The 144,179-nt window shown below is 43.2% G+C and overlaps 3 protein-coding genes and 1 long non-coding RNA gene across 8 annotated transcripts; 3 read left to right on the forward strand and 1 right to left on the reverse strand.

Annotated features, from left to right (window-relative positions):
• The first annotated feature begins 434 nt into the window (after positions 1-434).
• Positions 435-10,501, forward strand: ube2g1a (ubiquitin-conjugating enzyme E2G 1a (UBC7 homolog, yeast)). 2 transcript variants are annotated; one of them, XM_036937851.1, is made up of 6 exons: positions 435-544; positions 4,135-4,237; positions 7,780-7,877; positions 8,127-8,305; positions 8,770-8,893; positions 9,125-10,501. In XM_036937851.1, the coding sequence occupies exons 1-5, from the start codon at positions 520-522 to the stop codon at positions 8,854-8,856; spliced, it is 492 nt and encodes a 163-aa protein (XP_036793746.1). In that variant the 5' UTR covers positions 435-519; the 3' UTR covers positions 8,857-8,893; positions 9,125-10,501. The 2 variants fall into 2 exon arrangements, with proteins under 2 accessions (XP_036793746.1, XP_021479912.1); XM_021624237.2 differs by lacking the exon at positions 435-544 and adding an exon at positions 707-922.
• Positions 10,502-21,692: 11,191 nt separating this feature from the next.
• Positions 21,693-63,676, forward strand: LOC110538909 (rabankyrin-5). Of its 2 annotated transcripts, none has more exons than XR_005035030.1 (25): positions 21,693-21,830; positions 24,515-24,731; positions 25,050-25,168; positions 25,469-25,604; positions 25,879-26,002; positions 30,567-30,716; positions 31,824-31,989; positions 35,263-35,467; positions 35,897-35,965; positions 36,168-36,373; positions 36,565-36,662; positions 36,878-37,085; positions 37,218-37,316; positions 38,446-38,599; positions 38,869-39,037; positions 39,308-39,426; positions 44,793-44,949; positions 45,249-45,449; positions 46,284-46,460; positions 46,963-47,110; positions 47,417-47,507; positions 47,694-47,818; positions 56,509-56,558; positions 56,723-56,869; positions 60,536-60,626. XR_005035030.1 is itself a non-coding variant. In XM_036937852.1 (25 exons), exons 1-25 carry the CDS (start codon positions 21,821-21,823, stop codon positions 61,349-61,351), a joined length of 3,519 nt encoding a protein of 1,172 aa, XP_036793747.1. In that variant the 5' UTR covers positions 21,693-21,820; the 3' UTR covers positions 61,352-63,676. The 2 variants fall into 2 exon arrangements, 1 of the variants encoding a protein (XP_036793747.1); XM_036937852.1 differs by lacking the exon at positions 56,509-56,558 and adding an exon at positions 61,219-63,676.
• Positions 63,677-66,715: 3,039 nt separating this feature from the next.
• On the reverse strand, positions 66,716-68,969 carry LOC110537825. The gene is made up of 3 exons (XR_002475680.2): positions 68,275-68,969; positions 67,596-67,889; positions 66,716-67,272 (listed from the first exon to the last, which is right to left on the reverse strand). It is a non-coding gene; the product is annotated as an uncharacterized LOC110537825 (long non-coding RNA).
• A 224-nt stretch (positions 68,970-69,193) lies between these two features.
• Positions 69,194-120,407, forward strand: zzef1 (zinc finger, ZZ-type with EF hand domain 1). 3 transcript variants are annotated; one of them, XM_021624238.2, is made up of 56 exons: positions 69,194-69,775; positions 70,633-70,777; positions 71,006-71,200; positions 71,427-71,610; positions 71,900-72,099; positions 73,668-73,878; positions 74,275-74,391; positions 75,043-75,221; positions 75,720-75,821; positions 75,932-76,023; positions 76,198-76,343; positions 76,587-76,692; positions 77,033-77,260; positions 80,813-80,904; positions 81,149-81,381; positions 81,576-81,709; positions 81,830-81,900; positions 82,028-82,142; positions 82,297-82,465; positions 83,251-83,372; positions 83,656-83,778; positions 84,050-84,219; positions 86,016-86,097; positions 87,088-87,289; positions 87,490-87,608; positions 87,794-88,043; positions 91,300-91,382; positions 91,590-91,683; positions 91,809-92,355; positions 92,582-92,746; positions 92,924-93,043; positions 93,276-93,437; positions 93,779-93,911; positions 94,795-94,933; positions 95,134-95,299; positions 95,539-95,672; positions 95,829-95,957; positions 96,061-96,230; positions 96,416-96,620; positions 96,945-97,129; positions 97,407-97,693; positions 98,231-98,405; positions 103,180-103,312; positions 103,505-103,752; positions 103,966-104,280; positions 104,509-104,609; positions 104,849-104,984; positions 105,090-105,275; positions 105,552-105,725; positions 105,896-106,039; positions 107,066-107,234; positions 107,417-107,515; positions 107,818-107,983; positions 108,873-109,023; positions 114,458-114,529; positions 119,668-120,407. In XM_021624238.2, exons 1-56 carry the CDS (start codon positions 69,362-69,364, stop codon positions 119,746-119,748), a joined length of 9,270 nt encoding a protein of 3,089 aa, XP_021479913.2. In that variant the 5' UTR covers positions 69,194-69,361; the 3' UTR covers positions 119,749-120,407. The 3 variants fall into 3 exon arrangements, with proteins under 3 accessions (XP_021479913.2, XP_021479914.2, XP_021479915.2); XM_021624239.2 differs by having other exon boundaries at positions 91,303-91,382; XM_021624240.2 differs by having other exon boundaries at positions 77,033-77,251.
• The last annotated feature ends 23,772 nt before the right edge of the window (positions 120,408-144,179 follow it).

Here is a 144,179-nt window from a genome sequence, read left to right on the forward strand (position 1 = left end):
TAACATAAAGGCATGATTGGTGGAGTGCTGCAGAGATGGTTGTCCTTCCAGAAGGTTATACCATCTCCACAGAGGAACTCTGGAGCTCTGTCAGAGTGAACATTGGGTTCTTGGTCACCACCCTGACAGCCAATTTAGTGATTCATACATTGTGCAATGATGTGTCTTATAATGGCATCCAATAGTTAATCTGCACCCCTACTTCCCGCAGCTATGTTCAGGGGATGTAGTATTTAATTATGTATTTTGTTTCCTTAGGGAGACAATATTGGGTAGGATTTAGACTTTCACTGTCTCCGGTCCACACTCCAGTCCAGCTGGCAGGTGTAATACACTTTAAAGCTAATTGCCAACCACCATATACAATCCACAGAAGAAGAAGAAGACGAAAGAGATCAGGGCTGTGCACAGACCATTCAGTAGGGCAGTTCTCGATAAGGGGGTACACAGACCTTTCAGGGGGCACACGGACCTTTCAGGGGGCAGGTGCTCAAACTGAAACATAATTCACATCTCAAAATGTACAACATATACACTGCCTCTAGTGAGCATTTTTACTTTTTTGAGCATTGAAGTGTTGCAACTGTGGTGAAAATTAGGTTGTCAAAGTCAGGGCCGTCCAGAGGATTTCTTATGCAGAGGCTGTCAAAATTCCACCGAAGAAGAAGGTGATGTCACAAGTGCTGTTGCGCGTACTGATAATTGCCTTCACGCGGCTTTACTGTTTTTTTTTAGTGCGCATGTGCCCCAAAATGAGAATGTTGAGCAAAACAGACTAGAAAAAAAAGCACTGGCATTATTTATTGAAAGTTGCTAGCTAATTCTCTCACCTCACAATATTAGCTAGCTAACATTTTAAAATCAAAATTGTAAAACATGACGGAGCCTCAGGCAGCACTGTTACTCAGGAGACAGCTGGCAGGTAATTTATAAACTGGTGGCTAACGTAGCCGGCTAACGCGCTGATTGCTTGTCGGGTTGCTATGCTAGCGAGCGAACGTTAACTAACTAATCTTTGTTTCGGGTTTTATATACTGTCATGTATGGACTATGGTGTGAAATGTCATCTTTTGATTACTTAATTTTGATAGTTTAATACAGTAAAGTAAGCCCACCAGTGGCAGCGAGCTAGGCAGTTACGAAGCTAGCTACAGACAGTTGATATAGGACACTTTTGTATCTATGTTTCCACAAAGTTTCAGTTGATAAAATAGTTAGATGGCTAGCCATCTAACGCTAGATGTATATTTTGGTCATGTTTTAGGAACGTCTACATTGGTTTTGTTCTGTGGACGCGAAACGATTCACCGGTAGCTTACTAATTAACGTTTGTTACCCCTTTGTTTTGGACGTCTAGCTAACATAAGTGGACACATGTCAACTGTAGCCATTGATGCACAATTGTCAGGTCTTTATATTAACGTTGGCGAAGACGGAGCGGTGAGTTTAACTGAACCAGCCGTTAACTAAATGTGTTCAATCTGTTAAGTAACGTTATTTGACTTGTGCTACGATAGTCCATCTTTTTTACGAAATTGAATCCATACAGGGGACATTTGGAGGAAGGACTTTGAAATGTGACCGTTGAATCGCAAATCATGATTGAGAAATAATTGAAGTTGAATTATTTGTGCTCCCGAGAGGCGCAGTGGTCTAAGACCCTGCATCTCAGCGCAAGACGCGTCACTGCAGTACCTGGTTCGAATCCAGGCTGCATCACATCCGGCTGTGATTGAGAGTCCCGTAGGGTGGCACCGGGGAAGGTCGTTATTGTAAATAAAAATGTGTTCTGAACTGGCTTGCCTAATTAAATAAAAGTTACATTTGTGGCATTTTGGCTTTACCCAGGCATCCTTTTAAACGAGTTTACCCATGACGTTGCACAACTATGTAAATTAATAAGTCATCGTTTTAGTCAAAGTATGATATTTGGGCTTGAAGTGACAAATCCGAACTGCCCACTTCGTGAAAATCTGTGTGTGATATCTTTTCCTATGATATGACATACAAATTATTTTCATCCTGTTTCGTTTAAGGGCTGGGTCTTATTTGAATGTTACCACCTGCATTGGTAAAGGCAATTAGGCATTGTTAATGTTGTAAATAACTATTGTAGCTGGAAATGGCTGATTTTGTACGCTTATGTAGATATTCAATTCAGAGGCCCATTATCAGCAACCATCACTCCTGTGTTCCAATGGCACGTTGTGTTAGCTAATCCAAGTTTATCATTTGAAAAGGCGAATTGATCATTACAAAACCCTTTTGCATTTATGTTAGTAAAGCTGAAAACTGTTGTTCTGATTAAAGAAGTAATAAAACTGGCCTACTTTAGACTAGTTGAGTATATGGAGCATCAGCATTTGTGGGTTTCATTACAGCCTCAAAATGACCAGAAACAAATAACTTTCTTCTGAAACTTGTCAGTCTATTCTTGTTCTGAGAAATGAAGGCTATTCCATGTGAGAAATTGCCAAGAAACTGAAGATCTGGTACACCACGGTACTACTCCCTTCACAGCGCAAACTGTCTCTAATCAGAATAGACTAGAATGAGGAGTGGGAGGCCCCGGTGCACAACTGAGCAAGAGGACAAGTACATTAGTCTAGTTTGAGAAACAGACACCTCACAAGTCTTCAACTGGCAGCTTCATTAAATAGTACCCGCAAAACTCCAGTCTCAACATCAACAGTGAAGAGGCGACTCCGGGATGCTGGCCTTCTAGGCAGAGTTACGCTGTCCAGTGTCTGTTCTTTTGCCCATCTTAATATATATATTTTGGCCAGTCTGAGATATGGCTTTTTCTAAATCAATTTCCCCAGACATCTCCTGATGTGGTTTAAATGTTGTTGCGGAATTAGCACATCCCATTTAGTTTTTTTTCTATTATACCAGGTGTAATGCTGAGTGAGAGAACCTGAAAAAATAGAAGGAAACGAAAACTTAGAAAAGCAAAGTGGAGAAAACGGCATTTGGGGGGGAAAAACGGAATCAGGCAGAAAATAAAACAGATTTTACAGGAGCCTATTATTGCGGCTCCTTGCCAAGTTCTCAGCGCAGGGAGAACACCTCCTTCTAAAGCCCTATGTGGCTGTGTCCCAGAGGCCTTTCTTGGTACCTGACGCTTTGTTTCTCAAAAGGGGAAGCCTTGAGATTCACACATTCCATGAACTCTCTGAACCTATGACCTCCTTGACAATGTTCCTCTGGATTGATTACTGGTCATGTGACTTAAAAGCGCCACTCGTATTTACCAGTTTCTCTTTTGCATTGGCACACTTTCAATGCCTCCAAATTCTGGAGTACTTAGAATTTAATTAGATTAACTTGATCTGGTCTATGCAAAATAATGAAACATTTGCTTGAATAAATGTGTTGAAGTGATTTTAAAAGTAACTATGAAAATCTAAAAGCACTCTTCAGGGTTGCTGTTGAAAGGGTGTGTAACATACTACTGCAGTAGCCATTTAACTCCTCACTCACCCCCATCAACAGCAGAAGTGGTCACTCACCTCCATCAGCAGCAGTAGTGGTCACTGCTCCTGTGCTTTGAGTTAGAGGTTGAGTTGCACAAGGCCTAATCAAGTTAGTGAATATTTGCTTCCCAATGCTTCACCAATTACTTATACAGTTAGAGGTGCATTATTGGGACCATTCACATGTCTCTTTTAGTAGACTTCATTTTTTAAATGGTTGTTTCGAGAGGAAATGAAATAGTTGGAAACCACACACAGTTGATTCTTTTAGGACCAGAGCCCATGGTGTGACAGATGGGTGCAGTCCTTTGACTGTGCTGCTGTTTTAGCACAGCAGGGGACTGACTGGCTGCCAGAGTGACAGCACATTTAAACCACATTGCACTTTTGAGTTAGCAGTTTAAGTTGTTTAAATTGCTACTTAATAATAGGGATACAAATTATTTAAAGGTCAACAGATTTATGTTCACAGAGAGGAACATTTAAATCTGAGTACTGAATCCAGCATTCCAACACAACTGATTTGAGAGATGTACTTCTTACTTAATTGACTGGATGAAGTTCAAGAGTCAAATATCACAATAGAGCCATTTATTTTTGTATATTTATTTTTGATGAAAACCAAATGATGTTAAAATGTTTTCTCTCTATTTACCAGAGCTGAATAAGAACCCAGTGGAAGGATTCTCAGCAGGCTTGATAGACGATAATGACCTCTACAGATGGGAAGTCTTAATCATCGGCCCACCAGACACATGCTAGTAAGTCTGCCAGCACAGTTCCACTCTGATTTTGCTACAGTGCCTTGCGAAAGTATTCGGCCCCCTTGAACTTTGCGACCTTTTGCCACATTTCAGGCTTCAAACATAAAGATATAAAACTGTATTTTTTTGTGAAGAATCAACAACAAGTGGGACACAATCATGAAGTGGAACGACATTTATTGGATATTTCAAACTTTTTTAACAAATCAAAAACTGAAAAATTGGGCGTGCAAAATTATTCAGCCCCCTTAAGTTAATACTTTGTAGCGCCACCTTTTGCTGCGATTACAGCTGTAAGTCGCTTGGGGTACGTCTCTATCAGTTTTGCACATCAAGAGACTGACATTTTTTCCCATTCCTCCTTGCAAAACAGCTCGAGCTCAGTGAGGTTGGATGGAGAGCATTTGTGAACAGCAGTTTTCAGTTCTTTCCACAGATTCTCGATTGGATTCAGGTCTGGACTTTGACTTGGCCATTCTAACACCTGGATATGTTTATTTTTGAACCATTCCATTGTAGATTTTGCTTTATGTTTTGGATCATTGTCTTGTTGGAAGACAAATCTCCGTCCCAGTCTCAGGTCTTTTGCAGACTCCATCAGGTTTTCTTCCAGAATGGTCCTGTATTTGGCTCCATCCATCTTCCCATCAATTTTAACCATCTTCCCTGTCCCTGCTGAAGAAAAGCAGGCCCAAACCATGATGCTGCCACCACCATGTTTGACAGTGGGCATGGTGTGTTCAGCTGTGTTGCTTTTACGCCAAACATAACGTTTTGCATTGTTGCCAAAAAGTTCAATTTTGGTTTCATCTGACCAGAGCACCTTCTTCCACATGTTTGGCGTGTCTCCCAGGTGGCTTGTGGCAAACTTTAAACGACACTTTTTATGGATATCTTTAAGAAATGGCTTTCTTCTTGCCACTCTTCCATAATGGCCAGATTTGTGCAATATACGACTGATTGTTGTCCTATGGACAGAGTCTCCCACCTCAGCTGTAGATCTCTGCAGTTCATCCAGAGTGATCATGGGCCTCTTGGCTGCATCTCTGATCAGTCTTCTCCTTGTTTGAGCTGAAAGTTTAGAGGGACGGCCAGGTCTTGGTAGATTTGCAGTGGTCTGATACTCCTTCCATTTCAATATTATCGCTTGCACAGTGCTCCTTGGGATGTTTAAAGCTTGGGAAATCTTTTTGTATCCAAATCCGGCTTTAAACTTCTTCACAACAGTATCTCGGACCTGCCTGGTGTGTTCCTTGTTCTTCATGATGCTCTCTGCGCTTTTAACGGACCTCTGAGACTATCACAGTGCAGGTGCATTTATACGGAGACTTGATTACACACAGGTGGATTGTATTTATCATCATTAGTCATTTAGGTCAACATTGGATCATTCAGAGATCCTCACTGAACTTCTGGAGAGAGTTTGCTGCACTGAAAGTAAAGGGGCTGAATAATTTTGCACGCCCAATTTTTCAGTTTTTGATTTGTTAAAAAAGTTTGAAATATCCAATAAATGTTGTTCCACTTCATGATTGTGTCCCACTTGTTGTTGATTCTTCACAAAAAAAATACAGTTTTATATCTTTATGTTTGAAGCCTGAAATGTGGCAAAAGGTCGCAAAGTTCAAGGGGGCCGAATACTTTCGCAAGGCACTGTATGTGGGTGGGTTGATAAGCCAGCTGGGGAGTATGTGGATGTGAGGAGGAATTTGCTATTTGTCATATACAGCAGTTGTCCGTTCATGTAAAGATTTTGGGCTCTTTTCAACTATTTTACAATTGAACGTTTAAACGAAATTGTGATCAGAAAAAAAAATACAATTTTTTGCTTCTTTATTAACTGGTACTGTGCGGTATGCATCTGTGAATGATGAGGGGGAGAGAGGGCAACCAAGTTGATTTGTGCTGGTAGATGACCTTATTGCTAGTTATTTATCATCTCATCTGATTACATAGTATTTTGTCTTGACTGCATCAAACTGAGAGAAACTAGCTAGCTAACGTCAGCTAGACTAATTAAAACGACATAACAATAACTGTCCCCTTCCAACTCCAGCATAGAATATACAATTTTCTCTAGAACATCTGCAATGTTCTTTATTTTTTATTTCACCTTTATTTAACCATGTAGTCCAGTTGAGAACAAGTTCTCATTTACAACTGCGACCTGGCCAAGATAAAGCAAAGCAGTGAGACAAAAACAACAACACAGAGTTACACATGGGATAAACGAACGTACAGTCAATAACGCAATAGAAAAAATCTGTATACATTGTGTGCCTGTAAAGTAAGGCAATAAATAGGCAATAGTGGGGAAGTAATTACAATTTAGCAATTAACACTGGAGTGATAGATATGCAGATGAGGATGTGCAAGTAGAAATACTGGTGTGCAAAAGAGACGAAAAAAACAAATATGGGGATTAGGTAGGTAGTTGGTTGGATGGGCTATTTACAGTTGGGCTGTGTACAAGCTGCAGCGATCGATAAGCTGCTCTGACAGCCGATGCTTGAAGTTAGTGAGAGATATGTAAGTCTCCAACTTCAATGATTTTTGTGATTCGTTCCAGTCATTGCCAGCAGAGAACTGGAAAGAAAGCGGCCAAAGAGGTGTTGGCTTTGGGGATGACCAGTGAAATATACCTGCTGGAGCGTGTGCTACGGGTGGGTGTTGCTATGGTGTCCAGTGAGCTGAGATAAGGCGGAGCATTACCTAGCAAAGACTTATAGAGCCAGTAGGTTTGGCGACAAATATGTAGCAAGGACCAGCCAACGAGAGCATTCAGGTCGCAATGGTGGATAGTATATGGGTCTTTGGTGACAAAACGGATGGCACTTTGATGGACTGCATCCAGTTTGCTGAGTAGAGTGTTGGAGGCTATTTTGTAAATGGCATCGCCAAAGTCAAGGATCAGCAGGATAGTCAGTTTACGAGGGTATGTTTGGCAGCATGAGTGAAGGAGGCTTTGTTGCGAAATAGGAAGCTGACTCTAGATTTAATTTTGGAATGGAGATGCTTAATATGAGTCTGGAAGGAGAGTTTAGTCTTGCCAGACACCTAGGTATTTATAGTTGTCCACATATTCGGAACCATCCAGAGTAGTGATGCTATGCGGGCAGACAGGTGCGGGCAGCGATCGGTTGAAGAGCATGCATTTAGTTTTACTAGCGTTTAAGAGCGGTTGGAAGCCATTGACGCTTGTTTAGAGGTTTGTTAACAGTGTCCAAAGAAGGGCCAGATGTATACAGAATGGTGTCGTCTGCATAGAGGTGGATCAAAGAATCACCCTCAGCAAGAGCGACATCATTGATATATACAGAGAAAAGAGTCGGCCCGAGAATTGAACCCTGTGGCACCCCCATAGAGGCTGCCAGAGGTCTGGACAAAATGTGATCATCACGTGGAATTATAAATGTTCTTATTGTTTTAACAGATTTTTTTTTTTTTAATTGCTGTTTAAACGTTAGACTTTTTCCATTTGTCACATATTCCAACCCCTGATATTTGACTATAATGAACCATATTTCTCTCTGCCACAGTGAAGGCGGTGTGTTTAAAGCACATCTCACGTTTCCCAAGGACTACCCTCTCAGGCCACCTAAAATGAAATTTATCACAGATTTATGGCACCCTAATGGTAAGTATGAGTGTATTGCACTGGGTTTGTTTTCTCTTGAAATTATTTGCACTATTTTTGTCTGTTTACTGTTGGGGAAATGTAGGCTATCCCTCAGGAGGATCAGTAGTGTTTCTCAGTAAAGTAATACTTTTTTAGAACCCACCAAAATCCCTTACTCTGGCAGTTATTTTCACACAGTTACATGCATGCACACAGAAATAAGAAAATACATCTGTTCTAATTTCATGTCTCTTATCCTGTTTGCAGTTGACAAGAACGGTGACGTATGTATATCTATTTTGCACGAGCCTGGTGAAGATAAGTATGGCTATGAGAAGCCTGAGGAGCGCTGGCTGCCCATCCACACAGTGGAAACCATTATGATTAGTGTTATTTCCATGTTGGCGGACCCTAACGGAGACTCGCCTGCCAATGTAGACGCTGCAGTAAGTCTCATTTTCACCTGAGGGGCCGAATCAGGGGTTTGAGCTCACTCTGATTACGGTTCTTTATATATCGACAATCTGTGGATGGTTATTTAGGACAAAAGGAGTTAAAGGCCCAGTGCAGTCAAAAACATGATTTCCTGTGTTTTATATACATTTCCACACTGAGGTTATAATAATATTGTGAAAATGCTGATGATGCCCTTTTCGTGTTAAGAGCTGTTTGAAAAGACCACCTGAAATTTCAACCTGTTTTGGTGGGATGGAGTTTGGTACTTAATTGTTACCCAGAAATAATTTGATATTGAGTTTAAAACGACTGAATTGGACCTTTTTTAATGGTATATTTCATCCTGTAGTGCACATAATTCTGAATGTTCCATGTTCCCAAGCATCATATTTGCCTTTGGAGAGCAAGAATCTTTAAACTAAAGTGTTTTCCCCCTTCTTTGTTCCCCCTGCAGAAAGAGTGGAGGGAAGACCGACATGGGGAATTCAAAAGGAAAGTGGCCCGTTGTGTAAGAAAGAGCCAAGAGACTGCCTTTGAGTGATTATTTATCAAGCGGCTTCTTGCTTCACTTTTTCAGGGTAAGTGTAGTGGACTTTTGCCCCTTGGATCTTTTACAAACCAAGTGTTGTGATTTTGAGGCGGTCCCAATGCTATTATATGGCATCTGAGTAACTTACTATACTGTTCACACTTCAAATTAAATATGTAGATGGTTCATTCATACCTGTTGAAGTATCTGAAAGTCTATGCCGGAAGTTTATTACAGTATATCCAATATGTGCTAAGTTGCCTGTTCTTGTCTTACACAGGTCTCCAATTGAGAAACAACATAGCAATGTTTTCCTGCACTCTACCACCCTATTGCATGGCTGGTCTTCATTGACTGTCAGAAACCGTCTGGCAACAATAGGCTGCAATAGAACATAACAGCTGTTACCAGATCCTGACTGAAAACCGCCAAGCAAGTGCCAACAACAAAGCAAAAGATGAATAACCAAGTTTTTTTTTTTTTTTTTAAGTCTATGAACTGTATTTCAGGAAGATATTGTAAAGACCTGTATATAGCACAGACATAAAACTGGATAATATATCAATTGTCCCTATTCCATCCAGCAAGACACTTAGTACCAAATAAATAGCGTTTCTGTAGGTAGAATCTGAGTCCTATAGATTCGTATGTTTTTATTCCACTTCTTCAACATCTGCTCTAGTGTGCATGAGTTCAGTTCTGTTACAGGTTGCTTTGACGGACAGGAGGCCTTGTAGGGAGCAGAATGGTAAGAATGCAATGCTCTTGTAGAATCCCTCTATTGGAGGAGAGCTGCTTTGGTTCTAGAATGACTGAAATATCAGGCCGGATTTGCATTTATGGCAGATGGACATAAGGGTGCATTACACATACTGTAGCTTGCTTGTCATGTTGGGTTCATTCACCTCAGCACTTCAGGAAAAGTTGCTGTAAGTCAACATTTAACATATGAATAAGGTTATAAATATAAGTCTTTACTTTGGATTTTAACACCACCCCCTACCATGATCCAATTTGTCAAGTTCAGGTGTGTTTCTTCGGAGATGGACATAACCCTTACAAGTCATGCATGCACAAATTGAAGTCATACGTGTAAGTTTTTAATTAGTATTTTTTTCCAAAAAGTGCCTCCTATTAAATTGCTTGGCAATTGCCCCCTGTATTGAACCAGAGTTTCAGAAAAATATGAGAAATTTGTACAAGTTTGTACAACATCAGCACAATGTGTAATTCAAATATTGGTTACATTTGGTTTAGCAATAACTTTCCCCTCTGTGTGGTGAACCGTCTTATTTAAAAAATAAATAAAATCTGATATTTGGGTGATGTGGAGACCTATTTCTCCTGTATTCACCTTGATAAAGGAGATTAATTGTGTTGTGTCCTAGGTAGGATTTGTTATGCATGCTTTTAACTTGAGGTTTTCTTGCTGGTAGTTTTGGGGTTTTGATTTAAAATGTGTGAAAGAGTGTGTGCCCGTGCCCTTTTTTCTTTACCCTCTATTCCCCTGATCCTCGATTTTCCCATGGTTTATTATTTTATTCTGTCTGATGGACTATTGCAGTTTACTTGCCTAATGTACAAAGACAAAATACTGATGTATATTTTCTGTGTTATGTAGTAAGTTCTTCTAAAATAAGATTTATGTTCCCAATAATTGCTGGTGTTTTTTCTTTTTAATGAAATTCATATCCGCAGTGTTTTGTCATAGAATCAGGCATGATTGATACACACATTATCTTCTTTCCTAGCATGTCATTACCTGGTCCTGACCAAAGCTCCCTGCCTTTTATCATGTGGTGTCTGACCCCTAGGTGAAACATATAATGTACTTGTCATGCAACACATTACACTAGATTTAACTAGTGATAGGATACTGTCATTTGGCACAAAGGTGAGAATATTATATGGGTCAAGTGCATTCTGTGTACAGTAGTGCCCCATATTCAGAAAGCCATGTAACAACAGTACACCAAGTGAGGTGTTGGTGCTTTGATTGCCACAGACTTATGCCGCGTTCAAGAATACTCTGAAATTACTTTCTTGGAAACTCATGGAAAAATTTGTTCTGTTTCAGAATCAACCAATAGGAAGCTCTATGTAAAAAAAAAGTGTGTTAATTTTAACTGAGTTTCCGAGTTGTCTCGCAATATCCCTATCCCCCATGAACAATTGGCCAGGCAGAGATCTTTGGAGAGCAGATTTGTCTATTTTTGGATGGGTTTCAGGGAGCTGTGCCAAGAACAGGCTCCAGTCTAGACTTGGCAAGGACCCGCAAATGTCTCCCCCTCTGCAACCAACCATGTATTATTAAGAAGATAATTTCTAACATGTACCAGTCAAAAGTTTGGACACCTACTCATTCAATGGAACTCCTTCAAGACTGTTGGAAAAACATTCCTCCTGAAGCTGGTTGAGAGAATGCCAAGAGTGTGCAAAGCTGTCAAGGCAAAGGGTGGCTACTTTGAAGAATCTAAAATCTATTTTGATTAGTAAAACACTTTTTTGGTTACTACATGATTCCATAAGTGTTATGTCATAGTTGTCTTTACTTATTCTACAATGTAGAAAATAGTATAAATAAAAATCCTGGAATGAGTAGGTGTATCCAAATGTTTGACTTGCACTATCGCTAAACTCCTAATGCGTGTATTTCTTTAACTCTGAACAAGTGGAACTGATCTGAAACAATATTCAGGGTAGAGTATTAGTTATTTTAGTTTTTGAGTCTTTAAAAAAAAAAAAAATCTTTATCCATCCATTCAATATCAACCCCTCTATCAATGTTGATAAACACTTTTATTCTCACACACAGTCAATGAAGATTAGGCACCTGTGTATTTCACAATGCATTTCAGTCAAACATGGCTCCAGGCCTAAGCAACATCAGCGGTTGCTTTGGGCCCCTGGCTGCTAGGGGGCCTGTCATGCCAAATAATGTGCATCTACGTCACAATGGGATTCGATAAACTATTCGTGTCTGTTGCTATAGCAATGGGGTGATGACCTAATGATTAGAATTTTAGATATCATTACAGCCTAAATTATGTAATTTTCATCATCGCTATGCAAACAGGGCTGATTTCCGCGACAATTGTATTGTTGAAACAAGTTTTGTTTCAATAAAATGAAAACATGATTTCTAACTACTTTTGGGTACCTTGTTAACATTACAACATGAAATCCATGTCTTAAAAGTTGCTGTGTTTCAGAAATGGCGAAGAAAACGTGTAATCTGCTTGACACATTAAAGCTAATTACCTTACAGATCACGAAGTCAGCTAATTTCCACTCCATTCATAGGCAAATCCATTTGATTCATACACTGGTTTGTCTGGCTGTCATGTTTCATTTTAACCTGCCCTTATCTAGAAGTCCTCTATTATGAATCTTCTTTTTTTTCTATCTCGCATAGCTCATTAATACACCCTTGAATATATATATATATATATATATATATATATATATATATATATATATATATCTTGTCACACCCTGATGTGACAGCTGTTTAATTTCTCTATTTGGTTAGGTCAGGGTGTGATGTGGGGTGGGCATTCTATGTTTTGGTTTCTATGTTTCTTTATTTCTATGTTTTGGCAGCTAAGATAAAATGCTACAAGGAAGCAGTGAGCAGCCACGCAAAACGGTCTCGAGTGGCAACCAATCTGCCCAATTAGCTGTACACCTACTTATGTTGATCCTCCCACTTATTTCGCAACACCCACTTTCAGACACTCCACATATGCAGTTACCCAAAAAAAATTTCTAGTCTTGCCAGCAATCTAAACTTGTAGTAATCATCACCGAATACTGACTGGGCACACAGTACATGTGCCCAGGGGCCCTGACCTCCTGGGGGCCCCCATTGATTTTGTTAGTCACTCTCACTCAGATATAATTTACATGGCATAAGTCAAAATGTGTAGAATTGCAGGATATTAGCTGTATGTTTTTTCTCTCTGTCCCATGACAATATTTGTAGATTTGCATAAAATGTTTTATAAAATTGCTAAACTTCTCTCCGCCCCATGGCATAATGTGTAGAATTGCATAACGTTTGCTTTAAAACGACAACATTTTCTCTACTCCCCATTGCAAAATGTGTAGAATTGCAGGAAATTAACCATTAAACTACAATTATTCTCTCTGCGGTCAACGGGAGCACTACAATATTTTGCCCGCGCACCACAACCAAATCTGGCCCTGCATTCAAAGATGCCAGTCACTTTTTAGAGAAGCCCTGACCCCGCCCAGCACACGTTTTTCATTTGTGGATGCTTTCCAGACAGACGATGGGTGATGGGCAGAGGGGAGATCGTATTGCTCAGTGGGTTCGCCTGGGCATGTTGAATTTTAAAACATTACAGATAGAAATTGAATGAATATAACTGACATGATTCCTTAGAATCAGAGAGGCATGTTTGTTCTACGTCAATCTTTTCTATCTGAACTTTGGTCCGTCCTCCTGCTGAACGCGGCCCTGGTATCCACTCTTCCCTATGTATGTGAAGCTAGCCACAATAACGATTAGCCACAGTAGTGGAATTTGCGGTTCGCCTTCTAAATAAAAGTCTGTAGTTGAAAGTGACGCAAATAGTGGAGTCGTGCCATATATGGACTAGATAATAACACACGGGTCAGAATGTTGTTACATAATTTAAGATTAAATACAATAATGAATTAGTTTGACAATAAACAGAAAAAACTGTTGAAATCCTACTGTGGATGTATTCGACTGCATAATTCCATACATATTTTGTGTTTCAGCCAGAATTTAAAATGGCTTAAATTGAACATTTTTGTCACTGGCCTTCACACAATACCCGATATGGTCAAAGTGGAATTATGTTTTTTATGTTTACAAATTAATAAAAAATGAAAAGCCAAAATGTCTTCAGTCAATAAATATTCAACCCCTTTTAATGGGGTTGATTGTCCTGGTACCACACTGACAGGTCTCTGACCTCCTCCCTATAGGCTGTCTCATCGTTGGCTGTGATCAGGCCTACTGCTGTTGTGTCGTCACCAAACTTAAAGATGGTGATGGAGTCGTGCTTGGCCATGCAGTCGTGGGTGAACAGGGAGTACAGGAGAATAAATAAAGCACGCACCCACTGTGTTGAGGATCAGCATGGCAGATGTGTTGTTGCCTACCCTTACCACCTGGGGATGGCACGCCAGGAAGTCCAGAATCCAGTTGCAGAGGGAGGTGTTTAGTCCCAGGATCCTTAGCTTAGTGATGAGCCTTGTGGGCACTATGGTGTTGAATGCTGAGCTGTAGTCAATGAACAGCATTTTCACATAGATGGTCCTCTTGTCCAGATGGAAGAGGGCAGTGTGGAATGCGATTGAGATTGCGTCATCTGTGGGTCTGTTGGGGCGGTATGCAAATTGGAGTGGGTCTAAGGTTTCTGGGATGATGGTGTTGATGTGAGCCATGATCAGCCTTTCAAAGCACTTCATGGCTACTGACGTGAGTGCTATCGGGTCTGTATTAATTTAGGCAGGTTATCTTCGCTTTCTTGGGCACAGGGACTATGGTGGTCTACTCGAAACATGTAGGTATTACAGACTCGGTCAGGAAGAGGTTGAAAATGTCAGTGAAGACACATGCCAGTTGTTCCGCCATGTTCTGAATACACGTCCTGGAAATCCGTCTGGCCCCGCGGCCTTGTGAATGTTCACCTGTTTAAAGGTCTTGCTCACATTGGCTACAGAGAGCGTGATCACACAGTCGTCCGGAACAGCTGGTGCTCTCATGCATGCTTCAGTGTTGCTTACTTTGACACCGCACATTCATGAACTCAGGATTTCTGAATAGGCCTTGAAACCATTCCAGGACAATCAGAAGCACCAGCCCCAACAGTAGGTCCACTTACTACAGGTACATCCATGTAATCTCCATCAGTCCGCACTGTACTTCTACCAATCTGTTTTAAGGCCTCTGCATATGATACAGCATGACTGATCCTATATTTCTGAGCCTCTCTAGCCTCTCTCTGTACCTGACATCCACCAAATGCGTCACTGTGTTATCTCCCACAATTACAGCACTTAACCATCACATTGCTTCCACAATCATCGTAATCATGTGCCCCTCCACACTTGGCATATATTTTCTTTCCTTTACACTGAGCAGCTACATGTCCCATTCTTTGGCATTTAAAACACTGCAGTGCATATGGGACAAATTCTCTAACAACGAAGCTAAGGAATCCTATCTTTTTCCAGCAAGACTGGACACTGATAAGCCTTCACTTCTTTGACCCTCTCGCATACTGATCAACCTTTTGGCCTCAAACACTCTGCCTCCCTTCACATTTTCTTTAATATCATCTATGGACATATTGGAACCACAGTGATGACTCCCCTCAATCCGGCGCCGACAGAGATGGCCGCCTCGCTTTGCGTTCTCAGCAAACTATGCAGTATTTCTTTTTTTTATGTATTATTTCTGACATTGTTACCCTAGGAAATCTTAAGTTTTATTACATGCAGCCGGGAGGAACTATTGGATATAAGAGCAACGTCAACTTACCAACATTATGACCAGGAATACAACTTTCCCGAAGCAGATCCTCTGTTTGGTCTACCACCCAGGACAATGGATCGGAGCCCAGCAGCAGAAGGGGAAGAAGAAGCGGTCTTCTGGTCAGGCTCAGTAGACGGGCACATCGCGCACTGCTCCCGATTTTACAACTCGCCAACGTCCAGTCTCTTGACAACAAGGTAGATGAAATCCGAGCAAGGGTTGCCTTCCAGAGAGACATCAGAGATTGTAACGTTCTTTGTTTCACGGAAACGTGGCTCACTTGAGACACGCTATCGGAGTCGGTACAGCCACCTGGTTTCTTCACGCATCGCGCCGACAGAAACAAATATCTCTCTGGCAAGAAGAAGGGCGGGGGGGTATGCCTTATGATTAACGAGACGTGGTGTGATCATAACAACATACAGGAACTCAAGTCCTTTTGCTCACCTGACCTAGAATTACTTACTATCAAATGTCGACCGCATTATCTACCAAGATAATTTTCTTCGATTATAATCACAGCCGTATATATATCCCCCCCCCCCCACGCAGACACATCGATGGCCCTGAATGAACTTCATTGGACTCTGTAAACTAGAAACCACATATCCTGAGGCTGCAGTCATTGTAGCTGGGGATTTTAACAAGGCTAACCTGAAAACAAGACTCCCTAAATTTTATCAGCATATCGAATGCGCGACCCATGCGGAAAAGATCCTGGATCATTGTTACTCTAACTTCCGCAACGCATACAAAGCCATAGCCCGCCCTCCTTTCGGAAAATCTGACCATGACTCCATTTTGTTGCTCCCAGCCTATAGACAGAAACTAAAACAGAAAATGCCCGTGCTCAGGTCTGTTCAACGCTGGTCCGACCAATCTGATTCCACGCTTCAAGATTGCTTCGATCACTTGGACTGAAATATGTTCCGCATAGCGTCGGATAATAACATTGATGAATACTCTGATTCGGTGAGTGAGATTATTAGCAAGTGCATCGGTGATGTTGTACCCACAGCAACTATTAAAACCTTCCCCAACCAGAAACCGTGGATTGATGGCAGCATTCATGCAAACTGAAAGCCTGAACCACTGCTTTTAATCAGGGCAAGGCGACCGGAAACATGACCGAATACAAACAAGTGTAGCTATTCCCTTCGCAAGGCAATCAAACAAGCTAAGCGTCAGTATGGAGACAAAGTAGATGTGGCAGGGTCTACAGTCAATCACGGACTACAAAAAGTAATCCAGCCCCTTCACGTACCACGATGTCCTGCTCCCAGACAAACTAAACAACTTCTTTGCTCTCTTTGAGACACGACACGGCCCGCTACCAAAACCTGCGGGCTCCCCTTCACCGCAGCCAACGTGAGTAAAGCATTTAAACGTGTTAACCCTCGCAAGGCTGCCGGCCCAGACGGCATCCCTAGCCGTGTCCTCAGAGCATGCGCAGACCAGCTGGCTGGTGTGTTTACGGACATATTCAATCAATCCTTATCCCAGGCTACTGTTCCCACATGCTTCAAGAGGGCCACTATTGTTCATGTTCCTAAGAAAGCTAAGGTAACTGAGCTAAATGACTATTGCCCCGTAGCACTCACCTCCGTCATCATGAAGTGCTTTGAGAGACTAGTCAATGATCATATCACCTCCACCGACGACGCAATCACAACCGCACTGCACACTGCCCTAACCCATCTGGACAAGAGGAATACCTATGTGAGAATGTTGTTCATCGACTACAGCTCAGCATTCAGCACCATAGTACCCTCCAAACTCGTCATTAAGCTCAAGACCCTGGGTCTCGACCCCACCCTATGCAACTGGGTCCTGAACTTCCTGACGGGCCCTCCCCAGGTGGTGAGGGTAGGAACCCTGCTGATCCTCATCACTGGGGCTCCACAACGGTGTGTTCTCAGTCCTCTCCTGTACTCCCTGTTCACCCATGACTGCGTGGTCATGCACGCCTCCAACTCAATCATCAAGTTTGTAGATGACACTACAGTGGTAGGCTTGATTACCAACTACGACGAGACTGCCTACAGGGAGGGGGTGAGGGCCCTCGGAGTGTGGTGGGAGGAAAATAACCTCACACTCAACGTCAACAAAACAAAGGAGATGATTGTGGACTTCAGGAAACAGCAGAGGGAACACCCCCCCTATCCTCATCGATGGGACAGTAGTGGAGAGGGTAGTAAGTTTTAAATTCCTCGGCATACACATCACGGACAAACTGAAATGGTCCACCCACACAGACAGCGTGGTGAAGAAGGCGCAACAGCGCCTCTTCAACCTCAGCAGGCTGATGAAATTCAGCTGGTCACCAAAAACACTCACAAACTTTTACAGATGCACAATCGAGAGCATCCTGTCGGGCTGTATCACCGCCTGGTACGGCAACTGCCCCGCCCACAACCGTAAGGCTCTCCAGAGGGTAGTGAGGTCTGCACAACGCATCACCGGGGGCAAACTACCTGCTCTCCAGGACACCTACACCACCCGATGTCACAGGAAGGCCAAAAAGATAATCAAGGACAACAACCACCCAAGCCACTGCCTGTTCACCCAGCTGTTGCTTCACCAACTTTTTTTCCATTTCCTCCATTTCTTCCCCACTACTCGCTGTCATTTCCCCCGCCTTTGGGGGGGTGCTTATGTGAAACATAGCATTTAAATGTTGAACACCGTTCAAACTGAACGCAGCCCAGGCAAATGCAATCCATCAACGCACTATGTGGTATTGATCAACCAATTGTGTTTTAGATACCACCCACACATATTTGTTTGATACCCCCTTATTATCATATTGGAGGAAGAAATACAGAAATAAAGAAATAAAGAAATAATATAAATGAAAAAAATGAAAGTGGGATTAATTATTGAAATAGTTATTTATCTATTTATGTGTGCATTCATTCATCCATTTATTTCTAATTACTGCAGATTTGGTTCTCCATACATTCCAATCTTGTTTAGCATTATCTAGTCCAAATATGGCATGATTCCACTATTTGTATCCGTTTGCAATCACTGTCAATTTGCAACTTTTATTTTGAAGGTGAACCCACAAACGCACACGAGGATGACAACTGTCGGTTACCATAGCAACAGAGTAACCAAAAATGTTCTTCTTGTGAAAAAAAGTGTATGTTATATCCCCATAAACATGCATAAAAATGATTTACAGGCAACATGAATTACTAACCCAAAAATGTATTAGAAAATAATGATTTGTATTGTTATATGTGACTCCATAAACCTATAATGTTAGCCAGCTAACTAGCTAGTCATGTATGTGATAATGTTTCACCCTGCAGGCTACGACCCCGCCCACAGCTGACCCCGCCCTGTTCTATGTGCAACAAGAAGGCGTACTCATGGAGAATGATTGATGCCTCTACTGGCAAAAATACCATATTAGCATTGGCAGCGCCATTGAGGGCTTCCACCATGTTAATGTCGTCAACTGGGTGGGACTTAAAACTTAATTGGCTGATCACTCCTGTTGACCCTGTTGGTGTCCAACTGGGTCATCAGGAGGGATCAGCCAAATCGTGAAGAAGAAAATTGACTTCTTCAAAATGAATCTGCCCATGCTGTCACAGACGCTGTAATGGCAGAGATACAAAAATGAGTCCTCTATCTATCTCCATGTGGGTACTTTACTTTTTAGGACATTTGTTGGAAGGATGATGAGAGAGGGAATTTAGCTGTGTCGATGAGGTAAATTACGAACTAAGGGGAAATGCGACCGCATGCGCTGGCAGAGCGTGGAGGTCAATGAAAGTATGTTGAGCCTGGGCACAGAAAATTAAACAGAAAATTAAAAGATGGAAGAAGGTAACATCTACCACTACACCTGACGAGAGTGAGGATGGGTGGGAAGAGGAAGTCAAACGAAAGAAATCCAGCATGGCAGGAAAACGTAAAAGCAAAAGGTGCAAACAAGCAACATTACCACTACACCTGACAAGAGTAAGGATGAATTACCTGGTGGCAGGTGCGGTGAAGACCGCCGAGATTGAGTCTCACCCTGATGATGACAACTATAATTCTGGCCAAGTGGGAGTGAGACTTTTGGAGAGAATGGATCCTTGTAGTCTGGAGGATCCATATGTGGTGTCAGGTACGGTGGAGAAGAGGTTGGGGATTGTTGAGTTGGTGAAAGTAACTCAAAGTGAACTCGTGATGATTTTTTGTGGTTATACCATCCAGAGGGAGTGGGCGATTCATACCAAGTGCCTAGGGACAAGTCCTGTTACTTGCTTTGTCCTCCGGAGCAGGGCGCCGTTGAAAGGAGTGATAACTGGAATGGCATTACATGTTGAGGAGGAGCAATTGAAATTGAAGATTCCCGGTGTCTGTGACGTCCCCAGTTTGCTGCGACGTAAACCTGGTAGAGATTGTGGTGAAAAAGAGAAGACATTGTCTGTTTTGCTGATTTTTGTATGCAGAGTCTTTACCCGGCAAAGTTGAGTTAGGATGTGCCTTGAGAGATTTTGTCCCAAACCCATTACAGTGTTTTAGGTGCCAAGCTTATGGTCATGTTGCAGCAGTTTGTAGGAGGGAGATTCATACATGTGAGAAGTGTGCAGGAGGGCATGAGACAAATGATTGTGTAGTACCAGTGGAAGAGATTGTGTGTGTTAACTGTATACAGTTGCAGTCGGGAAGTTTACAAACACTTAGGTTGGAGTCATTAAAACTTGTTTTTCAACCACTCCACAAATTTCTTGTTAACAAACTATAGTTTTCGGAAGTCGGTTAGGACATCTACTTTATGAATTATACAAGTAATTTTTCCAACAATTGTTTACAGACAGATTATTTCACTTATAAATCACTGTATGACAATTCCAGTGGGTCAGAAGTTTACATGCACTAAGTTGACTGTGCCTTTAAACAACTTGGAAAATTCCAGAAAATAATGTCATGGCTTTAGAAGCTTCTGATAGGCTAATTGACATCATTTGATTCAATTGGAGCTATACCTGTGGATGTATTTTAAGGCATACCTTCAAACACAGTGCCTCTTCGTTTGACATCATGGGAAAATCCAAAGAAATCAGCCAAGACCTCAGAAAATGAATTGTAGACCTCCACAAGTCTGGTTCATCCTTGGGAGCAATTTCCAAACGCCCGAAGGTACCACGTTCATCTGTACAAACAATAGAATGCAAGTATAAACACCATGGGACCACACAGCTGTCAGCAAGGAGGGCATTCTGTCTCCTAGAGATTAATGTACTTTGGTGCGAAAAGTGCAAATCAATCCAAGAACAACAGCAAAGGACCTTGTGAAGATGCTGGAGGAAACAAGTACAAAAGTATCTATATCCACAGTAAAACGAGTCCTATATCGACATAACCTGAAAGGCCACTCAGCAAGGAAGAAGCCACTGCTCCAAAACTGCCATAAAAAAGCCAGACTACGGTTTGTTATGTTTGGAGGAAAAAGGGAGAGGCTTGCAAGTCGAAGAACACCATCCCAAACGTACAGGGGTGGCACGGGGGTGGCAGCATCATGTTGTGGGGGTGCTTTGATGCAGGATGGACTGGTGCACTTCACAAACTAGATGGCATCATGAGGAAAGACAATTATGCGGATATATTGAATTAACATCTCAAGACATCAGTCAGGAAGCTAAAGCTGGTTTGCAAATGGGTCTTCCAAATAGACAACGACCCCAAGCATACTTCCAAAGTTGTGGCAAAATGGCTTAAGGACAACAAGGTCAAGGTATTGGAGTGGCCATCACAAAGCCCTGCCTCAATCCTATAGAACATTTGTGGGTAGAACTGAAAAAGTGTGTGCGAGCAAGGAGGCCTTCAAACCTGACTCAGTTACACCAGCTTTGTCAGGAGGAATGAGACAAAATTCACCCAACTTATTGTGGGAAGCTTGTGGAAGGCTTACTGAAACGTTTGACCCAAGTTAAGCAATTTAAAGGCAATGCTAATAAACACTGAGTGTATGCAAACTTCTGACCCACTGGGAATGTGCTGAAGGAAATAAAATATGAAATAAACAATTATCTCTACTATTATTCTGACATTTCACATTCTTAAAATATAGTGGTGATCCTAACTGACCTAAGACTGGGAATTTTTACTTGGATTAAATGTCAGGAATTGAGTTTAAATGTATTTGGCTAAGGTGTATGTAAACTTCCGACTTCAACCTTAAATGCATGAATAGGGAGGAAGTAACCGGCCTCACATTCCACTACAGTAGGTGGCGGTGTGGGCAACTCACTGTTAATTTCCTCCAATATATATTTTATGACGAAGATATTGAGCTAGAATTTGGTGTCCCCTCCAACTTTCGGATCTTTAATATCCACCCGCACAGTAGGTGGCGGTATTCACATATTCTTGTTGCGATCGCAATTATACCAAAGAAGAAGAAAAGGCTAGCGAACCAAAAGCAACAGAACCAACATGGCGGAAGGTATATGTATTTTTACGCCCTTTCTTTATTAGCTAGCTAGATGCGGATTAAATGTATTACAGGAATAGCTGAATGTCTATAAGATATTTGATTTAATGGGGATTTGCAGTGTTTAAAAAAAATAACGACTGTCTCTTTTTCTTGTGCATTTAGCGGCTAATTTTTATTTGCAGCTAGCTAGGGGTCGTAACTAGTTACTACATCCACAAAGTTGTACACCCCGCCCATTTCTACAATGTATCTTCTTAACATGCTATTTGAAATTGAACCTTAACCACACTGCTACCCAAAACCTTAAATTAAGACCCAAATGCTACGTTTATTTTTCATTAATTGTTACGATATAACCAATTATAACATAGTGCTTGTGCTATCTAGTGGAAACCCTAGCTAGCTGGTAAGGTGGTCTGGTGTTGATGGTGTGATTTGGGCGGAGAAAGCATCTTGCCAGCAATACTTGTGAAGCTAGACACTTTAATTCGCGGGGTGCTTGAACACAATTCACTGGATTGGTATATCTAAAGAAAGCCGAATTTGCTAAGGGAAGTGATTATACACTTCTTACGTTAGTTTTTCGTCAATATTGTAGTTAAAACTAACGTTAACTGTACAACTCGACCCCCACACAGAGTACATTTATGTCGAGAATAACGTTCAAATGTAGCTAGGTAGTTGGTTACTTAACTTGCTCAATTTGGTGTTGCATTATTGAATGGTTTTCTTTTTATTGTAGCTAGTGAGCTAAAAGTATAGCTGCCTATATTGTATGAGTTTGTGGGATAGATGGCAATTAACGTTAATCTCGACTGAAGATAAATGTAACTCGAGTCGGCAACAAATTTACCCGATTTGACACAGTACAGTGAAAATATTTTGAATAATGTGACTTCCGCCAGTTTTATTTTTTTGCTCATTCAACTGTGTGGCAGCCTCCTCGAAGAGTGCATATACAGTAGGTCTACAGTACATGCTAACTAACTACTCCGTGTCAATTATAACGCTACACCAGCAGGTGTTTGTGTAGCTCTAGCACGTCATGGAGTTGTTTGTGCTGCCTAAAACTTGCATGGATTGATTTTGTTAAGTATTTCCCTTTTGTCATGCTAAGCCAGCCAATATTTTTTTTTACGAGCAAACGTTAGATCTCAGAAGCTTGTCACTCACTTTAATCCCAAGTGATGTGTACAGTTGGATAAGGCTGTAGTTTTATTGCCCCTAAAAAGTTTCTTCTAATGATGCCCGTACGTGCTGAGTTGAAGGTAACAAGCTTAAGACATCCTCTCTTTTCAAAATGAATGGAACCTTATGAATGAAGTGTGACAGGTATGAGTGGCACTTGGGTATAAAGCATGCATTTAGATTGTGGCTCTGAACAGTTTTTTTTGTTCAACAGCTCCGCCTATCTTACTTATTACATCAGTGAACCTTTCCTGTGGTCGTTGATCAGTTGGTACCGCCTTACCCATGACTATAGCCAGCAAGCTAGTGTTAGCCTTTCACTCTGACTCGAGGGAGGGCAAAGTTATGTGCTGCCTCAGCATTCTGTCTCCACTCAAATTTAGGGAGAAAGGGGAAGGAAATGGGAGAGGGAAGTAAGTGCAATTCTGGGCTGAGTGGGCTCAGATGTGTACTAAACCCTAATGTGAAACATCCATAGCTTATATCCAGACAGGAAGCTGCCTTGCAAAATACTAGGTCTTCTTTAAACAATACAACCTCAATTAGGGATACTTTGGCAAGAGAAAATAACCACGTATCCATCCATTTTTTTAAGTGAGTAATGTGAGTAACCATAAGTGAGTAACCAGATAAATAAAATAAATCACAACCGCTATGATGGAAACAGGAAGTTTTGGTACAAGTTTTATAAATGCTGACAGATCATTTGTTCGTTTGACATGGTGGGATATATTTTTGTGTCTGTAAAATGTATTATGGGAGAAATAGTGACGGAAACTCCTTTATGCACAAATATTTATATAATAACCATCATATCGAATTATTAGGCTACAGATGAAATAAGTGATGATGAACTTCACATGGTGGTGAAAGTGCACGGTATTAACTTGACACTCCTTTCAAATAAATGTTGAGGATCTTATTCTGGTAACTTGATGATCGACGCTTGACTGCTGCTTGACAAATACAAATATTCTCCATAATTTCATTATGTCGGCTAACCTACCTGCGGAGCCTACCCACACTGTATCTGCGAGCTGTTAGCTAGAGTGCACATGCCAGTACCAGAGTATGCACACTGCTATTTAACGCAACAGTTTTTGTGACTACTATTGGTAGAGTTTTAAAAAATGTGACGGAAACCCTTTCAACATTACATTTTTAAAAAGTACATTTTGTGTACACTATGTCATCACACACTGAGTTTTATCCTCGACAAGTCAGTTTGTTGGAAACATACCACTTGTGGGAAAATTTGCATATTTTCTTTATGCAGATTTGGAATATTCTCATGAAAATCTGTTGCCAATTGGATGGAAACCTAGCTAATGAGACTTTCTTTAATGTGCTGTTTGGTTGTACAACAATTCCTATTTGTCTTAATTTCCTTAACTGGTTAAACAACACAAAGCATTGTGAGACAGAATGTGCTCAATGCAACCTTGCTTTTAAGCAGCTTTCTTCTTCTCTTCCCCTCCTTTATCTCTTTACTCTCTCTGTGACAGAGGAGGTGGCCAAGCTGCAGAAGCACCTAGCCTTGCTGAGGCAGGAGTATGTGAAGATGCAGCAGAAGCTGGCTGACACAGAGAGGCGCTGTGCCATGCTTGCTGCTCAGGCCTCTGTCCAGGGCTCCACCAAGGCCTCCGTAGCCGGGTCAGAAGACACCTTTATCAGCCGCCTGCTGGAGATCGTGGCCGAGCTCTACCAGCAGGACCAGTACAGGTGAGGAGAGGTGTGTGTGTGGGGGCATGTAGTTTGTGATGTATGCAGCGACATACTGCCATGGTAACACCCGGTAAGAGGACCTGCTTTATCATTGCTCCTTTGTTTTCTTGAGGTGGAAAGCCAAGAACAAGAAAATAATTGCACTTTATGTGATATCATTGTTCAAAATCGCATTGATTATACCAAGCCGGTTTTAGATTTTCTGATTCACAGCTATCTACAGAAATCCTGAGAAATTATGCAATACTTAACTAGTTACTTTAGCGATGAACATATTTTTTCTCACTTATGTTGTGTTTGTTTTCATGTTTGTAGTGATCTGAAGGTGACTGTTGGAGAGACGACGCTCAACGCTCACAAGTTTGTCCTGGCTGCTCGCAGTGATACCTGGAGCCTGGCTAACCTGGCCTCAACCTCCAAACTGGACCTGTCTGGTGAGCTACCCTCCCTGCTGTCACACTCACGTCACTATAACCCAGAATGTAATCTCAGTAAACCCAGAAGTAAAATCTCACATTAATTTGGGTTGCTACGCCATGAACTTGCTGCGCAAAAAAGAAGTCTCCACCCTCGAGTCCGTTGTGTTCACAGTTTTGGGAAAATGCACCACAAACGGTTCCTTCCAGCAACTGCACTAAAAGCAGTTCATTCATAGTGTAGCTTTAGTTCAGTGGCGTTATCTTTCATTCCACTCGGGGTAGTTAACTCCGTTTCTCCCATGCTGGGTGTTCCAGATGCCAAGCCGGAGGTTGCCATGGCGATGTTGCGCTGGGCCTACACAGACGATCTGGAGCTCAGTGAGAACGATGCCTTCCTCATCGATCTGATGAAGCTGGCCAACCGCTTCCAGCTGCAGCTGCTCCGAGAGAGGTAGGCAGGGGCTGAAATACATTGGCTGTGTTTGAGAGCAACAAATTCTGCTTAGTCACTGATCTGTTACCGACTGTCATCTCATTCACACGTGCACACACTCTGGGGGTTGGAAGTTGTTCTAAAGCCAAATGGTGTTACTGGTGGTTTACTGCCTAAGGGCACATGTGCTCTTTGTGTTTTTCCTGTCTTCTAAGGAAGCTATAAATGCATTGTCCAATATTTCCAATTGACATCAGTGATCTCAAACATTGCTTTTGTTCTCTTGGAACAGGTGTGAGAAAGGGGTGATGTCTTCTGTGAATGTGAGGAACTGTATCCGGTTCTACCAGACTGCTGAGGAGCTGGACGCCACAACACTCATGAACTACTGTGGAGAGATTATCGCCAGCCACTGGGTGAGTCTCCACTGTCCAACTGACTGTTAAATGTTCCCCTGACTATCCAACTGTGGACAAGACGGTCTCCGGGTTCATGGGAAAGTCAGGCCTGGGATTGAAGGGGCTTGAATCAATACACAATCCATTTAATCTCTCAGATGACGTCCCGAAGTGCTCGGCCTGATCATGCATCACTATACTGGGATCTCAATTTACAGTGCTATTGATTATCCTCTAGCTCCCATCTGGATGATCTGTTACATACTTAACTCTTCTTAACCTCATCTAAAACTCTGTTTCAAAACACCTTTAAAGGGAAGATTGCAGGATTAGGTTGCTGTTAAACATTCTAATTTGTTTAATCCTTCAAACTAAAAGTTCCAATGTGACATATCACTTGACAATTGTATTTTTGGGAAAACCGTCTATTTTATGTGAATTTGACCGAAGCCACGTCGGAAAATAGTTTAGAAAAGTGACGTAAAGAGGAGCAATACGCAACCAGGAGTGACGCAAACCACTGTCCACATAATACGGTAAAGAATGAGTCCTATTGTTTTTGCTAAACTATTTCGGCACATTGAAAATCAAGATAAACCTTTACCATCATAGTAGACATTAAACGTCTATAACCAAACTGGCTAAAACTCTGTAGTTGGCCAATGGTAGCTATTTCTAGCCACATGCCAACCTGAGTGCTACTACTAGCAGTAGTAAATCCAGGGATAATTACTGACACAAACATTGCCTTCCATGATATCCTGCATGTTATATCGGCCAATAATGACCAGGCAGTTCAGAAAAAGCAAAGACGTGAATAATGAAATTGATCCGATTGGTGTTTGACCATTATTTTCTGCAAAATGTGCAGTATTCTGATGTAGCTAGCTTTCTATCACCAAACACCATGCTTGATCCGTGTGAGTGGGCCAGTTGATTTTGCATGGTCAAGTGCCAAGTCCTTTTTTTATCATCTACTAGTAACATGACAACTCTTTGGGCACTTTACTACCTACTTACCCGATTCAGCTTCATCACTGAAGCCACCCCGTTGTGCTGTAACACCATTGGTGTCAATGGACTTGGAGCCTACAGCTTCATGGGGAATCCACTCTTCCACTATTGGAAGCCGTCATAATCATTTGAGCCCGAACATTATTTTTTCTCTCCCTGATTTCGTGGTATCCAATTGGTAGTTGGTCTTGTCCCATCGCTGCAACTCCCGTACCGACTTGGGAAAGGCGAAGGTCGAGAGCCGCGCGTCCTCCGAAACACGACCCCCGCCAAACCTCACTGCTTCTTGACACAATGCCCGCTTAACCCGGAAGCCAGCCGCATCATTGTGTCTGAGGAAAAACCATACAACTGGCGACCATTTCAGTGTGCATGCGCTTGGCCCGCCACAGGGGTCGCTAGAGCGCAATGGGACAAGGGCATCCCAGCTGGCCCAACCCTCCACTAACTAGGACGACGCTGTGCCAATTGTGAGCCGGATCATGGGTTTCACAGTCGCGACTGGCTGCGACACAGCCTGGAATCTAACCAGGATCTATAGTAACACAGGAGGCCCTGTGAGCCCCAACTATGACTGAAGGGCCAGGGATTCCCATGACCCAGTCTGCCTGAAGTGGAACAACTTTCTCCTTGCATTTCGACCAAATGTGCATGCCGGTGAACTGCCGCCACCACCAGGCCTTTTTTCTCTTGAAGTCAAAGCCGCAATGTACAGTCGTGGCCACAAGTTTTGAGAATGACACAAATATTAATGATCACAATTTGCCTCAGTTTGTATGATGGCAATTTCCATATATTCCAGAATGTTATGAAGAGTGATCAGATGAATTGCAATTAATTTCAGCCATGCCACAAAAGGACCAGCTGACATCATGTCAGTGATTCTCTCGTTAACGAGGACAAGGCTGAAGATCACTCTGTCATGCTGATTGAGTTCGAATAACAGACCTGAAGCTTCAAGAGGAGGCTGGTGCTTGGAATCATTGTTCTCCCTCTGTCCACCATGGTTACCTGCAATTAAACACGTGCCGTCATCATTCCTTTGCACAAAAGGGCTTCACAGGCAAGCATATTGCAGCCAGTAAGATTGCACCTAAATCAACCATTTATCGGATCATCAAGAACTTCAAGGAGAGCGGTTCAATTGTTGTGAAGAAGGCTTCAGGGCGCCCAAGAAAGTCCAGCAAGCGCCAGGACCGTCTCCTAAAGTTGATTCAGCAGCGTGATCGGGGCACCACCAGTACAGCGCTTGCTCAGGAATGGCAGCAGGCAGGTGTGAGTGCATCTGCACGCACAGTGAGGTGAAGACTTTTAGAGGATGGCCTGGTGTCAAGAAAGGCAGCAAAGAAGCCACTTTTCTCCAGGAAAAACATCAGGGACAGACTGATATTCTGAAAAAGGTACAGGGATTGGACTGCTGAGGACTGGGGTGAAGTCTTTTTCTCTGATGAATCCCCTTTCAGATTGTTTGGGGCATCTGGAAAAAAGCTTGTCCGGAGAAGACAAGGTGAACGCTACCATCAGTCCTGTGTCATGCCAACAGTAAAGCATCCTGAGACCATTCATGTGTGGGTTTGCTTATCAGCCAATTTTGCCTAAGCCATGAATAAAGAATGGTACCAACACATCCTCCGAGAGCAACTTCTCCCAACCATCCAGGAACAGTTTGGTGACGAACAATGCCTTTTCCAGCATGATGGAGCACCTTGCCATAAGATAGATGTTTTGTTCCCCAAGCCACTTAGCTATTTTGGGTCCATGGCCAGGAAACTCCCCAGACCTTATTCCATTGAGAACTTGTGGTCAATCCTCAAGAGGCGGGTGGACAAACAAAAACCCACAAATTCTGACAAACTCCAAGCATTGATTATGCAAGAATGGGCTGCCATCAGTCAGGATGTGGCCCAGAAGTTAATTGACAGCATGCCAGGGCGGATTGCAGAGGTCTCGAAAAAGAAGGGTCAACACTGCAAATATTGTCTCTTTGTCAATAAAAGCCTTTGACACTTATGAAATGTTTGTAATTATACTTCAGTATTTCATAGTAACATCTGACAAAACTATCTAAAGACACTAAAGCAGCAAACTTTGTGGAAATTAATATTTGTCATTCTCAAAACTTTTGGCCACGACTGTATTGTTGGTATGAGTTTTTGATAAATGTAATTCATATTGCGAAAATAGAAGTGTGTAATATTTGTTGTTCATAAACTTTTGCATAAAGAGCATTTAAATAGATTATAATCTATCTACGCTGTTAGATTTTTGGAAATATATTGTGCAACCTGTCCTTTTTTAAAATTAAAATCAATCCATTCAATAATCTAGCAGCCAATTTGTACTCAACAGCTGAATCTGAATGGTATCACTACCTAGTTTCCCATAGCAACCGCAGTGATTACCCTATATTTATTCAGCAGCAGCAGGCTGCCACTGCAAATGATATTGTATGATACATTATTTTTTTCTCAATTTTGTACAATTTAAAAAAAAATATATATATATATATATATATTTCTACAATTTTCAGGGTGGTAAAATGTCAGTGTAAACTTAAATGACAAACCAGGATAGGCAGTAAGTAGAAAAGGTAACGGATCAATATGTTTGTAAATAATATCATATTTGAGCACTAACAATCACCAAAATAAACTAGACAGTCATGGAGAATCTAAAATTCCATGGGCCATGGATTTTGTTGTTTTTAAGTCACTCCGATAGCATTATAACACGGCATAAGCAATTGAAAAATGTAGCTTTGCAGGAAATTAGCTTTGAAACTGCAATTTCTTCTCTCAGGCCCATGGCAGATGTGTAGAATTGCAGGAAACCTGCTTTAAAACTAATTTTCTCTGCCCATGGCAAAATGTGTTGAACAGAACATTTGCTTTTAAACAGCAACAGTGAAACACTGCTGAAAAAAATCGTAGGGGAAACACTGCAACTGGTCATCTGTTCTGTCTCCTTGTGTCCAGTCTGTGGGGTGTATTCCATATATTTTAAGTCCTGAGCCCATAATTGAGTTATATCTCTGCGTGTCAAGAAGCCCATTGTCTTATCACCTCATTAATCCCATGCTCAGTGGCCAGATCCCTGTGATTCTCAAGTTTCTGTTAATGACTAGGACCAAGGAAATTACTTGTCATCTTTCTTCAGCTGACTGACTCCTGTTAGTGCTGCTGCTGACTCTGCCTGACTGATTGCGGTGGCCCATGAAGGCTCAATTTGCTGTTTCATTATACTTATATTACTCTGGTGTAGGCTTTGATTAGCGGTTTGGACTGAGGAGATAGAACTGATTTCAATATGAATATAATTTGGCACTGTCAGGTGTTTTCATTCAACACTAAAGAAAATAGCAAATAAATTTAATATAGAATAAAAATGCATCCACCTGTCTAATTGTAACACCTCCTAGATCATATAATTTCTAGAAGGTAAAAAGCCCCTCAAGACCACTTACAATGGCAATGTCTGTTCTAGTAATGATATTTCTAGGACCCAGATGACAGAGCTTTTTCATATTTTCATATTTAAAAAAAATAAACTCCCATCTTTGTCTCAACAGGATGACCTAAGGAAAGAGGACTTCAGCACTATGAGTGCTCCGCTGCTCTTCAAGATGATCAAGTCTAAAACAGATTTCCCTCTTCACAAAGCCATCAAAGTTGAGAGGGAAGACGTGGTCTTCCTCTACCTCATTGAGATGGACTCGCAGGTGAGAGAGCTTCACATGTTGTCCTCTGAGAAGTAATTTCACCGAAGACCAATATGCTGTTCTCAGCTGGAGCAGGACCTGTATTAGGGATTATTTATTTAAATAAGCTTTGTTGCGCAATTTAAAGGTCAATATACTTTATTTCAAACAGTTAGGGATATTCTAATGAATTTAGGCCTTGTAAAAAATACATCTAGGCTAAATATAAGACTTGCACAACCATAAGACCCACTAATAATGACATTATTTTATCAAAATAGTTTAACCTGCTTTTTTCCCCCAATAGTCACTGATCTGACTTTCAAGTCTGTCTGTGAAAATGCCCTTTTTGTTAACATTTTTGCCAGAACCATGCATATGCACATTCACTAAGAATGACCATAAACAATCTCTCAGCACAAGCTCACATGCTAGTCAGTAGCCAGCTAGTCTTTATATTTAAAGTTTAGCCAACTTGGATCTATTTGCTTGCTAACAGGGTAGAATAGTTGAATCGTTTTACACCCTCCTGTCTGTCTCCAACCTCCAACTGTTAGAACAACAGCCTGTTTACTTTGTTTAGATGTTGAAATCAAGTGCCCTACCTGGATAAGAAGATAAGCATTTCTCGAGTTGCTATGTCAATTCCTTATTTAAATACATTTTATGCTGCTAGCAATGTGTGACAAACAGAGTCATTTTCCTCAATCATCGATACTCCGTGTTTGGGTTGTCTGCTCTGTGCTAAATTTTGGAAGTTGAGACATAAAAAAAGGGTAAGGGAATCAACCGATTTTCTGTTGGACCAAAACTCAAATGCAAATAGCGAGTTGAAACTGCTTGTTGTCAGAGTGAAATAAGTTATATTTTGTCGTTGTCGAGTGGCAGGGGGAGGAGCTTAGTGTCTGCAAGTGGGAAGGAGCGAAGTAGAGACAAAAATGAAAAAATATAAAAACCTTGATTCTTGCGATACAGCAATTTGGAACATGGCGCTAAAAGATGAATTGGATATATCAGGAGTCTGTTAGAGTGCTGATAAAGGATCAGTTTACAGACCAGTGTTGAGAAGCCAACTATACCTTTTTTTCTTCCTTCTTTATATACATCTTGTATTCTCCACATTTGCAGTTGCCTGGGAAGCTGAATGAACTGGACAACAATGGAGACTTGGCCCTGGACCTGGCTCTGTCTCGTAAACTGGAGAGTATCGCCACCACGCTGGTCAACAACAAAGCAGACGTGGACATGGTGGACCAGAGTGGCTGGAACCTCCTTCACAAAGCCATCCAAAGAGGTAGGGGGTGCCGCACATTCTCTCTGCAGTATGTCACATACTCGCGTACCGTATGGCTTCAGACACATTGCATTATCCACAACAACACAGCCCTCCCTATGTAAAGCTCAATGCTGGGCTAGAGATGAACCATGTTGAATATTAAGGGTAAAGACACACCCCATTGTGCGTCCTAATTAGAGGTTGACCGATTATGATTTTTTTTCAACGCCGATACCGATTATTGGAGGACCAAAAAAGCCAATACCGATTAATCAGCTGAATTTTTAACTTTTTTACATTTATTTGTAATTATGACAATTTCAACAATACTGAATGAACACTTATTTTAACTTAATACATCAAGAAAATCAATTTAGCCTCAAATAAATAATGAAACATGTTCAATTCGGTTTAAATAATGCAAAAACAAAGTGTTGGAGAAGAAAGTCAAAGTGCAATATGTGCCATGTAAAATATGTGCTATGTAAGAAAGCTAACGTTTCAGTTCCTTGCTCAGAACATAACAACATATGAAAAGCTGGTGGCTCCTTTTAACATGAGTCTTCAATATTCCCAGGTAAGAGGTTTTAGGTTGTAGTTAATATACACTGCTCAAAAAAATAAAGGGAAGACTTAAGCAACACAATGTAACTCCAAGTCAATCACACTTCTGTGAAATCACTGTCCACTTAGGAAGCAACACTGATTGACAATAAATTTCACATGCTGTTGTCTATTCCATTTGCACAACAGGTGGAAATTATAGGCAATTAGCAAGACACCCCCAATAAAGGAGTGGTTCTGCAGGTGGTGACCACAGACCACTTCTCAGTTCCTATGCTTCCTGGCTGATGTTTTGGTCACTTTTGAATGCTGGCGGTGCTTTCACTCTAGTGGTAGCATGAGACGAAGTCTACAACCCACACAAGTGGCTCAGGTAGTGCAGCTCATCCAGGATGGCACACAATGAGAGCTGTGGCAAGAAGGTTTGCTGTGTCTGTCAGCGTAGTGTCCAGAGCATGGAGGCGCTACCAGGAGACAGGCCAGTACATCAGGAGACGTGGAGGAGGCCGTAGGAGGGCAACAACCCAGCAGCAGGACCGCTACTTCCGCCTTTGTGCAAGGAGGAGCAGGAGGAGCACTGCCAGAGCCCTGGAAAATGACCTCCAGCAGGCCACAAATGTGCATGTGTCTGCTCAAACGGTCAGAAACAGACTCCATGAGGGTTGTATGAGGGCCCGACGTCCACAGGTGGGGGTTGTGCTTACAGCCCAACACCGTGCAGGACGTTTGGCATTTGCCAGAGAACACCAAGATTGGCAAATTCGCCACTGGCGCCCCCCTGTGCTCTTCACAGATGAAAGCAGGTTCACACTGAGCACATGTGACAGACGTGACAGAGTCTGGAGACGCCGTGGAGAACGTTCTGCTGCCTGCAACATCCTCCAGCATGACCAGTTTGGCGGTGGGTCAGTCATGGTGTGGGGTGGCATTTCTTTGGGGGGCCGCACAGCCTTCCATGTGCTCGCCAGAGGTAGCCTGACTGCCATTAGGTACCGAGATGAGATCCTCAGACCCCTTGTGAGACCATATGCTGGTGCGGTTGGCCCTGGGTTCCTCCTAATGCAAGACAATGCTAGACCTCATGTGGCTGGAGTGTGTCAGCAGTTCCTGCAAGAGGAAGGCATTGATGCTATGGACTGGCCCGCCCGTTCCCCAGACCTGAATCCAATTGAGCACATCTGGGACATTATGTCTCGCTCCATCCACCAACGCCACGTTGCACCACAGACTGTCCAGGAGTTGGCGGATGCTTTAGTCCAGGTCTGGGAGGAGATCCCTCTGGAGACCATCCGCCACCTCATCAGGAGCATGCCCAGGCGTTGTAGGGAGGGCATACAGGCACGTGGAGGCCACACACACTACTGAGCATCATTTTGACTTGTTTTAAGGACATTACATCAAAGTTGGATCAGCCTGTAGTTTGGTTCTCCACTTTAATTTTGAGTGTGACTCCAAATCCAGACCTCCATGGGTTGATATTTGATTTCCATTGATCATTTTTGTGTGATTTTGTTGTCAGCACATTCAACTATGTAAAGAAAAAAGTATTTAATAAGAAAATTTCATTCATTCAGATCTAGGATGTGTTATTTTAGTGTTCCCTTTATTTTTTTGAGCAGTGTAGTAATTTATAGGGCTATTTCTCGCTATACCATTTGTATTCCATATACATTTTGACTATTGGATGTTCTTATAGGCACTTTAGTATTGCCAGTGTATCAGTATAGCTTCCGTCCCTCTCCTCGCTCCTACCTGTGCTCGAACCAGGAACACATCGACAACAGCCACCCTTGAAGAAGTGTTACCCATGCAGAGCAAGGGGAACAACTACTCCCAAGTCTCAGAGCGAGTGACTTTTGAAAGGCTATTAGCACACACCCCGCTAACTAGCTAGCCATTTCACATCGGTTACACCAGCCTAATCTCGGGAGTTGATAGGCTTGAAGTCATAAACAGCGCAATGCTTGAAGCACAGTGAAGAGCTGCTAGCAAAACGCACAAAAGCTAAATATGCAGGTTTAAAAATATACCTCTTTGTAAGGCATTGATGTTTATGGTTAGGTACACGTTGGAGCAATGACGGTCCTTTTTCCGCGAATGCGCACCGCATCGATTATATGCAATGCAGGACATCCTAGATAAACTAGTAATATCATCAACCATGTGTAGTTAACTAGTGATTATGATTGATTGTTTTTTATAAGATACGTTTAATGCTAGCTAGCAACTTACCGTGGCTTCTTACTGCATTCGCGTAACAGGTAGGCTCCTCGTGGAGTGCAACAAGAGGCAGGTCGTTATTGCGTTGGACTAGTTAACTGTAAGGTTGCAAGATTGAATCCCCGAGCTGACAAGGTAAAAATCTGTCGTTCTGCCCCTGAACAAGGTAGTTAACCCACCGTTCCTAGGTCGTCATTGAAAATATGTTCTTTAACTGACTTGCCTAGTTAAAAAACTTGCCTGTCTAAAAACTATATTTTAAAAATAAATTGCCAAATCGGTGTCCAAAAATACAGATTTCCAATTGTTATGAAAACTTGAAATGGCCGATTTAATTAGGGCCAATTCCGATTAATCGGTCAACCTCTAGTCCTAATTCTCCACACGTCTCCTGATGTGCGCACTACTACAGCATCTGCACACAGCCAGTCATGGAATGGAAAAGTGTGGAGAATGGAGAGACAGATCATGATTTCCCTGGCCCCTTCTCTCCCTCCGCCCCCGCAGGTGATGAATTTGCCTCCACCTTCCTGATCCGCCACTTGGCCCAGGTGAACGCAGCCACGGTCGGGGCGGTAGAAACCCCTCTGCACCTGGTGTGTTCCTTTAGCCCCAAGAAGCACTCTGGGGAGGTGATGAGTGGCATGGCCCGCATTGCAGAGGCCCTGCTCAAGACAGGGGCCAACCCCAACATGCAGAACAGCAAGGGAAGGTGGGTAATACTATATGGCAATCCCTCTGATCCATTGAGCCCATCTGGTGTGATATAGCAACGGTCTATTCAAATGGGAGTTGATGTTTCGACTGATTGTTCTGACTTCAAATCAGCATCTGAACTTATTTTAAATTTGATTTAAAAAAATTACAGCTTTTTTCTCTCCAATTTTGTGGTATCCAATTGGTAGTAGTTAGTCTTGTCTCATCGCTGCAACTCCCGTATGGACTCGGGAGAGGCGAAGGTCGAGAGCCATGCGTCCTCCGAAACCCAACCTTGCCGCACTACTTCTTGACACAATGCACATCCAACCCGGAAGCCAGCCGCACCAATGTGTCGGAGTAAACACTTTGATCTGTTTGTGTTACATGACGTATTTTTGTCATGATCCCGATACTGTGACTTTATACGTTTTTTATTTCCCAGAACTCCCCTACATGAAGCGGTGGTGTCGGGGAATGAGCCTGTGTTCAACCAGCTCCTACAGTGTAAACAGTGAGTTAAAACAGAAAACCATTTACTAAACCAACGACCTGGGTCCTACTCCCCATTGACCTTATTGAAAACAGCCTCGGGAGTAGCCTCTATTTCCTGGTGTAATACTGTCTGTCATCTTTTCTCTCGCCCCCCCCCCCCCCCCCCCCCCCCTTTCCTCTGCTCTTTCTTCCTCGCTTCCCTCCTGTGCCTCTCTCCCAAGGCTGGACCTGGAGCTGAAGGACCATGAGGGGAGCACAGCTCTGTGGCTGGCCCTGCAGTACATCACCGTGTCCTCTGACGCCAACGTTAACCCCTTTGAGGACGACGCTCCGGTGGTGGAGAATGGAACACTGTTTGATGAAAACAGCTTTGCAGCCCAGCTCATCCAGAGAGGCAGTAACCCAGACGCACCAGACACAACCACAGGTAAAATGTCTCATTTGAAGGGAACATGCTAAAATGTATACATGTTTATGTATGATTTGTAACTTGGATGAATATGATGCAATAATATAAAGTATTAAACAATACGGAAGTCAGTGCACTTATGTTTTTGAATCTTACTTTCCTTTTCCCTTTCTTTCTCTCGCTTATTCCTTCCCTCCATTCCTCCTCAGAGAACTGTCTCATGCAGAGGGCAACGGGTGTAGGCAGTGAGGCTGCTGCCCTCTTCCTGGCCACACATGGGGCAAAGGTCAACCATGCCAACAAATGGGTATGCAATGATGCACTGCAGGATCACATGAAACATCATACCTCTGCCAGTTCATCACAAATTACTACTTCAGACACTACAGTACAATAGTGAATCATAAGTTATACTGCATCACAAACTACTTCGTCATACAAGCTAAACCCCCCCCCCCCCCCCCCCTCATCCTGTCTGTTTGTATGTCTGACGCTGTGTGTGTCTCCTCCCCTCCCCCATAGGGTGAGACCCCTCTCCACACGGCGTGTCGCTGTGGTTTGGCTGGCCTGACAGCAGAGCTTCTCCATCAGGGGGCTAACCCTAACCTGCAGACGCAGAAGGCCCTCCCCGATGAGGCCCTGGCCCAGGGGGTGTCCCTGCAGAGCCCGCTCCACATGGCCATCGTACACAACCACCCCGACGTGGTGTCAGTCATCTTGGAGCAGAAAGGTAGGTTAGTGGACAGTGGGCAGCATCTCTGTGTCAAACAGCCCAGGGAGATGAATGAACATGATTGACACCCAGCGTGAAAATTGGAATTGTTACCTGCATACCAACAATTTTATTCCCTGGTGTTTCCAGCCAATGCTCTTCACGCCACCAACAACCTGCAGATCATCCCAGACTTCAGCCTCAAAGACTCCATGGACCAGACGGTGTTGGGCCTAGCCCTTTGGACAGGTAGGCTTCACCAACAACAAAAAACGCTACACATCAGATGGGTAGCTACTAGCTATTGTCAGTGTGAAAGAGCCTGCCGACGCTCTATCAATTTAAAATGCTTTTAAAGGGATACTGTGAGATTATGACCTTTGTCTACATAACCAGAATCGGATTAATTTGTGGACATGATTTGTATCTCTCTGCGTCCAGTATGAAGGAAATTAGAGGTCATTTTATGAGCCAATGTTAACAAGCGTAAGCGAAATGACTCTAACTCTACAGGTACGCTAGCATATGCTAATGTACCTGTAGACTTCCAGTCATTGGAAGACTACGGGTACTCCACCAGTTCAGTTCATGGGTAAGTAGAAAGATGACTTAATTGCCAAAATTGCGGCGTATCACTTTAAAAACGGAGTAGTTTCATGTCCTTGTAGGGCTCACACCTTCACACTTCCTCCTCCTTTTCCAGTCTCGCATGCCATGGATAGCGAGACAAACAGAGTAGGTATGTGCAGCCAAACGTTTCTAGTCATGATAGTCCAACCTAAAACATCGTCCATAGACCAGTGGTTTTCAACCTGTGGGTCCGCACATTTTAAACGTAAAAAAAATAGATTTGTTTTCTTCCTAATTACTATTAATACTTCCTATAGTATTTTAAGCAATTTTTACATTTACTTTTCACAATGCAAATTTTAATAATAGGCCTTTCACTGCTAAAATGTACTACATTTGACTGCCAAGAGATTTTGTTAAAATGATTTTTGACTCTGCAAATGGTCCTCAAGCTTTTGACTAATTTGGTGGTCCCCGGAAAGGAGAAGGTTGGGAACCGCTGCTATAGACGTAGTCCACGCTGGAGTCGAGCAGTAGTTCCCTTTACAGATTATCCCAGATTGAGTTCTGGTTCCTGCCGTGTGCTCCACTGCTTTGCCTGTGCTTTGCACCTGCTTCTTTTGGGCTTTTCCCTATCTCTTAGATAAAGATACAGAACAAATACAGTGGAGATGTGCAATTAACAGGATTTTAAAAGGGTAGTTTGGTCTCACGGAACAATGATCTGCATCAGATCATGTGTTCAACCTCACTGCCATTCGGGATCCACAGCTTTCAGTATGTCTGTGTCCTCTCATCTGTCCCTCAGGTATGCACACCATAGCAGCCCAACTCCTGGGCTCTGGGGCGTCCATCAACGACACCATGTCCAACGGTCAGACCCTGCTGCACATGGCCATCCGCAGACAGGACAGCAAGAGTGCCCTGTTCCTCCTGGAGCACCAGGCTGACATCAATGTCAAGTAGGAGGACTCGGATCAGGAGCTTCATAAACCAGCAGATGCATTTCTCAGTTCTTTATTTCCCCTCAAGGGGAATTTTAATTTGCCATCTTAAAAGTCAGATAACGTATCATAAAGAAACTGTGGAGCAGTCTCCCATTTTATACAACAATGCAAAGATGTATGGAAGCACAAGCCATAGGTGATATGATCTGTAGTGTTACACATTGGCTGAGTATCTCTGTGAGGTGTTTATGTAAGTAGGTATAAAAAAAAATCTCTCCCTGCAGAACCCAGGAGGGTGAGACGGCGCTGCAGCTGGCCATCAGTAACCAACTCCCCCTGGTGGTGGACGCCATCTGCACACGGGGGGCCGACATGTCCGTGGTGGACGAGAGGGGACACCCCCCTCTGTGGCTGGCCTTGGAGAACGGTCTCGAGGACATCGCGTCCACACTGGTGAGATTGGAGGAGAGGGGGGTAAAGGAGAAAGCGATGGGGGGAGGAAGAGGAAGGGGGTGGTTGTGGAAGTGGGAGCCCACAGATTAATGTAAATAAGAGACTATGTTATCCCATGATGGTTGTATGTGAGAGCCTCAAGTGTTCTAGTCAATAACGTGTATGTCATGAGTAGGGCCAGGAGTCATCCAGGTCAGGAGAGAACTTCTGGTTGGTCCTAGTTTTGAGTGGGATTGGTATGAGAATGTCTGCTTGTTTCTGCTACTGTAGGTCCGACACGGTTGTGATGCCACCAGTTGGAGCTCTGGTCCCTCAGGCTGTCAGCAGACCCTCCTCCACAGGGCTGTGGATGAGAACAACGAGGTCACCGCCTGCTTCCTCATCCGCAGGTCTGTCTGATCACACTCATCCCTCACAACGCACTCATTCCTTTTGATCAAATTAACACATTTATATAATGGAGCGAGTGTTGCCGATGCGTCTCACCTTCTAATGCACTCATCCCTCAACGGGTGGCTGCACTCAGCCCTTACTGTGGTCTCACAGCAAATTATACTCATCCTTCTTTATAGCAAATATATTAACTGCCTTTTTATATCTGAGAGTGGCACCTCACCTTTTAATGCCCTTATCCCTCAATGTGCCCATATTCCTTGCATTGCAAGTGCTGTGCTCTACCAACTGAGCTACACAGCAGTGGTTTCCAACATTACATTTTTTTGTAGCATCTTGATGGCATATACAATTCTGCGGCACACCTAAAATTTCCCTATTAATTAATTTAGTGGTAATGACCTGATCGATACTGTAAATCATCTATTGTCTGAATGATGCTGCCACCCCCGTGCTTCGCGGTTGGGATGGTGTTCTTTGGCTTGCAAACCGCCCCCCTTTTCCTCCAAACATAGCAATGGTCATTATGGCCAAACCGTTATATTTTTGTTTCATCAGACCAGAGGACATTTCTCCAAAAAGTACAATCTTTGTCCCCATGTGCAGTTGCAAACCGTAGTCTGGCTTTTTTATGGCGGTTTTGGAGCAGTGGCTTCTTCCTTGCTGAGTGGCCTTTCAGGTTATGTCGATATAGGACTCATTTTACTGTGGATATAGGTGCTTTTATACCCGTTTTTCCTCCAGCATCTTCACAAGGTCCTTTGCTGTTGTTCTGGGGTTGATTTGCACTTCTCGCACCAAAGTACGTTCATCTCTAGGAGACAGAATGCGTCTCCTTCCTGAGCGTTATGACGGCTGCGTGGTCCCATGGTGTTTATACTTGCGTACTACTGTTTGTATAGATGAACGTGATATCCTTCAGGCACTTGGAAATTGCTCCCAAGGATGAACCAGACTTGTGGAGGTCTACAATTTGGTCTTGGCTGATTTCTTTGGATTTTCCCATGATGTCAAGCAAAGAAGCACTGAGTTTGAAGGCTGACCTTGAAATGCATCCACAGGTACACCTCCAATTGACTCAAATTAGGTCAATTAGCATATCAGAAGCTTCTAAAGCCATGACATAATTTTCTGGAATTTTCCAAGCTGTTTAAAGGCACAGTCAACTTAGTGTATGTAAAATGCTGACCCACTGGAATTGTCATACAGTGAAATTAATCTCTGTAAACAATTGTTGGAAAATGTATTGTGTCATGCGCAAAGTAGATGTCTTAACTGACTTGCCAAAACTATAGTTTGTTAACAAGAAATTTGTGGAGTGGTTGAAAAAAAAGTTTTAATGACTCCAGCCTAAGTGTATGTAAACTTCCGACTTCAACTGTCCATACAAATTATTAGACCAAAGGTCTAACAGTTCACCTGACAACAGTTCACCTGACACAAGACTGAATCCAAACATTACACTGTTGTGCCTTTTGCATTTACTGTACTTTTGCGCCATTTGTTGTAACTAATTCTGAAAATACTCAGGATATGGCTGGGCAATAAGGCCCAAATATAGTATCACAATATTTTTCATATCTTTGACGCTATTTGATGTTTTTGAATAATAAAAATTATACATTTTGCTTTATTAGTTGGGTGGCAACACATACATTCTAAGGGATTTCAATGGGTCTTTCTCCATTCTGATTATTTTATACTGTTCAACATCAATCAATTTCCGTCCCCCCTGTATTTTAATTAATTTCTTAATTTCCTGCACTGATTTGAGAGAATTTTCACACTAGCACATAAGGCTGCACGATATGGGCAAAAAAGGCCTTATTTTTAACCTAATGTTGCAATTGCTATTTGACTTGCAATTTAGATCAAAACACTTGGGTGAACTGTTGGAATCATGGAAATTCGTTAGTTAGAATATAAGTCATTGAGGGCACTTTGCCTATTGTCCTGTAGCCCATCCCAGCCTTGTGCAGGTCTACAATTTTATCCCTGATGTCCTTACACAGCTCTCTGGTCTTGGCCATTGTGGAGAGGTTGGGGTCTGTTTGATTGTGTGTGGACAGGTGTTTCTTATACAGGTAACGAGTTCAAACAGGTGCGGTTAATATAGGTAGTGAGCGGAGAACAGGAGGACTTCTTAAAGAAAAACTAACAGGTCTGTGAGAGCTGGAATTCTTACTGGTTGGTAGGTGATCAAATACTTATGTCATGCAATAAAATGCAAATTAATTACTTAAAAATCATACAATGTGATTTTCTGGATTTTTGTCTTAGATTCCGTCTCTCACAGTTGAAGTGTACCTATGATAAATTATAGACCTCTACATGCTTTGTAAATAGGAAAACCTGAAAAATCAGCAGTGTCTCAAATACTTGTTCTCCCCACTGTATATAACAAACTATAGCTTTGGCAAGTTGGTTAGGACATCTACTTTGTGCATGACACAATTGTTTCACTTATAATTCACTGTATGACAATTCCAGTGGGTCAGAAGTTTACATACACTAAGTTGACTGTGCCTTTAAACAGCTTGGAAAATTCCAGAAAATTATGTCATGACTTTATAAGCTTCTGATAGGCTAATTGACATCATTTGAGTCAATTGGAGGTGTACCCGTGTATGTATTTCAAGGCCTTCCTTCAAACTCCGCGCCTCTTTGCTTGACATCATGGGAAAATCAAACAATAGCACGCAAGTTTGCAACTGCACATATGGGAAAGATCATACTTTTTGGAGAAATGTCCTCTGGTCTGATGAAACAAAAATATAATTGTTTGGCCATAATGACCATCATTATGTTTGGAGGAAAAAGAGGCAGGCTTGAAAGCCGAAGAACACCTTCCCAACCGTGAAGCACAGGGTGGCATCATCATGTTGTGGGGGTGCTTTGCTGCAGGAAGGATTGGTGCACTTCACAAAATAGATGGCATCATGAGAATGGAAAATTGGCTATATGGGTCTTCCAAATTGTGGTCGCAAATGGGTCTTCCAAATGGACAATGACCCCAAGCATACTTCCAAAGTTGTGGCAAAATAGCTTAATAACAACAAAGTCAAGGTATTGGAGTGGCCATCACAAAGCCCTGACCTCAATCCTATAGGAAATGTGTGGGCAGAACTGAAAATGCGTGTGCGTGCAAGGAGGCCAACAAATCTGACTCAGTTACAGGAGCTCTGTCAGGAGGAATGGGCCAAAATTCACCCAAATTATTGTGGGAAGCTTGTGGAAGGCAACCTGAAATGTTTTATCCAAGTTAAACAATTTAAAGGCAATGCTACCAAATACTAATTGAGTGTATGTAAACTTCTGACCCACTGGGAATGTACTGAAATAAATAATTCTCTCTACTATTATTCTGATGTTTCACATTCTCAAAATAAAGTGGTGATCCTAACTGACCTAAGACAGTTATTTTTTACAAGGATTAAATGCCAGGAATCGTGAAACTGAGTTGAAATGTATTTGGCTAAGGTGTATATAACTTCCAACTTCAACTGTATCTGTTGTAACAAGCAGTGTTCTCATTGGGTTTACTTGATAGCTACCTACACAAATAGCTAGCTAGAACAAAGTGTTAATAAGATATTAATTTAAAAAGATTAAAAGCAAAAGATTGTCAGTCCGCTAAGGACCTTTTTCATGTAAAGGGTGTATGTTTATTGTGTTATTATTTAGTAAGCGAGTAAATAAATAATTAAACCAGTTTGTGTAGTACTGAATAATGATGTAGGCTGGGGTTTTTGCAGATCCAAGAAGTTTACGAATGGTCAGAATGATGATAAGAGGTAATAATTATGAAGATGACTGTTTATCGATGAAATGGGACCTTCAAGTTTAATTTGGGAGATGGTAACTCTCTAAACAACTTCTTCCGTGGTGCCCCAAATCCTAATGAGTTAATTGTAACATAATTCATTTAATTGAGTAACAAGTCAACATATTTTGTGGATTAAATAGGTAATTAGATTAATGAAAGTAAAGTCACGACACTATACTACTCGGTATCGTGATACTTAGCCTGGTATCACATTAGTAAAATGTTGGTATTGTGACAGCCCCACTCTGAAAATAGGCAATTTTTTTGCGTTTTTCTGTGCTAAATGTCTTTGTCACCTTTTTGGACCCTCACAAGTTTGCATCCCTGATTTATAATCCTCAATGCCTCATCTTTCAAAATGCATCGAGTCATCTTAATTTACAGCATTAACCTCACTTGGACAACAAAACATTGCAAATGTTGCCCAATTACCGTGAGGGATGGGGGCACGGTGCTCGTTCAAACCCATATGGTGATGTGACGTGCAGAGCCAGAGCTCTGATGTCACGTATTGCACATTAGTGTACAGCCACTACGTTCCAATTTGGCAGCTTATTTGTTGTTTGGCTGCTAACTCAAACACTTTATTTACTTTAACACAGTCACCTATAGAGTTTGGCCAACTTTTACACTAGCTGCCATGTTAGCACCTTTCAGCAGTCCCATTTATCCATTATTTATTTATGGAGTGATAATTCTCCAGATTCCAGTTGAGTTGAATCTACACTGAACATAAACACAACAGGTAAAGTGTTGCTCCCGTATTTCATGAGCTGAAATAAAAAATCCCAGAAATGTTCCTTATTTCTCTAAAAATGTTGTGCACAAATTAGTTTACATCCCTGTTAGTAAGCATTTCTCCTTTGCCAATATAATCCATCCACCTGACAGGTGTGGCATATCAAGTAGCTGATTAACAGCATGATCAGGACAATAAAAGGCCAATCTAATATGTGCAGTTTTGTCACACAATGCTATAGATGTCTCAAGTTTTGAGGGAGTGCGCAATTGGCATGCTGACTGCAGGAATGTCCACCAGAGCTGTTGACAGAGAATTTCATGTTAATTTCTCTACCATACACTGCCTCCAAAGTCGTTTTAGAGAACTTGGCAGTATGTCCAACTGGCCTCACAACTGCAGACCACGTGTAACCAAGCCAGCCCAGGACCACCACATTGGGGGGTAGTATTTCTGTCTGTAATAAATCTCTTTTGTGGGGAAAAACCTATTCTGGTTGGCTGGCCCTGGCTCCTCAGTGGCTGGGCCTATGCCCTCAAAGGCTCACCCTTGGCTGCACCCCTGCCCAGTCTTGTGAAGTCCATAGATTGGGGCCTAATGAATTTATTTAAATTGACTGATATGAACTGTAACTCAGTAAAATATTTGAAATTGTTCTGTTATTTAAATATTTTTATTCAGCATAGTTGAGGAATCCATCTTGGTTCTGAATGAGTCAGCAAGAGGAAGTAGTTTCATGATTAACCAGTGTGATCTGTGCCTAATGACTGTCTAATCTAACCCGGTCTCTCCTCTAGTGGTTGTGACGTAAACAGCTCACGGCGTCCAGGTCTTAACGGAGAGGGGGAGGAGGAGGCCAGGGACGGACAGTCACCCCTCCATCTGGCAGGCAGCTGGGGGCTGGAGGAGGTGGTGCAGTGCCTTCTGGAGTTTGGGGCAAATGTCAACACACAGGTATGTCTCACTTACTTACTTACTTCCTTAGACTTTTTATTCCTCCTAGGCCGTCTACTGCAGTTTTTCAGCATATGCAGTCTCACTGACTGTCAATCCACGGGTCAGTTTCACCAGGCAGTCATTCCTTTAAGCACAGGCATCTCCCACTCCTCACTTTTATTAGATTCTTCCACTTTGAGAGTCGTGGTCCAAAAGCATGCTTAATGAGTGAGTGATGAATGAGTGAGTGAGGAGTATCTCGTGTCTGTCCCATCAAACTCCGTTTATTGTGGCTAATATGAGCTGTGTCTACCCAGGACGCAGAGGGTCGAGCGCCTATCCACATTGCCATTAGCAACCAGCACAATGTCATCATCCAGCAGCTCATATCCCACCCGGACATACGTCTGAACGCTCGTGATCGCCTGGGCATGACCCCCTTTGCCTGCGCCATGACACACAAAAACAACAAGGCTGCAGAGTCCATCCTCAAGAGAGAGCCCGGGGCTGCCGAACAGGTGAGAGACATACACAGGCATGGGCAATTTAAATTATTTCACTATTCAAATTATATATTTTTGGGGGGGGTATATCTGGGTAATCTAAATAAATATTACATTTTATATATATTTTAAACTTAATTGTAGACTTTCTCTGGATAGAGCCATCATTTGAATGCGTGTTCTATTGCCAACATGTTACAAAATACGATCGTAATTGTAGTGCACCTAGAATAGTCCGGTGCGTTCAAGTCGTGTTCCCTGCCAAATCTTTTCACAATACGACAAACAGCCTCATTCTGTTCAGAACAACCCAACATATGATGCTATGTCATCTTGCATAGTGATCATAAACATTGACACTGTGTATGACATTACTTTTATGATCTGGATATGTGAAGTGCACGTTTTTTGACGTCAACGCGGTAATTATTATAATCCTCCTCTTTCAAAATACTTTGAGTCCTATTTAAAGCAGTTCCCTCACTCCGACGATAAAACATTTGCAATGTCACCCAATTAGCGGGAGTGATGGGAGTAACTTATTTTCTTGTGGTGTTCAAGTTCAGAACCGCTGTCAGTCAAAACAATACTGTGCTGTGAAGTGGAGACCTTGAGCTCTCACATAATGTATAAGGTGTTACTGTACATCCACTGTGTTCCAATTTAGCTGCTTATCAGTTTTCAAATCTGCTATTTTGAGTCCGTATACAGGTACGAGTGTAAAGAGTTAAAAGTAGGCCGAATCCTAACGTCAGTTCGGATATTTAAATAACCGTGCCCATCCCTACTTTGTTACAAACATTGTGTATGATGAAGTCTAACCCCCACCATCCTTCTCTTTCCTCTCAGGTGGACAACAAAGGGCGTAACTTCCTGCATGTGGCGGTGCAGAACTCTGACATCGAGAGTGTTCTGTTCCTGATCAGTGTCCAGGCCAACGTGAACTCCCGGGTGCAGGACGCTGCCAAGCAGACTCCTCTACACCTGGCTGTTCAGGCTGGCTCTGAGATCATCGTCCGCAACCTAGTAATGATGCCTACCCTACCTCCGCACCAGTAGCTAAGCGGCTTTCTCACCAGTGTGAGAAGCTGTAATTGTGTGAATAGCTGTGTCTTTGGGATCTATTTTAGCAAGCCTAAGTCGATCTTGGCGCTCTTGCGTGGCGCTGTAGCACAGTGGGAATTGATGCATTTATAACTTACAGGTGTGACGTGGGCTTGACCACTCACTGGCCAATCAACATGCTCCATGGCTTAATACTGTAACTGTGTGGTGGTATTATCCAAACCCAGCACAATAGAGCCCCAATTGTCTGTCTAGGGTGTTTCGTCATAATTGCAGTCATGGTGTGCAGATGATCAGATTGTGAAGTGTTTAATGTCAGGAACCACATTTAATATGCTGTTCTGAGATACGCAACTCAAATGTAAAAGGGACAACCTGGAATGCAACCAATGTCTGTGTGCATGTCTGAGATGCTTGTGTGTCTGATTTCGACTCTTATCTGACTCTTGTATGTCCATTGCAGCTGCTGGCAGGGGCCAAAGTGAATGAGCTGACCAAACACAGACAGACAGCTCTACACCTGGCAGCCCAGCAGGACCTGGCTACTGTCTGCTCTGTGCTGCTGGAGAATGGAGTGGACTTCACCGCTCTGGATGAGAATGGCAACAACGGTACTGACTGAGCCGTAATCTAGGCTGTAACACAAATGGCACCTGTTCTGCGATAGCTATGATTCCCTACATATAGTGCACTACTTTTGACCAGGGAAGTAGAGATGATGGTGCCATTTGGGACACAACCGTAGATGGGGCTGTTTCAGCTTAGATTAATTTTCCAACTCCTGAAATTGAATTAGTTTGAAATTCTGCTATGCAGTGCCATTACCCTGCACTCTCTTGTTTCACTGTTTCTTTGTCTCTCATCTCAGTTTAGCTCGTGTTAATACTCAGGTTTTCTTCTGTCTTTTCTCTCCTCAGCCCTGCACCTGGCCGTAATGCAGGGTCGCCTTAATAACGTGCGTGCCCTTCTCACAGAGTCCAACATTGATGCGGAGGCCTTCAATCTCAGGTACACTCCCTCAACAGTACTTCAGTTCTGTTTTACAGTTCAAATTGATTTACTTAATGTAAAAACACATTGGTAATCTTCCTTGCCGAAGCTCTTACATTAAAAACAGCAAGTAAGATCAAGATGTTGAAGGACAAAGGGAAAGGCTTAATGTGTTTGTTCACTGAGCTATTTTTGGTTTTGTAGGGGCCAGTCACCGATGCACGTTCTGGGGCAATATGGGAAAGAGAATGCGGCGGCCATCTTTGAACTGTTCTTGGAATGTATGCCTGAGTACCCTCTGGACAAACCGGACAATGAAGGGAACACAGGTAGGACTGAGTAATATATCACTTTTAATTCAAATGTAATGTTTTAAAGATATTCCAGATACCTGTATTGCAAAAATCATTTTGTTTTTGAGCATTTATGTCCACTTGTTGTCTTTTTGGTCTCATCTCCTTCGCTCCTTCTGCTGTGACTGCACACCTTCCCATTTACACACCAAGCCCCTTCCCCTGCCACTCACAATAAAAATATTTGAGATCACTTCTTCCTCTCTGACAAGCGGTTTCAACTCACTATTTCAGTTTTGGTCCCACAGTGTCAGTCATATGGACACCGAAAGACTTTGAGACATTATTTTACTGTAACCTTTCTAATGATACATTTGTTTATGTATCAACTACTCACACAGAGCAGAAACTACTAAAACTGGAGTATTAAGAACATTGATTCTGGAAAAATAATTCTCAGTTTGTCGCACACTGGCAGCATTTTAGCCAAAGACTGTTATATTGGCTGTCTAGTTTGTTTTATAAATGTGCAATAAGCATTAAGCACAATTTATATAAGGAATTGGCAACTCGTTCTCATTCCGAGAAATAAGGTAGATTTTAACATCTGAACAAAGTGCACACGGTAGCATGCTTTACATTCAGTTGGAGACGGACAGAAGTGTTTTCATAACAATTCAACTGTTCTACCTTGTTAGCTAGCAAATGGATCCAATTTGGCTAAACTTGAATTATAAAGATTAGCTGGCTACTGACTAGCACGTGGGTTTGTGCTGAGAGATTGTTTGAGACCTGTGTTTATTTTTTATAAATTAAGAAGTTAATCATTATTAGTGAATGTGCATTATGCATGTTTCCGGTTGAAATATTTAACAAAAAGGGCATTTACATAGACATATTTGAAAGCCATATCAGTGAATAATACAAAAATTAGATTAAACTATATTGATCAAATAATACCTTATTAGTTGGTCTTTTGGTTGTGCAAGGCTTATATTTATCCGAGGTACAATTTCACAAGCCCTGAATTTATTAAATTATTGCAGACTGTTTGCAATGCATTGTATTTTACCTTGTTCAGTCGTAGCCAAAAGTTTTGAGTGACACAAATATTAATTTTCACAAAGTCTGCTGCCTCAGTTTGTATGATGGCAATTTGCATATACTCCAGAATGTTATGAAGAGTGATCAGATGAATTGCAATTAATTGCAAAGTCTTTCTTTGCCATGCAAATGAACTGAATCCCCAAAAAACATGTCCACTGCATTTCAGTCCTGCCACAAAGGGACCAGTGGACATCATGTCAGTGATTCTCTCGTTAACACAGGTGTGAGTTTTGACGAGGACAAGGCTAGAGATTATTCTGTCATGCTGATTGAGTTCGAATAAGAAGCTTCAAAAGGAGGGTGGTGCTTGGAATCATTGTTCTTCCTCTGTCAACCATGGTTACCCGCAAGGAAACATGTGCAGTCATCATTGCTTTGCACAAAAAGGGCTTTGCAGGCAAGGATATTGCCATTTAGTTGATTATCAAAAACTTCAAGGAGAGCGATTCAATTGTTGTGAAGAAGGCATACGGGCGCCCAAGAAAGTCCAGCAAGCGCCAGCACCATCTCATAAAGTTGATTCAGCTGCGGGATCGGGGCACCACCTGTACAGAGCTTGCTCAGGAACGGCAGCAGGCAGGTGTGAGTGCATCTGCACTCACAGTGAGGCAAAGACTTTTGGAGGATGGCCTGGTGTCAAGAAGGGCAGCAAAAGAAGCCACTTCTCTCCAGGAAAAACATCAGGGACAGACTGATATTCTGTAAAAGGTACAGGAATTGGACTGCTGAGGACTGGGGTGAAGTCTTTTTCTCTGAATCCCATTTCTGATTGCTTGGGGCATACAGAGAAGACAAGGTGAGCGCTACCATCAGTCCTGTGTCATGCTTCTCAGCCAAGGGAGTGGGCTCACTCACAATTTTGCCTAAGCCATGAATAAAGAATGGTACCAACACATCCTCCTAGAGCAACTTCTCCCAACCATCCAGGAACAGTTTGGTGACGAACAATGCCTTTTCCAGCATGATGGAGCACCTTGCCATAAGGCAAAAGTGATAGCTAAGTGGCTTGGGGAACAAAACATCTATTTTGGGTCCATGGCCAGGAAACTCCCCAGACCTTATCCCATTGAGAACTTGTGGTCAATCCTCAAGAGGCGGGTGGACAAACAAAAACCCACAAATTCTGACAAACTCCAAGCATTGATTATGCAAGAATGGGCTGCCATCAGTCAGGATGTGGCCCAGAAGTTAATTGACAGCATGCCAGGGCGGATTGCAGAGGTCTTGAAAAAGAAGGGTCAACTCTGCAAATATTGACTCTTTGCATCAACTTCATGTAATTGTCAATAAAAGCCTTTGACACATGAAATGCTAGTAATTATACTTCAGTATTCCATAGTAACATCTGACAAAAACTATCTAAAGACACTGAAGCAGCAAACTTTGGAAATTAATATTTGTCATTATCAAAACTTTTGGCCACGACTGTACAACAAAGCTTATTTAGAGAGAACATTTCATATCGAGATGTATGTCATGAATCACCCATAACTCTAGATGTGATTTTCAGGCCATATCTCGCCCAGCCCTGAACACCGGTATGAAGGTGTTTCTGTCCTTACTAACAGCTGCCTTATTCTCAAATGTCTGACTTGTGTAAGTCATTTTTAATGACATTTACAGTGCCTTCAGAAAGTGTTCATACCCCTTGTTTTTACAGACTAAATTAAAAAAATAGTGCAGGGGGTGGGCAACTCCAGTCCTCGAGGGCCTGATTTGGTGTCACACTTTTTCTCATCCCTAGAAAACACAGCTGATTTAATCAAATTGAATTCTAAACTGAGTATAATTATTAGGTGATTATTGGTCAGCTGTGTTAGCTGTGGCAAAACTTTGACAGCAATCAGGCCCTTGAGGACTGTAATTGCCCAGGCCTGCATATTGATAACATGTATTTTTAAAATAATGTATGAACACTTTCCCATAAGTCTCTAAGAGCTTTACACGCCTGAATTGTACATTATTTGGCCATTTTTATTATTTAGCTTGACAGAGCTTGAAGAATTTGATTGTTGAGCATTGCTAGAAAGCCATTTTTCAAGTATTGCCATACATTTTCAAGCTGATTTAAGTCAAACTAACTAAGCCACTCAGGAACATTCAATGTCATCTTGGTAAGCAACTCGTGTAGATTTGGCCTTGTGTTATAGGTTATTGTCCTGCTGAAAGATAAATTTGTCTCCCAGTGTCTGTTGGAGAGCAAACTGAACCAGGTTTTCCTCTATGATTTGTCCTGTGCTTATGACTATATTGTTTCTTTTTACCCCCCCAAAAAACTCCCTAGTCATTGCCAATGACAAGCATACCCATAACATGATGCAGCCATCTCCATGCTTGAACATATGAAGTGGTACTCCTTGATGTGTTGTGTTGGATTTGTCCCCAAACATAACACTTTATATTCAGGACCCAAAAAATATTTGCCACATTTTTTTGCAGTATTCCTTAAGTACGTTGTTGCAAACAGAATATATGTTAATATTTGTATTCTATACAGGCTTCCGTAATTTCCCTGTCATTTAGGTTAGTATTAGAGGTCAACCGATTAATTGGCAACACCGATTTTCAAGTTTTCTTAACAATTGGTAATCAGCATTTTTGGATGCCAATTATGGCCGATTACATTGCAATTCACGAGGAGACTGCGTGGCAGGTTGACCACCTGTTACGTGAGTGTAGCAAGGAGCCAAGGTAACTTGCTAGCTAGCATTAAACTTATCTTATAAAAAACTATCAGTCTTAACATAATCACTAGTTAACTACACATGGTTGACGATATTACTAGTTTAACTAGCTTGTCCTGCGTTGCATATAATCAATGTGGTGCCTGTTAATTTATCATCGAATCACAGCCTTCTTCAACTTTGCCAAAAGTGAATACACAAGTATATTTTCTTAAACGTGCATATTTAGTTAAATGAAATTCATGTTAGCAGGCAATATCAACTAGGAAAATTGTCACTTCTCTTGCATTCAGTGCAAGCAGCAGTTTGGGCTGCCTAGCTTGTTGTGAACTGTGTGAAGACCATTTCTTCCTAACAAAGACCTTAATTAATTTGCCAGAATTTTACAGAATTATAACATAACATTGAAAGTTGTGCAATGTAACAGCAATATTTAGACTTAGGGTTGCCACCCGTTCGATACGGATCGGTTTCGTATTTCACTGAAAGAATTATCGTTTTGTTTTCGAAATGATAGTTTCAGGATTTGACCTAAGGCTCGCATTTCTGTGTGTTTATTATATTATCATTAAGTCTATGATTTGATATTTGATAGAGCAGTCTGAGCGAGCGGTGGTAAGCATTCATTCAAACAGCACTTTCCTGCGTTTGCCAGCAGCTCTTTGCAATGCTTGAAGAACAGCGCTGTTTATGACTTCAAGCCTATAAACTCCCAATATTAGGCTGGCAATACTGAGATAACTAGTCCGATAATTCCTATAATAAATACAACCTAAAACTTCTTACCTGGGAATATTGAAGACTCATGTTAAAAGGAAGCACCAGCCTTCATATGTTCTCATGTTCTGAGCATGGAACTTAAACGTTAGCTTTCTTAAATTACACATATTGCACTTTTACTTTCTTCTCCAACACTGTGTTTTTGCATTATTTAAACCAAATTGAACATGTTTCATTATTTATTTGGGACTAAATTGACTTTATTTAGGCATTATATTAAGTTAAAATAAGTGTTCATTCAGTATTGTTGGAATTGTCATTATTACAAATATATATACACACACACATACAGTGGGGGGCAAAAAAGTATTTAGTCAGCCACCAATTGTGCAAGTTCTCCCACTTAAAAAGATGAGAGGCCTGTAATTTTCATCATAGGTACACTTCAACTATGACAGACAAAATTAGAACAAAAAAAATCCAGAAAATCACATTGTAGGATTTTTAATGAATTTATTTGTAAATGATGGTGGGAAATAAGTATTTGGTCACCTACAAACAAGCAAGATTTCTGGCTCTCACAGACCTGTAACTTCTTCTTTAAGAGCCTCCTCTGTCCTCCACTCATTACCTGTATTAATGGCACCTGTTTGAACTTGTTATCAGTATAAAAGACACCTGTCCACAACCTCAAACAGTCACACTCCAAACTCCACTATGGCCAAGACCAAAGAGCTGTCAAAGGACACCAGAAACAAAATTGTAGACTTGCACCAGGCTGGGAAGATTGAATCTGCAATAGGTAAGCAGCTTGGTTTGAAGAAATCAACTGTGGGAGCAATTATTAGGAAATGGAAGACATACAAGACCACTGATAATCTCCCTCGATCCGGGGCTCCACGCAAGATCTCACCCCGTGGGGTCAAAATGATCACAAGAACGGTGAGCAAAAATCCCAGAACCACACGGGGGGACCTAGTGAATGACCTGCAGAGAGCTGGGACCAAAGTAACAAAGCCTACCATCAGTAACACACTACGCCGCCAGGGACTCGAATCCTGCAGTGCCTGACGTGTCCTCCTGCTTAAGCCAGTACATGTCCAGGCCCATCTGAAGTTTGCTAGAGAGCATTTGGATGATCCAGAAGAAAATTGGGAGAATGTCATATGGTCAGATGAAACCAAAATAGAACTTTTTGGTAAAAACTCAACTCGTTGTGTTTGGAGGACAAAGAATGCTGAGTTGCATCCAAAGAACACCATACCTACAGTGAAGCATGGAGGTGGAAACATCATGCTTTGGGGCTGTTTTTCTGCAAAGGGACCAGGACGACTGATCTGTGTAAAGGAAAGAATGAATGGGGCCATGTATCGTGAGATTTTGAGTGAAAACCTCCTTCCATCAGCAAGGGCATTGAAGATGAAATGTGGCTGGGTCTTTCAGCATGACAATGATCCCAAACACACCGCCCTGGTAACGAAGGAGTGGCTTCGTAAGAAGCATTTCAAGGTCCTGGAGTGGCCTAGCCAGTCTCCAGATCTCAACCCCATAGAACATCTTTGGAGGGAATTGAAAGTCCGTGTTGCCCAGCAACAGCCCCAAAACATCACTGCTCTAGAGGAGATCTGCATGGAGGAATGGGCCAAAATACCAGCAACAGTGTGTGAAAACCTTGTGAAGACTTACAGAAAACGTTTGACCTCTGTCATTGCCAACAAAGGGTATATAACAAAGTATTGAGAAACTTTTGTTATTGACCAAATACTTATTTTCCACCATAATTTGCAAATAAATTCATTAAAAATCCTACAATGTGATTTTCTGGATTTTTTTCCCTCATTGTGTCTGTGTACCTATGATGAAAATTACAGGCCTCTCGTCTTTTTAAGTGGGAGAACTTGCATAATTGGTGGCTGACTAAATACTTTTTTGCCCCACTGTATATATTAAAAAAATATATTATACCGATTTTAATTGGTATTGGATTTTTTTGGTCCTCCAGTAATTGGTATTGGCGTTTTCTTATCACAACTATTAAACGGTAACTGTTTTAAAATCACCAATTGGTCTTATGTTAAATCCCTAAGCAGTTTCGTTCCTCTCCTGCAAGTTAGGAAGGACACCTTTATCATTGTAGTGACTGGGTGCATTGATACACCACCCAAAGCCTAATTAATAACTGCAACATGCTCAGCATCTGCTTATTTAAAATAAATAAAATAAAAAATCACATCCACCAATTAATGTCATTCTTGCAAGGCATTGAGAAACCTTCCTGGACTTTGATTAAATATGTGCTCTAAATCACTACTATTCACTATGGTCGTATGTGTGGGGTACAGAGATGAGGTAGTTGCTCATAAATCATTATAGAACACAGAATGAGTCCATGCAACTTTTATTATGTGATTTGTTAAGAGTATATGTACTCCTGAAGTAATTTAGGTTTGCCATAACAAAGGGGTTGAATACTTATTGTCCAAAGGCATTCAGTGGCGTAAAGTACTTAAGTAAAAATACGTTAAAGTACTACTTCATTTGTTTTTTGGTATATCTGTACTTTACGATTTATTTTTGACAACTTTGACTTTTACTTCACTACATTCTTAAAGAAAGTAATGTACTTTACACATTTTCCCTGACACCCAAAAGTAAAATTACATTTTGAATGCTTAGAAGGACAGAAAATGGTTCAATTCACACGTTTATCAAGAGAACATCCCTACTGCCTCTGATCTGGCGGAATCACTAAACACAAATACTTTGTTTGTAAATGATGTCTGCGTGTTTGAGTGTACCACTGGCTATCCGTAAATGTAAAAAACAAGAACATTTTGCAGTCTGGTTTGCTTACTATAAAGGATTTTTGTAAATTATATGTACTTTGACTCAAGTAGAATTTTACTGGGTGACTCACTTTTACTTTTTATTTTATATTAAGGTATCTTTACATTCCAAATATGTCTACCAACAAAATTCCGCTTTGACATTGAGGTATTGTGTGTCGATCAGTGACACAATTTAATCGGTTTTAAATTCATGCTGTAACACAACAAAATGTGGAAAGACTCAAGGAGTGTGAATACTTTCTGAAGGCACTGTATATAGTATTGTTAGTGTGCATAGTCACTGCAAGATAGGATCAGTGCAGATAGTCCGGGTAACCATTGATCAAAGCTGCAATATGTAACTTTTTGGGCGACCCGACCAAATTCACATAGGAATGTGATTTATTGATTTGTCATTTTCTATGAAGGCAAGTCTAAAAAGCAGTAGATCTGTTTAATGTGCGCTATATCTATGCTTCCCGTGCTTGTTTCATTTTTGCGTTATTTACTTTTGGTTTTGGACACCAGCTTCAAACAGCAGAAAATGTAATATTTTGGGTCATGGAAAATATATTTCACAGCAGTTTAGATGGTACAATGATTCTCTACACGACTGCTTGTTTTGTTGCATAAATTGAAATTGGGTGAACTTTTAGAATTTTAGCAACAAGGAAATTGCTTAACGATTTCTGCACATTCTACCTTTAACTATTTTTAGTAGTCTTATAGCTATTTAACACTCTTATGGGGATAGAAGCTGTCTCGCAGCCTGTTGGTCCGAGAGCTGATGCTCCGGTACTGTTTACCGGACGGTAGCAAAGTGAACAGTCTATGGCTTGGTTGTCTGGAGTCTTTGGCAATTGTTCTGATCTTACACTTGGACCGCCTGATATAGAGGTCCTGGATGGCAGGGAGTTCTGCCCCAGTGATGTAATAGGCTGTCCGCACCACCCTCTGTAGCGCTTTGTCGTCGAGGGTGGTGCATTTGCCATACCAAGCGGTGATGCAGCCAAGCAAGATTCTCTCGACGGTGCAGCTGTAGAACTTCTTGAGGATCTAAGGGCCCATGCCAAATCTTATCAGCCTCCTGTGGGGAAAGAGGCGCTGTCATGCCCTCTTAATGACTGTGCGGGTGTGTGTCTACCATGTTAACTCCTTAGTGATGTGGACGCCAAGGAACTTGAAGCTCTCGATCCGCTTCACTACAGCCCTGTTGATGTGGATGGGGGTGTGCTCTCTCCTCTTTCTTGTTCTTACTGATGTTAAGATGTTATTCTTTAGAACAGTGGTTTCGAACATAAAATGTATTATTTCCTCACGGTCAAAATGAGCTAAAAATAGTCCTCTTTCCTTCGCTTTTGGAATTTGATGCTCCCTGACTGTCTAGCTTTCGTTTCGATGACTCGTAGCAAGTTGGACAGAATGAAGACTGTAAATGTAGGTAGATCCATTATCATTTATACACCGTTTCAATTTGGTTTAAGTAATTTCAATGGCAGAAAATAAATGTTTTGCTCAAACCACCCGCGGGATCTGCCCCGCTGGCCATATGTTTGACACCCCTGTTCTAAAGAATAACATCAAACATTTTTGTTCCTCAGTTATGTTGCTGGCCTACATGAAGGGCAATGCTAACCTCTGTCGTGCCATTGTGAGGTCTGGAGCTCGTATGGGCCTCAACAACAACCAGGGAATCAACATCTTCAACTACCAAGTAGCCACCAAGCAGCTGCTCTTCCGCCTTCTAGGTGAGACGCTTGGTCCTGGTGTACTCCTTGAATAGATATGCTATTCGCTGCAATTGGTTTGTTGTACAGTAGTTCGGCATAGAGTACAGTTCATAAGAACACAGTCTGTAGTTTACAGTAGTTATATATCAGTTAAGCATAGAGAAGAGTTTATTTGATCATTTGATCCATGCATTAATCATGATCGTCATGGTGGGTACAATTTTAAGGTATTTTTAAGAAGGGGAGCAATTCTCATTGTGTTTGCTTTCAAATACTTCTTTCGATGTATCGCTAGGACTGCCTTGTCTCTTGGGAATACCTATCAAAAAGAGCCGCTCTCCCACCCTTTGTTTTTTATTGCTTCTCTTCCTCACTACTCTAGCTCTCCTCATATCGGCTGGATACCTGTTTGCCTGCTTAATCTGCTTACAAGTGAACCGTGAAGGATATCGCTGGTTGAGTACTAATCTTAAGGGTTTTTTTCATGTAGAAATTCCTTTTCTACTTCTGTCTCACGGCTAGCTATTGAGACTCAGTTAGCCCACACTGCAAGGCTAACATGGATAGTTCGCTGAGAGGTAAGCTAACCTCACTAGAATACCCTACCTGCAACATGGTGGCATTGCTAGCTCCCTTCTCTTGTCTAGTTTAACCTACGTTTACCCGTTGCGTTAACTAGACCGACCGTCTCTGCATCAAGGCTCCGTCGGTCGCGGGAGCATAATCTAAAGGGCAACTCTGCCCCAACGCGGTTTCCTTCAGCCAACACTGAGCGCGCCACGGCATACCTTCACCACAATGTAGCTGCTAGTTAGCTAACTCCACAGGAAAGCTAACCACACCAGCATTACTACCTGCAACACAGTAATATTGCTAGCTCCCTTCTCTTGTCTCGTTTAACCTACGTTTATTTGTTTGTATTAACTAGAGCGACTGGCTAACCTCACGACACTGCAGTCGTGGGAGAATACCTACCCTAAGCTGAACTGCCCCCATGCGGTTCCCTTTGGCTAGCACTATGCTAGACACAGCATTCCTTAGCCACGAGGTAGATGCTAGCGCACGCATTACTATGCTCACCCCAGCTAGCATTAGCCCCGAGGCTTCTAACTAGCTATCTTACAGTGGCTAGCTCGCTGGAAAGCAGGCTAACCACACTAGCATTCCTACCTACACATACATTGCATTAGCATGGCTAGATAAAGCAGAAACAAGTTCCCTACCTGCCCAGACGGTAGTATTGCTTGCTCCCTTCTCTCGTTTAGTACAACCTATGTTCACTCCTTTGTGTTGACTCGACTGACTGGTTTAGTGTCACGGTATTATGGTTGTGGAGATTTTCAGCCCGATTTTGAACAATGCACCCATGCTGTTACTTTCGGATAGCACTATACTAGCTGTAGATTACGCTTAGCCTCACGAAGTGGATGCTAGCTAGCTAGCTAACGTCTACACTAGCCTCACGGCTATAGCATTCATACATAGTGCTCACTTCAGCTAGCCATTAGCCGCGAGTCATCTAGTGAAGTAGCTCAGGCCTTTCAAGGCTAATTTGCAGCAATGCTGAAAAGCTTCTCTCGTTTTAGTACACCTAACATTCACTCGCTTTCATTGGCTAAACTGACCAGCTACACCTTACAGTCCTATGGTAAAAAGAGACTCTCAAACCCGAAGAAACAACGCTATTCACTCTGTTGTCTTTGGCTAACGTGGTGCTGGCAAGCTCGGCCATTCAGCAGCTAGGTGAGTGAACATTAGCTAGCAACACCTAAAGCCTCATGGGTAAGCGTTGACTAGCACGCATAACCTGGTTATGTAATGCTTTTCCCCCAGAGTTATGGCCCCTGCAATGGGAAATTCTCTAACAAGTCCTGCGAGTGAGATTTTACTGAGTACCGGCCTGTGCTTGGCCAGTCTACTAGTACTCACTGCTAAAACAAGCTAGCTAACCAGTCTGGCTATTGCTAGCTTAGCTCTGGTATTTTGCCTAGCATTGATTGCGTTGTGCTTAATGAGCCGGCTCTGCTAGGTGGTGATCCGGTCCACGAGATGGCTTGAAACAGCTAGCTAACGGGACAAGGGTGGCTTTACCACTTGGCTATCTGGTATGGTTCACATAATGTTCAGCTGTGCCCTCTGCACCTTTTTTGATTTTCAAACCAAGGCTGTGTGAGTTATATGTTAGTCGCCAACAAGCACTGTCTCCACTCCGTATCCTAATAGCACAGCCTCCAGAAGTACGTATCAGTCATAGCCAACAACAAAAGTTGCCGCCATGTGGCACAAGTGTGAGATGCACAAGAAAGGTGGCGAAGTCTTCAACTTCTGCTGCCCCGCAGACCTGGGCCCCTGTGGCAGCCTGTTGGTTCCTGCATCTTGCTCACAGCTGGCAGGGAACAAAGAGCTGGCCTTGGGGGAATGAGGTCCTCTGCAACACAACAGTCTGCCAAAACTCAGGCTAAGACCCTGAACCAGTTCAAACCTGTTGGGAAGCAGTTTTACACTGCAGCCGCATCAAGGATCCAGCCCTCTAACCCTCCTAAGGAAGGTAAGTGTCGGCCAACCTAGGGCGCAGCCCTTGTGGCTGAGGAAGCTAGTGTGCTGGGTCTACGGCTTTCTGCCCCACCCTCTTTCTCTTTGGGTTTAACGGTTGCTACTCCTTCCACTCTGAGTTTCGCAGCAGTGGGAATGCAGAGCATTAAGAAAGAAAAAAACTATCTGTGCAGAAGCTCACTTTTATGACTGTGCTCAAATGAGAGAATGGAGTAGACACACTATGTGTGTCCTCCCCCGAGTGCCCGCCTCCCTCAAGCTCTCCCCCCAGCGCCTTCTCAGGTTTTTAGCCAATGGTAGAAGTCAGCATGTCAGCACTCCCTCCGGTCTCATCAACACATGGAGCAGTAGGGCAATCTCTTTTGCCATCCACTGTGGCTCTTATTACCCCGTGCCTATGGCCTCTTGCCTCTGACTGCTATGGCGCGGACTGTCAGTCTAGCCAGTTTTGGTATGCACTGCTCCAGTTTTCCCGACAGCGGGCGCTGGGGAAACCTAATCGTTCTCTTTTCGACTATATCCTGCCTGATCATGGGGACCATTTATATTTATTTATAATGGCAAGGGTGATGGCCTTCGGAGGGGCTTTGAAGAGCGCACTCCTGCAGACAAATTTACCTCTTGTGCACTGTTTTTGTGCGGCATGTACTGGGCTTCCTTCACTTTTGAATTTTTTCCCAGATGGGTTGTGTCCCTGCAACCCGATGGGTTGTGTCGGTGCATACTCCTATAGTTTTGGGACCTGAGGGGTGCTGATGTTGGGACTACCCTGGTTTTGGAGAGGATGCTTTGCCAAACCGGAGTAGGCCATATCCCCACGTGTATTTGAAAGAGAACTTAAGGTTATTTGCGTAACCCCGGTTCTTTGATAATGACTGAGCTGTATCCCACATTCTCCTGTTTGCAAGAGCGTGAGAAAGAGAAGCATGCTTGAGGATAACCAGAGGATGGGAAAGTGGCTCCTTTTATGGAAGTGAGGGTGTCTCCTCATTCGCCGCTACCAGTCTGTTTACGACAGAGAAGCATTTGATAGGTACTTCCAATAGAGTAGCAAACCCCACATGATACATCTCACTCATATTAACAGATAACCAGGGTTATGCAGGTGACCTTACCTTTCGTGTGTTTTAGATATGTTGTCCAAAGAGCCCCCGTGGTGTGATGGCTCAAACTGTTATGAATGTGCTGCCAAGTTTGGAGTCACCACAAGAAAACATCACTGGTAAGAACCGGAAAAACTGTTTACTAATAAAGACTGCTTCAGTCCTTTTTAAAGGGGCAATCTGCAACATGTTTTATTAACTTACAAATGAATTAATGGTATCGCCATTGATCCTTGAGTAATATAGCACGATTAATGCCTCCGTGAGCTTGGTTGAACTTCAGAACCCAAAATATCAGCTTATTTTACTCCAATGTTTTACATTGTAAATATAAACAAATACTTTATAGCAGGGTTCCCCAACTGGCGACTCGCAGGTGATTGTATTTTTATTTTTTTATGGACATACGACTGTAAAAACTCCAGCAAATCAGTTCCATGTGATTTAATCTCTTCCAAAGTATTCCCACACAAGGTTTGAAATAGTTTTTGTCAAATATTATATCTGAATTTGAGTGGTTACATTTTTATTTTATTTTGCCAAAACAGTGGCGGGTGGTGCTTTTATCGTTAGAACATCTGATTGCCCCTTTTTAAGTGAAGTGAAAGTCTGTCCTGTTGACCTTTAATACCTAACTCTGTCTCCCCCACTCTGCTCTTCTTACTCATCTCCTTCCGCTCCCCCCTCCCCTTGCTCCCTGTCTCCACCCAGCCGTCACTGCGGCCGCTTGCTCTGCCACAAGTGTTCCATAAAGGAAATCCCCATCATTAAGTTTGACCTGAACAAGCCTGTGAGGGTCTGTGACATCTGCTTCGACGTACTGACTCTGGGTGGGGTGTCCTAACAGCACCGGACAGCATGCCCTCCATCCATCCGAACCTCCCTCCCCCTTCATCTTCCCATTATGGGGTGCCAGCCGTGCCTGGCTCACCACCCTGGCACTGTGGGCTGGGCAACACCAGGCAAGGTGGCGGCGCGGCAGTAGCAGCCAGGTCTAACTTCCTGGAAAGTTATTGGACAGAGTATCGGACGGACCACAACCTCTGTACTAGTCATTCCAGTCTATACAAATATGTTAAAGTTCTAGCAGGACTTATGAAGTAGAATTTATAAAACATGTTTTTTTGATCAGTCATCATGATGTGAAATTGGATTAAATGAAACGCTTGCTTAGTGGCTTAGTGACTCCAGGACTGGGCTAGTTGGGGGGGGGGGGGGGGGGGGGGGATGTTCTTCAGATTGTCTTACTAAGGACTGATCATGGTTTTGACCCAAGATAGAATTTATCAAGTGTTTGAAGGAATCATGAGAATCAATGATGAACATGTAATGGTGTCAGATTGCAGGAGCGGTTAGACCCTTGTCTCTGTTGGGAGCTGAAAAACGAACAGACAGTATTTCTCCAGTAGCAGCCACTCACTGGCCCACTCATCAAATGAATCCATCACTGCACTGTGCTGCTGAGACAGAAAGCAAAACACCTGCTGCTCTCCAAGACCTGCCCTGCATCACAATCTGTCATTTCTCCCGACTTCCCTTCATGGATTTTAAAGAAAGAATTGCTATACAAATTTCACCGGTGCCCACTGATAAAAATAACAAATTATTGTGATGCAGGGCTGGGTTTACCCCCTCTGTTGTAGTGTTTTCAGGTGTTCATCTCTGTTCTACTTCTGTCAATTTAAGATGATCACTTTGTTTTGCTCTCAACTTTTTACTGTTGGCTGTGTGGCTGGTTCTAATAAGAATTAGAGGCCGGTGTGTTGGATTTTAAGGGAATAGAGTTGAGTTACTATGAAGCAGATCATGTTTTTTGTTGTTGGGACTACAGCTTTTTCACACACAAAATAATAGATATTTTTTTAATCAATGCTTCAACATTACATTTTTGATTCAATGATTAAAATATTAATGAAACACTCAATTTTAACTCTCTGCTTGTAAAAAAAAAGGAGAAAGAGATACATGATTTCAATGTAACTGCATAAAACAACCTCATAAGCATTTATAGACCACCACTTAATCGGTAAATGGGACAAGACACTCAACTACTAAGTGTAATCAATGTATTTTCCATGAGAACTGGAAAGGCTGAGAACCTTTACCATTTAAGGTTTTGTTAGTCCCAAATGCTAAATAATCCTCGCTATGAAATTATACGTTTGATAAAATGCCTGTCAATGCATGTCATTTAATTTGTAGCGTATACATTTTTTATTATATCATAGTCCTCATGAATTATGTTTGCCACCCAGATCACTGACATGTACATTCCATTTAATCCGGGCCTACGGTCCTCTTGTTGGGGATTTGTTATATGTAACAATTGGTATTGCCTCAATTCAGGTGTTGTCTTGACCTACCAGTCTGGTTTCCCCGGACCAGATTAAGCGAAGTCCTTGACTAAAAATAAATTTCAATGAAAATGTTGATGCCTTCTTCAAATCCAGAACTAGGTTTATTATTCTGTGTCAAGAAAACAAGGCATTTTTTTTTCTTTCTTTTTTTCCTGATTCTTGATTTCAAAACCTAACAGGTGCACTTTATCAAGATTACATTACATTTCTGATCATAAGGGGAGAGAATGTGAGAATGAGTTGGTGGTTGCCACTGGCCTGTCAGTGGTCTGTTAAATTGTACAGATAAATGTATAATATTTTTGACCACTACAACTGTTTTGTACTTAATGCAGTTAGCTTTTTTTGTAATTGTGACAACTGAAATATTTGCCTCTGTTAATCTTTTATGCACATTGTTTCAGTATGCTCAGATATCTAGCCTGTTTCTTCCTTGCGAAAGGGAGGACGACTTTACATAAAGGTCATCAAATAAGAACAGGATCTTGTTTTTGGCTCTGTACTTTAAATACAAACATGTCCAAGACTAACTGCTTTTAGCAACGTGAGTGTATTTAGCATACACTAGCATTTCTCTCAATTGTATTGGGTTGCACAAAAACAGTAAGCGGGAAACCAGAAGTTAAATAGAATTCCATTTCAACTTACTATTCCGGTGGGCAGGATGATTGGGTTCATTTGAGAAAATATCTAAAGGATCGTATTATCAAAATAACTTTCCAATTGTGTGTTTCTTGTTGACCAACTTCCATTCTGCTTACATCATGTCAAAATAAAAGTCCTATACATGTGCCATGTGGACAATAAAGGAATACATTTTGGGGGACTTTTATTTTTGACAGGTTAGAGAGGAAGTGGGTCTACAACAGACCCACGTTTGGCAAGTCTGTTTCATTTTTTAAATATATATATTTTTTTTATTTCACCTTTATTTAACCAGGTAGGCCAGTTGAGAACAAGTTCTCATTTACAACTGGCCAAGATAAAGCAAAGCAGTGCGACAAAAACAACTTCATGGCACATGTTCGCTCCTGTCCTTTGTCTTAACCACAAATGAATGTCCTCTGACAATTACCAGTTAGATGGAAGTACAAACGTGTTTTATAAAACATGTTTCTTTTTGTGTGTGGTCAATTGAAGAAAAATATAAACGCATGACAATTTCAAATATTTTACTGAGTTACAGTTCACATAAGGACATCAGTCAATTGAAATAAATTAATTAGGCTGTAATCTATGGATTTCACATGAATGGGAATATAGATATGCGTCTGTTGTTCAGACCCCCCCCAAAAAAATACAAGCTTCACTACACAAGCATTAACATATGCTGTCCATGTACAGTGCCTTGCGTATTCGGCCCCCTTGAACTTTGCGACCTTTTGCCACATTTCAGGCTTCAAACATAAAGATATAAAACTGTATTTTTTTATGAAGAATCAACAACAAGTGGGACACAATCATGAAGTGGAACTACATCTATTGGATATTTCAAACTTTTTTAACAAATCAAAAACTGAAAAATTGGGCGTGCAAAATTATTCAGCCCCCTTAAGTTAATACTTTGTAGTGCCACCTTTTGCTGCGATTACAGCTGTAAGTCGCTTGGGGTACGTCTCTATCAGTTTTGCACATCGAGAGACTGACATTTTTTCCCATTCCTCCTTGCAAAACAGCTCGAGCTCAGTGAGGTTGGATGGAGAGCATTTGTGAACAGCAGTTTTCAGTTCTTTCCACAGATTCTCGATTGGATTCAAGTCTGGACTTTGACTTGGCCATTCTAACACCTGGATATGTTTATTTTTGAACCATTCCATTGTAGATTTTGCTTTATGTTTTGGATCATTGTCTTGTTGGAAGACAAATCTCCGTCCCAGTCTCAGGTCTTTTGCAGACTCCATCAGGTTTTCTTCCAGAATGGTCCTGTATTTGGCTCCATCCATCTTCCCATCAATTTTAACCATCTTCCCTGTCCCTGCTGAAGAAAAGCAGGCCCAAACCATGATGCTGCCACCACCATGTTTGACAGTGGGGATGGTGTGTTCAGCTGTGTTGCTTTTACGCCAAACATAACGTTTTGCATTGTTGCCAAAAAGTTCAATTTTGGTTTCATCTGACCAGAGCACCTTCTTCCACATGTTTGGTGTGTCTCCCAGGTGGCTTGTGGCAAACTTTAAACAACACTTTTTATGGATATCTTTAAGAAATGGCTTTCTTCTTGCCACTCTTCCATAAAGGCCAGATTTGTGCAATATACGACTGACTGATTGTTGTCCTATGGACAGAGTCTCCCACCTCAGCTGTAGATCTCTGCAGTTCATCCAGAGTGATCATGGGCCTCTTGGCTGCATCTCTGATCAGTCTTCTCCTTGTATGAGCTGAAAGTTTAGAGGGACGGCCAGGTCTTGTAGATTTGCAGTGGTCTGATACTCCTTCCATTTCAATATTATCGCTTGCACAGTGCTCCTTGGGATGTTTAAAGCTTGGGAAATCTTTTTGTATCCAAATTCGGCTTTAAACTACTTCACAACAGTATCTCGGACCTGCCTGGTGTGTTCCTTGTTCTTCATGATGCTCTCTGCGCTTTTAACGGACCTCTGAGACTATCACAGTGCAGGTGCATTTATACGGAGACTTGATTACACACAGGTGGATTGTATTTATCATCATTAGTCATTTAGGTCAACATTGGATCATTCAGAGATCCTCACTGAACTTCTGGAGAGAGTTTGCTGCACTGAAAGTAAAGGGGCTGAATAATTTTGCACGCCCAATTTTTCAGTTTTTGATTTGTTAAAAGAGTTTGAAATATCCAATAAATGTCGTTCCACTTCATGATTGTGTCCCACTTGTTGTTGATTCTTCACAAAAAAATACAGTTTTATATCTTTATGTTTGAAGCCTGAAATGTGGCAAAAGGTCGCAAAGTTCAAGGGGGCCGAATACTTTCGCAAGGCACTGTATATGTGACCAATGCATTTTTATTATCTGAATTGAAAAGAGGGGCATGGCTCAGAAATCCAGTCAGTATCTGGTGTGACCACCATTTGCCTCATACAGCGCGACACATCTCCTTTGCATAGAGTTGATCAGGCTGTTGATTGTGGCCTGTGGAATGTTTTCCCACTCTTCAATGTATCTGCGAAGTATATTGGCGGGAACTGGAACACGCTGTTTATCCAGAGCATCCCAAACATGCTCAATGGATGACATGTTTGGTGAGTATGCAGGGCATGGAAGAACTTTGACATTTTCAGCTTCTAGGAATTATGTACAGATCCTTGCGACATGGGGCCGTGCTTTATCATGCTGAAATATGAGGTGATGGCGGCTGATGAATGGCGTGACAATGGTCCTCAGGACCTCGTCACGGTATCTATATGCATTCAAATTGCTATCAACAAAATGCATTTGTGCTCATTGTCTTTTGCTAATGCCTGCCCATAACATAACCCCACGCCAACATGGGGCACTCTGTTCACAACGTTGACATCTGTAAACCACTCGCCAACAAGATGCCATACACGTGGTCTGCGGTTGTGAGGCTGGTTGGACGTACTGCCAAATTCGCTAAAATGACTTTGGAGTCTTATGCTAGAGAAATTAACATTCAATTCCTGCAGTCAGCACACCAATTGCATGATCCCTCAAAATGTGAGACGTCTGTGGCATTGTGTCATGACAAAACTGCACATTAATGGCCTTTTATTATCCCCAGCACAAGTTGCACCTGTGTAATGATCATGCTGTTTAATCAGCTTCTTGATATGCCACACTTGTCAGGTGGATGGATTATCTTGGCAAAGGAGAAATGCTCACTAACAGGGATTAAATACACATTTTTGCACAAAATGAGAGAAATACACTATTTGTGCAAAGAACATTTCTGGGATATTTTATTTCAGCTCATGAAACATGGGCCCAACACTTTACATGTGGAATTTATATTTTGGTTCCGTGTAGTATAAAACACTTCCCTTCTATTCCTAATTATTGAGTGTACAGTATTTGGCTATTTGCACTTGCAATTAGTTGACATATTGCATATTAATTAAACTAAAATGTACATGCATAAAGAACAAAAACCATTCAACAGAGGTTATCTTCAAACTAACAATCAGATATCCAGTCATTCTAATTCAGAACTCTTGGGAAGTTTTAGATAACAGTATATAGGCCCTTGTGTGTGAGGTGGCCCAGCCTTCACAGAGCCCCCTTTTGTCTAACCTCACCCTCTACTCTCTGACAGGACATGACTCAGCGTGAGCGGGGGGGGCAGCCCTCATAATCCTGGATGTTAGGGTTTTTCACTGTGGAGGAGTTCTGGACACATACACAGTGAGAGCTGCCCGAGCCAAGAGAGAACAGTACCCTCGGTACGCCGGCCTAGTCTCTCTGCACTCCACCACTGAGGAGAGAAAAGAACAGTCCAATCAGAGCTACATGCTTAAAAATACACTTCCCTAGTAATGCTTCCAGGGCATAGACTGATCTCTATGATGGCTGTGAATGCTTCTATCCATACTAGTTGATAGGAGGCAACGATTAATGTTATTTAGGCTTGAGTTAGCGCCCCCTAGTGTATGATATCCTTCAGCATGTTAGGGCCCACACACATTGCCACCATCAACCTTAGGCTAGTAAATACAATGGCCGTGGTCGAGAACATCAAATCCATGGTATATTGTTGATTGTTACTGACTGATCTAAAAATAATAAAAGAGTAGTTACTTATGATTCAGGGTGATTTGTAGATCAATCAGTCGGTAGTCGCCTGAACTTCCGACTGCAATGTCAAACATGCACAAAGTTTCTCTGTGCACCATGATGTCAGTTCCTCTTGGTGGAGCACCAGACCCGTCCTCTCCTGGCAGCACTCCACTCTGAGTTGCTGGCTGGGAGGTGTTACTTCTCAGCCTGGGCTTGGTCCTTGAGTGTCTGCCCCTCCTCCAGGGCTGCCTCCACCTGCAGCAAGGCCTCTGTGGGCTCTCCACCGTCACTGTAAAACTGCCCCCACCTGTCTGCCTGCAGCATATCACAGAGGGAGGACTTGAATCTCACAACTTTCAAAGGATTCTCTGTATATTATTGTCCTTTTGGGTTAACACAGGGTTTTCCAAACTCGGTTCTCGGGTGTCTGCAAGGGCCTTTGAACCTTATGTTCATGTATGTAATGAACTAGCCTGGGTACCCGTCTGTTCAATAAGTATCATTGCACTTCACTGCTTGCAAATGCATCACAATTCTATAAGGAGTTGGAAAGACTGCATTAACAGACTGGTACCCAGGCTAGTATTGAGTGCAATAATGACAACTGTGCTAGTATCAATGACAAAAGTTCCTTGGTCAAATGGACCATGCATGGGACCCTCGTATGAAGATACGATGGCCTACAGGCATTGATACCCACCCATAGGCTTGTAGTCCTTGTGATAGAAGGTCATCTAGTCTTACAGGGACACCACCTGAGCAGAGGTCAGACTGGACACATCATCAGTCAGACTGGTATCTGTAAAGTCCCCATTGGTCACATACACGTTTTGCAGATGTTATTGCGGGTGTAGCGAAATGCTTGTGTTTCTAGCTCCAACAGTGCAGTAATATCTAACAAGTAAGATCTAACAATACACACACATTTAAAGTAAAGGATGGAGTTAAGAATATATACATATTTGGACGAGCAATGTCGGAGCGGCATAGACTAAAATACAGTAGAATATAATATATACATATGAGATGAGTTGTGCAAAATATGTAAACATTATTGGATGGACAGGTAAAGGCCCTTGCTGTTCTCTCCGCTGTACAGAGATAACTCCTCTTTGGTTATGCGCTGCACAGGTCGTCAGTGATGTGGGCACAGTCCTGGTGTAGTAATAGTAAAGATGTTCTCATCTGTGGTATTAGTATTGCCACTAATACACAAATAAATGAAATTATAAACCCTAGCATTATGTCGAAGCCTTCGCAGCTCAGCTATTCCTTGTCATGTACCGTTACATTTTGTCAATGAATTAAACATGTTTAAAAATAATCGCCGTTTCTGTATTTTTATTTCCGGGTATGCGTTTAATCCACTGAGCATGCTCACATCAGTGCAGAGTTACAAACCACATAGTTTATATAGTTCCCTGGTTTGGCTTGGTGTCCGCACGTTCAGCAATGCACGGTATAATCGTGAATCTGAGAGTTTTGTACTGCAGCTATATCATGAATAGTTTTATATAAGAATAGGCCTACATCAAATATTGTTTTCTATATGCATCTAAGCTATTTCATGATCCGGGCCTAGAACGTACACCTCCGCCCATTGGGTCCAAAGTTTCTGATGACGTAGCGAGCGATCTAGTAGGGCACGTACTGAACGTCAATGCGGTAGTGGAACGAAACGGAAGAACACAGGTTGGAAAGGGCTGTGGATTTTTCAATCCCGTTTACAAAACTGTCTCCAACCGGACCTCTACGAATTTTAGGAAAGCCAGAGGCCGCTATACAACATGGGAAACGCAGAGAGCGGCTGCGGAGGTGGTAGTGGGGACGAGGAGGATGTCGAAGCCGAAAGCCCCGGGTTCGCGGAAGGCAGTCCGGCCTCTGCGGCCACGGGCGTCGGCGTTGCTAACAGTGGAGGCTCTGGTTCTGGAAGGAGTGGAAGGGGATCGAATAACCCTCCAGTGCCGGGCTGCGGACCACCTACCCCAGGGGTGCTTTTAGAGCAAGTCAAACTGAGGGAGGCGGCGGCCCGCATTAGCGACTCGGGGGTCGCCATTCCTGAGTCGGTCCTGGCCGGGAATGAGGGCGTCCTGGTGCGGTGGCTCGAGGATCGGTTGAGCCGGGGAGAGGAGTCTGTAAATGTGGAACAATTTTGCGAGATGCTCGAGAGCCGAGACGCTCCGCGAGATGAGTGCGAAGAGGTACAGTATTTCCGCGATAACTACCATAATATAAAGCCCACAATATTTCTTATACCTCAATGTTATCATAGGAAGAGCGAGTGTCCACCATTATGTGATTCGCAGCTGAGTGGCTGAAAGTGTTTTGTTTACATTGTAGGCCTGGTTACATGTCCTCTGACTAACCCATGCCAAGCAATAAGTGTGTCACGACACCACGAGCCATAAAGGGACATTATGTGCTGTCAGACCTTTACGTTTGTCAGTGATCATTGATATTTTGATGCCAAACCTTCCTATTTTCTGCTCTATCTACAACAAGCTGCATTGTACTTTTTGTAGACCTTTTAGCTACGTTTTCTGTCACGAGTTGATATATGAATAGGACCTGCTCCGTAATGAATAGCTTTGCCTTTATCTCTGTCAATGTAGGACATTGTGTGCCTATGGCAGGGTAGGCATGCTTCAGAATGCTATGGAATCCTGACTCACAGTAACATCCACAATCCATAGAAACAGTATACCTGTCTGGTTTGACAGAGAGACACAAAAAAAATATAGTGTAATCTCATAACAGATTATCAGCATAGGCAGATATCAAATAGCTCCATGTTTTGGTTCTAGGGTCTGTGTCACTTTTATCCTGAGCTGACAGTTGTCGGGCCTTTCCTGGGAAGATTGTTGTAGAGGCCAGGGGGGTCAAGGCATTGGCAATGTGTCCACCTCAGGTCAGTGTGTCAAAAATATTAGCTTCTCTCCTAACCCTGTCACCCAGGTGACGTCCTAGTGTAGACTGAAGCAGAGGTGAACAACCTGCGTAGTTGAATGTCTATGTCCCTATGAGTGTATTTCCTCATGTTTCTCTGTCCCTGCCCTAGGCCTTTGGTCAGTTTGACGCAGAGGGAGATGGAGTGGTGGACGTCGAGAACATGCTGATGGCTCTGAAGAACTCCAACGGGGCCAATCTACAGGGAGAGCTGAGTCACGTGATCAGACAACTCCAGGCATGCACCCTAACCCCAGGTAGGAACAGACCCAATGTGATACTGATGTATGTTATAGGTTAATGGGGAGTTATGTTGTGGTGGGTATTCTGTACATTGTGGGGAGTTGCGATAGGAAGACTGGGGAAAGGATAGGGGCAGAGGGCATAGAGGACAGAGGGATAGGCAAAGATGTAGGTAAAATGGATTTCTGTGTTCACCAACAGCATGATACATCTTATATGTGTATCTTCCTTCTTTATTTTAGGATTTGTTGACATATTCTCCAAGTCCAAAGACAGGTTGGGAGCGCACGCCTCAAAGATCCTGAAGTTCCTCCACAGGAACCGTATTCCCAGTAGTGCCATCCCTTTCCCTGTTCTAGAGGGATACAACAGCATTTGTACCATGAGGTCTACTGTGGTGCAGGACTTCCTAGAGTTCCTCCTTCAGAAGGAGAAAGGTGAACAAAAAGTATTATAAAATATCGATAGAATACCCTCTGGGAACATGAATGTTGTTAAATTAGCACAAGGAGATTGCCGTGTACTAACAACCTATTATTACACATCAATTACACACATCTTCAGATCATGAATGTCATGTAATACTAGTTTACCCTTTATTCACCATGAAACAACACCTCAGTTTGTCTCATTGGGCTGGTTCTCCTCTCTCCCTCCTCCCAGACTTAGACATCCAGTACAGGGCAGAGTTGAACCGGGACCCAGAGGTGGATAAAGTGAAGGTGGTCACACAGTGCTACAACTTCATAGAAGCTTCGTCCAATGCCACGGACATCCACAAGATGACCAACGGAGAGACTGTGACCTTCTGGCAGTCAGACGGCAGCGCCCGCTCACACTGGATAAGGTGAGAGACAACAGCTAACAAGCATGGCTTTTTAATCAGGGTTAGATCCAAGCCGTTCACATCCAGCTTGAAAGGGAGCTGTGGCTAGCTTTCTAATGTACCTTTGTAGTTTATTTATATATATTTATCTTTGAGTACACTATTATCTTTGAGTTCAAATGTTGTTTGATTTCCTTGTGTCCAGGCTAAAGTGTCATGTTTAGGGCAATGAGTTTTACCTGATCAAGTCACATTCTCAGGTTAAACTCGGGGCCCTACTTTTCATTTGACCTTATCGTCGTATTTTCAGGTTGAAGATGAAGCCGGACGTGGTGCTGCGTCGCCTGGCCATCGCAGTGGCATCCAACGACCACAGCTACATGCCCCAGCTGGTGTCGGTGGCCGTGGGCAAGAACCGGCGATCGCTGCAGGAGATCAAGGATGTGCGCATCCCCTCCAACGTCACAGGTTACGTGGCCCTGCTGGAGAACGCCAACATCACTCACCCCTGTGAGTCAGTCGCTGTCTGCCTGCCTGCATGTCACAAGGGCCTTTAACTCCAGAAAATAATGATACAGATCGATGTGGGTGCAATCCACCCGGATCATGAGTCTAATGTGAAAGCTCCTACTTTATTACACACTACTCAATTCATCCAGTTCCTCCAGTTAGTATTTTGGGGAGGCTAGAAGTCTGCTTCTCTGGTTAAGCTTCTGTTTGAAATCGATTCTCCCTGGATTTTGAATACAGTATACATCAGGGGTCAGCAAACTTTTTGGCTCAAGGGCCACATTGGGATTTTGAAATTCATTGGCGAAAAAGAGCAGTTATTTCAAAACGTATATCCATGATATTTTCTGCATACTTTCTATCTAGTTTTAGATGTGTTTATTTATTTTATTACTCAATTCATCAGGCTGTAGACCACCCCTGGTGACAGAGTTTTTAGTTTAATATGTTTTTGTTCAGTGTGCCAACTTGTAGCGTTATTTATTAGAGAGGGGTAAAGAAAGATTTTGTTCGGGCGCCAGGCAGGTATTAACCATGCCGAAAGGAAAAGAGTAGAATAGAGAGAGTACCACTACCAGACCCACACACATCAGCAGAAGAGACTGCCTAGAGGGTAGCCTGTTTCCCAGATAGCCAGTGGAGAGAAAAAATAATACACACCATATAAAACCCACATCACAGCACAGGGGTAACCCAAACAAGAATACCTCATACAATAATACTAATACTAATAATGGCAGAGCAATTCAACAGCAACTTCATACAAGAACGAACCCAGTCATCAACATAGGATTTGCAATAATCTGTATTATTTTCTAGTGGATGAGTGCAGAGGGTATGAATGTGGGGGGGTGTTCATCAACACAACAAAGGCCTTAAAAATGTCCAGTCTTCTCGGCCACATGTCATTAGTACACCTCAATACAGTTCACATAATAATACACAACTTGCAAGCAACCTCCCTTTTAACTAAAATGTCCAAATACTTCTGGCAGGGCAATAATAGTCCAGCTCTAATGAACTTCAATGGGAAGTGCATTGGAAAAATAGAGAGTCTGTTGCAGGGTAAAGCACTGGAACGATAGAGGGAAGAGAAAAAGAGAAAGCGAACAAGAGAGATCTTAGCTGTGGTCTTCAGGCGTGCAGGTGTACTGTCTGACTGTCCGATGGTTTGTATGTTAAAGCTTCGCAACAATGTTGCTACTAATCCATGCGATCCATAACGGGCGTGTTCCCAAATGAAAACAACCACGACCTAGAGCGATTACACCGATGATTGAGTTAAACACTCTATAAACTACACACGCTGAAAACAAACAAAACTTCTGCAGCACAGCACACACAATCAAACTGTCGCGCCACCAAAGAGCTCCTCCCCAAAGAGCTGAATGAGCTCTCTTTATTTCCTCCTTCCTTACTGCTCATGCGCTCTTAAAGTGGCAGTGCACGGTGAAGGCTCCGTGCAGATTTCGCCACAAACTGAAGACATGTACCCTCTGGGATTAGTCAAGTATTTCTGTCGGATCCTATCCCACGCCATTCAAATCATTCCGCTCTGTGGCCTCCAGACATCCAGATCAACATCAAGCGGTGCCTGAGTGATGGTTGTGACACGCGGATCCACGGGCTGAAGACCCTGGGCTACCAGATCACCAAGAGTAAAGAGGTGTCTGTGTCTGATGCCTCGGCTATCTGGTACCTGTCACTGCTCACCTCCCTGGTCACAGCCTCAATGGAGACCAACCCTGTCCTGGCACAGACTGTCCTACAGAGCACACAGTGAGTACCAACTAGAGACAGGGTTATGGAAGGGTGCTATGTCATGCTTATTTAGGGGTCGTAGTAGGAGTGCTGATCTAGGATCAGGTCCCCACCTGTCCCTATATATTCTTATTCATTATGATCTAAAAGGTGAAACTCCTACTCTGAGAGGCTTTGTGGATACGGGCTCTGATGTTATGAATGGGTCTATTGCATGCGTATGAAGGGATCATCATTAGGGCCAGGAGTTTTTTTCTGACCACTTGACCTAACCAGGAACAACTCCTAGTTGTCATGATTATGAAGAGGTTCTGCAGCATTTCACTTTTGTCACCAGTAATTGAATGCTTTGACTTGACTTTTTGTTGTGGCGCTGTGTCTGAGAGCTTGGTTTCTTCTGTTCCCTCCTCGTAGAAAAGCCTTAAAGCACATGCCACCACTGTCCTTAACGCCGTCGTCCACCGAATTCCCCAAGTTCTTCTCCATGAACATCCTCGAGGAGGTGGACGGGTTCCTGCTCAGAATAGCAGAGTAAGTCTATAGTAGTAGTAACTATATAATGAGTATGACTGACAATTAAAAACATTCAAATGAGAATAGCAGAATAATGCGTAGATCCTGTGATTACACCATTACACTGGCCTCTCTATGCTGATAATCTCGGAGCCTACCATGTTTACATGATTATGTTGATATTTATTTTATTTATTATGGATCCTCATTAGCTGCTGCCAAGGCAGCAACTACTCTTCCTGGGGTCCAGCGACATCAAGGCAGTTATATACAATTACAAATATTACATGACATTACATTTCAGAACACTTTTCACAACATGTTAAATGTGTTCCCTCAGGCCTCTACTCTACCATCACATACTGTATCTTCTACTATACAAAATCCATGTGTATGTGTGTGTGAGCACACATACACATACACTGTATTACCTTAACTCTTTGTAAATACTCTCTCACTATCTTTTTCTCGCGTGTAGACATGCACACACGCACCCCCCCTCTCTCTCTTCTCTCCCCCTCACACACTGTCTCGCACTTTCTTTCTCTCGCACACTCTATCTTATGTATATCTCACACCCACTCACCATCTTTCTGTTTGTCTTTACACTCAATCACTCTCAGCCTCACACCATTTTTTCCCCCTCTTTCTCTCTTCATCCCCCTGTAGTTGCTGTGTGACCCCTGATGCAGAACTGACCCTGTTGGCCTTTGCCCTGGCCCGGGGCAGTGTGGCTAAGATCCTCCAATCCCTGTCTGGTATCAGTGAGCACCTGGAGGCAGAGTACAGAGCCTCGTCCCTCATCTCCTCCATGGCCTCAGTCAGACTGCGCCTGCTCTATCGCAACGGTAACCTCAACCAACCCCGCTTACAGTTTCCTTCTCCCGGTCTTCAGCCAACCCCGCTTACCTTATCCACTATGTCCCTCATGCCGTATGGCCGTAGTAGTTGAGGCAATGGGCTGCTGACCCGACAATTCTGGCGATGGTGCTGTGATTATGTTTTAGATCAGTGTTTCCAATATGGTGGGCCAGGATCAAGCCTGATTCTTTTTGAATCACTTGTAGACACTAGTTCCTGGATAGAAACGTATTTGTGGGACACAAGAAAACTTTAGGGATACAAAGAATTTGAGAATTCTGGATTTTCTGGTTGGAGGATTCCGGATTTCCTGAATATTCCCTCCTGATTCCGGGAATCTTCCAACCAGGTTTTCTAGAAAACCTGTGAATTTGGGGAAATTTACCAGAATTTTGCAACCCTAGTTAGATTACAAATGGTTTGCGACCATCGACCTTTAGATATGGCTGTTCTGAAGTGATTGCGTGTCTTGTTCCCTACTCTAGGGAAGACCCTTCAGTTGCACCTGCAGGCCTGTGATGTGAAGGGCAAAGAAGAGAAGTCGGGACCAGAGAACATGCTGACTGAATCCGCCGCCACTGGAGACGGTATAGTTACTGCAGTCTCTCTTGTCTCTCTCTCTCTCTCGTTCACGCTCTCCAAGTATGTGCATGTTTGAGTTTGCATGCTTAATCAGTTGCTCTAATGTTCTGTACAGGGTTTCTCACAGAAAGTGGTAAGAAGAGAGCTAGCGTGATCCTGTCTACAGAAGACCAGAGCAACTTCCAGGTCACTCAGATGAAGGTTAAAGTGAGTGTGTGTGTAGTGTTCATATATTGCAGTAGTGCATTGGTGTTCACAGCAATGGGGTTCTCATGAAGTATTAAGCATCCTCTATCAGTCTATTTGTGGCATAGTGTGTGTTTGCACTTTTGCTCCCTACCATTTGCTGTTTTCTCCCATACGATCTGTGTTTTTCAACAGGTCCGTAAAGGTGCCATTGGAGCAAAGTGTGGCCTGGTGTTTGCCTACAGTGAAGGAGACACCTTTGATGCAGAAAAACACTTCAAGAGGTTTAAGAAGTATGACTCCTGGAACTACAAGGACTACAAGGAGTTTGTGCAAGACAAGTAAGGACCTCCCTGGAGTGGTACCTGTTGAACCCAGATGAACTGCCTATTTATTTTCTTCTGGATTTAACTCGGTAGTAGTACAGTCATCTCATGCACCAGACATCCTACCCATGTTCGTAAGGTCTGGTATAAAACGAGGCCTTGAACTAGAGTCAGTATAGTGACCTGTTCCGAATGAATGAATATGACAGTTCCATATGAATGTCTGACCCCTGGTTTGTCATGTGACCTACCTTGCAGTCTGAGGATTCCACTGCAGGCGGAGGATGAGCCCATTGGCTGGTTTGAGCTGGAGGATGACTGGAACGATGTGGAGATCAAACTGCAGACTTGTCGCGTTGCAAAGGTACTCAACACTCTTTCGCGCTCTCTATCTCTCTCTTTTTTCTAGTTTTACTATCGCTCTCTGCCCTGTCCAAATTATTGTTTCTCCCTCCTCTCATTCAACCACTCTTCAATACTTTCTCTCTCTGACACTCAACTCCCCTGCTCCTCCCTCTCCTCCCCATCTACCAATCAAATAAGAGTATCTATGTGCAGAAATCAGATATTACTATGTTTCCCAATATGTAATGTTAATTGTGTGAATCCATCAATTAGCGGTGTAAGAATAGTCCCACCATCCACATTTATGTAACACTCATACTGATAACTGTGAGGTGACTCTCTTCCCCGCCCTCCCCCAGTTCCTGATGGTGAAGTTCCTGTGTGCGCGGCAGGACAGTGCAGAGCGTCTGGGCGTCCAGTCCCTGTCCTTCAGTGGGTACCTGTGTCCCGGGGCCGAGAGGCTGGATGATCTGGACGACCTGAGCCCACAAGGAGATGGCTCAGAGGGGGACATGGTCACTGGACTCACCCTGCTCAAGAAGACCCTCTTCTTCATCCAGCAGCTCACACGAGACATGGTACCCACTGTCAGTAGTACCCTCAGTCATTATACTGTAAGATTAGATTTAATTTTATTATTAAAGTGTTATGCATATTAGCGCCACACCGGCAGTCACAAGTTATGACCGCAGAAAAATTACATTTGACCCTTGATTTGCGATAACTAGGCTTCTCCAAAACTGTGATGCCACTGATAGTCATTGGTAGCCTACCAAACTTGCTAACAGTTCTATTGTCCCTCTAATCATTCTGACATCAATGCAAATACAATCAAAAATCGAATCAAAAACTTCATGAGAGCCCTGGCATTCAGAGTTAGACCGGAATAGGATCACCTGTTGCACAGTGAGAACCAGCTCCTTGTAGCTGGGTGATTCATGGAATGAAATAAGTGTTCCTATAAGCTCATGTTGCACAACATTTCTATAGGCTATGCAATTGCGTAAGAATACAGAGTTTTGATGGCCTCTATTAAAAAGGATCCCATCAGCTTTCTATAGGCTTTCTATATTTATATATATTTAACTTCAGAGTAGCCTACCTGGCTGGCATGAAAATTAACCGCAGAAAAAGCGTCTGCCATTCAAGTGCATATGGATCACGTCTTTTTTTATCTGCCCATTCCATGACAGACTGACCAGGTGAATGGGCAATACAAAATATTTAAGTGGCTGTGAACGGGGTATGATAGTAGGTGCCAGGCAAACCGATTTGAGCGTGTCAAGGACTGCAACGCTGCTGGGTTTTTCACACTCACCAGTTTCCTGTGTGTATCAAGAATGGGCCACCACCAAAAGGACATCCAGCCAACTTGACACAACTGTGGGAAGCATTAGTCAACATGGGCCAGCATCCCTGTGCAACACTTTCAACACCTTGTCGAGTCCATGCCCTGACGAATTGAGGCTGTTCTGAGAGCAAAAGGGGTTGCAACTCAATATTAGGAAGGTGTTCCTGATGTTCTGTACACACAGTGGCAAGAAAAAGTATGTGAACCCTTTGGAATTACCTGGATTTCTGCATAAATTGGTCATAAAATGTGATCTGATCTTCGTCTAAGTCACAACAATAGACCAACACAGTCTGCTTAAACTAATACACACAAACAATGGTATGTTTTCATGTCTTTATTGAGCACAATGTGTAAACATTCACAGTGCAGGGTAGAAAAGCTATGCGAACCCTTAGATTTAATAACTGGTTGACCCTCCTTTGGCAGCAATAACCTCAACCGAATGTTTTCTGTAGTTGCGGATCAGACTTCACAACGGTCAGGAGGAACTTTGAACCATTCCTCTTTAACACAACTGTTTCAGTTCAGCAATATTCTTTGGATGTCTGTTGTGAACCGCTCTCCTGAGCTCATGCCATAGCATCTCAAATCGAGTTGAGGTCACTCCAGAAGGTACATTTTCTTCTGTTGAAGCATTTCTGTTGTTGATTTACTTCTGTGTTTTGGGTTGTCCTGTTGCATAACCAAACTTCTGTTGAGCTTCAATTGACGGACAGATAGCCTAACATTCTACTGTAAAATGTCTTGATAAACTTCCAATGTAATTTTTCTGTCGATGCTAGCAAGCTGTCCAGGCCCTGAGGCAGCAAAGCAGCCCCAAACCATGATGTTTCCTCCATCATACTTTACAGTTGGGATGAGGTTTTGATGTTGGTGTGCTGTGCCTTTTTTTTATCCACACATATTGTTGTGTGTTCCTTCCAAACATCTGAACTTTAGTTTAATCTGTCCACAGAATATTTTGCCAGTAGCGCTGTTGAACATTCAGGTGCTCTTTTGCGAACTTCAGATGTGCAGCAATGGTTTTTTTGGACAGCAGTGGCTTCTTCCATGGTGTCCTCCCATAAACACCATTCTTGTTTAGTGTTTTACGTATTGTAGACTCGTCAGAGATTTTACCATGTTCCAGAGATTTCTGTCAGTCTTTAGCTGACACTCTGCACTGTGCTCTTGCAGTCATCTTTTCAGGACGGCCACTCCTAGGGAGAGTAGCAATACTGCTGAACTTTCTCCATTTATAGACCATTTGTCTTACCGTGGACTGGCTTTTAGATATATAGGCCTTGATATATGTAGGCCTTTCCAGCTTTATGCAAGTCAACAATTCTTAATCTTAGGTCTTCTGAGATCTCGTTTGTTCGAGGCATGGTTCACATCAGGCAATGCTTCTTGTGAATTGCATTTTGAGTGTTTTTTATAGGGCAGGGCAGCTCTCACCTACATCACCTGTCTCATTGATTGGACTCCAGGTTAGCTGACTTCTGACTCCAATTAACATTTGGCAAAGTCATTAGTCTAGGGGTTCACATAGGTTGGAAAAAGTATGTTGAAATGTTTAAATTACGTATTCAATATAGACAAGAGCAATACAATACTTTGTTATTAGTTTAAGCACACTGTTTGTCAATTGTTGTGACTTAGATGAAGATCAGATCAAATTTTATGACCAATTTATGCAGAAATCCAGGTAATTCCAAGGGATTCACATTTTTTTTTCTTGCCACTGTATATTATTTAATATATGTAAAGACCAGACTAAATTGAGAATAGTCTGATGGGTGAGAGTATTATCTAGTGCTTGTCAAATTGTGAATGAGAGACTGATGAAGTGTGTTTTTTCAAATCATTATTAGTTGCAAAATCTAAACATATAGCCTAACCTTTTTATTCCAACTAAATTTATATAAATAAGTCAATTTGGCATGTAGGACTACCTATTTCTTTGTTAACCGCTCAACATAGAATAGCCACTCTCCCTCAAATCGTTTGGAGACAATATCCTTTCTCTTTTATTCAGCTATGTTTACTGTATTGTTTTTTTACTATAAAATAATATAAAATAATACCACTGGAATTATAAGCAAATCTTGCCTGCTAAATGAACTAGTGTAGCCCACAGCCATATGATATAGCCAGATCAGGACCTAACATAAGGATGACTCAGAATAGGCTATTCTATTCTTTTCAAATAGGCTACTTTTTTTTCATGTCATAATGTTTATTTAGCGAATAAATCATGGATTTATTGTGAAGGTGTAGGCTATATTAAATGGATTTATTCTACTTTTTTAAATGTTTGAAAGGTCTGCATCAGTGGCTTGTGGGCTGTGCGCGGAAGCCGGAGATGCTTAACGTGTTTGTTAATTGTTGGCGGAGAATGACTGCGAGACCTGCAGTTAATTGCATGACAATCACCGGCTGAGAAAATGTCATGACCGCGACAGTCATAGTCATGCGTCTTTAATAATGCCCAGCCTAAATGTGCTTATAAGACACTATTTGCTGCAGCAAAATAAAGTGAATCATTATATTTGCCCACTTATACACTACGTATCTCAGTGTGGTCTGTACATGTTGACTGTCTTTTAAGTCCAAGCTCAAGATGGGAGACAAATGAATAAGGCCAATTAAGTGAACTGAACTTAATTTAGGTCCGTCAGTTCTCAATACAGCTGTTGTATTCGTTTTTAGCTCTCAGATTTTGAATGGTGTAGTCGAATAACTTTGCTTTGACAATGATGTTATTTGATGATCATGTTGATCTCCTCTGTATCTAACTCTGTAGGATGTGTCCCTGTTCAAGCAGAAGTTTCTACTGGATTTCAGTGGCCTCAACCTCATCCTGTTCTGGAGCTTCTATAACAAACTCCGGGAGATGTGAGTACAGAGAGACATTATACTCTAGATATGAGTCATGATTACCTATTCTGTCCATGGCCCTTCCTGTATAGATAAAGTGAACGTTTGTGTTGGTTTAATTATGGTGTGGTCATTGTGGTTCGGGATGAAGACATCTCATCACACGGTCACACATGGGACTGCTGCTTTTGTGGTCTGTGATTGGAGTATGATCGGCGTATGACATCTGTCTAACCAACCTTCTGTCGCTCTGTCTTCCCAGTGAGGGAGAGGAGGTGATGAAGAGCAGAGTGCTGGTTCTTCAGCTGCTCCAGAACTGTTTCGCCGTGCTGCCCAGCCCCAGCTCGCTGGAATTCAGGGGCCTAGAGGAGAGCAGGGGGACTGAGGATGGAGCAGTAACCTCAGCATCAGCCTCCGCATCCCCGTCCACATCCAGCAGTAGCGAGCCAGACTCTGCCAGGGCAGTGTGGGAGCTCTACACCCACCTCTGTCAAAGTAAAGGCCTTGTACATCTATTAGACACACAATGGTACCGCTGTATCAGTAGTTTCAGTGTTCCTTTTCGTAAAATGCTCTTGGAAGGCAAGGGAAAATATAAAAAATGATAAAAAAGCTACTGGAGACTAGTATAAAGAGTATTGGAAGTGGAGAAGGTTTAAAGTCGTGATTTGTGTTGTTGTGTTGAGCAGTTGTAGATGGTCCGGAGGCTGAGGGGACAGTGGACAAAGCCCTGAGGAAGGAGGCAGTGAAAGCCGTTCTGAACGGAGCGGCCATCTTCTTCCCAGACAAACAAAGCAGAAGAGACAAACTCTTCCACATGATGGTGAGTGACTGGGAAAGAGCTCCATCTGCTGCTTGACAGACCATTGGCATTGGGGGAACTTTGTGCTGTTTATGTTGTTGTTAACAGCTATACACGATATTCTCTTTTTAATTGTTTCAGAAAAACATCACAGAGGAGGATCAGCCAGAGTCTGTGAAGTTGACGTTTGAATCGCTTTGTAATTACTTCAGGTAATAATGTGTATATATACACACACACACACACACACACACACACACACACACACACACACACACACACACACACACACACAATTGGTGAATTAGAGCTCAGTTGTCTTCCCTTCCTCTGCTACAGTGACCAGGATCCCAGTGGCCTTCTCCTGCTCCCTCCTAAAGGAGCTCCTTCAGACTTTGACATCAGCCCCATCCTCAGTGTCATGGAGACCTTGCTGCTGGTGGCCACTCGGGAAGTGAGTCCTCTAGTGGAGCAAATGGCCTCAACAGTGCACCTGTTTTGGGCAGTTTCCTTGACCTCGTTCCAAACTGTAATGACAAAATGTTGTGTTAATTAAGGTAATCTCTTCTGTATGTCTCTCTCTCTCTCGCTCTCTCTCTCTCTGTCAGTGTGAGGTGATGATGGTGGATGTGAGTGGCGGGGCCAGCAGGAAGGTGCTACTGTCTCTGTTCTGGGCTCTGCAGGGCAGCCTGCTCTCCTGGTGTTACCTGCAACTCAAAGGAGGGGTTTCTGCAGCCCCCACCGCTGCAGACCTGGCCAGAGATATTCTCCTCAAATGTAAGTGTCTCACCAATATGTCTGACTTTCAATATCCCTGTGTACAGGCTCTCCTAGTTAGTTAGTTGAAGAGGAATAAATGAACAGCATGTCCTTGATTTGTTGTTACATGGGACAATGCTGTCAATGGATGCTAGAGTGGGTCATTGAATTAAAGGACTGATTAAATTTTTTTTTTTTTACCAAATCAACGTAAATAGCTTATTACAGTAGGGCCCAAACACTTTTTTTTTGCAATTGAACTTGGTTTGGGTGAAACTTATCCTAGCTGCAATAGACTTCCTCATTGCTTGTTCTGCAGTATGGGAGCCACGGATAAACATGAACAAAGGCTCCAAAGGCACCCAAATACATCCTCTTAGAAACGGCAAATGCTCCCACGTGGAAATGTAACGCTGAAGTCCACCAAAACGGAATAAAACTTTGCGGATAATTTAATGTGTGCAGCATCTAAAGACCCGCTAAGAGCTTTGCAGTTTCTAAAAAAAAATATTACAAAAAATACGTATTTGGGTATTTTTGGATGTTTATCTGTAGTTCCCATACTGCAGAACAAGCAATGAGGAAGTAAATTGCGGAAAGGTACGTTTCTCAAAACCAAGCCAATTCCTCCAAAAAAGTGTCTCTAACATGCCATTTTCTTAAACAATAGGGATTTTGGGAGGGGGAAAAAAGGTGAACCACTCCTTTAATTACACTTGGTGAGGTTGAAGGGAATCTGTATATGAATTAAATTACAGAGATCCACAGCGAATAAATAGTGTGTCTCTTCTTTCTCCCTGTAGATGTGGATCAGTTCCTGGGCAGCACTAAGACCGTGCTGGGAGACCTGCTGCAGAGATACAGTGGAGCTGAAATCACTGACAAACTCAATGGATCCATCCTGGCCATGGCCACCAGACAGATGGTACACTCTCTTTGTTTCTATCACTGTGGAACCCCCCCCCTTGCCTCTTATTACTTACTGCGTGCTATGTCACTCATTCAATAGTCAGTTCTGCAAATCTGGACATGTAGTAGTTACCCAGCAGTTTGTAAAATCCACCTATCGCATGTCTGGCCTTTATGTTCTACCTAAACTGAACGAGCTAAAAGAAGCCATCACACTGAACCAGAGAGATGCTCACGCTAACCTTCTTGTCTGTCAGATGTTAATGCTAATACCAACCCTCTGGGTCTGTCTCTGTCAGATGATCTTCTTGTTGGAGCTGTGTTTCCTGGACATCCCTCACTGTATTCTGCTCACCAGTTTCTCCTCTCTGGTTGTGCTGCTGAAAAACCTCTCCAGTGAAACGGCAGACATCTTCTCTAAGGTCAGTCAGCCTTCATACTATTGTAGAGGACTGGGACTGTTTGATGTCATGAAGAACTGTATGGTTTATGTAAAAGGAAACGAATGAACCCATATGCTGCTTTTGTCTGATTTGATTACGGTTGCAACATTCCAGCATCTGTCCCAACATGAGAGAATATGATATATCCTCCAACCAGGATTTCTGGAAAACTGCAGAATTTTAGGAAAGTTACCTCAAGTTTGCAACCCTAGATGTGATGTTAATGTGATATGTGTTGTGTCACTGCCAGGTGGACCTGGAGAGCTGCCAGCAGCCCCAGCAGCCGGTGGTCCTGAGGACCTGGAACATGGAGTCTCCTCATAACTACGAGAACAGCAGACACGAGACCACGATCTTCGCCTGCCCCGGGGCCACTTCCTTCGAGGTGGAGTTTGACGAACGCAGTGAGACAGAGAAGAGGTGAGCATAAGAGCCACACACCATTCTGTCTCTCTCTTTATCTCTGTCTTCCTGTCTCTTTTCTTCCTCTCTCTATATATATATATATATATACAGTGCCTTGCGAAAGTATTCGGCCCCCTTGAACTTTGCGACCTTTTGCCACATTTCAGGCTTCAAACATAAAGATATAAAACTATTTTTTTGTGAAGAATCAACAACAAGTGGGACACAATCATGAAGTGGAACGACATTTATTGGATATTTCAAACTTTTTTAACAAATCAAGAACTGAAAAATTGGGCGTGCAAAATTATTCAGCGCCCTTAAGTTAATACTTTGTAGCGCCACCTTTTGCTGCGATTACAGCTGTAAGTCGCTTGGGGTATGTCTCTATCAGTTTTGCACATCGAAAGACTGAACATTTTTTCCCATTCCTCCTTGCAAAACAGCTCGAGCTCAGTGAGGTTGGATGGAGAGCATTTGTGAACAGCAGTTTTCAGTTCTTTCCACAGATTCTCGATTGGATTCAGGTCTGGACTTTGACTTGGCCATTCTAACACCTGGATATGTTTATTTTTGAACCATTCCATTGTAGATTTTGCTTTATGTTTTGGATCATTGTCTTGTTGGAAGACAAATCTCCGTCCCAGTCTCAGGTCTTTTGCAGACTCCATCAGGTTTTCTTCCAGAATGGTCCTGTATTTGGCTCCATCCATCTTCCCATCAATTTTAACCATCTTCCCTGTCCCTGCTGAAGAAAAGCAGGCCCAAACCATGATGCTGCCACCACCATGTTTGACAGTGGGGATGGTGTGTGAGCTGTGTTGCTTTTACGCCAAACATAACGTTTTGCATTGTTGCCAAAAAGTTCAATTTTGGTTTCATCTGACAAGAACACCTTCTTCCACATGTTTGGTGTGTCTCCCAGGTGGCTTGTGGCAAACTTTAAACGACACTTTTTATGGATATCTTTAAGAAATGGCTTTCTTCTTGCCACTCTTCCATAAAGGCCAGATTTGTGCAATATACGACTGATTGTTGTCCTATGGACAGAGTCTCCCACCTCAGCTGTAGATCTCTGCAGTTCATCCAGAGTGATCATGGGCCTCAGCTTGTTTAAAGCTTGGGAAATCTTTTTGTATCCAAATCCGGCTTTAAACTTCTTCACAACAGTATCTCGGACCTGCCTGGTGTGTTCCTTGTTCTTCATGATGCTCTCTGCGCTTTTAACGGACCTCTGAGACTATCACAGTGCAGGTGCATTTATACGGAGACTTGATTACACACAGGTGGATTGTATTTATCACCATTAGTCATTTAGGTCAACATTGGATCATTCAGAGATCCTCACTGAACTTCTGGAGAGAGTTTGCTGCACTGAAAGTAAAGGGGCTGAATAATTTTGCACGGCCAATTTTTCAGTTTTTGATTTGTTAAAAAAGTTTGAAATATCCAATAAATGTCATTCCACTTCATGATTGTGTCCCACATGTTGTTGATTCTTCACAAAAAAATACAGTTTTATATCTTTATGTTTGAAGCCTGAAATGTGGCAAAAGGTCGCAAAGTTCAAGGGGGCCAAATACTTTCGCAAGGCACTGTATATATATATATATATATATATATATATATAATCTGTTATTTTCATTGAACATTATGCCTTATCAGACACTTATTCTTAGCATATCTGACCAACTGTTTGCCTGCATGTAATTATTTGAATTCCTCTTCATGTGACATAATATCATCAAGAGATTAAGGAAATCTCTTTACATTTCCATTACCTCATGTAGCGTTCTCTTGAATCCTGGCAGATACGACTACCTAGAGTTCACAGACGCCAGAGGAGGGAAGGTCCGCTACGACATGAAGGTCGGGACTGAGAAATGGCCAAAGGTAGGTAACCACGGCTGAGATTAGGGCAGTGGGAAGGTAGGCCCCTAAATGGCAGGTAATCCAAGTAAAAAGACCAGCAGGCGGCCAGTACTTTGCAATAAACTTTTAGTGAACAATAAACAGAAAATATTTACAAAAGAATACATATAGGAGCAGCTCAGCATTGTACATGAGGACGCTCAACTGCAGGGTGTTTCTAGAAATAGAGGCGGGGACAAGTAAATGTCACATGACAGGAAAATAAACTATATACCTAACATATATGCTACATTTTCACATTACAAGATGAAAAATAACATAGGAATATATTTGAAGGAAGAGCGTAAAGAACAGTACAGGCACTGGTGCGCAAAACACATTCTATAAAAAAGAGACTATCGCGATTATCAAAAACTCAGATAAACAAGGAAAATCCACAAGGCTATACTAGTCAGTCTAGATATACTAGAAAAATGTTTAGTTCTAGTTGTTTGTTTAGTCCGTGGGGAGCAAATGTATATTTTTGTAGAAGAAAAGGGTCAAAATCAGCACCTCTCATTCCTCTGCATTTTCTCTATTGCTCAGAACTGTAGTTTATTGACTGTGTGTTGGTGCAGGATAAAGTGGGCTGCTAGAGGGTAATTGTCATCCTTACGTCTAATAGAGCTTTTGTGTTCTGTGATCCGTGTTCTCAGTGCGCGTGTGGTCTTCCCGATGTATTAGGGCGCTGGATAGCCTTGATGACTCCTTCAGAGGAGCATTTAGTCAGGCTCTTCAGGGTGATTGGCTTGTTGGTTTTTGGATGCGGATATTGTTTTTGTGACTGTGCGTACCAGGAACAGTGTGCGCAGGTAACCACGGCTACCCGAGACATTACCGAAAGTACTAAGTGTTTACTAAGAAAACACATGGTGAATTGATAATTGGACAGTTATAACCTATGAGTTTCTTTGGCGTCTTGTCCCCTGTCTGTGGTAATGACAGTTCTCCATTGTGTTGTTTGCTCCGCAGAAGGTGACGTTTGAGGCTGGACCCCAGCTGCAGTTCCTGTTCCACTCAGACAGCAGCAACAACGAGTGGGGCTATAAGTTCACAGTGACGGCCCACGGCCTGCCTGATATCACCGTGTCCTGGATGTCAGACCTACAGCTCCTGGTGGCCCGACTCATGGGCCGCTTGGCCTCCAGAACCATGGCCCTCAAATCACCCCACGGTGAGAGGGAGGGATTTAGAGGGGTGGAAGAAGGGAAGGAGGTAGGGGGGTTAAAGGGCGATGGAGACAGAGATATTGAGAGAGAGAAAAATTTCCCCATTTCTGTTCTTTCTCCTAATTCACACTAAGGCCTGCACCCAAAAATATTACCCTCCCTAGTATATGTGGTTTTTGATCACATGTTGATATGTTGTCATCAGAGATCCGCAGTGTGAAGGAGCTTCCTGCTGGGAAGATGGCCCACGTCCTGTCCTCTCCTCTGTGGAAGCCTGTCTTCAGACACGGACTCATTGAATCTCCCCATGTCCACACAGATGAGGTATGGTGTACGAGCACTGAGTCCGTGTTTATATTTGTATATACCTCTCACTCCATAGCTGAATGCCAATGCATAAATGCAGGTCACATCATATTGTTGCAGCCACAGAATGAAATAGAAAAGTATTTGATTGTATATGTGTGGTTACTACACTTTCTAATATTCTCTCTTGCTCTGTGAATCAGGTGAAGACATGCCAGCCAGGTTGTTCTGATTGTTTCATGAGATTCTGTGACGACTTTGGTCACTGGAACCCGACAGAGGAGCCACTAGACAGCAGGACTCAGTTGATGAAAAGCCTCATGCTGGCCTGCAAGAAGCAGCCAATTAGGAACGAGATAGTTGCGGGGTGGAAGGCTGACATGGCGGTGAATGCCATCTTTGCAGCCATGATTTACCACACGCCAGCCCTCAACCAAGCTCTCAGGATCTATGGTAATTTAATAATTAGATTGAGTGATTCATTTAATTTATTTGATAATTACAAAAATGGCGCCATGTTAACCTCACCCCTATTCACTTTTTCTAAAGCAGGATGCCTTTTCACATTTTCTAAATGTCCATATAATCTTCCCCGCATTGTGCTACACAATAACCTTACGCAAAATGTGCTGTGGCATTCGAACATCTCAAAGCTGCGTTATGTTTCTTTCAATGAGAAAAGCATTTACTTTTAGTCTGTTCAACAGTATTGAGACTCTATCACAGAACTTGATTGATAGATCCATGACTCTGCGAAACGACGCAGTACCTGCAGTGAGAAACTGTCAAGGGCTTGAGGTGCTCAACATCAGCTTTTAGGCTTGTGTTAAGGCCCCCATTAATCTGAGATTGATCCATTATTTGAAGAATCTCACTCAAATGATACACAAAAGTATTGCAGGTCTGACATCCAGGACACGGTGATATCAGGCAGGCCGCGGGCCGTCACTGTGAACTTATAGCCCCACTCGTTGTTGCTGCTGTCTGAGTGGAACAGGAACTGCAGCTGGGGTCCAGCCTCAAACGTCACCTTCTGCGGAGCAAACAACACAATGGAGAACTGTCATTACCACAGACAGGGGACAAGATGACAATTCATAGGTTATAACTGTCCAATTATCAATTCACCATGTGTTTTCTTAGTAAACACCTAGTAATTTTCAACATTTTCTTTGTGACACACAGAAGAGTCCTGTCACATGGCTGAAAATACTTTCTTTGTGACACACAGAAGAGTCCTGTCACATGGCTGAAAATACTTTCTTTGTGACACACAGAAGAGTCCTGTCACATGGCTGAAAATACTTTCTTTGTGACGCACAGAAGAGTCCTGTCACATGGCTGAAAATACTTTCTTTGTGACACACAGAAGAGTCCTGTCACATGGCTGTAAATACTTTCTTTGTGACACACAGAAGAGTCCTGTCACATGGCTGAAAATACTTTCTTTGTGACACACAGAAGAGTCCTGTCACATGGCTGAAAATACTTTCTTTGTGACACACAGAAGAGTCCTGTCACATGGCTGAAAATACTTTCTTTGTGACACACAGAAGAGTCCTGTCACATGGCTGAAAATACTTTCTTTGTGACACACAGAAGAGTCCTGTCACATGGCTGAAAATACTTTCTTTGTGACACACAGAAGAGTCCTGTCACATGGCTGAAAATACTTTCTTTGTGACACACAGAAGAGTCCTGTCACATGGCTGAAAATACTTTCTTTGTGACACACAGAAGAGTCCTGTCACATGGCTGAAAATACTTTCTTTGTGACACACAGAAGAGTCCTGTCACATGGCTGAAAATACTTTCTTTGTGACGCACAGAAGAGTCCTGTCACATGGCTGAAAATACTTTCTTTGTGACACACAGAAGAGTCCTGTCACATGGCTGTAAATACTTTCTTTGTGACACACAGAAGAGTCCTGTCACATGGCTGAAAATACTTTCTTTGTGACACACAGAAGAGTCCTGTCACATGGCTGAAAATACTTTCTTTGTGACACACAGAAGAGTCCTGTCACATGGCTGAAAATACTTTCTTTGTGACACACAGAAGAGTCCTGTCACATGGCTGAAAATACTTTCTTTGTGACACACAGAAGAGTCCTGTCACATGGCTGAAAATACTTTCTTTGTGACACACAGAAGAGTCCTGTCACATGGCTGAAAATACTTTCTTTGTGACACACAGAAGAGTCCTGTCACATGGCTGAAAATACTTTCTTTGTGACACACAGAAGAGTCCTGTCACATGGCTGAAAATACTTTCTTTGTGACACACAGAAGAGTCCTGTCACATGGCTGAAAATACTTTCTTTGTGACACACAGAAGAGTCCTGTCACATGGCTGAAAATACTTTCTTTGTGACGCACAGAAGAGTCCTGTCACATGGCTGAAAATACTTTCTTTGTGACACACAGAAGAGTCCTGTCACATGGCTGAAAATACTTTCTTTGTGACGCACAGAAGAGTCCTGTCACATGGCTGAAAATACTTTCTTTGTGACACACAGAAGAGTCCTGTCACATGGCTGAAAATACTTTCTTTGTGACACACAGAAGAGTCCTGTCACATGGCTGAAAATACTTTCTTTGTGACACACAGAAGAGTCCTGTCACATGGCTGAAAATACTTTCTTTGTGACACACAGAAGAGTCCTGTCACATGGCTGAAAATACTTTCTTTGTGACACACAGAAGAGTCCTGTCACATGGCTGAAAATACTTTCTTTGTGACACACAGAAGAGTCCTGTCACATGGCTGAAAATACTTTCTTTGTGACACACAGAAGAGTCCTGTCACATGGCTGAAAATACTTTCTTTGTGACACACAGAAGAGTCCTGTCACATGGCTGAAAATACTTTCTTTGTGACACACAGAAGAGTCCTGTCACATGGCTGAAAATACTTTCTTTGTGACACACAGAAGAGTCCTGTCACATGGCTGAAAATACTTTCTTTGTGACGCTTTCAGATCGCAGAAATCCCCTCAGAGCAGTTCTGTTGCTGGATCTGGAACGGTTGGAATGATATCACTATTGTGGACTTTACATTTAAGTGACTTGAGGTTCCTACACCTAATGACTAACAAGGTCTCTCAGATTACAGAGAACAGATTCTTTGGGCTGCAAAGGTTAGAGACCCTAACGTTGGAAAGTAATCCAATTATAAACATGGGAAGATTCTGCATTCGTCCATCTCACCTCCCTGAAGAACAGCCAGGGGACAGAGTCATGTCCACGTCATCTTTTGGCTTAACAGGGAGGTGGAGATGACGTGCAAAAATTAAAATGGTGGGCCTTCCGAGTGGCACAGCGGTCTAAGGCGTCACTACAGACCCGGGTTCGATCCTGGGCTGTGTTGCAGACGGACGCGACATTTAGAGTTTTCTTTCTTCTCGACTAAGTTCCTTCCTCCTACATAACTATCTTTATTACAAGAGGAGTATTCAATATTTACAGACTTGGGGTGAAAAACGTATTTATTATTATTATCATTTATTTTTTTACATTTTGTTCTGTGCTATGCTCTTATACGGATGTTTAGAAAGCGGGATAGGCGTACTGGTGGCCAGTGAGAATAGGACGCTAATCCCTATCATGGTTGTTATGTGCTCAGCGCTGTTGTTGATATCCACTGTTTTAACTAGATCCCCCCCCCCCCCCCCCCCCCCCCCCCCCCCCGCTTCCCCTTCTGTACTAGTAGCCAGCCAGGGTGGTCAGGCGAGTCTGAGTGAAGACTTTGTGCAGGTTTTCTCACTGGCTGAGAGCATCAAAACATGGATGGTGAGTTGTCTTTTGAGTGAATCATTAAACTCAAATGATCCCTTTGATTGGTTCATTGGCTATACAATTTAATACGGCAATTTAATTATATTTCAATGGGAAATGAACCTATAAACTGCATATACACACAGCCACACAGAAGACAAATAACACACAATCAGAGGCCCCTATCAGTGGTGTGAGTGTGTTGTGTTCTGTTGTTTTCAGTTGGAGATGAAGCAGCGGTATCTGGTGGGCAAAATGAATGTCTCTGAGGAGGAGAAGGAGGAGGGCCACTGTGAAGTAACCATGGATGGTCTCGGTGAGCACTACAACCCTTCTGATTTGTATTTTAAACGTACTGATTCAAATATCTTAACTAGAATCATGCATATTTATGGACAAATGCTTCAAATCTCTCCCTCCTGCCACTTCCTTCTCCTCTAGCTGAGATGGTCCTTGGGAAGGCCAATCTTTTGTTGAGATTCCCCCCCAGTGGTGCTTCTTCTCGCTTGGACACCGACTTCTCCAGGGTAGCAGAGGGCAGCGCTGTCCTCCTCCGCTCCACCTCCATATCAGAGGGGGACTTCCAGCCGAGCACCTCGTTGGGAACCCAGTCCTCCCAGGCAGCAGGCTCTGAGGTGGGGGGATGTGAGGCAAGGTCTGGAGCTGTGGGCCCAGTGCCTGGACCAGGCTGCCCTCATTCTTTCAGGGTCCATCCCCAAGGTTCGACAGCTTCTGACCCAGGGCCGGGCCCATCCAGCCAGGGCCTCCTGGGATCCACAGAGAGCCTGTCTTACCAGCCAGGGGCAGCAGAGCCTGCCTCCCCCTCCACCTTCCCCCGGAAGGCTCCCTCCTTCAGCCGGGGACGCCTCCGCCTCCTCTCCTTGCGCTCCGTGGAAGAGCCTCGCTCTGTCCCCTCTATCAAGGAACGCTACCCTCTCCTCAAACACATCATCAACTTCATGAAGGACCAGACACTGACTACTGTCAGGTATGTGTCATTGTCATCCACACACTGGGCACTGGAAGGCTTAATTGTTTGGCTTTGTTGATTAGGAAGCAGTGATTTCCTTTTACTCATTTATAGATGTGTTATTATATTCTCGTTCTTAAACTACTAGATTTAACAGACTTGCTCTCTAGAGCCAATGTTGTGATTTATGTTTTGCTAAGCCTTTTGTTTTTGTGTGCGTATTTATATTTATCTACCTGTGCAGTGTCCGGCAGACGCTGTCCTTGAACAAGGCCCAGGCTCAGAGTGTGTGTAAGGTACTGGAGACGGTGCAGCAGTGTTTACTGTCCCTGGGGAAACCACACCTCTTCCAGGCCCCCTGCATTCTGTTCCTACAGGAACTGCTGGCCTGCCAGAAAGACTTCACCAGGTCCGTCTGACCCTATCAAGACTGATTTTATCATGTGTAATGTAGCTGTCATAAAGGCTTCATGATTGCATGCATAACGGTCTGATTGAGATCCACTGTTTTGTATTGATATAATGATCTATTCCCACCTTATTTTCCTGTTAAGACACTCATTCAGGGTTTGTTTTCCCTGGGCAGTTATTTCTCCCAGTTGTCTGGAAGTGGGCAGGAGCTGAGAGAGAAGGTGAGGAGGTCCTACCATCGACTAGTCCTCATGCTGGTGGAGGCAGTACAAGGCTTCAGCAGTCTCAACGAGAAGTATGTATTCATTAATCCCTGTTCAGTTGAAAATCTGCTGCATAGAGAGACATAACGTGTCAAAAGCCTGTGTTATAAGAGTTATACTGGTCGGCTGTATTGCTGTGCCAGTTATTACACAGCGTTTGTGAGTATAGAGAAAGTAAGTGAAACCCATTCTGCTCTCTCCTCCCGTCTCCCATTAAATGTGCTGATTGATAACTCATTTGTGTTCTTCCCTTCCCCTCCCCAGGGTCCTGCTGCCTGCCCTTTCCTGTGTTCAGACATGCCTGCTGCATCTCCTGGACATGAGCTGGGAGGTGCAGGACCTCCCCCTGTTCCTCCAGATCAAACTACCTGACCTCCTCCTCACCATGTCCCAGGAGAACATCAGCGTGCACGACATTGCCATCAGGTACTGTCTGAGGAGAGCAAGAGGAATGGTGCCAACTAGTGGTGTGGAGTGGTGGCGCTGTTTACTAGCATTTCACCAAGGGTTCAACTACTCTTATCTTCATAATATATGCCACATAACGTACATTGTTTTGCATTAGACACAACCGCCTTCTTCATGCGCTACAAGACTTGAGTGTTGTGGCCTGTAAAAAAGATCTACTATCAGTTTTTATTTGAAGACCATGCTCCGCTAGATATTAGCCAGACAAAAAGGGTAGGATATCACCTGAAGGTAACATGTTACCTAAATGTGAGAAAATGGCCGCCTTATCTTCCACCCTGTCTGATTTTTGTCCCCAGTCAGTGGACGGAGGAGGACGAGATAGCAGACTACAAGAAGAACCGGGACTGGATGGACGAGTGTGTGGACGGGATGTTTGAGAAGTGGTATGACAAGATTGACGAGGAGGGTTCCATGGAGGACAGGAGAAAGGTAGAGTGGACTCGGACCTATTCATCCCTAATACTCAATCCCTAGTCCCTACCCCCTCGGCACCCGTGTAGATCTGAGAGTATCGGATAACGTCACTTTTTGACCGCTCCGCTTTTTGATTTGAACAAAACTTTTGATACGTATTTGGCAATGGTAGATGTGGTCAGAAAGAGACTTTCTGGAGCTCAATGCCAAAACATTTCAAAGATAAATGGTTGAGTTAGATATATAATACACGGTTGTCAAACAGGGTGGGTGTCATGTGTGATAAATAAGATGCATGACTAACGAAAATACAGACCGGTCAATTCAATTCCACTAAATTATGCAAATGTGCCTATTGACGGATAAGCATGACTGGTCAAATTGAACTGTTAACATCCCTACTGCGTGGTCATGTGCTTAGTTCCTTATTTGAGTCAAATAAAAACAGACAACACCTTCTGCCATAACCTTGATAGTCGGTATTTTAAGGCGGCAGCTGATCCACAAAAACATCTGGGATCTCTGCAGTATGAATAATTCCTTGGCAAACATTTACTCATAGTCTTCTTCTGAAAACCATCTCCTAATCTCTGATATATTATGTGGTCACTTGTAAAATAGCAAGGGAAAGTTGCCATGTGAAGAATACGTAGCTGGTGTTACACATTTATCCTGAACAGGGTTCTTTCAGGACCCCAGAGAAAAAGAATGGCCATGATGAGGAAGTTAGGAATTTAACAAAAATGTCAATTCTAATTACAATTTTGTCATTGAAATGCATTGAGGACAATTTGAATTAGAATTTCAGCTTACCGCTTGAATTGAAATGGAATTGACCCCAACCATGTCCATGATATTGTCCAAAAGCTTGAGGTAATTACCCCCTCCCTGTCCTCAGATGCACATGTTCATAGCTCGTTATTGCGACCTGCTCAACGTGGTGATCTCCTGTGATGGCTGCGAGAGGATGGCCCCCTGGCACCGGTACCGCTGTCTGCAGTGTATGGACATGGACCTGTGCAAGACCTGCTTCCTCAGTGAGTACACACACACTCCCATTGCGCACACACACACACACACACACACACACACACACACACACACACACACACACACACACACACACCCTACCTGTGTAGAGCTGGACCTGAAGTGTCTTGTTTAAGCTTCAACGTGAGAATGTAAAACAGTTGCATCTTTCCTCAAAACTACCTGAACCGTCTCTGTGTGTATCTAGGTGGTGCCAAACCCGAGGGTCACGAGGACGACCATGAGATGGTGAACATGGAGTATGCGTGTGACCACTGCCAGGGCCTCATTGTGGGCAGCAGGATCAACTGTAATGTCTGTGAAGACTTTGACCTCTGCTTCGGCTGCTACAATGCCAAGAAATACCCCGACAGGTAACATACTAACACATTTTTGTTTCGGAAACACTTTAGGCATAACGCTAAAAGCATGTATGAGGCTTTGTCTTTTAATGAGGCTTATTATATGTTACGTCTCTATCTAATCGATCTAAAACCTGCTAAAGCTGATACGTCTTCCTCAGTAGAATTGACTGCGGCGGTAATGCACAGGTACTGCAGCAGCCTACCGTCTCTCACCCTGTCTCTCGGTTTTCCTTCATGTCGTCCTCCAGTCACCTCCCGACCCATCGGATCACCGTCTGTCCCATGGTGACCATCAGGATCAGTGACCGCCACCGTCTCATCCAGCCCTACATCCACAACTACTCCTGGCTGCTGTTTGCTGCCTTGGCCCTGTACACCTCAGGTAAACGTGCTCAACTCTTATCCTCTGGCATAAAAATGAAAGGGAGCTTCAAGTCAATAGTCTGTCACATAACAATGACGAAACGGGAGCAGCACTCAACTTGATGGAGTTGTAATTGTCATTGAAAAGTATTTGTTTCTTTTCTTTACACCTCAGACCTGAGCAGCGAGAGACAGCAGGAGGGGGAGCCTCTGGGGCCAGACACCCTGACCCAGGCCTCCGCCCTGCAGACACGCTGCTCACAGCTCATTACCGAGTGCCTGCTCAAGGGACAGACTGGCAAAGGTAGGCCTGTATATCTTGTAGTGATGGGGAGGGAAATTATACAGTTACATATTGCAACTTGTTAGGGTTTCTATTGAATCATTCCATCCCTGTGTGTGTGCAGGTCTGCGGTCCTCTGCCCTGCTGTCCCTGCTGGCCTCTAATGAGTCAGAGAGTGAGCTGTGTCCTGATTCACCCTCCCAGGAGCTCAGCATCAACACCACCACAGAAGACACATCCTCTCTGCCTGGCTCCACCACTGCTATCTGCTCACCACTGCCCTCTAGGGACAAGGTGAGTTACTAGACCCTGGCCTGGAGCCAGGCCTCGGCTTCCATATTGTGTCCCTACTCCTTGTAAAATGTCTGTTTTTACCGATGTGATTCTGCTTCAGAATCCATTTCCCCCTGCAGCTGTTCACTTCTACTGCTCCAATACACCACCACACACTGACGATCCTTCTTCTGTTTGTCCATCAGAGTAAAGCCCAGGGGAAGGAGAAAGGGAAGGAGAAGGAGGTGCAGTCTCCCCCTGCTGCCCTGGAGGTGTGCTCCACATCAGAGGGAGAAGGAGGACAGGAGAAGGGGAAGAAGAAGCTGGTGAAACAGGACACCCTAGACTCGTCCAGCCTCAGCCAGACCCCGTCTCTGTCCAGCGAGGGAACACTCTCTCCCGTGGTCAGAGGTGACCAGCCTTGTGCTTTTCTAATCAACCCCCCCCCCCGCCCCATGGGGAATTTAGTAGTCGCTTTGAATCCAATTCAAATGAATGTGTGTCAGACCATTGTTAGCTTTCATCACCAATTGGTGAAATGGTACAAGAATGTTGTGGATATCTTATAGCTGAATTGAATGTTGGTTAAGTCATCCTGTCCATCGACCTGTTTGAATGAGTGTGTCAGTCGGTATCACAGCATTCACCCATCCATCTTTGTCCATGACTGCTGCGCCTAATCTAGTCTGGAGATGAAGCTAAGTTAACCTTTGCCTGTTTCCCTGTATCCCCCAGCTCCAGAGTCGGTCTCAGAGACCATCACCTCTCCAACGCCTGAGGACATAGAAGAGATGAGAGAGATGATGAAGGAGAGGGATGAGAAGATGGCCAAGGTGCCCATCCAGGAGCATGTGTTTGCAGAGTGCTCCAGAGAGAGGATCCTGGGGCTGCTAGCTGCCATGCTGCCTCCAGCCAAACCGGTAAGATGGTTGTACCACAAGATAGCAGCAGAAGCTAGGAAGTCCATACTGAGTCTATGAAGTGCCTTCAGTTGTATTGTTCTGAATAGCCAAGGGGGCTCAGAGCCAATACACCGTTCTTTAAGTTCAAGCGGTCACTTAAGTTGCCCTTTGTAACTACACAGTAATAACTAACAACGGTTACTATGCAAGGCAATATTGTTACTACAGTTATTACTGTGTAGTTACCGCTGTAACTATTTATCCTCTGACCTCTTGCATTTCCCCCCTCCCCCAGGGCTCCACCCTTGCTCTGTCCAGCCTGAGCCCCATCCTGCCCCAGCTCTTCAGGGTGGTCATCTCCAATGCCGGGTGTCTGAACGAGACCTACCACCTGACCCTTGGTCTCCTGGGGCAGCTGCTGTTGAGGATACCACCCCTGGAGGCGGACGTGGCCGTCAGAGAGGCCCTAGCCGATAAGTACGAGCTGCTCACCCCTGGAGAGGGGGCTGCCTCCGGGGCTGACACACAGGGCTGGAAGACCACACAGCTACTTTTCAGCCTGGGGGCTGTTTGTCTGGACAGGTAAACAATGGCACCATAGACATGCACCACAGTGAACCGGAGAGTGGAACAGGACATCCAGTAGATCTAGATGTGCATTCAACTAGGGAAATAGTTTGCAAATGTTAGCTAATGTTGGCTAACATTTGTTTTGTGTTACCCGCCAACATTCGCTAATGTTAGCAAACAATATAGAAGGTAGTGTGTGGCGAATGTAAATAATCAGGTGGCCATGTAGGCTGTCTGTTACATGTACTGGAATGGCAAGGTCCTAGAATATTGCCACAAAGCAAATCCTTACAAAAGGGAGTTATTTTGCAGCTCACAGTAACATTTTTGATTGTTAATTAAAATAGTTCAACTGAAATTTTCCTAGGTTTGCCGCAGATTTGACTGTATTGCTTGACAATTATTCTAACACCACTGTTGTAAAGACATCTCTTCTCCCGCTCTCTTCTTTGTTGTCATATAGGACGCATCTAAATCTGAAGAGGTTGCTTGACAGTCATTGTTATGATGAAGTCACTAGATATATTTTCTCTCTCTTTTGAAATGTAGTCGTATAGGTCTGGACTGGGCGTGTTCGGTGGCTGATATCCTGCGGAGCCTGAACGCCTGTCCCCAGTGGAGTGTTGTCATAGCAGCCTTCACTGACCACTGTGTCCGGCAACTACCACAAACGCTCAAACGCACCAACCTCTTCACCCTGCTGGTGCTAGTCGGCTTCCCTGAGGTACTGACTAATTCAGCTACTATTTTTATGGAATATGTTAGGTAGTTTAGACAGCACACTACAGCTCGCTATCGCATCCACATTCCATTCCCACAGGGGGAAGCAACAACCTTGTCCAGATGCTGAGCCTGGTTGATAAGCACATCGGGTGCTGCCAATTAGGGTGATCATCTGTCAGTGTCCCAGCTTGCAAGCCATGAGGCTGCTGGGTTTGTTTGTTGGCTGTGAGGCCTTTTATTCAATTTTATTAGCCTGTTTTGTAGTTTTCCTGTTTGCGTATATTTGTTTCCGTCACCATCTGACCATAATAATCTGCTTGGGCTCGCAGACTCAAAAGAGTCAAGACAAAGCTGGCCCTGGACCTAAGGTAAGGTTGCTGTCTCCCTGGGCACATGTGCATCCAACACGGTCCTCAAACGTTGATTTCTCACATGAATTCAAAAATGTATTCAGGTTACAGACCAGTTAACTAGGCCTAAGACTCCTGGACATAACAAGTGCAACAATATTAGCAGGCTAGTCAATCAGTGTTGTAAGACTTTTTGGATGACATAGGCCAAAACAAACTGCAAATGCGTCCAATGAGTTTGTAGTCACAAGCTTGATGTAGTAATTATGTGAAAGGAATATGAATACAATACAGGGTGTAATCATTAGTCCAACAGTTTCTATCTATCTACAGTGAGGGAAAAGAGTATTTGATCCCCTGCTGATTTTGTACGTTTGCCCACTGACAAAGAAATTATCAGTCTATAATTTTAATGGTAGGTTTATTTGAACAGTGAGAGACAGAATAACAACAAAATAATCCAGAAAAATGCATGTCAAAAATGTTATAAATTGATTTGCATTTTAATGAGGGAAATAAGTATTTGACCCCTCTGCAAAACATGACTTAGTACTTGGTGGCAAAACCTTTGTTGGCAATCCCAGAGGTCAGACGTTTCTTGTAGTTGGCCACCAGGTTTGCAGTAGATCTTCTCCAAGTCATTAAGATTTCGAGGCTGACGGTTGGCAACTCGAACCTTCAGCTACCTCCACAGATTTTCTATGGGATTAAGGTCTGGAGACTGGCTAGGCCACTCCAAGACCTTAATGTGCTTCTTCTTGAGCCACTCCTTTGTTGCCTTGGCCATGTGTTTTGGGTCATTGTCATGCTGGAATACCCATCCACGAACCATTTTCAAATCCCTGCCTGAGGGAAGGAGGTTCTCACTCAAGATTTGATGGTACATGCCACAGTCCATCGTCCCTTTGATGCAGTGATGTTGTCCTGTCGCCTTAGCATAAAAACACCCCCAAAGCATAATATTTCCACCTCCATGTTTGACGGTGGTGATGGTGTTCTTGGGGTCATAGGCAACATTCCTCCTCCTCCAAACACAGCAAGTTGAGTTGATGCCAAAGAGCTCCATTTTGGTCTCATCTGACCACAACACTTTCACCCAGTTGTCCTCTGAATCATTCAGATGTTAATTGGCAAACTTCAGACGGGCATGTACATGTGCTTTCTTGAGCAGGGGGACTTTGCGGGCGCTGCAGGATTTCAGTCCTTCACGGCATATTGTGTTACCAATTGTTTTCTTGGTGACTGTGGTCCCAGCTGCCTTGAGATCATTGACAAGATCCTCCCGTGTAGTTCTGGGCTGAATCCTCACCGTTCTCATGATCATTGCAACTCCACGATGTGAGATCTTGCATGGAGCCCCAGGCAGAGGGAGATTGACAGTTCTTTTGTGTTTCTTCCATTTGCAAGTAATCGCACCAACTGTTGTCACCTTCTCACCAAGCTGCTTTGTGATGGTCTTGTAGCTCATTCCAGCCTTGTGTAGGTCTACAATCTTGTCCCTGACATCCTTGGAGAGCTCTTTGGTCTTGGCCATGTTGGAGAGTTTGGAATCTGATTGATTGATTGCTTCTGTGGACAAGTGTCTTTTGTACAGGTAACAAGCTGAGATTAGGACCACTCCCTTTAAAGTGTGTGCTCCTAATCTTAGCTCGTTACCTGTATAAAAGACACCTGGGAGCCAGAAATCTTTCTGATTGAGAGGGGGTCAAATACTTATTTCCCTCATTAAAATGCAAATGAATTTATAACATTTTTGACGTGCGTTTTTCTATTCTGTCTCTCACTGTTCAAATAAACCTACCATTAAAATTATAGATTGATAATTTCTTTGTCAGTGGGCAAATGTACAAATTCAGCAGGGGAATCAAATACTTTTTTCCCTCAATGTATCTAACATGAGTTTCTATTGGACAAATTCAGGTATGTTTATCCCCGTTTTGTTCTGTTTGCTTCTATTTAAGAAACGTTTTTCAACAGAATCACCTGTATGTATACACCCCTGATCACATTCAAACACAGTTTACTTTCATAGCAGCCACATACAAACAGCATGATCCCTTTGACTGTTGTATAATTCCTTCTCGCATCTATGCGCTCTTCTCCTCTCACCTTTTCCCTTCACTTGTGGACAGTGCACAACACATCAGCTGCCTGTGACCAGGCGCAAAACCTTTCCAAGCCAAACCTTTATCATAATCGCTACACACAGCCTACATCGTGGTCACCCTATTACAGTCATAGTCAACACATCTACTTGAACTAACGCGTTAGCAAACCCGCTACAATCATGCAGTACAGTGTACAGTCAGCAGCAATAAATTAATAAAACCAAACCAAAACCAAGCTTACCTTGACTTGGAAGCGTTCCAGTGTTGGATAGCCATAGCCAGCTAGTTAACATAGCATCCCTCTCTGTTTGAGTTGAGTGTTTGAGTAGGCTGAACTAGCTCGCTGCATTCGCTAGATAAGTAAGTGAAATTGTGAAAAATACAACAAAATACAGCTAACTCTATTGCTTCTCCTTCATTTTTGAAGAATTTAATTTGTTAAAAACTGTTCAACTATCTTTCAACTACTCACTACACTGTAGTGCTAGCTAGCTGTAGCTTATGCTTTCAGTACTAGATGAATTCTCTGATCCTTTGATTAGATGTACAACATGTCAGTTCATGCTGCAAGAACTCTTAATAGGTTGGAGGACGTCCTCCGGAAATTGTCATAATTACTGTGTAAGTCTATAGAAGGGGGTGAAAATCACGAGCCTCCTAGGTTTTGTATTTAAGTCAATGTACCCAGAGGAGGACGGAAACTAGCTGTCCTCCGGCTACATAATGATGCTACCCTACAGAGTGCTGTTGAAGCTACTGTTGACCTTCATTGCAAACAGTGTGTTTGAATCAATTATTTGGTCGCTTAAATACAACTAATATATATATATATATATATCTAAAAAGGATAACTTTTTTTATGTATCACTATTTTCATTTTTATGAAATCCACTGGAGATGATGGTCCTCCCCTTCCTCCTGAGGGGCATCCAATGATATATACCTATATACTATTGACAATTTACAGGAACTCAATCTAAAATCTAATTTTATTCCTTGCATGCTTTGTAAACAACAGGTGTAGACTAACAGTGAAATTCTTACTTACTGGCCCATCCCAACAATGCAGAGAGAAAGAGAAAAGTAATAACACGTAATAATAAATACACAATGAGTAACGATAACTTTGCTATATACACGGGGTACCAGTACCGAGTCTATGTGCAGGGGTACAATGTAATTTAATTAGATATGTACATATAACTAGAAATAGAGTGATTAGGCAACAGGATTGATAATAAACAGTAGCAGCAGCAAACCATGTATTCGGGAAGTATTCAGACCACTTGACTTTTCCCACATTCAGTTACGTTACAGCATTATTCTAAAATGGATTAAATAAAAACAAATCCTCATCAATCTACACACAATACCCCATATTGACAAAGTGATAACAGATTTTAGATTTTTTTTGCAAATTTCTTAAAAATAAAAAAGGGGTGGGACTATTTAATCCTTTTTAGAATAAGGCTGTAACGTAACAAAATGTGGAAAAACTCAAGGGGTCTGAATACTTTCCAAATACACTGTATGTGATGAGTCAAAAGTTAGTCTGGGTAAACTTGAACTATTTAGCAGACGTATTGCTTGGGGGTAGAAGCTGTTCAGGGTCCTGTTGGTTCCAGTGCATTGGTACTGCTTGGTGTGTGGTGTCAGAGAGAACAGTCTATGACTTGGGTGGATGGAGTCTTTGACAGTTTTTAGGGCATTCTTCTCGAGGTCCTGAATGGCAGGGAGCTCGGCCCCGGTGATGTACTGGGCCGTATGCAATACCCTCTGTAGTGCCTTTGCTGTCAGATGCCAAGCAGTTTCCATACCAATCGGTGAGGCAGCCAGTCAAGATGCTCTCAAATGGTGAAGCTGTAGAACTTTTTATGGATCTGAGGGCCCGTGCCAAATCTTTTCAGCCCCCTGAGGGAGAAGAAGCGTGCCCTCTTCACGACTGGGTTGGTTTGTGTGGACCATGATACAATCTATCTTTAGTGATGTTGACACCGAGGAACTTGAAGCTCCCGACTCGTGCTCGGATCTCTGTTTCCTGTAGTCCACGATCACCGCGATTGTCTGGCTGACATTGAGGGAGAGATTGTTGTCCTGGCACCATACTGCTAGGTCTCTGACCTCCCTATAGGCTGTCTCGTCGTAGTCAGTGATCAGGCCTACCACCATTGTCTTCAGCAAACTTGATGATGGTGTTGGCGTCTTCGTACTGCATCACTCAACCTCCTCCACTAGTCCACCATTCAAGGGGCTTGAAGACCTTCTGCCCTGCACTGTTGTGCCCTCTGTCTGACCCTGGCTCTTTCTGCTATCCTAGGTGCTGTGTATGGGCACCCAGTCAGTGTTCATAGACAATGCCAACGAGCAGCATCATATGATCCTACTCAAGCACTTCACCGAGAAGAACCACGCTGCTGTGGTGGATGTCAAGACCCGCAAGAGAAAGACAGGTGAGAGGACGGACTGTCACAAAGTTAATTTCATACATTTTGCTCATGGTGCACATAGTAGAGCTGTATTTTAAACCCTCACACATTTGTGTGTCTGTTTTGATGTTTTTATACTGCTGCAACCAAATTGCCCAGCAACGGGACAATAAAGATTTTCTGAATCTGTATGCCACCCCTCTCCTGTCCTTACAGTGAAGGACTACCAGCTGATCCAGCCGCAGGACTCCAGTGCTACAGGCTCCCACAGCCCAGGGACCCAGGTCCAGGGCGTAGGTCAGGGTCAGGGACCCCCCCAGGCCCAGCTAACCCGCTACCTCAGTAACTTCACCTCCATCATCAGCCACCTGCTGCAGAGCAGTCAGGACAGCAGCACCCCCGACGCTGTGGAGGCCTCCTGGGTCGTCTCACTGGCCCTCAAGGGCCTCTACAACACACTCAAGGTACCTCAGAAACAAAGCCACCTTTTGGTTATCATCACTCAACTTCTACAGTATGTCCCTTTCTCTCTCTTCAATATGACATTTTATGTTAATCACCTGTGCTGTGTTTTTCTTCTAGATTTTTCGTATTTTTATTGAATGTCCATTTCCATCTTCTAGTGGTTGACCTTGAAGACTTTGTCTAACATTTCCTGTTGTGTTCCTTCCCTGTAGAAGCACGGCGTTGCTGAGGCCCAGGAGGCCATCCAACAATCCGGTCTGACCCAGCTCCTGGTGAGGAAGTGCAGTAAGGGGACAGGCTTCAGTAAGCTGTGGCTGCTCCGAGACCTGGAGATCCTCTCCATAATGCTCTACTCCTCCAAGAGAGAGATCCACAGCATGGCCCAGGGCCAGGACGGGGAGAGGGAGGAGAAGGAGCAAGACAAGGAGCATGACTCGGACCACTCTAGTTGTTGTGCCGACGACCCCGACCCCAACCGGCCTGACCCACTGGAGGGGCTCGACGAAGAGACTAAGATTTGCTTCCAGGTCTGCCCACATCCTCATTGTACTGTTTTTTAAATTTTTTATCCTACTTCTGACACTAATGTATCGAAGGGCGACAGCCCCTTGGCTCTCCAGTCTCGATCCCAGTTTTCCAGTCGGTAGGCAAACTTGTTAACCACTGCTTTAATAGCACTAAACCACTTGGACGAGAAAGTAACGATATCTCTCTCTCTGAATTGTAACAATCTCTCTGAATTGTGTCTGTTTCAGATTACCCATGATGCCTTAAACGCGCCCCTGCACATCCTGCGGGCCATGTACGAGCTGCAGATGAAGAGAACAGACTCCTTCTTTCTGGAGGTGCAGAAGAGGTGAGAATTGGATCACATTCCTGTCATACATTCCTCCATACAAATCAAATCACAATTGAATTTAACAGTCACAACACACTTTACAGAAATAAACAAATATATGCTTCATAAAGAATGTGTTTTGAATACCATTGCACCAATGTCATGTTCATGCCGGACTTGTGTAGCTTTCATCCATCCCAGACAATGTTCTGCTATGACGTTGCATGATGGTGGCTGACTTGGTTGACGACCCGCAGGTTTGATGGAGACGTGATCAAGACGGACGAGACGATTAGGACGCTGGCTCAGAAGTGGCAGCCCACCAAGAGACCTCGCTCTGAGGAGAGGAGCACCAAGGCCGTGGACACTGACATGATCGTCGTGCCCTGTGTGGTGAGAGCACTGCATTACATTTGACGTAGTTTGAAGAATTGGTGTCAGTAAGATAATAGAACCAGTTGATAAATAACCCACTCCCCTTCCCCCTTCCTCTCCCAGTCCAAGCCCAGTCACTGTGAGAAGGCTACGGAGGAGACCACGGTGGTGACTCAGAAGCTGATCACCAACACAGAGACTGACCTCCAGCTGAGCTACGCCAAGCAGCGCCGCACCAAGTCCTCCGCCCTGCTGCACAAGGAGCTGGACGCCCGCAGCAACCGCTCTGTCAGACAGTACCTAGTCAAGGTAGGTGGATGCGGTGGTCCTGTCTGTCTGGTTCAGTTGGTACTGTAAGAGCATGGCACTAGCTAGCAATGCCAGTGTTATGGGTTCGATTCCTGCAAGGATCACGTATACTAAACGGGCTTGTTTCCCGGACACATATTAAGCCATTGAACATGCTTTTTTTAGGCCAGGACTTGTCTTAATCTGTACCTACTCAAGAAGTATGCAGTCGCTGTACTGCAAGTGGATTTGGATAAAATGGTCTTCTAAATGATATGATGATATCAATATGTTCAGGTGAACCAGGCCATCGCCACCCTGTATGCCCGCCACGTGCTGGCGTCGCTGCTGGCTGACTGGCCCCAGGGGGCGCCACTGAGTGAGGAGGCTCTGGAGCTGAGCGGGGCATCACACATGGCCTACATCCTGGACATGCTGATGCAGCTGGAGGAGCGACCACTCTGGGAGAGGGTAAGCGTGTGGCGGTGGTGTGTGTGTGATGTTTCACACAGGGAGTTATTGAGCTTCCACTCTGGAAACGGGTGAGAGGGGGTGCACAAAATTGTGTGTGAGTGAGTGGTATGGAAATGTGTAGGGTGTGTACATGTTGATGTGGGTTAACTCATTCCTTTGGTCACCAGATTCTACAGAAAGTGCTGGTTGGCTGCAGCCAGAGCATGCTGGGTAGTTTGTCTCTGACAGCGTGTCAGTTCATGGAGGAGCCTGGCATGGCCGTGCAAGTCCGGGAGTCCAAACACCCCTACGACAACAACACTAACTTTGAGGTGGGTACCACATAGATCTAATTCCCCACTGAGAACTCTTACCACATCAGCATCATGTTGTGTGGGTGCTTTACTGCAGGAGGGTCTGGTGCACTGCACAAAATAGATGGCATCATGAGGTAGGAAAATTATGTGGATATATTGAAGCAACATCTCAAGACATCAGTCAGTTAAAGCTTGGTCGCAAATGGGTCTTCCAAATGGACAATGACCCTATGCATACTTCCAAAGTTGTAGCAAAATGGCTTAAGGACAACAAAATCAAGGTATTGGAGTGGCCATCACAAAGCCCTGACCTCAATTCTATAGAAAATTTGTGGGCAGAACTGAAAAAGCGTGTGCGAACAACAAGGCCTTACAAACCTGACTCAGTTACACCAGCTCTGTCCGGAGGAATGAGCCACAATTCACCCAACTTATTGTGGGAAGCTTGTAGAAGGCTACCTGAAACCTTTGACCCAAGTTAAGCAATTTAAAGGCAATGCTACCAAATACTAATTTAGTGTATGTAAACTTCTGACCCACTGGGAATGTGATGAAAGAAATAAAAACTGAAATAAATCATTCTCTCGACTACTATTCTGACATTTCACATTCTTAAAATAAATTGGTGATCCTAACTGACCTAAGACAGGGAATTTTTACTAGGATTAAATGTCAGGAATTGTGAAAAACTGAGTTTAAATGTATTTGGCTAAGGTGTATGTAAACTTCAGACTTTAACTGTATATCAGTATCAATGAGTATTTGCAAGAAAATGATACATAACTTCAAATATAAGCATGTGGAAGTGGTTTTCATTCTTTTGATATTAAGATAATTCCACGCCAGATATGTACTGTGGCTTTCCTGTGTGGCCTACTGGAGGAAGCATGCGTTGGACTAACTGTTATGCAGCCGAGCAATGATTTTGTAGAGCTTCCTCTCTCTGTCTTTGTCTCTGTCTCTGTCTCTGTCTCTCTCTGTCTCTATCTCTATCTCTATCTCTATCTCTATCTCTGTCTCTGTCTCTGTCTCTGTCTGTAGGACAAGGTGCACATCCCAGGGGCCATCTACCTATCTGTGAAGTTTGACTCCCGCTGTTACACTGAGGAGGGCTGTGATGAACTTATCATGGGCAGCAGCTCTGACTTTCTCCAGGATCTGCACAACTTCAGCGGCTCCCCACAGAAATGGACTGACTTCGAGATCCCTGGTGAGGGGACAGGACAGAGGGGGCTGGGAGAGGGACTGTCTGGGAAAGAGGGGGTTGGGACAGGGACTAATGGCAGGGAGAGAGAGATGGGCTTGGAAGAGAGGGGACGGGGAGACTAGGAAAGGGAGAGGGGGGTCTAGGCGAGGGAGAGTGTTGATTACTGTTGTGTGTTTTCTCCACAGGGGATACTCTGCACTACAGGTTCATCTCAGACATGAGCAACACAGAGTGGGGATACAAATTCACTGTCACTGGGGGACACAGGGGCCGCTTCCAGACAGGTCGGTCTACACACATGCATGTACGCACACTTACATACACACACTGCAGCGGCATTGGGAGAGTGAGACTGATGAACGAAGTGGGCCGGGGCTAGCATCAGCTGAGGACCTGTCACATGTTAAGGTTAAGCTTTTATAATGGGTGTCTAATGCAGCTGACTACACACACACACACATACACACACACACACACACACACACACACACACGAGAAGAAGTGCTACTGAGTGCTCTCTGATCATAGAGGGAAATAGTTTCTATCCTTTCACGTCTAAATCTCTCTTTGTCTCTTCCTCAAACAGGTTTTGAGATCCTAAAACAAATGTTGGCTGATGACCAAGTGCTTAGCCACCTCCCATTGGCTGACATCTGGGAGTGGCAGGTGGGCGTGGCCTGCCGCCAGACCGGGAACCAAAGACTGAAGGCCATCCACCTGTTGCTCCGCCTCCTGCAGTGTCAATCACAGAGGTGAGACTCCGTCCAATGTCCCTGTCCCTCGCATCCATCTTGAACGCATGCACGCACAGTACACACACAAGTAAATACGCACACACACACCTCATTCTGTCACCTGCTCAACGCTTTCAGGACTTCAGGCACTACTTAGCCTAGTTTAGAATCAGGTACCTAGAGTAACAAGCTGGATTCACACTCCCAAACACACGACTCAACCGCACTCTTTGCCTACTAGAACCATAAAGCAAACGTGTCACAAATATTGGGGTACACTATTATACTTGAGACTTTGGTAAAAAACCTACTGATTAGCAGCTAAAACCATTTAATAGTTTCCTAGGATGATATTCTGGTGACCCCTTTTGTACCCAATTTCAAGGCTCAGTATGAAGATTACAAACACATCTGTATCCTCTGCGTCTGTGTTTCCCCCTAGAGCTAAAGAAAACAGTTTTTGCTTAGAGTATTCCAGAGAAGCCTAATGTCCTGATAGTTGCCATGGAGATGAGGTCACATATCTATTGGAGGATTTGCATATTTTCCATGCCGTTGGCCCCGTCTGGCCGTAGTGACATCACCCTGACTAAATAGAATACACAATGTGTTATAATAATAATAATACATGTCATTTAGTAGACGCTTTTATCCAGAGCAACTTACAGACATGCGTGCATACATTTTACGTATGGGTAATCCCAGGAAACGAACCCACTATCCTACAGATGTATGTCGCCGCCTAATGGTGAGAACTAACGGAGCTTAACTTGACCCAATTTGCAGGTTCACATCTCACTGAAAAGACACCGTGTGTGTGTGTGTGTGTGTGTGTGTGTGTGTGTGTGTTGAGTGTGTGCTAGTCTCTAACTCTTATATCTGTGTGTGTGTGTGTGTGTGTGTGTAGGGGCTGTGAGCTGACCCTGCTGAGGCCTCTATGGCAGCTGTTCATGACCATGGAGAGCGGTCTGAGTCAGGACCCCACCAGTATCACTGTACTGCTGCCCCTACACAGAGCACTCACTGAGCTCTTCTTCATCGCTGAAGCCAGGGCCATGGTGAGAAACACATACACACAGACACACTTGCTGCTGTCCAATTAGAGGACATAACGTTCTATGACGGGAGGGTAGTAGTAAAAGGTTGTACAGGTTCATACGTAGTTTACTAATTCCCAAAGAGCTCGTCTTTTTTATCAGACATGTCAATGTGAAGAACCAGTTACCAGTCTACGGATAGTGCTGGCACTCTAGATGTGTTAATGCACTTCTCAATATGTGTGTGTGTGGTAATCTGTGTTGTCAGCTAGCCTGCCTGTTTCCACCTAGGAAGGTTAATATAGCACTGTCACATAGCCCTGACCCCTCAGTGTGTTATTCAGCCCACCTGTTCACCTGCTGGGCCCAGTCCAGGCCCAGAGCAGCAGGTCTGCCATCTGTCACACAACACAGCCCCTGGCACCTGCTGCCTGGCTGGCACACCACTATTTATTATCTCTCTAGCTTGATGGTGGAGAGAGAGAGGGATGGAGCCTGGGAGGGGGAGAGGCAGAATGAAAGAGAGGGTGGAGGAGGGGGAGAGAGCGAGAGGAGAGATGGTGAGGATGAAGCGAGAGAGAGCTGCCCACCTGAAACCTTCAATAGGTGCGTGGGTGACCAGTTGCTCTTTAACCTGCCTTGAATTCTGAATTAAGGAAAGGCATGCATGTGTTTTGCAGTCCAGCAGGAAATGATCCTTCCAGCTTGGTGTCCCTTAAATTGAGCCAGTTACGTCTACATTGTGTTCTGACAGGTGGAGACATTAGTTAATCTTTTCATTTTTTCTTAAAATGAGCTAGTTCAAGACGGAACTGTCACGTCTACTTATTTAAAGATAGATACCCATTCAACCTGACTGGCTATAAAGGCTCTCGACTAGAGTAGTTCCCTCTCCTCTCCCCACTGAATGAATGCGGCTTAAGCTGCCAGTCCAACAGTGAAATTACTGAAATGAATGATCTGTTGACTTGTCACAGAGATGGATCTCCACCGCTGGCTGCTGGGGATATGAGAGGAAATTAGTATGTCTGGGTGTCTGTCTGTCTGGTTTGGGCTAATACCTATGGTGGATGTGTTGCTGTTGTTGCTGTTGTTGTTGTTGTTGATCTGCGTGTGTGTGTGGGCTTCAAACTAAGGTTGATGTGTTGTTTTCATGTGGGAGTGTTGTGTGGTTCTACCAGCAGGGGGCAGTAGGAGTTCCCACTAGCACTCACACAGTCACACTGGGTACCATAGTGATGGCCTGAGATCGACACGCAGTACAGACACTGATTCACCTAAGAGGAACGTGTGTACCTATCCATCGATTTATCCATCCATCCATCCATCCATCTATGTATCTAACTACATACACTACATGACCAAAAGTATGTGCACACCTGCTCATCGAACATCGCAACCGAGAGCAGACGGTTTTTACGCGCTATGCGCTTAAGCACCTGGTGGGCCGTGAGCTTGTGTGGCCTACCATTTCACGGCTGAGCCGTTGTTGCGCCTAAACGGTACCACCACACAATAACAGGACTTCCAGTTGATTGGGGCAGCTCTAGCAGTGCAGACATTTTACCAACTGACTTGTTGGATATACTGTGTGTATATATACAGTACCAGTCAAAAAACACCTACTCATTCAAGGGTTTTTATTTTGACTATATTCTACATTGTAGAATAATAGTGTAGACATGAAAACTATGAAATAACACATATCATGTAGTATCATGTAGTAACCAAAAAAGTGTTAAACAAATCTAAATATATTTGAAATTCTTCAAAGTAGCCACCTTCAAAGTAGCCACCCTTTGCCTTTGATGACAACTTTGCACACTCTTGGCATTTTCTCAACCAGCTTCATGAGGAATGCTTTTCCAACACTCTTGAAAGAGTTCCCACATATGCAGAGCACTTGTTGGCTGCTTTACCTTCACTCTGCTGTCCAACTCATCCCAAACCATCTCAATTGGGTTGAGGTTGGGTGATTGTGGAGGCCAGGTCATCTGATGCAGCACTTCATCACTGTCCTTCTTGGTCAAATAACCCTTACACTGCCTGGTGGTGTGTTTTGGGTCAATGTCCTGTTGAAAAACAAATAATATTCCCACAAAGTGCAAACCAGGTGGGATGGCGTATTGCTGCAAAATGCTGTGGTAGCCATGCTGGTTAAGTGTGCCTTGAATTCTAAATAAATCACGATCAGCACCCCCACACCATCACACCACCTCCTCCATGCTTCACAGTGGAACCACGCATGCAGAGATAATCCGTTCACTTACTCTGCGTCTCACAAACAAAAAATCTCAAATTTGGACTCATCAGACCAAAGGACAGATTTCACTTGGTCTAATGTCCATTGCTCGTGTTTCTTGGCCCAAGCAAGTCCCTTCTTCTTATTGGTGACCTTTAGTAATGGTTTCTTTGCAGCAATTTGACCATGAAGGCCTGATTCACGCAGTCTCCTCTGAACAGTTGATGTTGAGATGTGTGTTACTTGAACTCTGTGAAGCATTTATTTGGGCTGCAATCTGTGGTGCATTTAACTTTAATTAACTTATCCTCGGCAGCAGAGGTTTGCCTTTCCTGTGGCGGTCCTCATGATAGCCAGTTTCATCATTGCACTTGATGGTTTTTGCGACTGCACTTGAAGAAACTTTCTTCAAAAAGTTATTGAAATGTTCCGTATTGACTGACCTTCATGCATTAAAGTAATGATGGACTGTTGTTTCTCTTTGCCTATTTGAGCTGTTCTTTTCATAATATGGACTTGGTCTTTTGCCAAATAGGGCTATCTTCTGGTTACCACCTCTACCTTCTCACACCACAACTGATTGGCTCAAACGCATAAAATAATAAAAAATCCACAAATTAACTTTTAACAAGCCACACCAGTTCATTGAAATGCATTCCAGGTGACTGCCGCATAAAGCTGGTTGAGAGAATGCCAAGAGTGTGCAAAGCTGCCATCAAGGCAATGGGTGGCGAGTTTGAAGTCTCAAATCTAAAATATATTTTGATTTGTTTAACATCTTTTTGTTTACTACATGATTCTATGTGTGGTATTTCATAGTTTTGATGTCTTCACTATTAATCTACAATGTAGAAAATAGTAAAAAAATAATGAAAAACCCTTGAACGAGTAGGTGTGTCCAAACTTTTGACTGGTACTGTATATAATCCATCTCTCTCTGTATAATCAACCCACAGAAAAATACTAGTTTTTTTTACAAACACTCTCACAAACACCTAAATGTGTTTGTTTGCTGCAAAGCCTATTTACTGCTGACTCACTCTCCATATCTGAACTGGTGGGTAGTGAAGTGTTGTGTTCTGCGAAAGAACAGAGGAGGAGGGGCATCCCAGAGGTGTGCAGGGCCTTGTCATACATATTGCACACTATTGTGTGTCCCAAAAATGACCCCCACTAACCTTGCCACCACCACTGAAAAAATCAGAGGGGAAACACTGACCATAGCCTCAGCATGCACTAGTCTGTGTGTGTGTGTGTGTGTCTAAACCTTAGACAAACCTTAGACTCTGTTCTACTATGACACACACACACACATACACTTACACAAAGAGAGAGATCGACACACTCACACCCTGACAATATATTATACAGATGTCTATGCTCAGACCAGACTACAGGAGTTGTGAAGGTGTAATAGATACGTCATCACCTTTGTCCTAAAAATAATTATGAGCATTGAATCTGCTTTGTCAGTGTGTTGACGAATGGGGCAGTTCCCAGTAAGGTGATGACATACAGCGTAGTTCACAGTTCCATGTTGACACCTGATGCTGCCAGCACGGCGTGCTGTTGAACATGTTGACACCTGATGCCGCCAGCGCGGCGTGCTGTTGAACATGTTGACGCGTCAGGTTTCAGAGCCTTTACTTTTATTAGGTTTTCAAAAAAACTAAACGAGGAGGACCAAGTACATTATGTAAGCCTCCACAAATAGCACCCTACTCATATTTGAGGTTCATTTGACAGAAACAATAGACCCGAATCAACATTTCTGTTAATGTGACAAATAAAGCCAGCTTGGCTAGTTGTCAACTGTAGCCTGTCTGGTCTATCTGGTGCAGGACTTATCATCCAGAACCAGTAGACATACTGTATGAACTGCCAAGGCTCAGTGGTTAATATACAGTCACTTCTGCTGCATCCCCAAACAGTGTCTTATGTCGTGTCTCGTGACAGAGCTGGCCAGCGTGCATGGGAGATGTGGGTCTGGGTTCCCAACTTCCGAAACGTTTGTTCTATGTGCATGAGAGCACCTCGGGAAGATGTTAATCTCTAAGACATAGGCTGAATCCCAAATAGCACCCTTTTCCCTGTGTGTAGTGCACTACTTTTGCTTTTCAAAAGCAGTACACTATGTAGTGAATAGGGTGCTATTTGGTACGCATACAATGTACTTCAGACAGGAAGTGACTTGTATAAAGGCGTTTCTAACATCATCAAATGGATCCTTTAGTTATATTTGCCTATATCTCCTGAAGTATACATGTCAGGGATTGTCGCGCACTGTCAGCTATATAAATAGTCCAAGATATTACCTTAGTATAAACAGCAGGCTGGGACAGGGAGAGTGAGGATATGTCCCAAAATACACCCTATTCCCTATATAGTGCACTACTTTTGACCAGAGCCTTATGGACCCTTGTGAAAGTAGTGCACTAAATAGGGAATAGAGTCACATTTAGCAGCTTGCGAGACTGACGGATGGAGGTATGAGGGTCTGGATTGTGTCTCCCTCTCCTACTAGCTTCACCATAAAAGCTCCATTTGGCCAGTCACAGTCTTATCTATATTGTGGAACTCTTCTCTCTCTCCACGGTTACATAATAACAGTAACACCAGACCTGCCTGGGTTCAACTAGGATTTGTTTTTTCGTCTAATTCCAGAGTGTGGTTGAGCCTGTCTGGAGTGCCAGGTGGGTGAGGTTTGGAGTTGCACTTCTGGGGACTATTACATTAGTTCCATTGCGCCAGACAAGCTCAATTAAGCGCAGCTGAAGTATCTGACAGAAAACTAATGCTATTTGAACCCAGGTCTTCATGACAGAGTTATTCTTTCTCAGAATTGGCTTCTTCTGCTGGAAGCTCTATTTTATTTGTTAGTAATTTTGAAGGATTTTCCTACGCTAAATTCTACATACCACAGAAAGCTGTTCTCAGTACTCTTGAGGTAAGTGGTCAGAAACTCTCCCAGTGACAAGTGAGATTGTCTCTGGAATGTTTCATGAACTCTTTCCAGTGAATGTACTGTAGGTTGTATGGGCACTTTTGGCAGAAATCGATGATTTGAAAGCCATAGCATATTCAGTGATTGTACCTCAGTTTTATTGCTCAATGTATGTTCTGTGCGTGGAAGTCACAGTGTAGCAAGCATGTAAGGACGGATGAGCAAGATCTTATTGAGAAGGACGACAAACCATTGTCTTTGTTTTCCAGGAGGAAGGCATTCTCCAGGAGTACCTATTAGCCCTGACCACCAATGAACAGCTCCTAGCCCGCACAGCACTGGTAAGAACTTACAGTTAGACTTGCACCACTTTGTACTTGGTAATGTTGAAGACGGGGATTGACCACCAGCATCATGATGCTAGCAATGTAGAAAGTGACATACTTTTTTTCCATCTCATATAAAGATTTAGAGCTGTAACTACATATTCTACTCACCCAGGATGGTAATGCTTAGAAACTATTATTTCAAATATCTTCCAAGTACTTACACTTTGCCTAGGACTACTCTGTGACCTAGATGGTTATCAATATCATGAATGATGTATTTTGGAATGTGGGCTCAAACATATAGGTTAGATAACATTCTCACTGTGCCTCCAGACCCAGATCTCCGTAATATTTTAGAACATACTCCATCCATGCAATACAAATGACGTTGACATTCCACTTTTAAGACTGTTGTCAATACGGAAGTGTTCAGACGACGCGGATTCTACGCTACAGGACTGTTTTACGAGCACAAACTGGAGTATGTTCCGGGATTCATCCAATGGCATTGACGACTATACCACATCAGTCAACGGCTTCATCAATAAGTACATCGACGACGTCATCCCCACAGTGACTGTACATTTCCCAACCAGAAGCCATGGATTACAGGCAACATCTGCACCGAGCTAAAGGCTAGAGCTGCCGCTTTCAAGGAGCGGGACACTAATCCGGACGCTTAGAAGAAATCCTGCTATGCCCTCAGGCGAACCATCAAACAGGCAAAGCGTCAATACAGGACTAAGATTGGACCCTACTACACTGGCTCTGATGCCCGTCGGATCTGGCAGGGCTTGCAAACTATTACATACTACAACGGGAAACCCAGCCGCGAGCTTCCCAGAGACGTGAGCCTGCCAGACAGGCTAAATGCCTTTTATGCTCACTTCGTGGCAATCAACACTGAAGCATGCATAAGAGCACCAGCTGTTCCGAACAACTGTGTGGTCACGCTCTCCATAGCCAATGTGAGCAAGACCTTTTAAACAGGTCAACATTCACAAGGCCGCGGGGCCAGATGGATTACCATGACGTATACTCAAAGCATTCTCGGACCAACTGGCAAGTGTCTTCACTGATATTTTCAAGCAGACCACCATAGTCCCTGTGCCCAGGTACACAAAGGTAACCTGCCTAAATGACTTCAGCCCGTACCACTCATGTCGGTAGCCATGTAGTGCTTTGAAAGGCTGGTCATGGCTCACATCAACACCATCATCCCGGAAACCCTTGACCCACTCCAATTCGCATACCACCCCAAAAGATCCACGCAATCTCAATCGCACTCACCACTGCCCTTTCCTACGTGGACAAAAGGAACACGTGAGAATGCTGTTCATTGACTACAGCTCAGCGTTCAACACCATAGTGATGAGCTTTGTGGGCACTAAGCTAAGGATCCTGGACCTAAACACCTCCCTCTGCAACTGGATCCTGGACTTCCTGGCGGGCTGCCCCCTGGTGGTAAGGGTAGGCAACAAGACATCTGTACGTTGATCCTCAACATGGGGGCCCCTCAGGGCTGCATGCCGAGTCCCCTACTGTACTCTCTGTTGACCCATGACTGCGTGGCCATGCACGACTCCACCACCATAATTTAAGTTTGCTGACGACACAACAGTGGTAGGCCTGATCTCCCTCAACATGAGCAAGACTAAGGAGATGATCGTGGACTACAGGAAAACGATGGCCGAACACGCCCCCATTCACATCAACGGGGTTGAAGTGGAGCGGGTCGAGAGTTTCAAGTTCCTTGGTGTCCACATCTCCAACAAACTATAATGGTCCAAACATACCAAGAAAGTCGTAAAGAGGACACGACAACGCCTTTTCCCCCTCAAGAGACTGAAAAGATTTGGCGTGGGTCCACATATCTTCAAAAAGTTCTACAGCTGCATCATCAAGAGCATCCTGACCGGTTGCATCACCGCCTGGTATGGCAACTGCTCGGCATCCGACCGTAAGGCGCTACAGAGGGTAGCTTGCACAGCCCAGTACATCACTGGGGCCAAGCTTCCTGACATCCACGACCTATATACTAGGCGGTGTCAGAGGAAGGCCCAAAAAATAGTCAAAAACCAGTCACTCAGGTCATAGACTGTTCTCTCTGCTACCGCACGGCAAGCGGTACCGGAGCTCCAAGTCTAGGCCCAAAAGGCTCCTTAACATCTTTTAGCCAAAAGACGACTGAACAATTAATAAAATGGCCACCCAGACAAATTACATTGACACCCCCCCACCCCCCTTTGTTTTATGCTGCTGCTACTTGCTGTTTATTATCTATGCATAGTCACTTTACCCCTACCTACATGTACAAATTACCTCGGCTAACCTGTATCCCGCACATTGACTCTGTACCGCCACCCACTGTATATAGCCTCGTTATTTTTTATTTTTTTTTACTTTAGTTTATTTAGTAAATATTTTCTTAACTCTATTTCTTGAACTGCATTGTTGGTTAAGGGCTTGTAAGTAAGCATTTCACAGTAATGTCTACACCTGTTGTATTTGGCGCATGTGACAAATAATTTGATTTGATCTGTTTTCCCGTTTGTCAATCAGGGTGTGATGAGTCCCAGAGTGAGAATACCGGTGGTCTTTAGTTATAATATTCAGCTGTTCCTCATTTCCTCCTCTAATGGTGAATCATAATGCTAGTGACACATAGCAGACTGCACACACACACAAACCCCCTACCGGTGCTTTGTATGTGGGCTGCTGCTGCATTCTGTACTAATGTATCTGGTAATTACCTCTCGTTATCATGCGTGGCTTAGCGAACATCATCTCCGCCCCGCTATGCTGTGATCCCGAACAGAAGGGCAGAGGTGCAAGGGGGCAGCAGGCAAGCAGTGTGGAGGGAGGGGGGATTCTGGGGTTGGGAGATGCACGATTAAAATGCTAATGTCTGATTGTCAGAGCTGAGAAGGGTTTACCTGTCTAAAGATGTCTAAAACCTCATTGATCTTAGTCTATTATCGGCATTGGTTGAAGCTCAGTGTTCAATTAAAATCTCCCTACCATCATATCTATGCCAATTTGACACCAATCTTGATTAAAATTCGCAAATCAACTTGATTGGAGGTACACAATACACTCCCGGTCTCTCGTCATGAACCGTCCGGTCGTTATCGAGAACCACATACCAGATTTTTTGACAGGGTTGTTAGCAATTCCCTTTTAAGAGTTTTTCTCGCGCCTACCTAGCTCAAATTTTAAACATCGGGTTAAAACAAGACTATAGCCTCCTTAAAGTGACAATTGGACTTAAATGCCGGAATGACTACATTTGTAGGTGCAACAGTTTTTATTACATTTAAAATTTATTGCTCTCACGTGCTCATTTATGTACATTAAAAAGCAATTATGTGCAGCTGCTAGCACCATGAATTCAAGCTGAGGTTAATCAATAAATGCAAATATATATTTGGATTAGCTAGGTAGGTACACTGGAAGGTTATACAGTGCATTCAGAAAGTATTCAGACCCCTTGACTTTTTCCACATTTTGTTACAATACAGACATTCTACAATGTATTCTAGTTTTTTTCCCCTCATCAATCTACACACACTACCCCATAATGACAAAGCAAAAACCATTTTATACATTTTTGCATGTTTATTAAAAATAGAAAACTGAAATCACATTTACATAAGTATTCAGACCCTTTACTCAGCACTTTCTTTGGCAGGGATTACAGCCTTGCGTCTTCTTGGGTATGACGCTACAAGCTTGGCACACCTGTATTTGGGGAGTTTCTCCCATTCTTCTCTGCAGATCCTCTCAAGCTCTGTCACGTTGGATGGGGAGTGTCGCTGCACAGCTATTTTCAGGTCTATCCAGAGATGTTAAATCGGGTTCAAGTCTGGGCTCTAGCTGGGACACTAAAGGACATTGAGACTTGTCCCAAAGCCACTCCTGTGTTGTCTTGGCTGTGTGCTTAGGGTCGTTGTCCTGTTGGAAGATGAACCTTTGACCCAGTCTGAGGTCCTGAGCGCTCTGGAGCAGGTTTTCATCAAGGATCTCTATGTACTTTGCTCTGTTCTTCTTTCCCTCGATCCTGTCTCCCAGTCCCTGCCGATGAAAAACATCCCCACAGCATGACACTGCCACCACCATACCTGACGCTTGGTGTTCAGGCCAAAAAGTTCATCAGACCAGGTTTCATCAGACCAGAGAATCTTGTTTCTCATGATCTGAGAGTCTTTAAGTGCCTTTTGGCAAACTCCAAGCTTGCTGTCATGTGCCTTTTACTGAGGAGTGACTTCTGTCTTGCCACTCTTATCGTAAAGATCTGATTGGTGGAGTGCTGCAGAGATGGTTATCCTTCTGGAAGGTTCTCACATCTCCACAGGGGACCTCTGGAGCTCTGTCAGAGTGACCATCGGGTTCTTGGTAACCTTCCTGACCAAGGACTTTCTCCCCGATTGCTCAGTTTGGTCGGGCGGCCAGCTCTAGGAAATGCTCCATTTTAGAATGATGGAGGCCACTGTGTTCTTGGGGACCTTCATTGCCTCAGATATATTTTGGTACCCTTCCCCAGATCTGTGCCTCGACACAATCCTGTCACAGAGCTCTATGGACAATTTCTTCGACCTCATGGCTTGGCTTTTGCTCTGACATGCACTATCATCTTTGGGACCTTGTATAAACACGTGTGTGCCATTCCAAATCATGTCCAATCAATTGAATTTACCTCAGGTAGACTCCGAGTTGTAGAAACATCTCAAGGATTATCAATGGAAACAGGATGCACCTGAGCTCAATTTCAGCTCATACCAAAGAGTCTGAATACTTATGTAATACCTCTCTCTTTTTTTTTTTCTCTTTTTTTTTTTTGTAAAAATGTCTTAACCTGTTTTCGCTTTGTCATTATGGGGTGACGTGTGTAAATTGATTAATCAATTTAATACATTTTAGAATAAGGCTGTAACGTCACAAAAATGTGGAAAAAGTCAAGGGGTCTGAATCCTTTCCGAATGCGCTGCAACTCTTCTCTCCCTGCTCAACTCCTCCCCTCTCACACATTCCATCATCCCCATCTCTCTCTCTCCCCCTCTTTCTCTCTCTCTCACTCCCACGTTCCCTCCTCTCTCACTCACTTGCTCATTCACTCACTCTCTTTTTTTTATTTATTTTTTATCTCGCAGGCTCTGAAGAACATCGCAGCCATCAGTCTGGCTATCAATTATCCCAATAAATCCACCAAGCTGCTCAATACATCCCCCTGAGAATGGAGAGAGAGAGAGACGGAACAGTGGAGAGAGAGGAGGAGAAAAAGAAAGCTAGCGACTTGAAGGGGTGGATATCCTCACATCCTGTCTCTGCCAGCTCTGAAAGAGGGATGAAGGGGATGGAGAGAAAGAAAGAAATACCCTCTGAATGTCTTCCTACAACAGCAGAACTGTAAAAGGGATTCACTCCTTCCTTCCCTGCTTCTATTCTCTCTCAATCCCCATTTCTATCCTCTCTCAATCCCCCTGTTTTCCCTCTCCATCTCTTTATACTATTTTTACTGACTGGGGAGAAGGGGGGCTAACTCGACAACAACACATCACTCTATCACAATCCTTTTGCCTTAGGTGAATACAATGTATCAGCATCGTGTGGGTTTCAAAGAAAGAAGATAGCCTAGCCGTGTCTCTTTGTTTCAGATTAAGATGCTGCAGAAGCCCCTCTGCTAAAGCAAATTAAGTGTGCCAAATTTGTCACCTTTCTGTGGAGAAATATAAGTTTATTTTCTGTTTATTCTTTTTATTTTTAAACAAAAGCCACCTTGGTTTTAGAAAATCGGTCGCTCATGGAGAAAGCGGGTCACCTTGCCTAGCTCCCCGAATCCCTTTCTCTCTGTGGACAATGTAGAGCAGAACTAAAAATACAGCTACAGCCCAGAACAGGAGAGAACATTTCTGTTTAGGCTCCTGAGCCTCAGATTTGTCACCATGGGGAGAGAGAACTGAGCTCCGACCTAACATCTCCACTGTGTTTTCTCCACAGCTTCCTCCTTTTTGTGAACATAGAGGACAACTGTTTTTGGCCCCAGTGTCATCTGTCTATATCACAGTACTTAATTTAGAGTACTTTCACAGTACTTTTAATTTAAATACGGGGTTACTCTGGAAATAGTCTCATGTTGTCATACTTTCTAGTCTCATTCATTTGGGAAACAGAATGGGAGATTTTGCAATCTAGGTTCCTCTATATATTGTATTTCAGTATATTCACACAGTATATTGGATTTCAGTATTTTCACGCAGCGACATAATGGGAGAAATTGTCATCTAGGTTCCTCTATATATTGGATTTCAGTATATTCCCAAGGTATATTGGATTTCAGTATATTCACACAGACTATAGGTATATGCACCTGTTGACATGGTAAAATGACACAGTGCATGGACATGGCACCAATGTGGTTAACAGGAGAACTCACTTTTGTCGACAGTCACTTGTGTTGGCTAATTATGACACGAGTGAAATGCTCGACCACCACGCACCACTGTAGAGTTGTCTGCATGACAGTGGTCATCTATTGATGGGGGTTATATTATATATTCACACTCTGGCTGTATACTGTACTGTAGCTTCAAAGGACACACATGAGGGAAAAGTGTGTCCATGCCATTTCTGTTCAAAGCTAAGGGAGAACAGGGTTAGTCAGCTGTGTGATATGAAGCCCATTGTACAGCAAACACACACACACATACACACCGTATAATGTGGCTAGTTTATTATAGTAGCCTGGCAGTCCATGCTTAATGTGCCATAACCAACCTCTAGCTTGTGTTCCTTCATTGTCATGCTAAAACTACTTGAGAATTGGCTATAACACATTCAGTATGTGGACCTCTCTATTAAATAGTGAGTATTACCTCCACATATCAGAACTATGGATATTTGACCTGAATGAAATGCCAGATTGAGATATTGATGCGGGCATGTGATTGGTTGTGGTCAGATAGGTGTGTGAGCTTTCTGGAGTGTGATTGGTTCTCATCAGAAACATACGAACTTCTTATGTTTCATGATCACATTTAGAATTAAATTGTTTTTGTTTTAGTTCTTTAGATCTTTTGTTTTTATTTTTTATTTTTATTCCTTTTTTTTCCCCTTTTGATAAATTCTCCTGATCAAATAGATTAAAAGACGAATGCCCTTTATTTTAAAACAGCTTCCTTGGGGTGAATTGGATTGACGATTCTATTGCAGTGTTATTTAGTACGGTGATGGAAATTCATTGCAATATTCAGAGTTCTATTTTTGTTTAAGTTTTGTGTGTGGCATAAGTTAATAGGGAAGACAACGGATGCCAAAGAATACCCTTTTTGTCAAATCATTAAATGTGTCTGATATGATATCTCTTCCAACCAGAGCACTTTATGGATGTGTTAACATAACAGCTCTGTATTGTGTGGAAATAGGGGAAAGGAAGGAAAAGTATAAGAGATGTGTTATTTTTATTTTGGAGGTCCTGTACTGTTATTGAGAACCGGCATAGAGAGGGTTAGCTGGGTGCTAGCTGACGATGACACAGGCTGTTGGATCTCCAGTGTTTTTGTTTACATGAGCGTCAGCCAGTGTTGAGCATCTAAAAACGGCCGTCACATGGCCACCAAGATGACCCCCAACACGGGCTTCTCTTCCCTCCCAGAGAATCCAGTTCAACAGCGCCTCACGTATACTCCCCTACATCTTTATTTGGACAGGGAAGCTAAAAGTTAAATTTCTCTCTATATTTACGAATTTTGGATTTGAGATCAAATGTTTTATGAGGCGACAGTACAGAATATCCCCTTCTGTTTGATATTATTTTCATACATATCTGTTTCATTGTTTAGAAAGGAAAGCACTTAATGTATCTCACCCCCCCCCCCCCCCCATTTGAAGGTACCATACGAATTTGGGCAAATTCACTTGGTGTATTAAAGTAGTCAGAAGTTTAGTACTTTGGTCCCATATTCCTAGCACTCAATGACTACATCAAGCTTGTGACTCTGCAAACATGTTGGATACGTTTACTATTTGTTTGGGTTGTTTCTGTTGTGTCCAATAGAAATGAATGGTAAATAATGAATTATTATATGAGTAATGAATCCACTTTAATTGTAAATAAGAATAGAGTAGGTTTCTGAACACACTTAGGTGGATGCTACCATGATTACGGATAATCATGAATGAATCATGAATAATGATGAGCGAGAAATTAGAGGCATCAATATTATATGCCCCAAAAAAGACTAACTCCCCTTTTATTGGTAATGGTGAGAGGTTAGCATTTTTTGGTGGTATGATCTTTGTTCCTCTGTAACTTTGTCGCTCATCATTATTAACGATTCATTTATGATTATCCGTAATCATGGTCACATTCACATTAATGTAGAGGTGTTCAGAAACATTTATATTCTTATTTACAATAAAAGTGATTCCAAAATCACAAATGACATTATTTACATTCATTTATCTTGGCCACAACCTTAACCAACTGCAAATGCATCCAAGAAGTTTGTAGTCACTAGCTTGATGTAGTCATTGCATGCTAGTAATATGGGATCAAATACTAAGACAGGAAATGACTGATAATCGTTTTATACAGTATAAATACAAAAGTATGTGGACACCCCTTAAAATGTGTGGATTCGGCTATTTCAGCCATACCCGTTGCTGACAGGTCTATAAAATTGAGAACACATCCATGGAATCTCCATAGACAAACATTGGCAGTATAATGGCCTTACTGAATAACTCCGTGACATTCAACGTGGCACCGTCATAAGATGCCACCTTTCCAACAACTCAGTTTGTCAAATTTCTGGGCTGTCCCTAGCAGGGCTGTCCCGGTCAACTGTAAGTGCTGTTATTGTGAAGTGGAAACATCTAGGAACAACAATGGCTCATCTGCGACGTGTTAGGCCACACAAACTCACAGAACGGGACCGCTGAGTGCTGAAGGGCAAAGCGCGTAAAGATCATCTGTCCTCGGTTTTAACACTCACTACCGAGTTCCAAACTTCCTCTGGAATCAACGTCAGCACAAGTACTGGTCGTCTCGAGCTTCATGAAATGGGTTTCCATGGCTGAGCAGCCACACACAAGCCTAAGATCACCATGCGCAATGCCAAGCGTCAGCTGGAGTGGTGTAAAGCTCGCCGCCATTGGACTCTGGAGCAGTGGAAACGCGTTCTCTGGAGTGATGAATCACGCTTCACCATCTGGTAGTCTGGGTTTGGCAGATGCTAGGAGAACGCTACCTGCCTGAATGCAGTGCCAACTGTAAAGTGGTGGAGGAGGAATAATGGCCTGGGGCTGTTTTTCATGGTTCAGGCTAGGCCCCGTAGTTCCACTGAAGGGAAATCTTAATGCTTCAGTGTACAATGACATTGTAGACAATTCCGTGCTTGCAACTTTGTAGGGAAGGCCCTTTCCTGTTTCAGCATGACAATGCCCCCGTGCACAAAGCGAGGTCCATACAGAAATGGTTGGTCGAGATCAGTGTGGAAGAACTTGACTGGGCTGCACAAAGCCCTGACCTCAACCCCATCGAACACCTTTGGGATGAATTGAAACGCCGACTGTGACCCAGGCCTAATCGCTCAACATCAGTGCCCAACCTCACTTGCTCACGACACAGACAATGACACAGACGACGCTGGATTCCTATCGAGCAGATGGTTGTAAATAATATTTTTATTACGTTGAAATGACTCTCCGGTTAAGTAGTGATGCGTGACATATGCCTAGTTTTCTGAAATTAGTCATACATAGCTGTACGATAAAGAATGCGACCTACACACTTCCTTAAACCTAAAATGAGTTAAACAGTTGTTTTATGTCGAAAACCGACACAAAGCACATCAGTAGAACTAATAAAAATGCATTTTTGCAGAGCATCTCCCCCTGTTGATACGGAGGACGCATGCCGATTAAATGGCCAAAATGTTGGTAAGACATCACTAATGTCACAATATTTTGGGTAAAGTAATAAAGGTGAAATATTTTGGGTAGATGTTCCTAAAACTGATTAACTATGTATAGAAGGATTATAAAGTATGACAATTATTGTTTATTGACGTGTCATGAATTTACTGTGATGTCATCATATTTGTATATGGCTTATTATACTTTTATGTACTACTAGATCATATGGATTGAAAAGTAAAAAAAATCATTTAAAAAAGCCAAAGGCCAAAGCTTTCTGGGTCGTCTGGCTAGATTGATGAATACAGCCATAGTACAACAGTGCAAAGCTAAAGAGTACACTAAGTGATTTTGTCCAAATACTTATGTCACCTTCAAATGGGGGCACTGGATACATAAAGTGCTTTCATTTATGAACTGTAAAACAGATATGTAGGATAATCCCCTCAAAAAGGTGACGTGGCCTCGTTTAGCATTTAATCTCAAATCCAAAATGCTGGAGTATAGAGCCAAATTAAAAGTTTTTAGCTTCAATGTCCAAATATGTAGGGGGGTGTATCTACAATGTGCCTACAGTAAAATAAAAAATGAAGAAATCATAATTGAACTCTCATATTATTGTAAATGTCTTCAATTATATTTTTAAAGATAAATATATTGTTTAATTTGAGCTTTTTTCTATCTTTTTACTTTTAAAGGTTTTTGTTTTTTTGTTGAAGTTTATTTGAAACTGACTTAGGTTTGAATGTACATAGTTGTGAATATTGTTAATTGCACATAGTAATAATAATGTAGGGGAAAAAGAGGAAAGTATTTCATATCAACCCCCATACAAAGAAGAATTATAATATATTCTATTGTTCTCTAAAGACGAGACAATTTGATTCTTTTGATTTTGTATGAGTGGCACATTGGAGAAAAGGGGGTGGGGGGGAGTACTGCTTGGATTGAATTGTTATCCGTTTTTAATTAAAACACAATTTTGATGCGGTACGTGTTTGTCTCTGTCGTCTTTTTTTTCTGTCTTAGATGTTCCTACTCAATAGGGACTTATTTTGAAACTAAACTTTTAAATATTTTCTTGTTAAGTCAGACTCGGCAGCATTAAATTGGAGCTGTCATACCACATTATTACAGCCTTCATGTCACTGGATTTTTTTTAAATTAGTATTTTATTTAACCTTTTATTTAACTAGCTAAGTCAGTTAAGAACAACTTCTTATTTACAATGACGGCCTACCAAAAGGCCTCCTGCGGGGACGGGGGATAAAAAAAATATATACACTACCGTTCAAAGGTTTGGGGTCACTTACCAGGCCAAAGACCCCTCAGAGACACCAATACTCCTTAGCCGGGCCCACAAGAATGGAATGGTCTACTGTATCAAAAGCATTTGCCAAGTCAATAAAAATAGCACAACATTGCATAGAATCAAGGGCAATGGTGACATCATTGAGGACCTTTTAAGGTTGCAGTGGCACGTCCATAACCTGAGCTGAAACCAGATTGCATATCAGAGAGAAAGAAAGCCAGTCAGTTGATTATTGACAATGTTCTCCAACACTTTTGATAAACAGGGCAAAATAGAAATAGCCCTAAAACAGTTAGGATCAGCTTGATCTCCCCCTTTAAATAAAGGGTGAACCGTGGCTGCCTTCCAAGCAATGGGAACCTCCCCAGAAAGGAGAGACAGGCTTGGCGATGATAGGGACAGCAACCTTAAAGAAGAAAGGACCTAAACCCTCTGACCCAGATGTTTTTTTGGGGGTCAAGTTTCAGCAACTTCTTTAGCACCTCGGACTGTGTGAATGCCTGCAGGGCAAAACTTTGTAGCGGGGCAGGGGAGAAAGAGGGAGGATCATCGGGGATAGTCGCTTTGTAGAGGGGCAGGGGAGAAAGAGGGAGGAGCATCGGGGATAGTCGCTTTGTAGAGGGGCAGGGGAGAAAGAGGGAGGAGCATCGGGATAGTCGTATTAGAAGAGGTGGGAGATGAGGAAATGTTGGATGGGCATGGAGGCGTCAAATAGGAATCCTTACTTAAAGATCTCAGCAATGTGCTTCTTGTCAATAACAACCAGATCATCAACATTAAAAGACATGGGCAGCTGTGAGGAGGAGGGTTTGTTCTCCAGATCATTTTCCAGGACTTCTTGGTGTTCGACCCACAGAGAGAAAACTGTTCCTTTTTTCTTTAATTAGGTAAATTGGTTAAGAACACATTCTTATTTACAATGACAGCCTAGGAACAGTGGGTTTGTTCAGGGGCAGAACAACGTATTTTTACCTTGTCAGCTCGGGGATTTGATCTAGGCTACTAGGCTACCTGCCATTCCCTAAACTAACTAACTTTGGCCTTCCAGATAGCCTGAGTGCACTTATTTCTCATTTTCCTTAACAAGAGCCAGTCAGCCTGAGTATACGTGTGCCGAACCTTTCGCCAAATGCAATTTTTGAGGTAGAGTAACTGCAAGATCACGGTCGAACCAGGGGCTGAACCTGTTTTTAATTCTAATTTTCTTTATCTGGGTGTGTTTGTTAACAATACCACTTCAAATTTTAAAAAGAAGGTCCAAGCATCAGAGGCCAGTTCATGCTCATTAAAGTTTTTTAGCAAGCATCTATGACAAATCAGGACAGGTAGTTTCACTGAGCAGCCATTATGAACACAGGCTGTAAAACAGTGATCACTAAGGTCATTACAGAAAACACCAGACTGATACCTATCAGGATTGTTTGTGATGATAACATTAGGAGAGTAAGTAGCCTTTTCTAGGTGTTTGGAGTCATACCTTGTGGGATTGGTAATAATCCGTGAAAGATTTAGGGAGTCCCATTGCTTTAGGATTTAAATTAGGTGGTTTAAGCATGTCCCAGTTTAAAGGTCACCTAGCAGGACAAATTCAGACTTAGTGTAAGGGGCCAGGAGAGAGCTTAGGGCAGGTAGGGTACATGCTGGTGCTGATGGAGGACGATAGCACCAAGCAACAGTCAACAAAGAGCTATTTGAAAGTTTCATGCTTAAAACCAGCAAATCAAATTGACCAACACATCTGGATTGGAGTGGTGAACCCACACTTTCGATTGATCCAGTTTAGGTAATAAGCTTCTTGTGTTAACGTGCAGAAAACCCAGGCTTTTACGAGAGCAGAAATCAGTAAAGCAAATATCAGAGCTCAAATCAGAATTGGGGCTAGCAACTGTAGATGGGCCAGCATGTACATGCACATTTTCAGATTTCATCAACAGTAATACAATGCACAGCAGTGCTGATTTATGACATCTGAATGCGCATCAGATGGCAACAAGATCAGGAGGCCAAAAATGTTAAATACATACATTTTTCAATCGCAAGTAATTGTGAAAAAAGGACTAACAGGTAGACTCGATATGACGTAGATGTAAAAAGTAAACAGCATAGTGGGTCAATTTCCACAACAACTAAGAGCGTTGAAGTGCAAGGCTCAACTTCTCCGTTGTTTTGATGGCCTTGCAACCATGTTGCCATGTGTCGTCAATGTGCCGCACATTGCATTCTGCGCAATTCTGTGACAAGGCGAACTCTTCTTCAAAGAGTGAATTGGAGACAATTTGGCGCTAGCTGAAAAACCCATCATTAGCATGAATTTCGTGAATAAGAGGTACAACATTACACATCTTGTGTAATACATGTGTAATGCACGTCTTTGTTTTGCATGTTCTCGAATCCCACTGGTCGTCCTCTGTCCCTTCTAATTCCACTTGTCTGTCTGTCAGTCTATTCAATCAAAATTACAAGAGTGGTAATTTTCAGACAGACCCAGGCCAGGTCCCTTGGTGCATCACACCACGGATCGCTTGGCCTAGCCGACCAGGTCGGTGCCCTTGAGCCGGAGCTTGGTGGTGTCATAGATGCTTTGTGGATACGGGCCCTGATCTCGCTGTGTTTCTCCAGGCGGCTGGGATCAAAGCAGTGCTCACATGGCTTCAGCTTGGAGTTGGCAGCACTTTTAACATACGTTTCAACCAGAAGCTGTGCCACCTCTCCAAAAGATTGGCTGCTTCATGGGCATAGAGGCGTGAACCTATTTAAGTAAGTAAATACATGTTCACATTAAATGTAGGCTACAAATGTATTACAACTGTAGCAGGCAAATCCTTCTCCTGGATGTATATGCTGAGTGTGCAGGATTCTATTCCAGCGTAGCACTAACACATCTGATTCAACTTATCAAACCTAATGAGTTGATGATAATGTGCATTATTGCTGGGCTGGAATAGATCTATTGCTCACCCAGAAGATCAGGGAGTTGAGCAAGGTTGGCCACCTCTGGTATAGACTTTTTTTTGTTCACCTGAAGTTATGCTTACTAAGTGGTGGCTGCGTGCAATTTGCATAAAGTAGAGCAGAGCTGAACTTTTTCTATCGCTCCACTAGCAGGGTTTGAACCACTCACCTTCCCACAATCCCCTGCGTATTGCTCTGTGCTCCTGTTGAAATTGAATGGGGGCGGCACTTCGTCTGGCGAATTCGGAAGTGGTGGAAACCCTTCTTTATCCCGGAACGAAGTGTCGTCTCTCACGACCCCAGGACACACAGACATTCCATTGCATAAACACACACACTTCATCCCCCCTCTACTGGTCGGGTGCCCAGAGCAGAAGGCTCTGCTGTTCACCATTGGGACTCCTGCTCTTGCTGGAGCAGGTCCGCCTCCAACCCTTTGGGACCAGTCAGAAGACCACCACGACAAGACTCCACCTACATTATTCTATGTATAAAAACTGTTGTAACCTTTGTTTAGGCCTTTTTTCAGCTAACTCCATTTTGAGCTATATGAATCAGGTCCGTGCACGTTAAACTGCTAGGACAAGATATCTTTGACCTTAATAAACTGCCTTTTTGCTATACTTGATTCCACTCTGTCCAGCGTCCATGATTTGGTCTCACTCTCCTGTAAGTTAATCATCAACAAAAATGGTAGCAGAGGATGGTTTAAACATCTGAATTCGATCTAGGACAAGTTGATGTGAGAGACGACAAATCATTGGTTGCAAACCAAACGGAAGGGTGACCTCTCGCTAGGAGTCATCGGCCATTCAACTTGCCTCAGGAGACTGATCAGAGCGCTTGACATAAAAGGTAAGCAGAGCCTGTTAAATCAAAATCTGCATATTGTATCTTAGCCTACAACCAAATTTTGATCAGTAGTACTGAGCGTGAGTATGAATTGCTATTAAATTGCTTTTAAGAAATCAAGGCATGGTTAAAATATATCTTGCATAAATAGAGACTGGTTAACTGAATCTGCATGTAAAAGATCCTATTAAATAAGTTGTAAACTGTTTAATTGGTTATGTTAGAGGTGTAGTCGAATCGATATAGTACATGTAAATTTGGCGTTCCACAAGACAGAGATCGGGAATGAGGTGATCATTGCATATCAAACTATAATTAATATAACCAGATTTGACGTTCTGCGAATTTGTTGTGCCCAATTCAGACAAAACATTTGTTGGGGAATGATTGCCATACTGTGAATAGATAAACAGTGTAATGTTGACGGACATTGAGCTGAATACTGTTCTTACCAGTTGCCGAGCTGTGAGTTAACCCAGCCGCCGTGCTGAATGCTGACTGGTTATTATTTTTCCCTCTTTCCGCTGTTGGTATTCCTACAGAGATAGAATTATTCTGATAATTGTTATAGAATCGCCTAAATTCACTGATACATCGTTCCAAAAGGAATCACCGAATCATTTCTAGGAAATACCTAAATAAATCGCTGAACAAATTCAAATAAAATACCGGAGAAACACACACGTGGTTGGGCGTCACATACTGATCACCCCCTTTGTATGCGAGGGTGGGGGTGGAAGAGATAAGCCTGAGCCAGCACAGCAGTACATCCCTGGTCTCGACCAGGGACGGGCTAAGCATACAACGATAGAAATAAACACCACATAGTAAGGTTTGAATATACCTAAATAACGCATTATACACATTATCAGACGAATTAGATAAAATGTTTGCAGCCACCACACCCAAACTCAAATTCAATGAATATTTAGATCAGAGTATGATTGATAGAGCGGGAGGTAAAGAACAGTATGGGAAAGTGGAGAAAGTGTGGAAAGGATTACGGATAAAATGGACACAAGCTGGTTACTTTAGCGGAGGACCCCCTACAGAGGGGAAACTCCAAGATATGCAGACAGAACTAGAGGACGCAGTAGAGCATGCAAAAGCGAGTGAGACGGAGAGAAACAAGATACACATGTTCAAGAAAGTAGGCACGAGAGAGAGAGAGAGAGCGGTGGTGGAGCTCAAGATAGGGACATGGGCCATACAGGAGAGTAGGAGGGTGCTACCAAAAGACAAACCAGACATGATGTGCGTGGCTTCTGCGTCAACGGGGGATGTTAAAGCCCCGCCTGAGAACTTGCCCACGGCTACCCCTGAGGCCGCTTTTCCCTCTCTATACCCAAAATTGTCAATGGAGGCAGTTCAGCCCCCGCCATACTCAAAGGGACAAAATCACCGGAGCCCGTCACACAACCCATTCCACAGTAACAACCCTTTCCTCACCAGGGCACCTCCCGCAATACAGGCCCCAGTCCTAAGCATACAGGCAGGCCAGCTCAATGGGGCTATGAGCTTCGGAATAACAGGAGGGCAGATAGAGTGAGAGCCACTCCCCACCACCAGCACTCCACATCCAGGGAACACCTCCCAGAAGCGAGAACACCAATGCAAGGAAGGAGCCTTCCCCGGAAACTCTGCCGGTTCCCTCCTGATAGATCTCGGAGGCTCAATAGGCTCTGGAGCTACAGGTGGGCGTTTCCTACCTCAGCCACGAGAGTCAGGCAACAGAAGATGATGAGGACAGCAACAGAAAGACACCCACCAGTTCAGAAATAGACTGTGAAATACAACACTTAAGGAGAGAATTAAGTGAATCAATAGCCCAAGCGAAGGGCCTGATGAATAATGAAGGCAGAGGGATGGGTGAGTACCACATCGAAGGCATGATGAAGGGAAAGGTGACTGACATGACTGAAACACAGGGGGCGACCGCCACCCGGAAGTCTGCCAGGGTGGCTGGACTAAGATCTAAAGGAGTGACCACCAGAGAAGACTGGGACCTGGAACGGGGTGGAGCCAGCATGTATCCCCTACGCCCAGCAGCTGATCCACGCTACGTAGAGTACCAACCCTGGAAAAGGACTGACCTGACCACACTGATGGAACAGATGCCCAGCCTACATGGAGGGGCCTCCGCATGGCTACACCAGCTGCAGACTCTGACCTCTGGTCTGGATCTCTGCCTAGGAGACATGAAAGCACTACTAGCCAGAGCCACCAACCATGGGACCATGAACGGCAGCATGACAGCAGCCGACCTCAGAGACCAGCCACCCACCCTGCCCCTAGATCGTTTCAGGACCATTTTATGGGATGAACTGCGCAGATCTTACCCTACTGAAGGGAACTATGCCACTCTGTCCTCCTTCACTATCAGGACGTGGAGGAGCACCAGGGAGAGGAAGAGGAGGATCCCCACCTCTACACTACAGCCCACCAGAACCTAGCTATATGCAGCAGGAACAGCCGGAATACAACCACCCAGGATCCAGCCACATGCAGCAACAGCAAGATATGGCAGGGAACGCTATGCCCTGGCAATGAAGATGTCCCCCACCCGCTGCAGGACAAGGGAGCCAACTTACTGAAAAAAAAAGAAAAAAAAAAACATTTTTACCCATACCAATGAACCTCCTCCCACCCGGATCATCAACAGGTTTTGCACAACTGACAACAGATCTATCTGCGGTTGGATGTTTCTGTAAAAGACGAATTCACCTCATCCGTCCTTTTCCAGAAACAAGAGGGGGAGGAAGCAGAAAGAACAAAGAACAAAGGACTGGTGGAACTAAAGACCCTTCAAAAGGTCTCACACATCTGGTGGCACCCTCAAATTAAAGTAATGACTGACTTATTTTGCGACGTAATGACTGACTTATTTTGCGACGTAATGACTGACTTATTTTGCGACGTAATGACTGACTTATTTTGTGACGAATGCAACATTTGTGGCAGCCACAACTCAAAGAAACCATATCAAACACCAATGGGCTCATACCCAGTACCTAATGCATGTTTTCAGGACATTAGCATAGATTACACAGATATGGGTGTAGACAATGTAACCAAAGGGAAACGCTATCTTTTAGTCATGGTTGATAGGTTCTCCAAATGGGTTGAGGCAATGCCAACAGCAAAAGAGGATGCCAAGTCAGTCATTAAGTGGCTACAAACCAAACTAATACCAAGGTATATTGACAGTGGCTCACATTTCAGTAACAAACACCTAAGACAGGTGGAAGAAAGATTTGGCATAACCCACAGATTTGGATCTGTGTACAGGCCCCAATCTCAAGGTCTGGTGGAACGTCAAACCAAAAGTTGAAAGCTAAGATAGCTAAAGTGTGTGCAGGTTCGAAGTTGACATGGGTTGAAGCCCTGCCTCTGGCGTTGATGGCCATGAGAGCCTCACCAGGAGCAGGCACCCATCTCTCTCCTCATGAGATAATGACTGGAAGAGTCATGCCTGGTCCACCAAGGGAGGGAGGTCATATGCCCGCCCTTGATGTACAACAAATTGTAATGTCTGATTATGTGAAAAAACTGACGGTTCTCTCTGCAGCACTCTCTACCCAGATTCACAAGGTCCAGGAGGGGGAGCTGCAGGGGGGGACGCCACCACTGAAGGTAAAGGTTGGTGACTGGGTGAGGGTTAAAGTCCACAAGAGAAAGTGGCTGGAACCCAGGTGGACTGGACCGTACGAAGTGAAGGAGGTTACTTCACACTCAGTCCAGGTCAAAGGTAAATCAGGCGCACCTTGGCACCACCTTACACATTGCACCCAAATCCTTCCAGAACACTGACTGAAGTCTGAGCTGATTTGAGTAGCCTAATTCGATACCAAATTAAGACACTCCTGAGTCAGGTGATGGAGTATCAAACTCCATCTCCCCTGACAAAGGAACCTCGCCCAGTTAGAGGGATATTTCTCTCTCCCTAGGCAAGGCTAGGAATATCTGGGCCTTTGTTCGTGATATTCCTACTGATATTTGAGGTGTCCCTGGGCACTTTCACATGGTTAATAGAACAACTATCACACCCTACCACATCACGTACACTTACCCTGTCCCCTATCCCTGACACCGTCCCTAACATCACTCACTCCAATCACTCCGGTCCCAAACGTAGAATTACACCTACAGACCAACAATGCACTCCATACAAGGTTAGAAGAACCACCTTATTGCCTAGTTTCGCTGCATAATAGAGGGGGCTTCTTGTTTTCGTTATATCCTCCTTCTCGTTTCTGCTATAGTTTTCACGTCTTAAAAGATGTGAAGAGGGGGATTTGTCATATATACATATATTCATACACATAGCTCATATATTATACAGCGCCAAACTTATCCGCTTGACTCAAGTCATTGCACGCACCCCTGTTCGAACAGGAAGCACCCTACCCCCAGCCATAAACTGCCAGTTTCAGTTTCTCTTATCTCACGACCCCAGGTCACACAGACATTCCATTGCATAAACACACACACTTCATCCCCCCTCTACTGGTCGGGTGCCCAGAGCAGAAGGCTCTGCTGTGCACCATTGGGACTCCTGCTCTTGCTGGAGCAGGTCCTCCTCCAACCCTTCGGGACCAGTCAGAAGACCACCACGACAAGACTCCACCTACATTATTCTATGTATAAAAACTGTTGTAATCTTTGTTTAGGCCTTTTTTCAGCTAACTCCATTTTGAGCTATATGAATCAGGTCCGTGCACGTTAAACTGCTAGGACAAGATATCTTTGACCTTAATAAACTGCCTTTTTGCTATACTTGATTCCACTCTGTCCAGCGTCCATGATTTGGTCTCACTCTCCTGTAAGTTAATCATCAACATCTCCACGTGAATTAAGGAATTGGCCTAATTCGTTTATTTATTTGGAAAATTTCAAGGATAATTTCAAGGATAAAAAAAAGTCAACAGAATAATTTCCATTGTGGTCCTCATCAGACGGGCAAACGAATGCACATCTCAGGCAAGACTTGGTTCTGCTAAAGGCACTTTAGAGTTTTTTTTTCCCCAAATAATAATTTCCTCCACATTTTCTTTATATATATTTTTTTCTCAAACCTCCCACGGGCCAGATTGAATAACCACCCCTGCAGTATACAGTATGTAATAGAAATAGGCCAACATATGATCACAACACTGAACTAGATCAGCAATAGACTCATTTTCCGTCCTCCTTTTCTCATCTTCCTCCTTCACACTATTCTTGACTTGGACCCTCTCCTTGCTCACGTATCTCGCGGCTGCTGTCTGCTTTGGCTTGCATCTTCTCATTTGTTTTTCATTGCCTCTTTCCTCCGGAATAGCGCCTTCATGTCACCATTGTTAGGTACAGTGACTGGCTCTAATGGTGGTGTCTTGTTGGCGATTTTGGCTGCATTGACTGCCTTCAACAGCTTGGTGCTATAGAGGTACAGATGAAGTCGGAAAGTTTACATACACCTTAGCCAAATACATTTTGAACTCAGTTTTTCACAATTCCTGACATTTAATCAGAGTAAAAATTCCCTGTCTTAGGTCAGTTAGGCTCACCACTTTATTTTAAGAATGTGAAATGTCATAATAATATGGAAGACCCATTTGTGACCAAGCTTTAACTTCCTGACTGATGTCTTGAGATGTTTCTTCAATATATCCACATCATTTTCTTTCCTCATGATGCCATTTATTTTGTGAAGTGCACCAGACCCTCCTGCAGCAAAGCACCCCCACAACATGATTCTGCCACCCCCGTGCTTCACGGTTGGGATGGTGTTCTTGGGCTTACAAGCCTCCCCCTTTTTCCTCCAAACATAACGATGGTCATTATGGCCAAACAGTTCTATTTTTGTTTCATCAGACCAGAGGGTATTTCTCCAAAAAGTACGATCTTTGTCCCCATGTGCAGTTGCAAACTATAGTCTGGCTTTTTGGAGCAGTGACTTCTTCCTCGCTGAGCGGCCTTTCAGGTTATGTCAACATAGCACTCGTTCTACTGTGGATATAGATACTTTTGTACCTGTTTTCTCCAGCATCTTCACAAGGTCCTTTGCTGTTGTTCTGGGATTGATTTGCACTTTTCACAACAAAGTATGTTAATCTTTCGGAGACAGAAGGCGTCTCCTTCCTGAGCGGTATGATGGCTGCATGGTCCTATGGTGTTTATACTTGCGTACTATTGTTTTTACAGATGAACGTGGTACCTTCAGGTGTTTGGAAATTGCTCCCAAGGATGAACCAGACGTGGGGAGGTCTACAATTTTTTTTCTGAGGTCTTGGTTGATTTCTTGAGTTTGAAGGTAGGCCTTGAAATACATCCACATGTACACCTCCAATTGACTCAAGTGATGTCAATTAGCCTATCAGAAGCTTCTAAAGCCATGACATAATTTTCTGGAATTTTCCAAGTTGTTTAAAGGCACTTAGTGAATGTAAACCTCTGACCCACTGGAATTGTGATACAGTGAATTATAAGTGAAATAATCTGTCTGTAAACAATTGTTGGAAAAATGACTTGTGTCATGCACAAAGTAGATGTTCTAACCGACTTGCCAAAACTATAGTTTGTTAACAAGAAATTTGTGGAGCGGTTGAAAAACTAGTTTTAATGACTCCAACCTAAGTGTATGTACACTTCCGACTTCAACTGTATATGTCTTTCAGCACGCAAGTTTGATCCCTCTTGGTGTGGATGGGTCCCAGTGGCTTCCAAATGGGAGGAACAGTAACCTTCCCTCTCTGCTGAGATGTTGGAGCTGCATGCAGTCCTAGACTCTTCTCCTTACAGAAGGCACTCCACATCTGCAGCTGTGGAATTCTGGAGGGAAGATGTGGCTTCTTTTCCTCAGTCTCAATCTTTTCCACAGCCTTCAAACTAACAAATATTTTCAGAGCATTCGCTCTTTCTTCAGTCAAATCCTGTACTGGGATTCTGGAGGAAGGATGTGTGAAGAACTTTCTGCTTGAGCTCAGGAAGTATCTCGGTAGCCCTGTGATGAGATGGTGGGGCAGACTTAAGGGAGCAACACCAAGGTTTGCTATTGAAGGATTATCTTCCTGTTGCAGCTACAACAATCTCCTCAATATCAAGAAGATTGAGAGCGGTATCATTCGCACCTCGTGCTGCAACCTCAAGTTATCGTCTTGTAGCACTATTTATATTTTATGGTGATCTACTAGAATACACAGAGTGTACAAAACATTAGGAACACCTTCCTAGTATTGAGTTCCACTCCCTTTTGCCCTCAGAACAGCAGTCTCAATTCATCAGGGCATGGACTCTGCAAGGTTTCGAAAGCGTTCTTCAGGGATGCTGGCGGATGTTGACTGCAATGCTTCCCACAGTTGTGTCAAGTTGGCTGGATGTCCTTTGGCTGGTGGACCATTCTTGATGCACGCGGGAAACTTTTGAGCATGAAAAACCAAGCAGCGTTGCAGTTCTTGACTCAAACCGGTGCACCTGGCAGCTACTACCATATGTCACTTACATGTCACTTACATTTTTTGTCTTGACCATTCTCCCTCTGAATGGCACAGTCTGTGTCATTGTGTCATGTTTTGTGCTCTCAGTGTATATCAGAAGGATTCTGCCAGATTGTCTTCTTGATACTGGTGTTCTATGTTCAGTAGTCAGTCTACAGAATGTTTGTTTGGAATGTATTAATTAGTTGTGACATCATGGCTTAGCTCACACAGAATTAGAACATTCTACTTCTATGGGCTCACACGGTATGTAGTTTTGATGTCATAATGAACTAATATTGCCGAATATTGTGAATAATGCCACCTACCTGTATTGAACTGTTTGCCCTCATCTGACATTTCCTTGAGGGAGGGAAAACTGTTAGTGTACTCACTGAAATCTTCTAACACATTGTACATCAAATGATCTTGTAATATTAAAATGGACGCTTCATACATATGACAAGGGACAAAGCAGTTTCCTAATCATCACTTTATCTTATTGACTCAATGTGATCATCCAAATCAAATCAAAGTTTATTTGTCACGTGCGCTGAATACAACAGGTGTAGTAGACCTTACAGTGAAATGCTTACTTACAGGCTCTAATCAATAGTGCAAAAAAGGTATTAGGTGAACAATAGGTAGGTAAAGAAATAAAACAACAGTAAAAAGACAGGCTATATACAGTAGCGAGGCTATAAAAGTAGCGAGGCTACATACAGACACCAGTTAGTCAGGCTGATTGAGGTAGTATGTACATCTAGATATGGTTAAAGTGACTATGCATATATGATGAACTGAGAGTAGCAGCAGCGTAAAAAGAGGGATTGGGGGGGCACACAATGCAAATAATCCGGGTAGCCATTTGATTACCTGTTCAGGAGTCTTATGGCTTGGGGGTGAATACTGTTGAGAAGCCTTTTTGTCCTAGACTTGGCACTCCGGTACCGCTGGCCATGCGGTAGTAGAAAGAACAGTCTATGCCTGGACGGCTAGGGTCTTTGACAATTTTTAGGGCCTTCCTCTGACACCGCCTGGTGTAGAGGTCCTGGATGGCAGGCAGCTTAGCCCCAGTGATGTACTGGGCCGTACGAACTACCCTCTGTAGTGCCTTGCGGTCAGAGGCCGAGCAATTGCCATACCAGGCAGTGATGCAACCATCTCGATGTTGCAGCTGTAGAACCATTTGAGGATCTCAGGACCCATGCCAAATCTTTGTAGTTTCCTGAGGGGGAATAGCCTTTGTCGTGCCCTCTTCGCGACTGTCTTGGTGTGTTTGGATCATTCTAGTTTGTTGTTGATGTGGACACCAAGGAACTTGAAGCTCTCAACCTGCTCCACTACTGCCCCATCGATGAGAATGGGGGCGTGCTCGGTCCTCCTTTTCCTGTAGTCCACAATACTCTCCTTAGTCTTGGTTACGTTGAGGGATAGGTTATTATTCTGGCAACACCTGGCCAGGTCTCTGACCTCCTCCCTATAGGCTGTCTCATCGTTGTCGGTGATCAGGCCTACCACTGTTGTGTCGTCTGCAAACTTAATGGTAGTGTTGGAGTCATGCCTGGCCATGCAGTTGTGGGTGAACAGGGAGTACAGGAGGGGACTGAGCACGCACCCCTGGGGAACTCCAGTGTTGAGGATCAGTGTGGCAGATGTGTTGCTACCTACCCTCACCACCTGGGGGCGGCCCGTCAGGAAGTCCAGGATCCAGTTGCAGAGGGAGGTGTTTAGTCTCAGGATCCTTAGCTTAGTGATGAGCTTTGGGGGTACTATAGTGTTGAACGCTGACTCATGACTGTGTGTTTTCTGTAATCATATTTAACTCTGTAGTCGTCTGTAATACTAGCTTGATTTGTAGTACTGTAGGTAATATAATTGTATACATAATATTGTTGATTTGAATTGAAAAAAAAAATCCATGGAGTCACATGGTCAATGACATTTAATTTGACTCAAACCAACTTCAACTTCAAAGCCGATCATATTGGGCCTAGCTAACATATTATCAAGTTACTCCATATGTTTCATATGTATTGCAATCGCTATGATATAGGCCTAATATAAACATTAAACATTCAAGATCAAAACTAGATAAGATAAACGCTTTAACATGAGAACATAGTCACCTAAAATGTGCTTCACAATTGTAAATTGACGTATACATTCGGATGAATATTATTTTTGGATAAGATATGACGGAGGCTGTGTGAATAAAGGTCAGTCAGGACGGATGCTGCATTAAGCTACTGCATAGTGCTCGTGCTATTCTTGCTCAACTCCCCCCTTATTAACGGCCCAGTTATGTCTGTGCTGTCTTGCCAACTCCTATGGCCATTGTCGTGCCATTTGTCATATACAGCACAAACAGATCTGGGACCAGGCTACTCAAACACCACTAAGGGAGTGAACGTTATTTATAATTAGGGTTACATGGAGAAAATCGCCCCCACTCTTAAATTAAAATGGATGTCCTTACCTTCAGCAAAATAGGCCTATGTCAAATAAGTGTGTCTTGTTTGCAACAAACAATTCTGAGCATGATACTTTCCACCCCAGACAGAGTAGGCCTACCGACAAAAATTTCAACTTTAACTGCTGGCTACTCTTCTTTCGTGGCTTAACCCAACAAAATAAGGTCACAAGTGTTTCCCTAAATGTTGCCTGGGTTTAAACATGTTATATTGTACAGAATGTGAATAGAGCAATCAATTGATCGTGGCATAATTAGATTACTTACCAAGCAAATCAAATGTTATTTGTCATACTGTATACATGTTTAGCAGATGTCATTGCGGGTGTAGCGAAATGCTTGTGTTTCTAGGTCCAACAGTGCAACAATATACACAATCTAAAGTAAAGGAATGGAATTATGAATATGTAAATATTTGGACGAGCAATGTCAGAGCGGCATAGACTAAGATACAGTAGAATAGGACAGAATACAGTATATACATATGAGATGAGTAATGTAAAATATGTAAACATTATTAAAGTGGCTGGTGTTCCAAATATTAAAGTGGCCAGTGATTTCAAGTCTATGTATATAGGGCAGCAGCCTCTAATGTGCTAGTGATGGCTATTTAACAGTCTGATGGCCTTGAGATAGAAGCTGTTTTTCAGTCTCTCGGTACCAGCTTTGATGCACCTGTACTGACCTCGCCTTCTGGATGATAGCGGGGTGAACAGACAGTGGCTTAGGTAGTTGTTGTCCTTGATAATCTTTTTGGCCTTCCTGTGACATCAGGTGCTATAGGTGCCCTGGAGGGCAGGTAGTTTGCCCCCGATGTTGCGTTGGGCAGACCACACCACCCTCTGGAGAGCCCTGCGGTTGCGGGGCGGTGCAGTTGCCGTACCAGGCGGTGATACAACCTGACAGGATGCTCTCAATTGTTTATCTGTAAAAGTTTTTGAGGGTTTTAGATGCCAAGCCACATTTATTCAGCCTCCTGAGATTGAAGAGGCGCTGTTCTGCCTTCTTCACCACACTGTCTGTGTGGGTGGACCATTTCAGTTTGTCAGTGATGTGTACACTGAGTAACTTGAGGCCTTCCACCTTCTCCACTGCGGTCCCGTCGATGTGGATAGGGGGGTGCTCCCTCAGCTGTTTCCTGAAGTCCACGATCAGCTCCTTTGTTTCGTTGACGTTCGGTGAGAGGTTATTTTCCTGGCACCACAGTCCCAGGGCCCTCACCTACTCCCTGTAGGCTGTCTTGTCATTGTTGGTAATCAGGCCTACTACTGTTGTGCCGTCTGCAAACTTGATGATTGAGTTGGAGGCGTGCGTGGCCACACAGTCATGGGTGAACAGAGAGGGGGGCTGAGCACGCATCCTCGTGGGGCCTCAGTGTTGAGGATCAGCAAAGTGGAGGTGTTGTTTCCTACCTTCACCACCTGGGGGTGGCCTGTCAGGAAATCCAGGACCCAGTTACACAGGGCGGGGTTCAGACCCAGGGCCTCGAGCTTAATGATGAGCTTGGAGGGTACTATGGTGTTGAATGCGGAGCTATAGTCAATGAACAGCATTCTTACATTCCTATTCCTCTTGTCCAGATGGGATAGGGCAGTGTGCAGTGCGATGGCGATTACATCGTCTGTGGATCGGTTGGGGCGGTATGCAAATTGAAGTGGGTCTAGGGTGTCAGTTAAGGTAGAGTTGATATGATCCTTTGATCCTTGATATGATCCTGTCAAAGCACTTTATGATGACAGAAGTGAGTGCTACGGGGCGATAGACATTTAGTTCAGTTGCCTTTGCTTTCTTGGGTACAGGAACAATGGTGGACATCTTGAAGCATGAGGGGACAACAGACTGGGATAGGGAGAGATTAAATATGTCCTTAAACACTCCAGCCAGCTGGTCTGCATATGCTCTGATAACGTAGCTAGGTATGCCGTCTGGGCCGGCAGCCTTGAGAGGGTTAACATGCTTAAACGTCTTACTCACGTCGGCCACGGAGAAGGAAAGCCCACAGTCCTTTGTAGCAGTCCTTTGTAGGTGGCACTGTGTTGTCCTCAAAGCAGGCGAAGTAGGTGTTTAGCTTGTCCGGCAGGCAAGATGTTGGTGTCCGCAACGTGGCTGGTTTTTCCTTTGTAGCCTGTGATTGTTTGTAGACCCTGCCACATACAGTTGAAGTCGGAAGTTTACATACACTTAGATTGGAGTCATTAAAACTCGTTTTTCAACCACTCCACAAATTTCTTGTTAACAAAGTAGTTTTGGCAAGTCGGTTAGGATATCTACTAATTTTTCCAACAGTTGTTTACAGACAGATTATTTTACTTATAATTCACTGTATGACAATTCCAGTGGGTCAGAAGTTTACACACACTAAGTTGACTGTGCCTTTAAACAGCTTGGAAATTGCAGAAAATGATATCATGCCTTTAGAAGCTTCTGATAAGCTAATTGACATAATTTGAGTCAATTGGAGGTGTACCTGTGGATGTATTTCAAGGCCTACCTTCAAACGCAGTGACTCTTTGCTTGACATCATGGGAAAATCAAAATAAATTAGCCAAGACCTCCACAAGTCCGGTTTATCCTTGGGAGCAATTTCCAAACGCCTGAAGGTACCACATTCATCTGTACAAACAATAGTACACAAGTATAAACACCATAGGACCACGCAGTCATCATACCGCTCAGGAAGGAGACGTGTTCTGTCTCCTAGAGATTAATGTACTTTTGTGCGAAAAGTGAAAATCAATCCCAGAACAACAGCAAAGGACCTTGTGAAGATGCTGGAGGAAACAGGTACAAAAGTATATATATCCACAGTAAAACGAGTCCCATATCGACATAACCTGAAAGGCCGCTCAGCAAGGAAGAAGCCACTGCTCCAACACCACCATAAAAAAGCCAGACTACGGTTTGCAACAGCACATGGGGACAAAGATTGTACTTTTTGGAAAAATGCCCTCTGGTCTGATGAAACAAAAATATAACTTTTTGGCCAAACATCGTTATGTTTGGAGGAAAAAGGGGGAGGCTTAAGGACAACAAAAGTCAACTTATTGGAGTGGCCATCACAAAGCCCTTACCTCAATTCTATAGAAAATGTGTGGGCAGAACTGAAAATGTGTGTGCGAGCAAGGAGGCCTACAAACCTGACTCAGTTACACCAGCTCTGTCAGGAGGAATGGGCCAAAATTCACCCAACTTATTGTGGGAAGCTTGTGGAAGGCTACCCAAAATGTTTGACCCAAGTTAAACAATTTAAAGGCAATGCCACCAAATACTAATTGAGTGTATGTAAACTTCGGATCCACTAGGAATGTGATGAAGGAAATAAAAGCTGAAATTAATCTTTCTCTCTACTCTTATTCTGACATTTCACATTCTTAAAATAAAGTGGTGATCCTAACTGACCTAAGACAGGGAATTTTTACTCTGATTAAATGTCAGGAATTGTGAAAAACGGAGTTGAAATGTATTTGGCTAAGACGTATGTAAACCTCCGACTTCAACTGTACATCTTGTGTCTGAGCCATTTAATTGTGACTCCACATTGTCTCTATACATGCCTGTTTGACTGCCTTATGGAGTGAATAACTACACTGTTTGTATTCGGCCATATTCCTAGTCACCTTGCCATTCTTAAATGTTAAATACACCGTATCAGTATATTCGTCTATGTTGTTCTCGGAGGCTACCTGGAACATATCACAGTCCGCGTGATAAAAACAATCTTGAAGCATGGATTCCAATTGGTCAAACCAGCGTTGAATTGTTCTTAGAACGGGTACTTCCTGTTTGAGTTTCTGCCTATAGGAAGGGAGGAGCAAAATCGAGTCGTAATCAGATTTCCCAAAGGGAGGGCGGGGGAGGGCCTTGTAGGCATCCCGGAAGTTGGAGTAGCAGCTGGAGCTGTTTTCCTCAAGTTTGCATTGTTAAAATCCCCAGCTACAATAAATGTGGCCTCAGGATATGTGGTTTCCAGTTTGCATAAAGTCCAGTGAAGTTCTTTGAGGGCCGTCGTGGTTTTGGGACTATACACGGCTGTGACTATAACCGAAGAGAATTCTCTTGGGAGGTAATACGGTCGTCATTGGATTGTGAGGTATTCTAGGTCGGGTGAACAAAAGGACTTGAGTTCCTCTGTGTTATCACAATTACACTATGAATAGTTAATCATGAAACATACACCCCCGCCCTTCTTCTTCCCGGAGAGATATTTATTCCTGTCTGCGCGATAAACTGAGAACCCAACTTTCCCGAACCTATGTTCGTATCCCCCAGGGCAATTGAAATACTCCCAGAGGCTGTTCTAAAACTCAACTGGCGGAAAAGAGGCACTCCGAGAACAACATAGACGAATATACTGATACAGTGTATTTAACATTTAAGAATGGCAAGGTGACTAGGAATATGGCCAAATACAAACAGTGTAGTTATTCACTCCATAAGGCAGTCAAACAGGCATGTATAGAGACAATGTGGAGTCACAATTAAATGGCTCAGACACAAGATGTACAGTTGAAGTCGGAGGTTTACATACATCTTAGCCAAATACATTTAAACTCAGTTTTTCACAATTCCTGACATTTAATCAGAGTAAAAATTCCCTGTCTTAGATCAGATAGGATCACCACTTTATTTTAAGAATGTGAAATGTCAGAATAAGAGTGCCTCTTTTCCGCCGGCTGAGTTTTGGAACAGCCTCTGGGATTATTT

The sequence above is a fragment of the Oncorhynchus mykiss genome, chromosome 12 (genome assembly GCF_013265735.2).
Source record: "Oncorhynchus mykiss isolate Arlee chromosome 12, USDA_OmykA_1.1, whole genome shotgun sequence".
NCBI classification, from domain to species: domain Eukaryota; kingdom Metazoa; phylum Chordata; class Actinopteri; order Salmoniformes; family Salmonidae; genus Oncorhynchus; species Oncorhynchus mykiss.

Coding starts and splice junctions, on each gene's coding strand:
- ube2g1a (XM_021624237.2), top strand. CDS start 877: ATGACGGAGCCTCAGGCAGCACTGTTACTCAGGAGACAGCTGGCAG. Junction 4,238..7,779: donor GGCCCACCAGACACATGCTA/GTAAGTCTGCCA, acceptor TCTCTGCCACAG/TGAAGGCGGTGTGTTTAAAG. Junction 8,306..8,769: donor CTGCCAATGTAGACGCTGCA/GTAAGTCTCATT, acceptor TTCCCCCTGCAG/AAAGAGTGGAGGGAAGACCG.
- LOC110538909 (XM_036937852.1), top strand. Junction 37,317..38,445: donor GGGCCTAGCCCTTTGGACAG/GTAGGCTTCACC, acceptor TCTGTCCCTCAG/GTATGCACACCATAGCAGCC. Junction 47,819..56,722: donor GGACAATGAAGGGAACACAG/GTAGGACTGAGT, acceptor TTTGTTCCTCAG/TTATGTTGCTGGCCTACATG.
- zzef1 (XM_021624238.2), top strand. CDS start 69,362: ATGGGAAACGCAGAGAGCGGCTGCGGAGGTGGTAGTGGGGACGAGGAG. Junction 96,621..96,944: donor ACTCTCTCCCGTGGTCAGAG/GTGACCAGCCTT, acceptor TGTATCCCCCAG/CTCCAGAGTCGGTCTCAGAG. Junction 107,516..107,817: donor CAGGGGCCGCTTCCAGACAG/GTCGGTCTACAC, acceptor TTCCTCAAACAG/GTTTTGAGATCCTAAAACAA.